This window comes from Alosa pseudoharengus, unplaced genomic scaffold (assembly GCF_046254945.1).
Source record: "Alosa pseudoharengus isolate Yale_2024_CS ecotype anadromous, Long Island Sound unplaced genomic scaffold, YU_APseudo_1.1 YU_APseudo_1.1_scf_18, whole genome shotgun sequence".
In the NCBI taxonomy this organism is placed as follows: domain Eukaryota; kingdom Metazoa; phylum Chordata; class Actinopteri; order Clupeiformes; family Clupeidae; genus Alosa; species Alosa pseudoharengus.
Genome location: NW_027468650.1, coordinates 21,283,057 through 21,408,458, shown reverse-complemented (window position 1 = coordinate 21,408,458; position 125,402 = coordinate 21,283,057). Strand labels below are relative to the sequence as shown.

Genomic DNA, 125,402 nt, shown 5'->3' with positions numbered 1-125,402 from the left:
CAAATGGGTGAAACTGATCTGGCAATATGTAACATACAACATCTGGTAGTGGTAACATAAAACAACTATCGATCCAGTACGTTCATAACAAAGGTCATAGGCTGTGGCGACACTTAGGGTGATCCTCTGAGGATGAGCAGTGGTGAAGAGCTGCCGTGGTTTCTGACCAAACTAATATCTTCTGATCTGGGTCCTCAATGTTGTTCAGCGTGCATGCACACACACACACTTGCGCACACACACACGCACATGCACACAAGAATAATTTTACTTTTTAATTTTCCTGATTACTGAGTAGCGACAGATCAACTGGTAGTGAAGTATTTCATGGTCAGTTAGCTCTCTCTCTCTTTTCCCCACTCTCTTTCACTCCTACACACATACACACACACACATACACACACACACGCTTGCTTATGGAAGTCCATGACATCTGATGATGACGTGCACTTTTGTCTTTTAGCAGTGAATTTTCTGATGACTGAAGAGTCCTATCCTCCACCCACAGGTCCTATTGAATGTGTGCAAGGCCTATAAAAAGTAGTCACCCTCCCTTGGATATTTCCACTTTTACTGCTTTTATAAATCTTGATCAATTTTATTTGGCCATTTTTTACAATATTTAACAAAAATCTCATCTTTAATGTCAAAGTAAAAGCAGATTTCTACAAAGTAATGTTAATTAATTAAAATAGGGTAAGGCTATTTGCACCACTGGTACAATTAGCAGTGAATGCTATTTATACCCTGGTGCAATTAGAAGTGAATTCTATTCGTACCCCGTCTATGTATGCTATGTATGTGCACACAGCAATGTGTTCTATTATTACCCTGTCAGGTACAAATATCAGTGTATGTTATTTGCACCCCTGTGCATTTACTCTGGCATATTGATCACACAATGTAAAAAAAAAATAAAAAAACGAGCAACATGTTTTTGTTGTTACGTCACAGGGTGTGAATAGCTCAGCTGTGTAATAGACACTCTGAATAAGGTATGTTGTTTGCATCAATGTATAGTTAGAAGTGGATGCTATTGTACCCTGGTGTATATAGTATTGTATGCTATTTATACCCTGGTGCATGAACTAGCTAATTGTTGCAATCAATGCCAAAACCTTTCAGAATTCTTCACTTTCTGCTGATGAAAAAAACGAATGTCCGCCATGTTTTTTGTGCACGTGAGCAACGTCTTTTTGTTGTTATGTCACAGGGTGTGAATAGCTCAGCTGTGTGGCCAAGGCTATTCATACCAGGGGTGTAAATAGACACTCCTTAAAAATATAGTTGAAAATAAGTGATTGCATAAATATTCATCTATTCAAGTCATCACCTTTGGCTGCAATTAAAGTGCTCAAGGTCTGCCAGATTGGAAGGGAATTAGCGTGTGAACAGACCTTTTTATGTCCAGCCACAGATTTTCTATATGAGAAAATATAGAAATATGAGGTCTGAGCTTTGACTCGGCCACTCCAGAACATTCACCTGTGTAGTTTTCGCTGTAGGCTTCGGCTCATTGTCTTGCTGTAGAGTAATCCTCTCATAAGCTGTAGTTCTCTTGCAGACTGAATCTGTCCTCCATTTTGCTGAATTCAATTTACTTTTACCTTTACAAGCATTCCAGGGCCTGCTGTCGAGAAATACTGTATCCTCACAGCACGATGCACCATCCTTCAAATTAGGAATGGCGGGTTTTTGGTGATATGAAGTGTTTGGTGTCCACCAAAAATAGCATCTAGTCTGATGTTCAAAAAAGCTGAATTTTGGTCTCATCAGACCAACAAACCTTTCATTTGACCTTGGAGTCTCCTACTTGTCTTTGGGCTAACTTTAGTAGAGAGTACAAGTACATGTACATAATACTAATTGCCACTTACCCATAGCGCTTTGACTTGTGAAGAACTCAGGCAAAAGTATATTGCATAGTTTCTCCCATCTCAGTAACTTTTTTTTTTTTTTCCCGTCATCTACTTCCTGAAATTTTGGTCAACGATACCCGGGGCACCGAAACACCGGGGCACATGAAATTTGGTGGGTATGTAGCCCCACTAGACTTTTACGGAAAAATTTCGTTTGGTCCCCGGGGGCCACTCCCCCTCCGCGCTGGGCCCCCCGAAACCCAAAAAATTCAGTTTTTCCTAAATAACTACCTGAACCGTGGCACCGAGGATGAAGAAATTTGTATGGTATGTTGGTCTCAAGGGCCCACATCAACTTAGCCCATAATCACTCATTTGTGATTTGCACCCCCCCGGTAAAAAATTAAAATGCAATATCATTCTGCTTTAATCGCCCCTCTCTTCAGTAAAGACGTTCAGAACTGCACCAAATTTTATGTGTATGATTAACCTGACATTCTCTGGGGGTATGCCAAGTTTCGTAGAATTTCATCCATGGGGGGGTCTAAAAAATTAAGTTATGTGTACATTTAGTGACTCTACACTCATTGGCCTGTAGATGGTGGTGCACACATATACACATGCACACACACACACAGGCACCCACATACTATCGGTATTAGAACGGCTGATACATAATTACAAATTCAGTAGGATTAAAAGAAAGCCAAAATAAATATTCATCATCATCATCATGGCTGCATTTCCAGTATTGGCGATAAGTAGTCGTTTGTCCACTAGATGGCGCATCGTTGCAGTGAGACGTAATTTTGTTGGAAGTTAATCTAAAGTGGGTTAGAAAGACATATGCTTCCTACAAGGACAAGACTGTAGGCTACAGTAGTTTACCGCAGAGAACGTCTAAGGGTAGGATGATTTCTGCATGAAATGTAATTCCCATTTCCTCTTGAAGCCGAAATAAATCTGAGAATGTTTATCGGACATGCTTGTTTTTTACTGCAGGTAGGCTACGTTAATCCTATCAATAGCAGAACGTAGGTAAAATAATGTTACCGTTAGCATGGTTGAGTGATGGAGGCCAATTTGATTATTGATGTATTTGTAGAAAACCATAAATGCGTTTATAGGCTACCAAGCAAATCGAAAAACAGCACTAATTGTATCTTTCGACTGTCATCTCATTTGCTTATGACCATAACCTAGGCTACTAACAGGAGCTAAGTGAGTTAGCCACAACACGTTCGCTACGTGATGGTTTTTTAATGGAAAATATATAGGCCTAGGCTACCTGAAAGATAACCTGTCTATGCTCCCGTGATGATCTACATCTCCATTTAAACCAGATGTTTTAGAGCGCACGTTGAGATGTATTCAGGGCAGGGCTGTACCTACACATTGCACGTGCTACAAAAATCATTCTTTGCGATGGATGATTTAGTACCAACGTTACACCGGTCAGATACAGTTTTGCCTATGGCTATTCCGTGAGACTGAGGCGCTTTTTGTTTGTTCGAAGTGCGTGTTTAGGGTGTGAGAGGGGAGTCGATGTGCTTTGATTCCAGCTTGGTAGTTGTAGTCTATGCGATTAAAAAACACGTGTGTGTGAAGTATCCAAACAATGATAACGCTTTCATTATGGCTGCTTTAGCCACAGACCTTGAGTTACTGTACAGTGGGTTGGGTTCCATTTAGAAGTGTCCACTTCATTCGCCCTTTCCGTGATTCACAGCTACGTGAAATGTATTACTACTGATATGCAAAACTATTAACTTTTCGCCAAGAGGTGGCAGCTTGATACTGTAAGGTGTTAAGCCATTGGTTCCAACGGAGATTTTATTTGGGTCGCCAGCATAGCCTGGTGACAATTTGTGTTGTGTAATAGGCCTAGCATAGGGCCTACCTTATATAGCTTATAGTTTGTTAACAGTCACGGTTTTGTCATAACCTGGCCCTAGCCAGATGAATGTCGTTCCGCTAGCTCCGCCTAGCTTCACTCACATCCATCTGGAACCTCTTCCATTGAGAGTGATTTCTCCAACCAACTTTATGGTTTAGCCAATCAGGACGCAGGGCGGGAGTTTCATAGATGTGACATAGCCAGGGGGTCAAGAGCGTGCAGATTAGCTTCGGCATGTTAGCATACGCCATTTTCAAATATGGCGCTGCATGGAGCATTTGGAACCAGCTCCATGCACGAAAATCCGTGTTGGGCACGAGCTCTCATGCGTGTACATGTTGGTGGGCGGGTACCTATCCGGCGGCTACAGCCAAACGTTATTCAGTGCGTATTTCTTGAGGATCCTATGAGAAGACGTGCATATTATGGTTGTTTATCCATCATATGACAAATAAACAAATAAAGAAAATTGTATTGATCTTGTTTCGTTGTTGTTTGTCCCGAACAAACGTAGCCTAAACATATGAACAGCGGCATAAAGACCTTGTCTCGTTACACCATCCAACACGTTGCTCTCAACCTAGCCGCCCCCTTTGGAGCTTGCCAGAGGCTGAAGCACTAGGCTACTACATTTAAACACAATTATTGCCGCGAGGCATTCCAGCCTACGAATTTAATAAAAAGTAAACCATGCATAATTAAAAAAAACAAAACTCAATTTAGGCTACTTCTCTATGCAATAAGGATTCCATTAGAGCACAGCGCACGTTCAATGAATGAAAATGGCCTTGTCTCGCAAACAGCTGGAAATTCCAACACTTTTTCAACTACACGAAACTTTACAGTGATCATCAAATACCCTCTATATTTAAATGCCCATCAGCCTCAACATTTAACTATATAATAAAAGTCACCCATACCAAAGCCGAAAATCGTCTGCGTTTGATAGCCTGGTATGCCGCTCCAAACAAAACGCATGTCTCACAATAACGTACAATGTAAGAAATAAAGGTCTGCCTCGAATAAGCATACCTCAAATAAATACTTGTGCTTTGCAGCCTAAGTAAATAGCAGACCCTGGACATAATTTAGGATTTACGGAAATGCAATCATACGATGTTGGACGCCTGGCGATGCTCTGGCCGTCTACTGTGCCTCTGACACCGCTGCTTCATTTGGATGGTAACTCCACAGGTGAGCGCAAAGATTGGACGTCGTGGATGCATAAGTAAACTGTTTTTTGCTGAGTCCGCAGACAATATTCTCTTTAACCGTTACTTTACCATCTGCGGTGTACAACTCAAAGTAAAGACTCCACATTTTAGATGAGTTGGGGACGTAATTGTCCGCTCAGGCTGACCGACTATCTTCAATATTATTTTCAAAACAGGGTGGCTATTGAGGGCTCTGGCTCCAGTCATTATTGTGGCTACTGGCTATTATTGGCTTGATTTGGTCATGGGCCAACGCTAGAATACGTTTAGAGCACCCGCTATGAGATGGCAAACAATAAAATAAAAAACAAACTAATCATAGACTGTAAAAATGCGCTACACTTGGCACTAAAAACCGAATAGTTTATTTATAGTTCGACTACGGATATTTCACGTCAAGTTCGAATGCATATTTGCAGCAGGACAGCAAGCAGACCGCTTCTAGTTAGAGCCGCTGTGTTATCCAATGAAATTAAGTTGCGCTTCAGGGCGACTCCACTCGGACTCCATGCGCGTTCCCGAGCAACTTTTTCTTCTTCTTGTTATGAGGCAAGGACTTTATGTGCATTATCGCCACCCTCTTACTGGAGGATGACACTCTTTTTACAGAATATCCAATAAAAATCGACGTTGGTCCATGCGTCATTTCCAGCTTTGTAACTGGCGCATGGTCAGAGTCGACTGGCGCTGGATCCGAACCCCAGTGTTCAAGATGGCGTTGACTATGAATTGGCCGGATTTACTAGCCTAGCCTCCACCATTCATTTGTATGGAGGGCGGGACTTAGTCACTCTCTCCAGTTATATATAATACCTCCATGGACATAGCGTAGAAGCGACTGTGAGACTGTTATCAGCGTCACGGGTTGGCTTCGATGAGAGTGGTTGAAGTAGCACGTCAATAGATGACGGACAAGTGGCTTATTCAATCATATGCAAGCATTTTTTGATTAGGTCCAGCCTTCTGAAACGACATTTCCATAGACCTCTCCAGAATATATCCCGCCTCCTAGCTTCCGTATCCATCCAACTTCCGGGCGTGGATTGTCTATGGGAAATAACATGCCGTTTTGAAAGATCGTACCTGTCAAACTCTGTAGGTGACAAAGTAGAAAAAGCTGCTGGGCAGATTGGCCTACACACTTCTGCCATCTAGTTTCCACTGGATTTTTTGATTTTCGGTGCCGTTTAAGTAGTATAGTCTATAGTATACTACTTAAACGGCACCGACAATCAAAAAATCCAGTGGAAACTATATGGCAGAAGTGTGTAGGCCAATCTGCCCACCAGCTTTTTCAACTTCGCTACCTACAGATGTTTTACCGGTATGATATTTCGAAACGCCATGTTATTTCTCATAGACAATCCACGCCCGGAAGTTGGATGGATACGGAAGTTACGGAGGCGGGACTTATTCTGGAGAGGTCAATGGATCGGTTCCAGATGGATGAGTGGAGCTAGCGGAACGACATTCATCTGGCTAGGGCCAGGTTAGTTTTGTCATGCAATGTCTATGCATTTTTGCATTTAGAATAGCTCTAAAACCGGGGGGCGAACACGTCGCAGTGCGTGGATATCTCAATCGCAAAATTAAACAATATTTCTATCGGGCGCCTACCATGGACTAGGCTGGGTGAAAATCAAAAGATTGCGTCAAAAGATTGAGCTTAACCATGGACCTCATGGTTGCAAAATGCAAGGGAACATGAATCAGCATATTATTTGCAAAAAAAAAAATAACGGAGAGTAGCTCTTCAACTTTGCCCGTTAAAATGTGTATGAACAGTCTCGCAACGCATTTCATGAAGGCCCTTTTGGACATGTCAGTTATTTGCACCACTGGGTAAAACGGCATTTTGTTTTAGACTACTGGTATTTAATTTGTGCATTGACAATAAAGCTGAATATAATTTGAACTAGATGACTAAACCTATGCATATGTAGAAGAAGAAACATTCACAAAAATCCATGACATGACCTCTCTTCTTGATAGCTGTTGAAAACTGCATGGAACTGACAGGGATTGTTTTAGTTTAATAATAAATAAATAAATACATTATGCTGCTACCTTCTGCTTTTCCCAAATACAATGTAGCCTACAGGTGTACCTTTCATCAGTCCAGTTGCAATGGATGGACTATGATGAACTGCCCTACTTGTGATTGTTTAGAGATTTTAAAGGTTTTATAACAATGTTACAGATTTTTTGGCCCAGAAACAAATCTATTCACCTTTGCAGCGCCAGTAGGCTACTTTGTGTGCGGAATGTGTGCAAACACACATTCCAAACAAGCATACACAAAAGTTTCAAGAGTGGGGGATGGAGTAGAAGATGGAGACAAATTCATTAATATGATTTATTTTCGCGGAATGGATGTGCAGGACTGAGCGGCGGTCATATTTTGTACCGCTACGCGGTACATCTAGTTATTATTATTACAGTGCATGAAAATGCACTGTTCTGTTATCCAAAGTCTTCTTATTCTTATTCTTCCCACCAAATTTCTGCGTCTAATTCAGCTTCAACCGTTTAACGTAGAAACTTCGTTCAAACTTTGTAACGTAGGTCTTGAAAAGGACACTTGATGTATTTTTCACCTTTGTAAACTTTATTCTTTTTGAGATATTAACAACAAACAAGCTTATTTTTCCCCATAGACTTTGCATTGGCACTATGACATCACAATGGGCTAATTAACTTGATTTGCACCTGTATCAACTTCCAGCTGCCCAACTAGGACCCATCAAAGGGCCAGTTGTTTTACATTTTATGTTAATGTATGTTTTGCTTTTTCATGCACTGGTAATTTCCTCAAAATTACATTTTCTAGTTGTGAGACTATTAGCACTAATTGGCTGGACATCTCTTCATTTAGGTCAGTTATTTTAAGGGGGATAAATATTTATGCAATCACCTATTTTACACTATATAATACACTATCATAAATTAAGATTACTTTATAGAAATTTGCTTTTACTTTGACATTAAAGAGGGATTTTTTGTAAATGATTGTAAAAAAGGCCAAATTAAATTGACAAAGAGTCAAGCATTTTTTTTATTAAAGCAATAAAAGGGGAAATATCCAGGGGGAGGGCACTGTATGTACCATCCCAAAACAGAAAAAGTTGGGACATTGTGTAAAATGCAAATAAAAATATTTAGTGTATACCCATATTTAGCAGCAGAAAAGACACAGACAACATACACATTGTTGAAAATGAAGACTATTTCATGGAAAATTTATGTTGCCAGCTACAAGTTTCAAACTGCTTCACCTCTTCATTTAACAACATTCTGTAAATGTTTAGGAACTGAAGAGATTTGCTAGAGTTTTGAGAATGATATGTTGCCCCATTACCCCCTGATGCAGGATTTCAGTTGCTCAACAGTATGGGGTATTTTGGGGTCATGTTTTTCATTCCATTATGCACCATATTTAACAAATCTGCAGACAGGCAATTTTAGCACCTGGATTCTTCCTATATGGAGAAATAGTATTTAAATATGTGCAGAATTAATTTTGCCATTCTTTTCCTGAAATATTCAAGGTCTTCCCTGCAACAGACATTGCCTGGATGGTAGTATGTGTTGCTCAAAACCTGTATCCATCATTCAGAATTGATTGTGCTTTGCCAAATGTGCAAGATGCCCATGCTGTAAGCACTAATAGTCCTCCACACCATCATATATGTTGGGTTTGGAACTGAGCACTAAAACAAGTTGGATACTTGGATAGGCCCTCTCCTTTTTAGCCCAGATGAGTCCATGATTTCCAAAAAGAATGGCAAATTTTGATTGGTTTACCACAGGACCCTTTTCCATGTTACCTCAGTCCATTTTAAATAAACTCAGGCCCAGATAAGACAGTGGTATTTTCTGTATCATGTCTCAATGCAATTTTGGCTGTTTTGGCTGTTACAATTTTGGCTGCAGTTTATGAATTGAGTATCAAACTGTGCACATACACAATGGTTATCAGATGTTTTCCTGAGCCCATACAATGACAGATCTAGAAACAGGTCTGGAGTTGATGCAGTGCCATCTGAGGTCCAAAAGACCACGGCGATCCAATTTGTTTTTCAGCTCTTTCCCTTGTTTACAAATATTTCTCTGGATATTTTAATAATATTATGTCTGGTAGATGATGAACTCCCCAAATACTTTTTGGAAGTTCATCATCTACACAATTTCATGATAAGAAGCATTAACATTACATTGTTTCATCATTTGTGCACACAGGTTTACACAGACTGATGAATACCCCTACATCTTTACTTAAGAGACCCTGCCTCTGGGATGTTCTTTTTCATACCCAATCATGTTGCCAGTTACCCTAATTAGTTCTGAAACATTCCTCCTTTTGTTTTCTTTACCATTACACAACTTTTCCAGCATTTTGTTACCCCCATCCCAACTTTTTTTGAAACATGTTGTTGGTATCAAATTCAAAAATAACATATTTTTCAATATTTTCAGTATTATAATCTGTTTTTATTCACATTTTACACAACGTCCCAACTTTTTCTTTTTTGGGGTTGTACTACATGTATGTGCCGGTGCTGTTACTGCCAACAATGGTTGTGCCAGGCAAAGCCTTTCTGATTAGAACAGGGAGAGCTTCCATTTTATCACAGGTCTGACAGCTTACATAGAACAGTGTTCTATGTTGTAAGAACACATTGAAATCATTGTTTTCTCTTGCAAATTGAGACAGATGTTGGAATTTTCACTGAAGTATACCATTACTATAGCCTTAATCCAAGAAGATATTATAAACCACAGGGAAAGAAAGAGATTACACAAAAACTGAAAAAAAAAACCCCTGAAAACACAACAACGGGATGATTTTCGTTAATCTTGGTTTAGAGGCTGAGAATGGACCAAGATAGAACCAATTAAATTTTTAGTGGATCCAGATCAAGGGTTTTTCACCTTCTTTTTTAACATTGTGAGATAAGGCATATTAGACTTGGAAGTCTGCCCTGCTCTCCTTCTGGTTGTCCTATGTCTGTGACTACAGATGTTCTCAGGCTGTAATCATTTGCAATCAGTGTCATAATGACTATCAGCGGCGATTCTAAAAATATTGATGTAGTAGCTGGGTTGGGGCCCAGACTCTGAGAGGAGTGCCACATAAACATAACATGTGGAAAGTAAAACAATACTGTACATATTAAAGCCTTAAATTCAACATCAAATTATGCATCATTAATAACCAAACTGTGTTATGTAAAGAATAATTGAATATACCTAATTTGACTTGATGAAGTAACAAATAACTTTTGTAAAACATCTGAAGCACATAACTTCGTAGATGCAAAGATGGACCTCCTCCCAATGGAGATTAGATCTGATCCAATAGTAGCCTGTTTTAAAACATAAAACTGCACTATATTCTACTGCTTTTGACTGATTGTTATTTTATTTTGTTTTAAATAGGCCATATGGATTGTGTTATAGTCATATGCTTTTATTTTTTATTTCCATTTTTTTATTATTCATTTCTATTCTTTTATTTCTTTTATTATTTCCATTTCACTTCTTTGTTATGTCTGAGTCTTGGGCTCCTTCCATTCAATTTCTTTGTCCTTTCTGTGTAAACCACATTGAATGACAATAATGTATGATCATTTTCTATACAATTGACCTTGACTCAATGCAACAAGAAAGAGAGTATTTTCAAGTAAAGCAGTAGTGAACTAGAATGAACTTTTCCACCATATACAAGCTAGATGTGCATGGAGAACAATTTCATTACAATGGTAGAAATTGGTTCTTGAGTCCAGTGCCAAAGGACATGCATAGCATCACAATACGTACCCATAAATATAGCCTCAATAATTTGACCAGCATCAAATCAATGTAAAATGCTTGTTTTGGCTAAGAAAAATATTCTTGGAGACGCTTCATACTGACAAGCCCAACTATCACATCTCTGGTGGGGTGGCACTCGGGGTGGCCAACTGGATTCTGGGGGTGGCCTGTCACCCTGTGCCCCCATTTGGCTCTGCCCCCGATGACTATGCTATTGACATACAGTATGCAAAGACATAACATAATGTAATAATTCACAATCATCAGATGTGATTATGTTTACAGTGGAGATCAGGTTGATTAGGCCTAGCAACCAGTCACTACAGAAAAATCTATATTTTCTGTATGTTGCTCTGCTTAAAAGGTGCAATCAGGGATGTTACGTGATTTCAAGGCCATAATGTTTTTTGTCACATTCAGCAATCATCTCCTCACGATCGCTACTGTAGCTGGCCATTCCATGAGTACACTGTAAAAAAAACGGTCATAGGCACAGGCTCAAAAACTGGAAACAAACAAAGTGGGGGCACCATGCTCCCAAACAAAAACGAAACCCTGCGTGGAATTTCTCTGGGGATAGGGGAGAACGAGGTTAATTGAACATAGGGGTAAAATGAGCCACCCCTTTTTTCTAGAAAAACCATGAACAAATGTTATCATGTGACAGCATTTTGAGGAAAAGGCAATCATTCTTTACAATCTGTGGAAAGATACATCACATGGCAAATGTGGTAAAAAATATACTGTATGTGGAATCTTTTTTTTTTTTTTCAGATTTTTTGCTCTTCAAGTGGATTCCATTCATCTCCAGAGTTAGGGTAATTTAGAGAAAACATGAATAGAACAACATTCAGATGCATTACACCTAAATTGGTGCCCTTTTAAGCTGTGATGTGAGGGCTAAACTGAATGTTACCTTATGAATGGTACCTTAGCTTGTTGTGAGAAGCATTTCTTTCAAAATGGTTGTTGTGGGGTAAGATGAGCCACCAGGGCTGGGGTAAGTTGAGCCAGCTAACTAGTACTTGTAATGCATCTGTAAGATTTAAGTTTGCCTTGATTTTGTGACTTCATTATGACGCCGCTAGCGTAGCATGTAGCTCCACTAGACTTTTAATAAAAATGTTTGGGCCCTAACGGTACCCCACCCCCGAACGCACTGGGGTCCCCAAAACCCCAAAAATGCAGTTTTTCCTAAATAACTACCTGAACCGTGGCACCGAGGATGAAAAAATGTTTATGGTATGTTGGTCTCTTAGCCATTTTCCAAACTATTGGTATCACCAATTATAAAACTATTGGTATCACCAATTATAACAGCCGATAAATAATTGTTTTAAACTCAGTAAAGGAAAACTGAATATTGATCCTTCCTTTAGTCTGCATTTCCAGTATTGGCATTACATAGTTTGTCCACCAGATGGTGCAGCGTCTTTCTGGAAGACATATGCATTGCTTGACTTGGCTATGCGGTACATCTAGTTCTATGGTTCCTTAGTGTTACTAAGAGCTAAAAACACTATAGGCAGAAAATGAATCTGAATTATTTAACTGAATTAAATGGGCGAATTCAAAGGTAAACAGGCGACAACAAACGTTATAGGCACCTGTCTTGGCAAATTTTCAGTTGAATCTATTTGGCAAATTCTCAGTTAAATGTGGGTGTGTTTGTTACTGTTTGTAGAAATTAAATTATATTATTATTAAGAAAATAATAATATATACCTGATCAGGTTATATCAGAAATCTTAGTTTTGGCTCATCTTACCCCACAGAGGTAGATTGTGCCACGAGACCAACTTTTCTGCAGAGACCATATCTCTTTGCCCTTATAAGTAGTTGTTAGTTACAGAAGTAGAACACTTTCAATTTGTGTTTGGTGTGAAGGTTACTAAACAAAATCTCTTACACATTAGAATGATGAAGAATGTAAAAAATGGCTTATCTTACCCAGTTCTCCCCTACTGAATAAGGGTGAGCTACCTCTCTGGCGTGTTTCGTTTGGTCTTTATTAAATTAAAATATAATATACGTTTTTTGGCAAAAACATTTGCTAATAAATGTAAAGATAGACATAAACAAACAAATGTGACTTCCTGCGAAATCCCTGACTGCACCTTTAAGTAAGCTTTTATACTGCCTGCTCAACCATTTGTAGAGAACACTTTAAGACACCATATCTTACCAAAACATCCAACTGTTTTGAATTTAAACATATGGAGCCATATCTACCACTTGAGTACTACATGTTAAGCACAAAATATTTGCTTAGTACCCCTATAATGTCGAAGGCCACACCTTCTCATCATACGCGATTTAAGAAATTAATTTACACGATTTTGGCCATATTTTGTAGAGTCACAACTACCAAGTTTTCAAAAGTAAGACTTTTTTGTAAACATGCTCAACAAACGGTTGATTATGGTAAAAGTCAGGTCCGTATAGATAATACTAGAAAACATGACAAAGTTTATGAATGAATCATATTAACCATTATCTACTGCTTTTAAATGTATACTACTACAGTAAACACATCATATATACATTTAAACATATTATGTTTAAAAAGCATACTGTTACGACCTAAGCCGCAACATATAGAGGGAGTCGGGACAACAGAGATAACTTTAACCAATAAAGTATTTATTTAAAAGTAACCAAAATCAATAAATAACAATTAAGTTGTCTAGGGGAAAGTAAAAGCATGTATGCAAGTGTGTTCATGTGGGTGTGTGTGCCAAAGTCAGTATGATGTTCCAAGATAGAAAGAAGGTGCCAGTGGGAGAGAGATAACCCAGAGGTGCCTGCAACAGAATGTGCCCCAAATCAAGAGAGAGAACAACTCCTTAAATACCCACACACCTTCACCAGGTGTGTATGATTAGCTAATTGGGCAAGCTAGGGCTGCATTGCCCATGCAATGGCCATGTCAGGCCTGAAGGGGCACAGGGGGGTCGTAACAATGCATAAGCATGAAATATGTCAAATATGCTAACTAGCTATGCAATTCAATACATTTTGGTCTGTACCATGAAGGGGAAACTGATTCAACTATATAAACCATATATTTTCTGAAAGCTTAGACCCTCAGGATGTGATCTAACATAAAACTAGATGTACCGCAGAGCGGTACAAAATATGACTGCCGCCCAGTCCAGCACATTTTTTCCACAAAAATAAATCACGCTGAAAGGCCTATATGATTCTGTCTCACTAAATTGCATTATCCACACTCAATTCTCACTGGTATCTGCTAGACAACAAGTACCAAAACATGATTAGTTCATAGATTTCACATGTAAAATTCATTTTATACAACCCCACCTCCATCTTGCCTGTTCATAATTCTGAGAAATTCTTGTGTGCATGTGTGCGTGTACATGTTTATTTTTATGTGTGTGTGTGTGTGTGCGTGCGTGCTTGTGTGTGTGCCTGCGTATGTGCCTGTGTTTGTGCATGCATGCGTACATATGTCTACTGTGTGAATATGTGTCATATGTATGATTACTGTGAATGTATGTGTGTACGTGTGTATCTGTTTATGCACATTTGTGCACATGGAATGGGTTAAGATGACCCCTGGAGGCAAACATACGGAAAAAATTGGTCATCCTAGGCCCTACGGTTCTCAAGATATTCACAACTGTGTCTGCCCTACCCTCCTTTCGGGGGGTCCAGTCCAGCGGGGGGGCTACAGATCAAAACGAAAAATGATGGTTCCATGCTATCCATGTGGGGTTACATGCCCAACAAGTTTCGTGTACCCTGGTCTTTCAGTCTTTCAGTGTCCCGGGCAAGGGCGTCGTAGTGGGGGGACAAGTGGGAATAAATTACCCGGGCCCCAAGTGGGGGGAGGGCCCCTAAGGAGTTGAATTTTATTTTCCTTAATAATAAATAATTTCCTTAATTTAAAGATCTTAATAAATGTTATTAACTAATATAGATGTAAATATTTCGGGTAAATGCATCAGTTGATTGATGTATTAAATTGTGTCCAAGCCAACATTGTTTGAGGGCAGGCACCCTCTCCCTTGCACGAAATGGTTCAGTCCGCCTTCCCCTGCTAGGCGCATTTTTGAAGTAACGTTCATTCTGCCAAAGCGGCAATGCAGACGGTCACGGTGTGAAGATGTCTAAGTCTAAGAAAGCTAAATCCGGTTCCCAGAAAAGAAAAGAGAGGCAAGAAAGGGAGAAAAAAAGAAATGAGGGAAAACAAGTGTTAACAGCCTTCTTTCCCAAGAAAGGTGAGCCCAATGTGAAAGCAATAGTCTACAAATGAAATGAACTCCTGAAGGTTACAAAACACTTCAATACCACCGCGAATCCGCGATTATCAGTGCTAAAACAGTATTAACACAAAATTAGAAATAACATGATGCCTGATTTATAGCCTACCACAACATTTCAATAGCCTACTAATTCGAAAATTATTATGAGCTAATAGCTTAACTTAGTAGGCTCGATAGGTTCATGAGGAAAGGCTGTCAAATCACTCAGTTAGCTATAGATAGCTGTTCTCTCAGCCAAAAGTGTTCAATTTGTATAGATAGCTGTTCTCTCAGCCAAAAGTGTTTTCATTCATTTCATGTTCTAGCTTTTAAACATTCTTTAAACATAAGAAATTCAGTGAAGTCTTGGGTTATAAGATTATTTTCTGTTATACAGTACATATAAGAGTTGTTAGATTAATTCAATGTGTGATTAGATAGTAGGCCTAGTTAGTTGTGAACCTCATGCTTCATGCTTACAGCCGGTGGTTGGTTGGTTGGTTGGGGGGGGCCCATGGTCACCACTTGTGCATAGGGCCCAGAATTTGGTGCTACACCCCTGGTCCCGGGAATCCTTGTTGGTGTACGGTCACTAAATGTACACATAAATTATTTAAATTATAAGGCCCCACATGAACGAAAGTTCACAAAACTTGGCATGCATTCGGAGGGTGTCATAATGATCCTACACTTTCAATTTCGTGCAGTTTTGACCATGTCAGCCAGAGATATTGTGATGAAAACACCTAATTATTTGCTTTTTAATTTTTTAACTAGGTGGCGCTATACATGAAATAAGTGGGAATGGGATGGGTTGACATGCCCCCTTAAGACCAACATACAAAAAAAAGGTGGACCTCCTAGGCCATACGGTTCTCGAGATATTCACAGAAAACTGTCTCCGGCCACCTACAGGCCAGTTGGTGTATAGTAACATAAATTAATTTATTGTGTGGCCCCCCATGAACGGAATTCCACGAAACTTGGTGTGCATTCAGAGGGTGTCATAATGATCTTACACTTCCAATTTCGTGCAGTTTTGACTATGTTAGGTCAGATACCTGCGATTACAACACCTAATTTTTACTTTTTTGTGTTTAACTAGGTGGCGCTATACATGAAATGAGTGTTTATGGAATGGGTTGACATGGCCCCTTGAGATCAACATACAAAAAAAATGGTCCTCCTAAACCCTACGGTTCTCGAGATATTCACAGAAAACTGTGTCTGCCCTACCCTCCTTTCGGGGGGTCCAGTCCAGCGGGGGGGCTACAGATCAAAACGAAAAAAGATGGTTCCATGCTATCCATGTGGGGTTACATGCCCACCAAGTTTCGTGTACCCTGGTCTTACAGTGTCCCAGGAATCCTTGACGAAAAAAAAAAAAAAACGTCGCTGCGCGGCGGTCATAATAAGACCCACAATATGTCCCACCCTCCTCATAAGTATCCTGCCCATGCATAATACATTGGCTATTGGTAAATAGTGTATATGGCTAATACCATTTTGGGCTATCATGTCATGAGGAGGGTGACAAATGTCAAAACCCATGTTAGCTCACATCTTGAGGATATATGCTTTCAGACCAAAATGTATCAGTCATATGCTTAATTTACCAATACCCAATGTGTTATGAATGGGCAGCATACTAATGAGGAGGGTGGGACATGTTAGATCACATCACGAAAGTATAAGCTTTCAGAAAATATTTGATTTATATGTTTGAACCAGTTTTTCCTAAATGGCACAGAGCCAAAGGTATCAGCCATATACCCGATTTACCAATACCCAATGTGTTCTGCAGGGGCAGCATACTAATGAGGAGGGTGGGACATGTGTCATGTCAGGTTAGATCACATCCTCAGGGTCTAAGCTTTCAGAAAATGTATGGTTTATATAGTTGAATCAGTTTTATCTTCATGGTACAGACCAAAATGTATTATGTGTACACTTTCTTCACCTAAATCCATTAAAATTCCATTAATTTCAATGGGAAATTTACTTAAGTGGTCTACCAGGTACAGTGGGAATGAGTTTATTTCTTGTTAACAGGATTTTGTTTTTAACTCTAGGACCAGGGCTACAAGATAATACCACTTTTTTGGGAAACAAACTTTTTTCTTTCAGTAAAACACAATGATCTCATGCCAAAGTCAGATAACTGACTTTTAGCATAAACTGGCACCAAACCAGATTTTTCATACTACAGCCTAATAGAGCAAGATAAAACAAATAAATATTTTTTTCATCACTTTTATCATGGTGTGCCAGTTAGCACACAAACAGCAAGGTTATTGGTGCAGTTTCGAAAGATAATGATAAAACAGATGGCAACATAAACACAACCTGTTTAAACAAGGAATGATATCCAAGTTATTGTGATACTATCACAAAGTATTAAAACATTGTTTTCTTAACTATTTCTAGACATAGCTGGCTATATGTAAATCAGTTATGAAAAATATTGTGGACATATCACACCACACTAAATATTTCAACTGTATGCTTGTTTTATTTATATGACTACAGCAGTACATCTCAAATCAGAACAACCAGGTTGTATCAAGTCATCTACAGGTGTACACACAGATCCACAAATCACACTCTCAGAGGTGTGTATTGTTCACAGAATGAACCAAAACAACACAAAAGCAACAGAAGTACACATATTGTAACAAATGCTTCAATTAATTCCATCTTTTTACTGGGAAGCCACCTAATTTTGGGTCTTGATTGGTTTGTCCTGTTCTGATTTGTAGACAGCTCCCTCTCTCTCTTGTCATACAGCCATGTAACACAAAAGCAATTATTTTTGCTAATGTTAGTTTGTTTTAAAACTCTGCCACAAGTATCAGTAAAGTGACAACACAATCTGGGAGGGAATGTTTGAACAATCAGGCAAATGGCCCCGTTCCCAGAAACACATTTAACCCTTAAATACCTCATCTACAACTGACCTGCGCTGTTATTGCTTATTTACTTTCCAACACAACAACAACACTGCCACAAGTGTGATGTGTGGCTGGAAAACCAACATTCACCATGGCCCGCCAAGACACGCAAATGTTTCTCCTACATCTGTTCATGGGTGTCCAACACATTGTCTATGATTATATGTTTAATTAAGGGCATGCCGTCAGCATTCAGCTGCCACCACAGGCACTCTTTGGCTTTCAGTGAACTTGTACTGGGTTATACCCCTAAGAGCACTGGAGGCTAGAAGCAGAACTGAAATCTAAGCTCTGGCCTCTGTGAGCATTCCTGATAAAATGTTATTCTGCCAAACATATCTATATTTGTTCCCTTCACTGACAATTTTGTGTATACCAGTGTAACTTTACAGATTTTGAAAAGTGAATAATTTAAAGACGTCATTAACCAAGTTAGTTTTAGGTTGTCAAAAAAATACAATTTCAACTGACACCTTCAGTAAAATCAAGTACATTGTGTGAATGTATACAATCAATTCATTGAAAAAGTAAGCATTATATCTTCATACATATTATAGCCTTTTCTATAAATTTGGGTTTAGAAACCCTTACAGAAATTTCAGGTGTCTGGCGAACAGTTGCTGCAAATTTGCGTCAAGGCCATCTTTTCCCATGCAAATTAGGTTTCTGGCAAACAGTTGCAGTTAATTTTTGGCAATATTACAGCAAATTTGTAGCAATGTCATATGCAAATGAGGTTTGTCACCAGAAGTTCACTGAAAGTTTGCCATTATTGGCTAAGTGTGGTGGCAAATCACTAGCAAACACATTCGCCTCTAGTGGCAAACTTCTCATTGTTGCCAGAACTTTACTGGAAATTTGGCTGTAGCAACCAACATGGGCAAACTTCTGGCAATATTATCTAGGGAACTCATTTGTTTCCCACAAATCACCCATACGTTTGCTGGAAATCTGCCGCAAATATTTAAATTTTGTAAGGAAAGAGACATTTCTTATGAGGAGTAACAGATTGATCTATAGAAAGGTTGATAATAATTTTGAGCCTTTCATTGATAGTTACTAAAAGTGGATGAATGATGAACTGTACCAATTATTTGTTTGGTCAGCCCTATCCTAACAATTAAGTAATTTCTGTAATTAACGGCAAACTATCAGTTCCATTTGGTAACAAATGTCATACAGGGCATAACAAAAAGTAAATGCAAAATCCTACATTTAATGATGTTGAAATGCTTTTTCAGTATTTGAATTTGCAGAATTTTGCAGAATTAATGAGATTTTAAAATCAAAAGACGAATGTTTATGACCTTGCTTTTAATGCATGTGGAGAAATGTTAAAATACAATAACTTTACCACTGTGAGAAGTATCCCAAGTTTGAAAACCCTAATTCAGAAAGTCTTCCAGAGCAAAAATAAAGTTGTGTATAGTTTTACTAACAGACAGATATGGAGCCATAAAAGTTTAATTGGTATAATTGGCAGAATATCATTTTAATGACTTCATAGCATATTTTTTATAAGGCCAAGTACAACAATTATTTCATAATGTACATCTGATGGTGGACTGTTTTTGCACAGAACCTCAATAAATTAGTAACTAAGATGAAAAGGCTGTCTAGGTGGGCACTTAAGTATGTTCAATCCAATATTTCTCACGATTATTTTTAACTAATAAAAATGGATGCCGGTTTGTAGACACAAAGCATCCAGTGCAGCATATGCAGTACTCCAATACTTTAAATTGCCTTTTTCAAGCTTTTTAGAGACTGAAGGCCAGAAATTACTGGTCCATAAGAAAAAATATTGAATTTTCTTCTGAGAAACGTTCCATTAGAACAGTTCTGGGGTATAGTATACAATGCTTTTCTGAGAGAAATGTAAAAAATCTAATGGCAAAAATGTTACCACCTAATGAAAATATGCCTTTAAAGTCAATATCTTTACTAAATGAACAACTGGGTTGTCAACTAGGAATTGACAAGAAGCAAATTACATGCAGACAGAGCTGTCATTTTTTGTTCTCTCCCATAACTTACACGCTTATGAAACCACGCTTGCTCTTGGTAATGTGGGTCCCCCCAGCAAGGAGGACATTGCCAACAGGGGAAAACAGAACATGGCTGCTCACCCTAAGGCATGGACAACACTCAGGTCTGAGATGGGCACAACTATCATTATCCCACAACAATGTGGGATGCCTTAGTCATGCCCTGGGTCCTGTGTGGGCCCTTCTCGGGCTGACATGTTCTCTCTCTCTCTCTCTCTCTCTCTCTCTCTCTCTCTCTCTCTCTCTTTCTTTCCTGCTTATGAGCCTGATATTCTCACTGATGAATCAATCCCTCTGTCCGTGTGCGTGGCACTTGGACTCTGTGCTATGCTCTTCTAACTCTCTTTCTCATGATCCTCCTTATAAAGCATCTCCCTCTTCAGCCGAACAGGCACATCTGTCTCCATGGATCCCCCCTCCCCCAGTGGGCAGACTACTCCACAGCGCCCTATCTTCCCTGGGTCACTGTGGCAGTCACCCCGGTCGTTATTAGGGATCCTCTGTGGCGACTTAATGCATCCTCAAGAAATGCCACCATCCTCTCACAATCCTCCTAGAGATGGAACAGGGACAGTAAAGGGACAAAATCACTGACAAGAAAATAAGATACAATCCATGTACAAAATACATACAAAATCTTGCAATTAATGACTAACTGTGACCTGATTGTGATCTGATAACTCCTCACATGTCTGGTACTCAACAGCGTAGCGTTAATTATGCCATTGACATAATTTCTGAGTTCTGTTCTAAGTTTCTGACAGCAGCAATTCAGTCTATTGAATTAAAACTGATGTTGAGAGGCCATATTTACCATTTGAATCAACCTCAGGTTTACTTACCTCACTGATGAAGGCATAGTGAACCAGCTCATTGACCAGGTCTCTGGAGCTGTCAGCTGGGAACACAAAATTATCAAATGGAAATTACATGTAAAGAATACCCATTTACGACATACTTTATGACCTTCAAAGCATGATTAACACGTCAAATAACTCACTTGGCAGGATATCACAGCTGAGTTGTCGATGTAATTTGTCCTCCATTTTGAGAAACAGGGAAAGCTGAGAGATGATGGAAACATTTAATACAGATAAACCAGGCCTGAACTAAACACACAAGCTTCAAATAAGCCATCTCAACTTACATGAGTTTTGGTCCCTTCGTCATTAGATTCCAGGTTGCAGTGCATCTGCACCACCTAGACAGGAAAGCACACACTCCGATAAACCACACACAATCAGGGTTGCTGTCTGGGCTCTGCTCCAAGGTTGCTAAGCAACAAGTTCCAGTTCAAACATATCAGAGCAAAGCCTCTAGTGTCAGAAAAACCTGTGTCAGTACTGTGTCAGTACTGTCAGTACGCACCTTCCTGCTCTCGGTCTCCTGGGGCTCAGGAGTCGGGGTTTTTGAGGTCTCCACCTGTTCCTGGGACATGGAGAGGGCGCGAGGCACAGGGTGGGGTTTAGTGGAAGCAAAATTCATCAAGGGGTAAATCCCGTTTCTGTGGACGACAGAGGATACAGTCCGCACACTACATACACAAGTGGTGTACAACCCATAGGAGAAAGAGCGGCAGCTCTCTCACTTCCTGCAAGTAACAAACGTCTAAGAGATGCTGTGCAATGACTTAAGTCTCATTTACATAAATAAAAGTGTTTTATAATGCAGTGCCAGGATAGACTTCCTCTTCCATTTAATTTCCTGATAGACCCTGAGGTAGCATCACTTGAAGAACAGGAAGTGATAGTGGGTATTTAATGTGTCCCGAGTCACTCACTTCACATCCTCAAGGAATTTATCAAGTTCCAGCGAAGACACGTGAGAGTACCTACAGGTGAGACAGAGACAGAAAATGGAAGGGCTCCAAGTAACTTATCTGTCAGATATTTTAAATATACAACAGTATCAGAGGAGAAGAAGAAGATAAAGAACAAATCGATGAGGAAGACATTCCTTACTTCAACTGCACTCCAGGTCGGTCTCCATGGGAAATCTCAGCCATGACAGAATTTGGGTCTATTGACTTTGTCTTCTCCTCCAAACAGTTCTCAGGGAGCAGGTCTTTGGGAGGCAAATATGAATACAATGAATCTTCAATAGAGAACACCTATGAAAGGCATACATGATGTGTGAATTCCTGTTCAATGTGGTTGAATGTGAAAACTAATTCCCATTCACTGGCAATATACAATTTAGAAAATGTGATGGGCAATGAAAAGGTCTCAAAAAAGTGCAATTAATACAAGTGCATGAGTGTGTAGCTCTCAGCATGACTGAATGACTCATGGGTCCCCAACTATGTCCCCATCCCTGACCCTGTGGCTGGCCGTAGCCATGGTCAGGGGCCTCTCACTCACACTGGTTGCTGATGAGGCAGTGGGCGGCCAGCAGTTTGAGGGAGTGGACTTCAAACAGCACACGGTGGAACAGCAGGTCATGGGCTGTGGGCCTGTCGGTGGCTTCATGTCTCACACACGACTGCGTGAACTCCTGCCAGTGAGGACAGGGGACCGGGAGAAGAAGAGGGGTTTGGATGAAACACCAGGCACATACTAAATTGTACGCAGTCAACAGTGTTTACAGTGACTGAATGAGGAATCATACTCTCATAAGGGGGTCCTCTAGCGATTGACCAGCATTAGTTATGGCCTCCTTGGACACAACAGCATCTCCATTAGCTTGGATTTCCAGCACAGCCATCTGTAAACATAGTGCATATTCAAAGTTCTGAAGAGGAAATGTGTGTAATAAATCATATTCTCTTTCTCTGCCAGTCTCTCTCTCTCTCTCTCTGTCTGTGTGTGTCTGTGTGTGTGTGTGTGTGTATTGCAGGCTATTAGATAGCTCAGCCAGGGAAAGGAGAATGTCCAGACTTTTGGTGATGATGCAAGTGATGAGTCCCAGCTGTCCCTGTCTAAAATAATTCTGTGCTCGCACACACACATGCACGCACACACACACACACACACACACACACACACACACACACACACACACACAGTACCTGTAATGCCTTTAGTGGTCCAACAGAGGGCAGTGCTTACCTCCAAAGCACAGATCCCAAAGGAAAAAATGTCGATGGCGTAGTCATCCTCCCCCGCTAAAGAAGACAGAGAAGGCAGAGGAGTAGGAGAACAAGAGCGATTACAGACTGCAGGTATGAGCAATGCAAAAGATTAACAACATGGACAGAACAACAGGAATCTGGGGGATCATATGTAAATTATTAAACCCTGGAGTAGCCATGGTAGGCACACCAATCAACAGACAGCACAGATTAACTGACTAAAATAAAATACAGTCCAGACCACAAGAGGATGACACAGACATGAAGACATAAAAACTGTAGCAGGTTAACAAGAGATTGAGACTGACAGACGGATTGACAGACTTGTCACAGCCCAGTAAGAGAAGCAGACATGCAGTCAGAAGTAATGATACGGGCAGAGGACACACAAGGATAAGGAACGCAACAGAGAAGCAGACAGATGGACAGAATATCAGGGAGGAGCCTCACAGAGGAGATAACAGAAGAATGACTCTTTGCCGAAAGATAGACTAGAACAGGGACATGCGCACAAAACAGGCAGCAGGGCGGTTCAGGAGGCCAGACATTACAACGAAGACAGACTCACAGACAGACACCCTGGCACTCACAGCCATATTCCGGGGAGAAGAAATGCAGGTTGCGCTTCTCGTCGCGCTGGTGTCGCATCTTCCCATGGACACTGGCCTCCGGGATGACTGCCAGAGAAGAGGAGGACGGCGGACATTACACTTACACTTTGTGAATAGTCTGGTCACTCACGATTGGAAAACCTTTTCAACACTAACATGGTGGTGGCCGTAGACATAGCTTAACTTTTGAAATCATTGGTCCAGCCTTACCAATCACATTGATCAGGGATTCATAACATTACTTACCTACTTCACCTACTTACACTTTAGAAACCGACAATAAACAGCAGTCAGGAAACAATGTATGTGGGCCTACTTTTGCTGTAAAATAAATTACACATTCTTCCGAATGCAATTTTGGATATTTGCAGGCCTTGCTACTACTGTTTACCACAGCCACTTTCGATTTTGAAACTAGCGTCATCCCCTCTCGTCGCTGATTTGGCATAATCTGTCGACCGATGGAAATGTTAGTGAACTATGGTGTTCCAGACTAGAATCTCCCTGAACGGAGATCTAGGTGGAAGTGGCCAGGCTACATTACATACCGTAAATCCTCAAATTGTGGCCGTATTTCATGGTTCACTATTAAGTTTCATGTAGGCTAGTTGAAAAAGTGTCGGGATTTCCACCTGCTGTTTTTTGCGAGACAAGGCGGATGCTTTCATTCATTCATTGAACGTGCGCTGTGCCGTAATGGAAACCTTATTGCGTAGCCAGGTAGCCTAAATTGAGTTATTTTTTTAATTATGCATGATTTACTTTTTATTAAATTCGTAGGCTGGAATGCCTCGCAGCAACAATTGTGTTTAAATGTAGTACTACTTCAGCCTCTGGCAAGCTCAGACGGGGACGGCAAGCGACTGGTAGCTTGACAGCCACGTGTTGGAGACTCATGGTGAAGGACAACGACTTTTCATTGGCAACAGTATTAAATCAACCAACAAGATAAAATATTAAAGAGTTAAATCGAAACAATGACTTCTAGTGCTCATATTGTGCATCCTCTTGTATTTGGGGGCCGGCCTTTATTTGTCAGAATCGACCATGCCCCCGGCTATTATCCGAGGCCCGCCTATAAATTGAATCCTGGCCATAATTAGAGGATTTATGGTACAGACACAGGCAAAATCAAAACATCTACACAGGCTTGAGTTTTCAGTTTGACCCAAAAGAAGAAGTTTTTAATTTAAAGGAGAAATTCCGCTAGTTTTCACATAGATCTCTGTGAGCTCCCATGTACATGCCCCTAGAGTGTAGCGCTGTAGCTGCCTGGCTGCATTAGCTGCTGGCTGTAGCAACTCGAGTTAGGTAACAATTGTTTTTTTTTTTTTTTGTACCAACAGACCTCGACAAAAGGAGATTTATGTGAAAACTCGCCTGATTTCTACTATAAGCCCAGTGTGCATTGTATTGACTCTACGGTCCAGCCATGCACCATCCTGGGCTCCAACCTACAAACTTATGAGTGTGCTAGCAAGGTGGCTAAAACCAAAGGGTACTAGCTTCTGTCGTTAACACACACTCTCAAGGTTTTGGGAGGGTTTGGTTTTACTCACTGCACAGCACTCTTCCGGCTGGCTACCGTTACATAGGCTACTGTCATGTCTCCATGCACACATGGTGAACTAATTCTTACCATTCACAAACAGCCGATGCCACACTACAAAAGAAGAAAAACAAAACACAAAACTGAGTTCATGTTAATGTTACCTGTTTTGAAATGTTTATGACAAAGGTGTCACATGAGGATTTGTACTCATTTGTGTTTGTGAATTCTCACTCATGTTTGAAGTGTACTGGCTCTGATTTAAGTTTGCTGCAGAGATGTTATTGATGGTCTTACATAAAATATCCAAGTACAAACACCCACAGTACACAACAAAGAGATTCTCTAAAAAGTTGAAGAGAACTGTTAAAAGCAGACCCTGAGAGGAATGTCTGTAAGTCACCTGAGCCAATCTTGAGAAGCCCATTGTGCTGAATGAAAATGGTGTCACAAGTCAAGTTGCCATGGATAATTGGGGGATCACATGAGTGGAGGTAGCTGGTAGAGATAGAGACATGTGTAAACATCACTGGAAGACATGCACTTTCATGCTAGCAACTTGTACATTCTTTTGAGGTTTTACACTAATGTTTATAGCTACACTGAAGTGTAAAAGACCACATGCACAAGTAGTATGTGGCATCTATATTAATACAAATAGCATATAGACAGTGTGGAAAAACTCACAGTTAGTGTCCATTCTTACCGTGGGCAATTATCCCACCACTTCTTGACATACTGTAATTACACAAGCTAATGCCCACTCAACCAATCAGGAGAGCTCAAGATTCACCTACACACCTGTCCATCATTTTAGACTGCACTACACAGCATATGTATGGGCCTTTTCAGCTGCTAAAAAACCTCTGCCAGAATGGGCCTACTGCTGCTTTGATAAACGGGTGCTCTCTCCTGAGTCCTCTCCACTGAGGTCCCTCTGTGTGAGGTCAGGCCCTTGCTGCAGGGGCGTCTGGTTCTTCTGTGTGAATACCTGATGACTGTGTCTCACCTGAGGGCTGACAGAATCTGAGTGCACCACCGCTTCCACGCCTGAAACACAAACACACCCATGTCACTGCACTGCAAATAGCATCACACTATTTTTGTCTGCCTATTTTACTGGACCCAGTTTTTCCCCAAAGTACTGGAAAACTACAAGCACTGATGACCATCCTAAAATTTTAAAATGCCAACATGTAACATTACTGAAATTAGGGTTAGGGATGAATTATATTAATCTGGGTGTGTGTGTGTTTAACCTATAGCCTGGGATATGACATTTGTGGCAGCCTCAGTGTCTGTGCCCCATTGTTTGCCCACGTTTGAAGCCTGGCTCTACAAGTGGACTACAAAAGAGTCAGGCCAGAAGCTAAAGATTGTTCTGATGCTGTGACTGACCTTTACATTCATGGTCTTGTGATTTTTCTTGGTTTTCTTGAGAAACTGTTTCAGGCTGCCCGAGGACATATACTCTGTGATAAACACAACCTGTGACACACAAAGACAATAATTATTGGAAAGGAAAAACAACATTCTTGGATTTTGCAGTGTGCTGATCTTGGCGTGTGCTGAGACATGTGGTGTTTGTGTGTGTGTGTGTGTGTGTGTGTGTGTGTGTGTGTGTGTGTGTGTGTGTATGTGTGTGCATTCATCTCAGTCTCACTCGAGCATGGTTATCTTTCGTGTCCAGCCAGTACTTGTGGAACTTGACTATGTTGGGGTGTTCCACTTGCATTAGGTTCTCAAACATCTCTTTAATCTTGTCCTGATGGAGACAACATGCAGCATCATAGAATAATCACGCCTCATAGTTCATAAAGAAGCCTTGTTATTTATAAACACACACACACACACACACACACACACACACACACACACATACACACACACACACACACACACACCTCCAGAGCCTTGAGGACCTTCCTGTCTGAGAAGAACACCTCATTCCAAACCACCTCCACTCCCTCCTCGGTATCCATGGCGAGGAAGGCACTCTCCGAGCCTGGGACATTACCCTGGCTCACCTGCAGAGGGAAACATAAAAGAAAGGTTTTTGGGGCTGACAGGAGGTGTAGGTGTGAGCATGCCTGTTTCGTGTCGGGGTGGCATACTCAGGAAAGTGAACATCATAATAGTTGTAGATAATAGTGCGCAATTCTCAGCTTAAAGCTATTAGGGCCTGTGTCCAACAATCACGTTTTTTGCACCGACGACAGCTATTTTCTATACAAATCCTATGAAGTTCAGCGTCCTCCGTAGCAAAAAGCCCTCGACGCTGACCCTTTTTTTCCGCAGTGCTCAGAGCGCTGACAGTTTAAATCTGTTCAACTTTTAGAACAGCGCTGGCCTCGTCAATGTCACTTCTCTCTCGACGACCAATCAAAACTTCATAACCTAGCAACAATAAACACTTGATAAAGTGTTCTGAAAATGAGGTTGAGGGCGCTGTCAAAAAACGCGACTGGTGGACACAGGGCCCTAAAAACTGCAGATGCCATAACTGCTTCTGTGCCAAGATGAATCTTGAAATAGAATATGAATGGCAATGAATGAGAAGGAAAGGGGGCCAGAGAGACAGCAGAATTGGGTACACTAAGAGAGACAGGGAACCACTGGGAGCTGGTGTGTCTGTGTCTGTGTGAGTCCCGCATCTGGGTCTGTCAGACACATAACGCCCAGGGCCTTATTCTACACGCCTGAGCTGAGCGCACATTACAGAGTCACACACACACACCAGACACACACACACACACACACACACACAAGTCCGCGCGCACACACACACACACACACACACACACACACACACACACACACACACACACGCACACACACACACACACACACACACACGTCTGCACCAGCCTGGATGCATATACAGGGACATGCTGAATGAACTCAGGAGTATCCACACATATCCACACATGGGACTCAGGACATTTAAGGCTAAACAACTAAAAGGCACATTTAACACAACGCTACATTATGTACTCATCTAAAGACATGCTGGTTATCACCCATTTTCATCTGTCTAATCAACAGAGAACATGCTCAGGCACTCACGACTATCTGTTTGTCGAGCCGCCTAGCTGCACATTTACTGTTGTGTTTCTTAAACATTTTCTCAGAAATGTTCTATACATACTGTGCCACCAAATTCTTGCCAATTGAACTGATATATGCCAACATGGCAACCTCACAAGAAATCTCGGGATGGCTTCCCTCAAATGTCATAACGCCTATGCTCAGGTAGGTGAATGGCACCAACGCCTGTGTCACCTATGTGTGTAGAGACAAGGAGCTGACATGTCAAAGTTTTACCGTCAGCAAACTAGAGCCTGCTGTGTATCTGATGCCAGACTGGCTCTTGCCTCAGTGTGAGGTAGGTTTCATTCAGTCTGGATGAGGTAATCCTTGGCCTCACCACTCACCACAGTTATAAACCTGCTCCAGGATGATAATCAGATTATAGGTTTTACAGAACCGGGACACAGACTGTCTGATACGCAGTTGGGCGTGACAATGCAGGGAGCGCCGTGATGCTCCTCTTAACCCATTTACTCCTAAAATGCCTGCTAAAAACGCCTAGAATCCTATGGCATTCTAGACTAAATAACCTTATTTCCTGAGGGTTTTCTGAAAAAATACTAAGAATTGTCAACGTCTACCAAAACCTTTATATCTTAGCCTCTGTACACCTAGAAACATTAAAATAAAAAGCATGCTGCGCTATGCAGCAACCAGCGGGAGATTCAATGTTGCGTCGTGCAGCATCCAGCACGAATGGGTTAATGGCGTGGAAGATGAAACCACTTCCACCGCTCTCTGTGTGCCAATGCCAGAGCAGCACCTTGTCCACGTGAGGTGTGTGTGTGTGTGTGTGTGTGTGTGTGTGTGTATGTGTGTGTGTGTGAATGAGATGAGTGCTGGTGACTGTTGGTATGGCTACCAGAAAAACAAGCAACAGTTCACAATCCCTTTGGATTGCACAACAGATGATTTATGTTGTTGACAACGGGCTAAATGGTGGATGACAAAAGAATTGTATAAATGTTACATTCAGCTGTAGAGTGAGAGTTGAGAGGAGGCACTGTTTAACAAGTCGTACTAATTTTGTAAGAGTTATATTGCTATTTCTTGTCTCATTATGTGTTTTTCCCTGAATACATGTCACAATCTCCAAGGAATATGTACTCTTATGGGCCAGACCCAAGATACCAGAGTTTATCTAAGGTAGTTCACCCTTCAATCTGTCTGTACAGTGAAAAGACAGGACAGAAACACACTAAGCTACAGTATAAGAGGACTTTCTCCTATCGCTCTTTATCCCATTTGAGACCCAGCCATCTGTCTGGATTACCCACAATGCACTGCCTGGGGATACCCTCGTGGCTACGTTTGTGTTTTTAATCAGGGGTCTAGAGTTTAGAGAGCTAAGAGCTAAGAGAGGTGTTTTGGTGAGAACAGAATATTATGGGATACTGAGCAACTGTGAACTGTTGTGACAAAATACTCTGTTATCTGGAGATAAATAAAAGCTATAATGTTCATAATTTAAACTTAAAACAAGTGGATTGCCCTTTCCAGTGTAGAAGAGCATTTGTTTTCTCCCTTCACAACGAGATTGGTAAATATCAAATTCATCAGTCTTGCGAGTGCACTGCATGAGTAAGTACTACACTAGTATTACAACAATAGGGAAAGTAAATAAATCTCCTGATTTTGGTCAAATTAACTCATTTTGGCAGAGATTGCTCTTTGCCACTTAAATTATTGTTTTTCTGTCCACTGCCTTCTGACATGCTCAGAAGTGAGAGTGCACTGCTAGTGAAAGGATACTCCACCTGTTCTAAGCTACTTATCTGAATGCCATAATTGTTAACTTGTGATTCAACGTATTTACAGCTATAATAACAGCTACACTTTTTTAAAGCATCATCCCACATGATCCCATTTCCAGAGTTTCTCAATGCCTTTTTGTCTAACGACAGAGACAGTTATGCTTAACACTGCCATATTCTCAGATCGTGTGGAAGGAGCTGGGGGGGGGGGGTGAAGGCTGACTGAGGCTGCCACTGCCACCACCACACTCTCTCTCACCAGAGTGGAGGGCTGCTGAGACAAAAGCAGCGTGTGGGGCGTCTCTCTGCTGGGAAGACATCAGGCCTGGTTCCAGCGCAGAGCCAACTCCCCGTGCTGAGTTAGCCTGCTCCGGCGATACAGGCAGAGGAGGACGTTATCTCACTGACTCACAACCCTCGAGCTGCCCATGCACCTTCCGCCACTGCAGACGCACTCTGAGAGGGCTCCGGGAAAGCAGCCACGAAAGCACTTAGTGGCAAATCGAGCATGTGGTCAGTTTATTGCCAATATCCCGACACGGAGACAAGAGAGGGCAATAAAGGGAAAATAAAGGAAGAGTGAGCTTGGGGAGGATGGGAAGATGGAGAGAATCCCAGGGAGAACTATGGAGGCTTTGTAGAGCCAGGCATTTAGAGACAACATGGGAGATATAAAGCCACACTTGTTCATCACTTTTTTGCATTACCCACTGAATCTTTATAGTGCCTCATTATAAAACCCTTTCCATGACACAATGCATCTAAGTTTAGAGCCTGCCTCTAGAGCCTGAAGATTTCACAGACCAAGTAATCAGGGTTTCAACCAGGTTCAGATTATTATTCAAGACCGATAGGCCTCTAGTCCCAGCTGCAACGTTCCTTATCGCCACTTCACCCGGCCTGTGACACAAATCCGTAGAGAGGAGAGGCAGATTAAATGGGAAATATAATCCAGTGTGTGTGACGAGCTTTTACATGTGCCCATTATGTGCCATCTGATAGGGCCGCGTGGCTCAGCATGTCACTATGCTCATCTCCTCAAAAGCAGCAGGCTCCATGCCACAAACCCTGTGTCCCTGCGCCGACCTCTTCTGAACCGACGCTTCAGCCAGATGCTGTCTGTTGACGGGGAAACAACATCAGCCTCGACTATGTTATTGTTCTGGGATGATTCTCTATGGACAAGCTCTATTCTAAAATACAACGCACCAATGGGTACCTTTTCCTATGAAGAAGACTAGCCTTCAGCGGCATATCACATCACACTTGGTCATTACCTCTGAGGCCTCCTGGCAACGACCAGGCATGTCTTGTTTCCCACAGGTCTGTAGCATAATTGCAATTGTGGGGTCTCAGAACACATTCCAGCCATGGAGAATGTGGAGCTAATGGACCCCTTGATAAGAATCACTTATATTTGCTGAAATCATATTTCTGCAAAATGCCTTTACTTAACACTCCTACCTATCCAAGCAGCCTGCTCAAAAAAAGCCCTGAGTTGGAAAATCTGGATACCTTTTTGCCATGTCTGGCAAAATACACAAAGGGTGGTTGCATTTAGTGAGGTCATGTTTTCCTTAAGGTCAGACATGCAGAGGGAGGTTTGCTTGTGAACCAATGGCTGTCTCAGAATGAGTCTACTTTTAGTATTCTTTTGGCCTCATGTAAATGGTCGATTCACATGACCAGTGTACCTATTTGTAATGAGGGATATACAGCTGTGGGCATTACTCTGATACCATCAGGCAGGCTAAATCCATAGACAGACACTACCTCTTCATACTTCATACTTTTCTAAGTTTCTACATATTTTTCTACTTTTCTTCATACTTCATACTACTTCATACTACTTTATACTTTTCACACCACATAAAAAATTTAAGGAGTAGTAAATAAAGCCTACTGCTGTTTTTTAACATTTCTTCATCACAGAGTACAGCTGCTTAGTCATATTGCAATTAATTACTCATACTATTAACTTTTTCGAAGTAGTTTATTTGGTTTATCAGTGATTCAGTATGAAGTAGTTTACTCGAAAAAAAGACTTTTCTTAAGACTTCCGGAGGGCCCAGTCTTCAGACTGACCTTCACACAAAAGGTGCTACTAAGCAGGGTGTGATTAGAATTGAAATGACTGGTCTTACATAACAACAGGGATTTTTCAAGCTGCACTTATCTTTGAAACAATAAAAGCTTGCTTTGATGTTGATGGCACTGGAGTGTGCAATATTTACCTGTTATACACAGTATCTTTATCAGTATACAATTGCAGATTAACCTTGCATGCATAAAAGCATGCTGTATGTTTCTACATTCTATGAATGCATAAACTCGGTTCACTGCATAGACTAATATGACTATGACAGAATTATAAACATAAAATAATCTCTCTGCTCATTAAGCAATTATCAAAAACAGCATAGTATAGCATAACAAAATATCCATCAAAGGACCAAAAATAAAACATCCCATAACAGCTACATTTTATTGAATCTTAGAATCTTAACCAAAAAAGATAATGTACAGAATTTACTTTTAATTACCACATGAAATACTAGATGTTATGTCACCTGACAAAGCAATCTAGTGAACAACAAGGTTATTTTATCAGCCCAAATGTTTATACAGCACTCAAAGTTAATTAACATGACGTTAATCACAATTACACCCGCACAAATTCTGCAATGCAATATTTACACATACCGTAACACCGCCGGTGTCAGCTTGACCCCACAACTCAGCTCAAGGTCTTATCTGGAACAATGATTTTATTGAACTCATAAAAGTCAAGTCAAACTCAAAGAGTATCTTCAGAGTTTGTGGCTAAAGGCTCTGTAACTCCCTCTATGCTATCAGCTTCGTAAGCTTCAGGGTAAATGGCTAAACACACGTGGAAATCATTCAGGAGACCAGGCCTCACAGACTCTAAACCATTCACGTGGACCCAACGCTGAGAAATATACCACCTCCTCAGCATATGATAAGGTGAAGAGTGGAAATGCCATAAGTTTTATCAGAGTGGCGAGCTAAGGATATTGATTAGCTGTCCATGTTCATCTGGAAAACAAAGCCGAAACTAGCACTACAGCCGAGCCGTTCAGCTATTCTTCCTGTAAGCGTATGAACAGAAAGAAAATAGGATCTTAATATAACTACCACTTTTTATTGAAATTGCATAAAGACGGAACACTGCCCAAGCATAGTTATATAGTTATCCAGCTCAAAAGTCCTCAAACATAATATCTAAACACAGAACTTGTGGATTACACAGTTAAGCGATACAAGAAAGGCGTCAATGGGCTGCAATTCTATGTTCAAGATGGAATGTATCATATATATGCTTATATATATACATACATGCATACTGCTGTTTCTATAACCCATTCCATCTTGAGACCTGAAAGTATTGTCACACTGTTAGAAGCTTTTATACACAACAGGCCCAAATCTGGTCCAAACAATCAACATATTGTGGAGAGAAGGATATTTTGGTGAGGGGAAAACACATCCCCTTTACTGCTGCCTTTTCTATAGCCTTTGCACCCTGTAACAATGTTGGCAGAGGACAAAAAGGACAAAAATGGGCCAAGCTGGCCGAGTACAATGAAGTGCTCAGAAAGTGGTCATATTTGGTTGGTGAATACTACCTACTTCCAGGAAAGTGGATTTATGCTGAAGCGAGACGGCTCCACAACACTTTCAGTTAATGTGGACGACTGATTTGGAAGTGTTTGTTTTCTATGGGCCTAAAACTGGCACACGTCCCATGCTTTTAAAGGAACATCTGGACTTGCTTTGTTCCCAGAGGGAAATAATAGGAGCTGGCATATAGGGGCTTTATTGAGGTCTACTATAAAGGCCTGGTAATTGCTGTCCGTTCCTCAACAACTTCAGTCCTGTGAAAGGTAAAGGGAGGGGAGGTGGGGGGACCTTATGGTTTCACAGCTACTGACACAAGTGTTGGCTTTATTTTCTGATACAAAAATATGCTAACCCCTTGAATATCAAACCTTTAAACTTTAATTAACCTTACAATAACAGAATGAATGAACCAATATAAAACTGTTCTTTTAAGATACCGCTATACAATAAACACTATTTTCCTCAACAACTTCAGTCCTGTGAAAGTTTAAGGGAGGGGGACCTTGTGGTTTCACAGCTACTGACACATTGTTGGCTTTATTTTCTGATACACAAATATGTTAACCCCTTGAATATCAAACCTTTAAACTTTAATTAAACTTACCAACACATGTGAATGAACCAATATAAAATGGTTCTTTTTAATAGATATCACTATACAATAAACACTATTTTGACCTTTAACATTTGTGAATTTGTCCACTTGTGAATTTCCAATGGTGTGGCATGTCATCTTAATTCCCAACGTCACTGTTAAATCCAGAAGAATGTTGTAAAACTTTATATAATTGGATTTAATTGTATAATATGGGGGCGGGGGGGGGGTAGTTCATGCCACAGAATAAAACCAAGCCACAATAAGTATTAATTAATGAGACTAAGGAATATCTTCATGAGAAAAAAAAAGATTATCTACTTCTGATAGCAGGCAATCGAGAATACTACCACAGCCATGTGGTTCAGTGGTTAACACACTTGCATTCGGCCGGAGCGGCCGGTGTTCGACTCCCTACTGGTGCTTATAAAGTTCAGACTAGTATATGCCTTCAGTACCTAGAACATTTTGGGCAGCTGTGGCCCACTGGTTAGCACTGGACTTGTAACCGGAGGGTTGCTGGTTCAAGCCCCGACCAGTGGGCTGCGGCTGAAGTGCCCTTGAGCAAGGTACCTAACTCCTCCCCGAGCGCCGCCGTTGTAGCAGGCAGCTCACTGCGCCGGGATTAGTGTGTGCTTCACCTCACTGTGTGCTGTTTGTGTTTCACTAATTCACCGATTGGGTTAAATGCAGAGACCATATTTCCCTCACGGGATCAAAAAAGTATATATACTTATACTTATACGCTTTGAACACAGAGCTCCAGGGAAATATAGAGAAAACAAGTTTGATGAAGGAGCGAGTAGAATAAGAAACAGAAAATGTATACTAAGCTGGTGGTAAGTGTATTAAGCTGGGTGAAAGCTGAATCACAATTTTAATTGACGTCAGCCCGATCTTCAGAGCGCTTTTTATGCCATCTCTCCTTTTGTTAAGGCTATTCTCTGACAGACACATTTCCAAGTTCCTGGTATTTGTCAGCGTTTTTAAAGACTCCAAAGACCTTCAAGGTGATGTGGCGTGGTGATGTTCGAAACCTCTTCAAAAGCTGTGATGAAGACCAGAAGTGGTCGAAACATGTTGGCTGTTTTAATGACTTTATTATATTATAACATTTATTATATATATATATATTTAGAGACTTCCTTCCTCATTGTTACTAAATTTGGAGTGCCTTGATTCCTGCATTGGTTCAAGACATAATATTTCATTGGATGCTTTTGGATTTGGACAGTCTGGGGATTTATTTGGGTTAAGGGTTTACATTTACTTGAAGTGAGATTATATCAAGCACTCTCCATAAAATACTGATTGGACCATACAGTCCCAGTAAACACGTAATAGGAATATACTGGTACTCTCAGTTTCATACTTATGAATGACTTCAGAGAAAGTAGTGATTAATGCCAACATCAAACTTTTTTGTGCCTGACCTATTTTTTGCTTCCCCCCTCCATATAACCCACTGTTTAGTCTAAACAAGGACTGCGTTGGACGTCCTCAAACAAAAGCACAAGAACTCCACCACAGTTCCTATTATGCTAAAATACAGCAGAATGTGACAGAGTGTGACATGGAAGTGGACAAGGTTAAAGGTCACTTCCTTGCACACAGACCTCTTAATCCTCCATCTTCACCTGTGGTAGCAATATTAGTGAAAATTATGCAAAGATGTCAAAATAATACAACTGAACTAGCATAGTTGAATCATTAAAACAATATAAATTAAAAAGAGAAGTTTGCAATGCCCTCAGCAGTTAAAAATGGGAACTTCCTATGAGAACTTGCTATATACTCTGTCTATTGATATTGTGAAGTGAATTGTGTTTTGACAAACATGTAACAGTAATAATAAGAGCAAGAAGAGACATTATTTATTTGATATTTGCTACTGCCTACTGATTTTTGTCATCTGTGTCTGCAATATTCACTACAATTTCCTAATCAAATGGTATGCCTATTATCACTGATGCCTCTTAATGTCTGTGTGGTGACTACACCAGAGTGAAATGAATCTTGGTATGAATCTAATGTGAATCTGTATGTCTGTCTATGGTAAATCCTCAGAGTAATTGAATACTGATATGTGTTGCAGTGCCATTGGTTCTTCTTTAGTCTTGCTGTTTGCTGGAAAAACAACAACAAAAACAACCAAAATTACAACTAGGGGGATCATGGACTCATAGCGTGTCCTGGCAACAGTATTCACACTTGTGCACCTGCCAGCTTCTATTCTTAGTTTTAGAGAACCACCCACTCTCTCTTCTGTGCTGCTTCTTATGGTAAAACTGTCCAACCCAGTCACACAAGAGTCCAAGTGTCCAGGACTCAGGTGAACCAGGACAGAACCTGTCTATTGTTTTTGGCATCATCAGTCTAAAACTATAATAATTAATTCCTATGGTACTACCACTATCCAGTGCATGAAAATCAGTATAAAAAAGTGAACAAAGAGATTAAAGTAATTAAAGTATACAAAATTACAGATGTTTGTTTTCACTGTATTCTGTGGTCTTCAAGTCTGGTAAAATATTCCGGCCTACATTTAATTTGTGAGGCAATGTTTCAATTTTTCTCAGTGTGGTCCTAAGGCAATTAGAGGCCATAGAAGAGGGTCATAAACGTTGTGACATTGGGCTTTAACATGTTTGCTGACAGCTTTACAGCTATCTCTCCTGTAATTGCACACGGAAGACCATTCAAGGGTCACACAGGGGAAAGAGTATATCTTCAGTGATTTACAAAATGTAGAGTGTTGATGAAATATGTTTCATGTCTTTTTAATTCTAAAGTCACGCTTTAACTAATAGAGTGTCAGTGATTTGAGTCGAATTTCGCCTGCTGATGTTATAGCATTTAAAATAGTCCACATAAGAATATTAAAATACATGAAAAAACTTGATTAATATAAATAATTACATTCATTTGTCTATTGTTTCCAATTTCCATAGATTACCACAAACCATGTGAGAGCTGTATCAGAGGTCAATCCAGGCTAACCTATTTCATTATTTAGTTAAATACTCTGGAAATAATCAATGACTGCTTCTGGGACAAAATGAGTCCATACTCCTAATTGTTATTGCATAACAGTGAAAGACGCTTTGAGTGACAGGCAGCGATTATGGTTTTGCCCTACTGTAAAGTGCAAACATACAAACAGGTGGCCTGCAGCAGTGTCACTTGTCCTTGTGTCCCCCTGGGGGAAATCTGAGTGGGTGCCATTCCACACAGGACAGCTGCCATCCAGGGAGTCGACTCTGGCATCAACACACTCATTAGACTGCAAAGTGCACATCAGTAAAGAGATCCCCTACAGCACAACTGCACTGGCAGTTGTTTATATGTGTGTGTGTGTCTGTCTCTGTGTGTGGCTATTTATACAGTATGGCTCTTTATAACTAGGTATTAGACTAACTAGAAACTTGCTAATATCAGAGTTTAAGAAATATTAAAAAATGCACAAATAATTTAGCAATTTGTTCAATTAGCTACATTTAGTTTGTTTCAACGTAAACCTGAGAGTTCAGCTACTTAAAGCTAGTGGTCCCATGTTCTCTTTTGGTTACAATGGCAGGCCTGTTGTGTAGTGCAGCAGCACACATGCAAGGAGCAAAGGTCACAAGACGAAGGCCGTTCGGTTCCCTTCACAGTTCCAATGAATATCAGCACTTCAGAGGGGCAAAGCAAACACAACGCAAAAGTTCACCATGCACTGTTTGCATTTGTTCTGAAACATGTCTAACAGTCGTCCTGACTAGAAAATGGGATTTTCAGTAGCTATCTGTGGTCAGCCACATGTTTCTTCACCTGGGATGGGTTTTTAGCTCGCTGGAACACTGAATTACAATGTCTTCACCCCTTTTCCTGGCTTTACCTCTTGAGCCCAGGTTCACTAACCCAGTACTAAAAGGATTCACTTCCTCACCAATGATTTCACAAGAGAGCGAACTAGTACTGTCTGACAATACCCAGTAGGGTCAGCTGAAGGGATGAGAGAGGTTAGGTGAGGTGAGTTTTTTTTTTATTTTTTAAAGCTGTACATTCATCAAACATTTTGCAGTATTTATTTCATTTTGTTACTACTTACTGAGTGCAAGTTTCTTTGTCATGCCATTTTATGTGGGAAAACTCACCTCACTCAAGGGCATTTGGCCTACTCAGTACCAAACATAGACTCATGTTCACATTTGTATGGACCTTGTTAGGGATAATCACTGGCAATTGGGCACTTCACAAGGCCAATACATTTTCCATGTTAACAAAGGTGAAACAAGTCTACCATCAGTCTACCAAGGTTGGGTAATCTTGAAAGTTAGTCTTGATTTAGGATTTTCCCTCAAAGAACATTATCATTGTCTGTGTCTAGTATTTTAACATATTTGATCTGATGACATAGCACACAGGACAGATGTTGGTCTGTGGATGTAGGCCTAATACATGCCTTGTGGGTACAGCAGAGTTTTAGGTTTAGTCCTACTGACATGCACATTTACAGCTGCTATAATCTGTCAGTTGTTACCTTTCTAGGCAAAGTCACTAGTAAGTGCAATTTGTGTTTGGATGGCAGGATTATTAATGTGTTCGGAGCTTTCCTCATCAATATCAACTGAAAAAGGCAGTGAACGTGATTGCTGTACCCAAATAGTTGTTTTCCACAGTAATATCAGAGTATGGATATTCATAGGATTTGGCTATGACCATAAACCCTAAAACCTCTGAAGAGCACCTATGACTTATGGTAGGCTGGTAGGCTGCCTATATAGGGGACCACAGCTTAGTTGCCCTACGTCTGAAAATGACTGGATACTGCGTGTTACTGACTGTGACTGTTGAAATCATAATTTAATATTGAACATTACTGTTGTGAGCATCTGTAGAGCGCGTCCCACAAATGTTTTCGTGGCGAAGAAACACACTTGACGAGTAATCAATGAATGGAAAAACACCAGAGGGGGAGGGGCGGTGCTGTGCCTGTCGGTCTAAAGAATTATTCTGTTGATATGACGAGTGCGTGTTGCAGAAAGATAACCTTCATCTAATCTAGTCTTTTAGTACACCACGACCAGAATATTCTGCTTTTACATCGATATTATGGCGCACACCTACATTAATGTCGGTTTGGTACAAAAATGAACAGACTGTTGATCTGAATAAAATATACTAGCATTTGAAGTTAATAAAATTGTCTCGTAGAAGAAATGATAGGCTAGCTAATTGTGATTGACAAACAGGACAGGGCTCTCATGAACTCATGGTGCACCTGCTGCAAGAACATTGATAATTGGTGAAAGCATCCTTCACGAACAGAATACATTTTTTTAGAAACACCCGACCCATTAATCGTAATATGTTCACTAGATAGGTCAGCGCGCAACAATTTTCCCTAGGTGTGTTCGCGGTTTGGTTACCACCAGCATCGACATGGACGGAGCGTCGTCCGTCCGACCCCGCCCCTCAGCCGGTAACAACAAACGGTGGCTTGATATATGACAGCCGGTTGCTATCCACTTGAATATAAAACCACCCCGTGTAGCCTCTCATTGTCAATACGAGACCTGACTTATGAGTATTTCGGAATTGTACCCATGCACGGCCAGACCGTAGCCTAGACTGTAATGCTATGCTGCACACAATCAAGGTCTAGACTAATAACAAACAAAGCATAATCAGTCTTACCTTATCCTTTCTTTTTTGCCAGCGTCCACATGGGCTCTCTTCCAGGATTTCACTTTCATCCTCACTCTCTTCTTCCTTGCCCTCAGAGCCTGAATTCCTCTCGGGTACTGACATAGTCATTGTATTCCTTCCGAATATTTTTTCTCTAGGCTTCTCCAATAACTTGGCGTCGTCGCAGACAAGCTTCTCAACTTGCTCAGCCTAAAGGCAGAATCGCTGTAGAGACCAACTGAAAGCCTACAGTATGCCCCCAGTAATGACGCGCCTGCATCAATGCAATTTCAGTGGTAACGTAGCCTACGCTCTATCATATACAGGTAAGGTTACCGATAAAGATCTACAAACACGACTTTGCAATAAAGTGCATTAGGCCTATACGTTACGCGACTGCTGGTTTCAGAGGAGATGGGAAGTAACCGTCTAGAACTACAGTTAAAAACAATTGGGTGAATTTAAAATGACAAATACGAAAAAAATGCGAAATACCTAGCAATACGAGAGACGCTCTTCTCAGTGGTAAAAAGAAGACAGTATTCCATTTCTCAAATATCTCATAAAGATTCTATTTTCCATCCTTGCGCAGAGACGTTGTCAATAACCTGCTATTGTAATACACATCACTGTGGCTGAGTTATGCTCGGAGCTTGAAAAGCTATCTGTTGGCGCAAGAAGACTACCGTAAATGACTGTAAGTGGGCGCAATCTAAAAAATGAAGTGTATAAATATATGCCTTGAGTTATATAATATGTTCTACTCTCATTTTTAGGTAAAGCTATGCAAACAAAAAACGACATGTTAAATCAATTAACACCTTAAAACTAATCAACGTAGGCATATATTTTATTTGGGTTTAGGCTAATTGTAGAATGTAAACTGCACTGCCTAGGCTAGTGTGCCTGTTTGTGAGAGTAGGGTAGGCGGAGGCATACTATAATCTAAATCTAATCTGATATAGCCTATGAGACACAAATGAGATTGTGTATAGTTTATTCATAAAACACATTTTGTATGGGCTGTTTTGAATGAACTATTTATTGCCCTTATTGTAGCTATCAGGAAAAATAGATTCCTTGCTTTCAACACATCCTCAGTTGTTACAAATAGACCTACCATGTAACATCACATCATCACAGTATAAATATATTCTTGGGATATGATATCTAAAAAGCTAACTGGTTTCACTCTGTGGTGGCATACCAACCATGTCAAAGAGCATTTAACGCCCAACTATTTTATCAGTATTTGATCTAAGCTATAACATTACAAGTTACTGAATACAAGTATGAATTCAACAGCAAGTGTGGAGCTCATAAAGTATAATGTGACAAGCAGGAAAACGCTCACAGCCAAGTAGGCCAGAGGGTTTGTGTTTGTGTGTGTGTGTGTGTGTGTGTGTGTGTGTGTGTGTGTGTGTATGTGCTGTTGGAACTACTGAGAGTAAATTTCCATAATAAACACTGAAAACAGTTGAGAAAACAGCCTTTTTGTTCTGTTTCTGAGCATTTGGTTACTAAAGGCCATTTCTTGTAACATTTGACTAATTAATTGAACAAAAAAGTTAAAAAATGTTTATCAACTCTCTATAGGCTACCTTAAATAGAATATATTTTCATCTTATGTGCATACTGTTTGCATAAAGCTGTTTTCACTGTGCCATTATACCATGCAAAATACAGAAGGTCTAAGCATGAGACCATCATATTCAACATGTTGACCCTGTCACTAACTGGTGCAACTAATGACTGTAGCCTATAGACAGGATGACATGAAGGACACAGTGAAGCATGACAGCATGAAGGAAAACCTATAGGCCTAAAAGTCAGTCATGGTTTGTTGATGTGGTGATAGGCCTATTTGACATTAACTCAAATAGACAAGGATACAGTATAGTGAATCAAGTGTTCAAGTGTTTTTGCACAGTAGCCCAGTGTCAAAGTCAAAGTCAAAGTCAAAGTCAAAGTCAGCTTTATTGTCAATTTCTTCACATGTTCCAGACATACAAAGAGATCGAAATTACGTTTCTCACTATCCCACGGTGGAGACAAGACATATTTTACCAATTTTAAGTCCACAGACAAACATAACATTCAAGTAAACAAAAAAGTAAGTAAATAAGTAAATAAGAGGGCACATATAATGAAAAAATAAGAGCAGCAAAATTTGGTTGAAATTGTGCATAGACAGTCAATAAAATAAAATACTAGTGCAAAGTCAGGCCAATAAGAGGCTGAGGTAGTTCTGTTTGACCTAAGTAAGAAATAAAGTGGCATAGTGGTGCAAGTTATGTAAGAGCAGCAGAAGTGTTGTGTTTTCAGGACAACAGCAACAAGTTGCAAAGTGTACAAGTGTGCAAGTGGAGTGGTGCAGGCGGCCATTGTGGGTCCAATGTCCAGGATGTTATGTAGCTGAGGGTGGAGGGGGGAGAGGAGGGAGAGAGTTCAGCATCCTAACAGCTTGGTGTATGAAGCTGTTGGTGAGTCTGGTCAGGCTGTTCTCATTAAACTTTCGTACGAAAAGCTACTAAAAGTAGTGCACTACATTCCGTATGATTTCCACGTAATTATCAGCCAGGACGCCTGGCCACGCCCACAGTGACTGATGAAGCCAGGACCACGACAATGCGCACTGCAGGCTGCTGTGAGTTAAAAAATAAATAAAAATAAAAAAGGAGCAAAATGTCTTTGGACTGGAATAAATGTATTATTTGAAAGTAGTATCTAGGCTCGCAAGTGCAATGCAGTCTGTTGTTTGGATATAATGCAAAATATCGTTGGTAAAGGAAGAACATGTTGGCTTTCTCCTGTAGCCACGCACTGGGGTAAGCGAAGTTTTGGCAGCACAGACTCACGGGCCAAGGATGTTTTGGATGATTATCATGGATTATCATTATCATGATAATCATTGTTGATTATTATCAACAATAAAGACTCCATGCAGTTTGCATACAATGATTCCGCGGATTTTGCAACAACAAGCCAACAAACACGGGTAAGTGGTTATTCAAAATGTGGTTCAAATTATTCAAAATGACTAAACATTATGTGCAATAAACTGACACTTCGAATAGCCCCGGCTGCTCTACTTTGATCTGTAAAAATGTCACATGCAGCCACGCATGCCTAAATTCTGCTTAGCCTAGGCCCTAGGCCTACTGCACGTTAATTATAGGCGGTTATTCACAATGCAAGTAGAACGCTACATTGACTTGAATGGGATTTGCCAAAGTTCTAGGTCATTATTTTCGTCTAAGGACCTATAAATAATGACCGCTGTCAGTGGCAACAGATTTTCATTCAAAAGTGAAGGCAAACGGTTGTGTTTGATTGAAGTTCAGCGTGTGTTGCGAACTATTTGTTAATAAAATGATAATATACATTATCCCTTTTAATGTGCATTAGGCAATAGGCGCGATTTTCATTCAAAAGTGAAGGCAGACGGTTGATCAGCTGTGTTTGATTAAAGTTCTGCGTGTGTTGCGAACTATTTGTTTCTCAGCAAAAGCCACAACGCAACGGTAACAAATAAATGTAAAGAGAGATATGTGGAGTTTATTTCCTCGTTTTTGCAAGTAGCCGTAGGCCCTATAAGCGTTAAAAAATAAATAGGCCTAAGACAGGGCGAACCGGACCGCGTTCTATATAGTATCCCTTACATAATTATTGTGCAGTATAGGCAGTAGGCGCGTCGGGGTCCGGTTCGCCCTGTCTGGCCTATTACAATGTAATATTCAGTATTCATTATTTACTGCTTAGCTGGGATGATGATAATCCTACTTTTAAAGCATACCCGCGGGCATGTAGACTAATTAGGCCACGGCATTTCTACAGGAATGGCATGTTTAAATGGGCACTCGCTCATAACTAGCTAGCAGCCTATATCTTCCTTGCACTGTTTGTGTTTATTGTTGTTGTTTATGTTTGATTATTTGCTAGACCTATTGCTAGGCCTATTATTCTGTTCAAATTATTTAGCCTATTATTAGTGCTAGGGTTGTTATTATTAATAGGCTATTTGTCGTTATTATGATTGTTATTGTTATCTGCAAAACCCGTATTGCATTTTTTACTAGATGATGTTTCGTCAAAAAGTCAGAAGGTGGAGCCCATGAGTTTAATTCGGGACTACGCTGGCAATGAAAATGCAACATTCCTTCTTTCTTTCGCTTGCCTCATCATTGAAAAAGTAAGTAAACCATTCCGGCATTTAAACTATTACTAAATAAGTAAATACTTTTATGAAATCTCTGTTGTCTGGGCAGTTTTGATCATTAGACAAGTTAGCATGAATTATTTTTCTCATTTTGTGAGGTAGCACGCTTTTTAGCACTGTCATAGGCCATAAAGCAGTCAGTCTGTTAACGTTAGCATTGCTATGTCTAGCCTAACCAATAACAGCATGCAATGCATTGTTCCTGGCGTCAGCTTCCTATTTTTTTACATAGGGTACTTTTACGGCAGGGTTATATTGATAGTGCACATCTAACGATCTGTCTATGTGAAATAGACACATAGAACATAGCATAGCATAAATAAGATGATATAAGATCATGTATAATGTACCTAATGTATACAATTACCTTGTAAAATTGATAAAAGTGAATCATTGAAGTCTTTCAAATAAACAGAGGTGTTAAGGCCCCTACAGATTAGGACCAGGCAACAACTACTGCACTCTGAAAGACTTTACTTTTATTTGCTGTGCACAGAGCAAAGTGCAGTGCAAGCGGCAGCTCTCCCTCTTTGCTCTTGTGCCGTAAATGTAAATGTTGTAAATGCCCTGCATGTTGTACCGGGGATCCGTAAAGACAATGTGCAATGTGATAGGATTTTGGCCAAAACTGGTACTACAATCACTTTCAAAATACTGTAGAGCGGTGTACACCGCAGATGTGGTAACTAGAGCAGAGCTGGCAACCCAGATGCCGAAACACTACTGACTTTGTGATTACTAGATAGGTGGAGGGTGGCGGATCAGGCTAAAACACAAATATGTAAACATCAACATCAGTTGAGGGCTGCAACTTCACTTTTTTAAATGACGATATCCTGGCCGGACTACTGTTGTCAGTGATATACGTATTTGAAATTAGCATGATTTCCTAATGTCTAGTGACAAATCAGGGCCATTTTCTGATTAATTGAATTACATTTCTTACATACGGTTCCTTTAATGTGCAAAAACCATTAGCAATAAAGCAATAATTTCATGGGAGTTATCAAGGATCAGGATCAAGCAAACAAATAATCAACTGTGTAGGTTATCTCGTCAGTGTTTTCTAAGCCTGTATGTGTACTGTGAACAGCTCCTGGTAAAAGCCTCTGGCCCTTCACATTCTTCTCAATTCATTCAAGTGACACTGTAACGCTAAATTCAGACCACCACCGTGGCGTGTGTATTCACAGACCACAGACGGAATGCATATGTCATGGTGGCGGACAGATGGCCAGTTCAGGGGCCATTCAAAGGGCCATTCATGGCTAACGTCAGACCTCATCTCATTGAGATGGGGTCTGGGAACTACACGTCATTTTCTCGTATTTGAAACGTGGTTTACGAATGCCCAGAGCCATTTATTGGGCGCTACGAATGTCTCTCAAATGCGTCTGTATGTAGCTCATAACCGCTTCGGTGTGTCGTCATCGTCTTGCTGTGATTGGTTCATTCGTTGAGGTGAAAATGAAGTCCATGGAATCCAGGCAGCATGGGAAAACCCAGGCTAGTCATACGCCATCATTCTAAGACTCTGGGCCAGATGTACTAACGCTTTTGCGCCCACGTCAGGCGTATTTGTTTCACAACATGCATGTTAAACCATTACAAGGTCTGTACAAACAGGCCGCAATGATGTAAAAGCGCAAACTGCCTGTCGCGGGAGCTGAAAATGGCAAATTGCGTTTTCAGTGTCATGCATATGCATTCATGGGAGGATTCAGGGGAAAGTGGGAGTTTAGCGTAAAAAGAAGGGAGGGGAAGCGTAAAGAACGCCTAATTATGTATTCCGCAGTATGTACACGTCTATTCTGCGCCTAAATACTTTCGCCTTGTAAAAGCAGGTGTTAATCCAAATTGCAGTTCAATGAGTCAATAAGAGAACCTTTCAAAGACAACAGAATCGCTATTTAGAGCACCAGTTTTGTAAGTATTTGTACTATCAAAAGCAATCTTAACTTTCGTTGGCCTTTCGAATGTCTTACTTTCACTTTCACGTCATTCACTTAAACTTTCCTACTTGCTAAATTTGACCAATCTTCCATAACCTACGTGCACAAGTAGATTGAGTAGAACTACTGATCTTCGTTATCTCCCTGCTTGTTGACATCTTATCATGTATGGTATTATTTCATGATCGCTAAATGTTTGATTCTTTTTTGTTGTGATCAGTTAACTTCATTCAACTGCGCTTGTATGTAGGCTCTGCCGTTCAGTTGTGGAAGTTCGTAAATTGCGTTTATGGGCGGAGAAAGGCAGAGAAAGGCGCAGTTTACACTATGGATTGAAAGTTTGAAAAATACGACGGAAACTTGGGTCTGACAGCGTTCGCAATCTGCGGTTTGTCCATGACGCTGATAACGCTATGTTTGCAAATGTACATACATCTGGTCCTCTGTGTACTACTATCCCCATAGTCATTGTTACCCCAATGATGGCAGTGTACAGAAGTGTAATGCGCATTTAACACGGACTGTGAAGTAGCATATTAGCATATCATGATTGGTTGATAATTTCTGTATCCTTTGGCTAATAATGTTTAATATTGTTTATTTTGGTCATTTGTCCCTCTGCTATCGAGTTCACTATTTCATTGAAGGTAATGCTATTCACAAACTGTACATTGTAAACCATCTTGTTATCAATATAGTTATTGAGTAAATACAAGGCTAATTTGATGAAGGCTAATTTTTTGTTCTTTCCTCTCAGATGCCTGGTTCAACCATGAAAATGTGCACATCTTGCAGACAACACATACGTGTTGCCTGCAAGATGTGCAAACTATGTGGGGCCCAACAGCCCATGAAGAAAAACCTAGCCAAAGCAAAACAAAAGGCTAATGGACAATGGGCCATCAAATTAAAGGCTGGGGGCAATAGCGGCAAACTTGTTGATGCTGCCCGGATTCTGGTAAGCTTTAGTCCTTTTCTATCACACTAACTACATATAGCAGTCATACTCAAACTCCACAAGTTAGTAGCCGTTCACATCGAATACAGTATTGTAGATTAAGTATAAGTATATATACTCTTTTGATCCCTTTGGGGAAATTCGGTCGCTGCATTTATTCCAATCTGTGAATTAGTGAAACAGCAGAGTGAGGTGAAGCACACACTAACCTGGAGTAGTGAGATGCCTGCTACAGCGGCTCTCCGGGAGCAGTGAGGGGTTTGGTGCCTTGCTCAAGGGGACTTTAGCTGTGGATGTGGGCACGGGAGAGCAGTGCTCAACCACTTCCCCCACCCACATTTTTCCTACTGGGTCGGGGATCGAACCAGCAACCCTTCGGTTACAAGCCCGAAGCCCTAACCAGTAGACCACGACTGCCTACAGTTTACAATTCAAATCTTAACGCTTGTAGTTAGTCCAAAATGCTTTCAAGCTGCTTTCGAGCAACTGCCAAATTACCTGCTACATTTGCAATTGCAAATATAAGATCTGTAGAAGAAAAGGAAGCGTTAAGAAGAAGTGAAAGTGATATAACTTTAACAGACAAAGAAAAGAACTTCAAGAGCAAAAGATAAAACAAGTATAAAATACATATAACGAAAGCACAAAATTGCCATTGATAAATGGAGGTTTCATGCAAGAGTAGGTGCTTTCGGAACACGCATGTCTCACGCATGATACGAAATGTTGCATGCTAAAAAGAGCGCCTGACCAATCAAATAAGGATTGCATTTGAAACATTTTTCAGATCAAACACTGTTAATGATAATGGCGTCAATGTATTTGCAGATCCATAAGTTCGAGATGGCAGGTTTTCACCCAGTGTTTTTTTGGGGCTATGGTAAATCCAACACAGTATCTTGTGACATGCTCTGTGGCATGGAAGCAGTTGAGGACAAGGAGAAGGAGTCAATCCTCTCATTAAAAGAACTTTATGAGTCTCTTTTGAAAGGTTAGTCCACACAATGTTGTATTTTATGTTATTGATTTCCTAGGCTGATTTGACATGGAGCTATACTCTCATTCCGGCATAATAATCAAGTAACGTTGCGAACGTACCATAGGCGCAGCAGCACAATGACATCACGCAGCACCTGAAAATAGTCCCCGTGGGCTATAACTTTCAGCAACAAGTTTGAGCTGCAGCAGATTATTGTATGTATTCTATAAAACATAATGATGATGAGATTTTTTTTTTTTAAACAGCAATCATTGCAAGAGAGCGGAAGGCTGAGGAATATGTCACCTTGAATTTAACATCATGTGGTAAGAAAGGCTACATGATAATATGATATTGAAATAAAAAATGTAGCTCATCCCCTAGCACTCATTTGTCATGGCCCAGTTCCCTGAAAGCATCGTAAGCCTAAGAGCATTGCAAAGTCCCTCTAACAAATATCTTAAAATGTCCCGACTGTTTCCCGAAACCATCGTAGTTTATGACCGTTGTGAAAACACTCGTAGATCTACAAGTGCTCCAGAGTTCTCATTACCGGCTAAGGGCGTCTTAACAGGTACTGTACTTCTCACTGAGGTCACCAACAGGACATTCAGAGGAATTACAACTTAGAATACTATATCCAACTACGTTCCCATTCTTTATTGTATTTACTTGTGATAAATCAGATTTTAGGGGGCAAAATAGCTTACATTTAATGGTCATAACAATGTGATTTAAAGCGGACCAAAATGCTATCATGTTATGAAATGGGACGTTGCCAGAATAGTTTGTCATTATCTTTGCTAAGTGAAGGCTATATTTTATTAGGCCTATGAGGTAAAAGCAGAGAAAGGAACATGTGGTTTAGTCTGTGCTGCGTCAAAACCTAAGCCTAAGCCCACACATTTCTTCACTTTCTTACTCAACCTCTTTCTTATCTTCAAACGTCTTCTTAAGTGACACAGACATAAACGGTGCAACAATCGAATCTTAAATAATTATTATTTATGTCTGTGTGTGGTATATAGCCTACATAGGATGCTTATTTTTTTTTCTATTTTTATATTGATGTGAATTAATGTGTAGATCCGAAATTAGAGGATATTTCAAAACTATTAACGTGGACAGCTCCCCTTAAGAGCATGTTAGCAGTGCACGTCCGTTCACGCTATGAGCATTGGGAAATATTGGGAAAACCAAACGAACGATCGTAAGATTAATCGTAGAAAACCCTTGTAAGAGCGTGTCTCCGTCCTAATCAGGGGTCTGGGCCCTGGTTGTTAGGTCTGTGTCACCAGTGGATGCATCTCTAACAGTGAATGAATCTCCTCTAACATACCTTTACTGCCAGCAAAGTTATATCTTTCTGTTTGTCAGAGCAAGGCCCTGGGCTAGCACCTCCTCATACTGGGGTGGATGACCCTTTCCAGCAACCAAACCCCTCCCCATCCCCCAGCCCTGAAGATGAGCAAGATTCCTCCCCTGGACCCGTAGAGGAGCAGGAGCAAGATCTCTCCCCCAGCCCTGAAGAGGAGCAAGAGGAGCACCACCCATTAGAGAGTGAAATAAAGAAGAAAAGGAGGAAGGAACAGAATGGTGGGTACTAATAAAAATACAGTAATAATGATTCCATTAATGGCCACTGATCAAGAAAGGCTTTTTGTTTTTGTACAGTAGTGCCTTAACTCTTTTGATCTTTCAACCAAAAGGAATTGTTTAAACCTTGTTCAGCAGTGATGTGAATAACGGCGTTATAAATAACAGTGTTACTAACGGCGTTACTTTTTTCAGTAGGGAGTAATCTGGTTGATTATTCTTCCCATCTGAAAAACGCTGTTACTGTTATTGTCAGAAAATGCGGCGCATTACTATTATTGAAGATGTTTTTTCTTGAGGTTGAGTAAAATTTCATGGTAAGCCAATCAGAGGTAGAGTTGGGCAGGTGTTTGAAAGCACTCATAGTTGGACACACAACGTACAACACAATCCAATCAGTCAGTCAGCGAAAGACAGGTAGGCTATGGCAAGCCCAAATAATCCAGAAGTATAAGTTAGTATAAGGCACACCTGATGATCTCTCAGTGGTTGAAAAACACTGGCCTAGATTATTGATTGGAACATTTACTTTTAAAAAACGGCCTGGTGGTGTTGATAAAAATAAAGTGTTGATTAAAATAAAGTCCTCTGCAATGTCTGCAGCAAGAAATTTGCATATCACCGGAGTTTGTCAACTCTAAAGTCGCACATCAATGGAAAGAAATAGTGTTGACATTGAGGGGAGTGTTCATTTATTTTCATTGTGTCCCCTAGGTTATATCTGTGGCCTGAAATGCCTTTTATGTGAAAAAAAAACTTCTTCCCAAAGCACTTTTGAATTTATTTTCTCAGCATATTAGGTCATATCATAGATTATTATGGCCATTATTTGAACAGTGAAAATAATAATAAAAGAGTTTTTGAACTTTAATGTCACTAATGCTGATTATTCAATGATTTATTTGAATTTAAATATTTTTTTAATAATACTTCCTCAGCCAAAATTATATATGCAATTAATTTAGATTAATTGTAATTAATTTGATTAACTTTTTTAATCGATTGACAGACCTAGTTTGTATGCATATTTGCATAATATTCATTGTCCTGTATGAGAATTTGTTCTTTGATGAAATATTTAGATCACACATTGAATGAATCATAATTTGTAACTGCTTTTAGTAGCTGTTGGCCGAGCAATTGCCGTGACTGCAGAGGCCCTCCTTGAGTCCCTCATTGATGAGCATCATATAGTATCATATACTGTGCAGAATTGGATTGTGGCCGGCCAGTAGCCACTTTGTTGCAGGTCTGCTAACTCGGGGGTCCAGCTGGCACAACAGCCTCCGCAGCGTAGCTCAGGGAGATTCAAATCATATCGTCCTATTGAGGGGGAAAAAATATGTTTGTTATATTGACAAGAAAATTCAAAGAGAAATGTCACTTGAGTCTAAACTTGAAAGGTGTGAGGTGTTTCTGGAATCTAAACTACTTGGAATGGTTAGACATTATGATGCATTATGATGCCTATGATGCATTTTTATGCTGTGGAGTTCACCATTTATATTGACAAAAACCACAGGCCTCCCAACAATGACTGACACACTATTAGGGCAGTCACAAATGTGTTGTGGCAGTTCCATTGGCAAGATTCTGGCTGCAAAAGAAAAGGGAGAAACTAAGTTAGTGGATTTTGTTGATAATGTAAGATATGGATTTATAAAATGAAATATAAAAATCATGGTTAGTACCACATGTGTCATGTCTCCCCTCATTTGTCACCATAACCGTTGGTGGCAGAGGGATGTGACAGTTGTTTGTAAGGGATGACCGGTTGTGCAGAGAATATACATGATGGTGCTTCTGGTCACAGCCACAGCAGAGGTGTGACAGTGGCATGCAGTCTGCACACCGGATTACTGCCCTCTCTGTTTTGCACATCTGGCAGAACTCTGCCCTTATGATGGTGGCTTTCAGCATATTCTCCACCAGCTGGGGTCGGGCTTCTAGCCATCTCTCTGATGTGTTGCTGCTCCTAATGCCCCAGTCTGAGGCTGCTGTTCGCGTGCTGGTGTGCAGCTCAGCACTAACGTCAGAGTCAGAGGCGCTAGTGGATTGTAGAACCCTCTCCAGATCCCTTAGACAGGCATCATCTGTGTGTGTGGAAGAGGAAGGGGTTTGGTCATAACAAAGGAGGACATCAAAGGAGGCCAAAATATTCAAGTCAATATTTGAATACTTGAAACACCAAGTGCCAACCTAAAAATTACATTTAGGCCAACATTATGTCCACACGAAAACAACGGGTCATATTTTGTCTTATCTGTTCACATCTTTTACAACACCGGTAAAAAAAGCCTGAACCTGTCTGGAGATATGGGCAGGCTAGAAGCAACAATATTTAAAACAACGAATGAAGGGAATTCCTGTAGCCTAACTCCTTGAAAATAACATAGCGATTGCATAACCTCATCCTTTGCACCAAAAATGGAACTCATGATATGTAGGCCTATCAGAGGTAAATAAAGCCTATGTCAAGGAACATTTACAACAACTCGTCTCACAGAATGTGGAATGTGGGCTGTTGCGCAAATAAATTAATGAGGGGGGTTGATCTCCATTAATAACATGAAATAAGTCTCCATACAGGGTAGTGTCAAGCAGGTTTGGTTTGTTCTGATGAGCATAGTGTCAGGACAACTTTATTATCATCGTGCATAGTTCAAGTACGGCAAAAAAAGAAAAGTGCAATGTGATATACATAGACAGGTGGTGCAGTATAAGACATATAGTGTAGTAGTGCACTGGTATGGTATATACACTGTGGATGTATACAACTATGTATACAACTTGGATTTAAGTGTCATAAACGTTTATTTTTTTGTTTTTCAATTAAACTCATGGATAGTATTGTGTCTCAGGGTTTTTTGGATCACTGAGGTAAACCTCAGACACCTGTGATAATTAGTTTGCCAATCAAAGGAAAAATACTTAAGAAGAATGTTCCCATTATTAAGCATGCCACAGGTTTCAAGAAATATGGGAAAGAAAACTGCCTCTGGAGTCCCGCGAACCACAAGGTGTAAGATCTTCAAGAAGTTTGCAAGTGTGCATAAACCAACTATTCGGTCACCCCTAAACAATGCTCACAAGCAGAAACAGTTGCAGTGGGCTCAGGAATACATGAAGATGGATGGAGTAATGGATGGTTGGTGAATGGCCACCAAGTCCCAACAAGGCTGAGACATCAGCAAGGAGGTGGTGGAGTCATGTTTTGGGCCGGAATCATGGGAAGAGAGCTGGTAGGTCACTTTAGGGTCATGTAACTTGGCCTGTTATGTTTTTGATTGAAATAACTTTTGATTGAATTTATATCACCTCCTAATACTGCAAATTCAACAAATGACCATTTTTAGTTCTTTACAACCTATAAAATGCCTTGAAACTCTCTTGTGCATAATCATTTGGAACAGTGCATTTTGAGTTTTTAATTATTGGGGAAAAAAATACTGTTATCATTGGGAGGTTTGTTCAATAAAATTCAAATTATACTCTAACGGTTGATGACTTGAAAATGACATGGACTGTCAATTAAAATATCATCACACATCACATACCCTTCACCATAGCTAGAGATTGGCATTGTTTTATTTTTATGCTCATTGAGCTCAATGCAAATCAAACCAGCTAACTGAAATAAAACCATGCCAATCTCTAGGTATAGTGAAGGGTATGTGATGATGTGGGGCTATTTTAATTCCAAAGGCCAAGGGAACTTTATCAGGATGTATAGTATCCTAGATCCATGAAATAAAACTCTACCTGCCTCTATGGGATTTTAACATAGGGGTGCCAATACGTATGACCCCTGTATTTTAAGGAAGAACATAAGGTGGCAATAATTCTGGAAAGTACTAGATATACTGTGGTAGGAACATGGAATCCAAAAAAAGAAGCCTTTTCATGTCTTTTAACATTTTTAATCCATATAAAAGTGAGCACAAGGCTAAAAGTGATGGCAAATAATCATACCTGCCTCAAAACCTGGACTGCTGCTAAAAAGGTGTGGTCTAGAATCATTGTGGAGACATGGAGAAGCTTGGTAGGTAAGAATAATTTTGGTAGGTAAGATAAATCTCCAAGATTCTTGAATTTCCCCTAGGGATCATTAAAATATTCATCTATCTATCTAAGAATCATTTTGAGTGCTTTGACATCAAATAAACATGCTTACATTCTGCCACACTGTCTTACAACCTTTTGCTATGTTCATTTAATGTTTCAATATTAAATTAATATTTGCCAGGGGGTATGAAACATGTTGTTCCTAACTGTATGCAGTGTATTAACTCATTGAGTGCCATGCGTTGAGTGCCAAAAACGTAATATTACGTTTTTAGCTTTTTTTTTAAATTACGAAACTAGACACTCTAACACACCTTATATGTGATTTTGGGAACTCTTTGATGAATGGAAATGAAATATATGACGATCGTGAAACTCATGAAAACACACAATCTGGACATTTTATCATAACTAGGTTGCCGCTTTGGGTCGAATCAGTGGCGCATGCACGTCAGGTCAAAACCAGGCCATTTTCGTGGCTCTATCACTAGGTGGCAGTCTCGCCAGGTCTCGCTGATCACTTCCTGGAAAGTTTACACAAGTAAGTAACAGGCAACACTTCATATTTCATGAAAGACGTTATATCTCCATTTAGAAAAAAACAGCGATTTTGATGAAAACTAGCCAGTTTAGCTTGGGATTTCTCAGGAACAGAGGCGTGTAGAAATACACGGTTTGCACCCACCGAGAGCTTAAAGTCTCACCTTTTAATCGAGCTATTGTATGTGTTCATAGCTATAACACAGAATATGCTGTGGCTGTACAAAAATCATCAACAATGGTCTAGATTGCTGGCACTCTAGGACAAAGTTCCCGAAAACAGCTTGGCATTCAATGAGTTAACAGTAATATTCTAAAAACAGACAGAACATGGATAACCAGTTGTTTCATTCAAGTACTTTATTGTTGTGTAAAAAGGGTATATAGTGTGTATGTGTGTGTGTGTGTGTGTGTGTGTGGGGGGGGGGGGTGATGGGGTGTGTGGGTATTGTGGGGGTATGTAGTGTGTTTGGGTGGGTGGGGGTGTTGGAGATGATGAAAAGCTGTGTGTGTGTGTGTGTGTGTATGGGGTTTAGGTGGGGGGTGGGCGTGAGTATGTGTGTGTGTGTGTGGTAGAGGGGGTGTACCTATGTGAGTGTATGTTTTTTTTTGAGGGGGGGCGGGGGTATTATTGTGTGCTTGTTGTGGGGGGGGGGGGGGGGGTATGTTGTGTGTTTGAATGGGGGTAGGGTGGTGAAAAGGTGTGTGTGGTTGTATCGGAGTTAGGTGGAGGGAAGGTACTTGTGTGTGTGAGGGGAGGGGGGGGGCATGGCGGCATATGTTGTGTGTTTGGGGGGGGTGGGGGGAATAGTTGGTTGGTGGTCACCAGGGTGCAGAGCTGGAGTTCGGTTGGGTGTCTGCCGCAGGGAGGAAGCGTCCTCTGAACCTGCTGGTGCGGAAAGACCTGAAACCTGTGGGTGAAAAGGTGTGTATGGGTGTATGGGAGTTAGGTGGAGGGCGAGTACTTGCGTGTGTGGGGTGGCATGGGAGCATATGTTGTGTGTTTGGATGAGTGTGTGGGTGGGGGGGGGGTGGGCATAGTTGGTTGGTGGTCACCAGGGTGCAGAGCTGGAGTTCAGTTGGGTGTCTACCACAGGGAGGAAGCGTCCTCTGAACCTGCTTGGGGGGGGGGGGGGGGTGCCGGCTCAATGAACCTGCTGTGGTGCGGAGACGCATCCCAGAGGGGAGTGGGCTGAAAAGTGTCTGATGATGCTGAGCGCCTGAGGCAATCAGAGCTTGTCCTGGATGGCCTTGATGGATGGGAGTGAGGAACCAGTGATGCGTTGGCCAGTTTTCACCACCCTCTGCAGCGCTTTCCAGTCGAAGGCAAAGCAGTTTCCATACTATACTGTTATGGTAATAGTATTTAGCAGACGCTTTTGTCCAAAGCGCAACTACTGTGACAGTTGATGAGGATGCTCTCGATGGTGCAGCGGTAGAAGTTCACCATGATCGATCAGGGTAGAGGTGTAGAGAGTCCATGAGAGGTCCTCAGAGATGTAGACACCCCGAAACTTGAAGCTGGTGACACGATCCATCTCAATCCTGTTGATAAGGACGGGGTGGTATGTGTGCTAGATTTTGACTTCCAATGAGCTCTTTGGTCTTCTTGGTTGTTGTCAGTGCACCAGGATGTAAGGTGCTGGACCCCCTCTCTGTAGGCAGTCTCATCGTTTTTGCTGATGAGACCAATCACCGTAGTGTCACCTGCAAACCTGATGGTGTTAGAGCCATATATGCAGTCGTAGGTGAAGACTAAAGGAGAAGGTTCAGTACATAGCCCTGTGGTACGCCAGTGTTCAGGGTGAGGGTTGATGTGTGGAGGTGTGGTTATCTAACCTAACAGGCATTCCAGAATCCAGTTACAGAGGGAGGTATTGATGCCCAGTACACTGAGTTTGGTGATCAGTTTGAAGGGGATGGTGTTGAATACTGAACTGAATTCAATGAACAGTATTCTCACAAAGATGTTGCTATTGTCAAGGAGGAACAGGGCAGTGTGAAGTACCGTAGAAATAGCGTCCTCTTTGCTCCTGTTTTGATGGTAGGCAAATTGGAACCAGAGAGGGTGGTAAGCAGGTCTTGAAGTGGGCCAGTACCAGCCTCTTGAAGCATTTCATGATGGGGGTGAGTGCAACTGGACGGAAGTCATTAAGGCTTGTTGCAGTGGAGTGTTTTGGCACCAACACCATGATGGCGGTTTAACAGCATGTGGGGACAGCTGCCTTGGCTAGTGACAGGTTAAATATGTCCATTAGCTGCACAGCACAAGGCCTGAGGACACATCCGGGGATGCCATCAGGACCAGCAGCCTTACATGAATTAGTCCGGCTCAGTACCGTACACACATCGGTGGGGGAGACTGTGAGGGGCTGGTGTTCTCTGCAGATACCACAACCTTGACAGCCATCTCGTTGTTGTCACTGTCAAAGCGGTCATAGAAGTGGTTAAATTTATCAGGCTGTGTAATGTTATGGTAGATAATCAAAACAGTGATGTAACTGCAAAACTTTGCTGTGTTTACATGGCTGTTCAATTTGATTCTAAAAGGATTACACCAGCCCTTTCAATTTGACTGAAGTTGGTTGTATGAGAAATTTTCATTCCGGTTGAGCCAGGCATCCAATTAAATTTGCCCATGTATGAATGAGTCATTCATTGTGATTCATAATGTCTATTTAAACACATACTGTATATTATAGACAAATCAGTCAAACTAATTTAACACTTACAATTCCTTGCCTCCTGCCCATCCAGCATCACATCCAGAAAGTTTTCTGATCTGGCCCGTGGAGCTGAAAAGTCAAAGTCAAAGTCAAAGTGAAGAGGGGAATCATAATTTCTGTGCAGTGTCATTATGACGGCAATGTATATTCCCATGCACATCAACATGAGAGGGAAAGCAATGTGCAAGGGAGTTCTCAGTAACTACTAACCAGATGAGCCTGATGAGGGGGACTTGCTTGTTTTCGCCACAATGTCACCAGTTTGTGTCCTCTCCCTCCATTTAGCAGTGACACTGCGGCGTCTTCTTTTTTTTAGCTATGGAACACAATATAATTCAATGCAGGTGTAAAAGTTAACTTAAAAAAAAAATTATAGATACAAACCACTGAGAATCAATTACAAGCCACTCAAAAGTGAATCATTGGAAGCTGATTCCAGCGCTGTGTGGCATAAAAGCTAAATGCAATTTCTCCTTGCTTGGTTGCTGGGGACTATTAATTGACAAGTTCCAATACATCTAAGCTCTCTATAAGGTGTATATTGGAAGCAATTCAGAAAAATATTTGGGGCCAAGTCTATTCAGTGACTTATATACTAGGAGTGGAACCTTGAAATCAATTCTGAAATTAAATGGGAGCCAATGTAAAGATTTAAGAATGGGTGTAAAATGATCTCTCTTTTTAGTCTTGGTTAATAGTCTAGCAGCAGTGTTTTGAATTAATTGAATATGTCTAATGGACTTCTTGGGGAGGCCCAGACTATTACAATAATTTACCCTACAGGATATGAAAGCATGAATAAGCTTTTCTAAATCCTGTCTAGAAACAAAATCTCTGATTTTAGCTATGTTTCTAAGATGCCAGAATGCTTATTTAGTAATGCTTTTGATCATTCATAGTCAGGTCCCCATCTAAGATGTCTCCCAAGTTTTTTACTTGAGTCCTAGTTGGAAGTGCTTTAGATTCTAAGTAAGCACCTATTTGTGTTCTATCCTCTTTGTTACCAAATAAAATAATCTTTTGCTCTGATTAAGTTGTAAAAAATTCTGCTGCATCCAGGTATTTAAGGCAAAGACATAAGGAGTCAATAGGACTCAATTTGTTTGGTGACAATGCAAGGTAGACCTGTGTGTCATCTGCATCGCTATGATATATGAAATATTTCACCAAGGGGGAGCATGTACACGTTAAATAAGAGTGGCCCAAGAATGGATCCCTTACCATTAGCTTCCCTTTTACCTGAGTCTGTATTCAGGCGGATATCGTTTAATACCTTTACAAGTGCAGTTTTGGTACTGTGGTGTTGGCGAAAGCCTGATTGTAGTTGATCATAGATGCCATTTGAATTTAAATAGTTATTGACTTGGTTGAATACAACTTTCTCAATAACTTTGGCTATAAATTGGAGGTTTGAGATGGCCCCGTAGTTGTTAGGCACAGAGGGATCAAGGTTTCTTTTTTTACGAGGGGTTTGATAACTGCAGTCTTACAATAAGAGAGGCTGGGAAAATGGCTGAAATAAGAAAACCATTCACTATATTTAGAAGCTCAAAATGCCACACAATCAAAGATACTTATACTTTTAAAGAAGCTTGTGGGCAAGGTGTCAAGATGAGCGGAGCCGAATTACTGTTTTTTCAAGAGTTTTGCTATCAATGGCAGTAAATTCAGATAAAGAGGCTACATGTGTATTTGATGATTTAACCAAGACATTACATAAACAGGTGGAGCTAGTGTTTTTTCTAATATTTTCATATTTTGTTTTGGAAGAAGGAAGTTCCATATTTCCTCAGCATTTGGCTGGTGGCTAATGCAAACAAATGCAAATCTGAAGACTACACCATCACTGAGTTTAAGGGCAGACCAAGTTCACTAACATTAGTTGTATAGATCACATAGACTGAATACAATATTCTACAATCATCAGCACCATTTATTTTAGATATTGTTGTCAATAGATAGAATGTATGCATCATAATGCCTGATCACCATACAAAATGTAGATTACTGTGACATTACCATTGGCATGTCAAGCTCCTTTGTGAGCTCCTGGGCTTTATTCAGCACTTGTTCATACCTATTCTCTGTGAATAAAGCAAAATATGAATGGAGCTAGGCATTCAAAAGCAAGTATCTCCCCTCGTATACAAATCAATGCTTCAAGTATTCAACACCAACAACTTAATTCAAATTCAAGGTTGCTATAATAACGTTAGCACATTGTATTTCGTCGTTACCATTTACAGCATTCGCACGTCACGCACATTGATCACTATGCCTTCTACTTACCAATGGATTCATGCGCATGGCGCTCCATATTATTCACGACAGCTACTAAACAGACAGTAAAACAGACACGGACAAGAAGAAACAAACGATGTTGGCGTTGGTTTTTGTTTCTTTTTTTTTTTTTGGTGTGTTGTAATTCCACAAAATTGATGATATCTATTTAAAACACAGTTATGTCTTATAGCTAAGTTATTATTAGCATAAATTAGCAACAATTCTTTAACTCATACCGTCTTCTTAGGCTACGTATAACATTAACTACTTGGGCAAACTACATTGACCTATCAACTTAGACGATCTCTGCTTTCATCTGCATTTATATTATTGCCTGCTTTTAATGCTAATCAGATTTTACAATGCCCAGGTTTACCGCACCTACCTTTCACGAGGCTGAAGCTCTCTGTGAAACCGAGGTCTAAACGCAGGCGCACTGATAACAACGAAGTGAGTGCTACACTGCTAGATTGCGCATGTGCATTGATCGCTCGTCTGCCAGATTTTAGTGGATATCGTACGGATTTTTTGGTCATACTTTTAGTACGATATCCTACGAACTGTTTGAGGATACGTTGGTCTGGTAGTGCGGGAGCGCAGGCTTCTGTACCTCTTCCCAGAGGGCAGTAGATCAAACAGATTGTGAGCGGGGTGACTTGCATCACTCACAATTTTGGTCGCCTTGCGGGTGAGTTGGGTGGTGTAAATGTCCTTCAGGGAGGGGAGTGAAGCACCAATAATCCTTCCAGCTGTGTTCACTATGCGCTGCAGGGCTTTCCTGTTGTATTCAGTGCAGCTTCCGCCCCACACAGCGATACAGCTGGAGAGGATGCTCTCAATGGTGCCTCGGTAGAATGTGGTCATGATGGCTGGTGGAGCACTTGCTCGCCTGAGTTTCCGCAGGAAGTACAGGCGGCGCTGAGCTCTCTTCGCCAGTGATGCTGTGTTGGTGGTCCAGGAGAGGTCTTCACTGATGTGCACCCCCAGGAATTTGGTGCTGCTCGCTCTCTCCACCACAGCACCGTCGATGGTCAGTGGCAGGTGTTGGGTGTGACCTCTCCGGAAGTCAACAACAATCTCTTTGGTCTTGCTGACGTTCAGCAGGAGGTTGTTGTCCCTGCACCACGTGGTCAGATGGTCGACCTCCAACCTGTATTGAGTCTCGTCGCCCTTGGTGATGAGACCCACCAGAGTTGTGTCGTCAGCAAATTTCACTATGTGATTGTTGCTGTAGGTTGCAGTGCAGTCATGTGTCAGCAGGGTGAAGAGCAGTGGACTGAGCACGCAGCCTTGGGGGGCCCCTGTGCTCAGTGTGATGCTGCTTGAGGTATTGTTGCCAACACGTACTACTTGAGGCCTCTGACAGAGGAAGTCCAGTAGCCAGTTGCAGAGGTAGGTACTGAGTCCCAGTTTGTCAAGTTTGCAGATGAGTTGTTGTGGTATTATGGTGTTGAATGCAGAACTGAAGTCTATAAACAGCAATCTCACATATGAGTCTCTTTTTTCCAGGTGGGTGAGGGCTGGGTGGAGGGCAGAGCAGATTGCATCCTCTGTAGACCGTTTGGCTCGGTATGCAAACTGGAAGGGGTCCAGGGTGGGGGGGAGAATGGATTTGATATGTGACATGACAAGCCGCTCAAAGCACTTCATGATGATGGGTGTCAGTGCCACAGGGCGGTAGTCATTGAAGCAGGATGGAGCAGTTTTCTTCGGCACAGGTATGATGGTGGCAGCTTTGAAACAAGATGGGACGATGGCTTGCTTCAGTGTACTTTTTCCTTGAGCAAAGGACTGTTACTGTTACTTGCATGGCTTTATGCAAGAATGGCATGGACTTATGATGTGTTAATAAAGTCCTGTAACAAGATCAGACAAACCAGAGAGTGGCCTACAGCAGGGGTCCCCAACCTTTTATGAACCATGGACCGGTTTGTTTCCTTTTTATTTCACGGACCGGCGGTGTTGTGCATGCGCATTACTTGAAAAGAACTAGCTCCAGTTATGTAGGCCTATGAACAGTGAAGGTAACGATATCTTAAACATGTGAAAAACGTGAACTTGAAAAAGTGAAAATTGAACAATATGAACTATGAATATTGAACAACTTGAAGCTACATCTATAAGTGTGAACATGCTTAAAATATGGGAACAAAACATGGAACTAAACGTGCATTACGAATATAATCAGTGGGAGCCCTGTGCTTGTTTCCCTGCAACAAGAAGGTTTCATCTGGGGGTGATGGAAGTCAGTGACACCCTCAGTGTGTTTGAAATGTCCAGTCGATTGCGCAATTTGGTCTTAGTTGCAGTCATTGCCGAAAACCCGGCCTCGCATAGATACGTGGAGGGAAATGGTAGCAACGTTTTCAGCGCTTTTACGGCTATCTCGGGATATTCTGCTTTGGTTTTGATCCAAAAACCCGCCAGAGAGGTTTCCTTATACACACTCTTAAGACCACCGTCATTTGCAATTTCGATCAACTGCTCCTCCTGCGCTGACAAGTTAGGACTATTCAATATTGACAAATGGGTTGCGGACCCACTCATGGTTTGCCGTGGATCTTTGGAGGATGGGAAGTAACGCTCAAACTCATTTGAAAGCGCAACAAGGTGATCGCGCACCAGCTGCGAGAGAAAGGGCCCTGCCTCAGTCTCAGTCTCTCCCAAAACTACTGTTTGGAACATATCAAATACACCCCGGTCCACTCGTCGTCCCCACACATCAAGCTTGGCTTTAAATTCAGCTACTTTATCTGCCAGTTTAAAGACAGTCGTCATTCTCCCCTGAAGTGACAGGTTGAGGTCATTAAGCAACCCGAATATGTCACACAGGTAAGCGAGTTTTGACACCCAGTCCTCATCACTAAAATGTGCAGCTAACGGTGACTTTTTTTCTGTAAGAAATCTCTGCAGCGGCTCTCGCAACTCAAACACTCTGGCCAGTGACCTGCTAAAGATACTTGTTTTTTTTCCATTCTAGCAGTTTAGCTAACTTAGTGTGACACTACCGTTCGCTAAGAACTAATCAAGTGAAGTGAGCTGACCTGAGGCTGCGCAGCGCTGAAGGCAATAGGCCTATGTAAAAGTGTTGAAGGCGGGACAGACAGACGTAAGAAAATAGACCTTGCAAAATGCAAACATGCGTGCAATCAAACAACTGCATATAGGCCTATGTCATGTAAAAATGTGACATTATTGCGAATTAAATGTAATTTAGTTTGCATGCATTTATTTTTAAACTCATGTCGTAGGCTACGGCCCGGTTAGGAATGTCCCACGGCCCGGTACCGGGCCGCGGCCCGGTGGGTGGGGACCGCTGGCCTAAAGTGTTCTACAGTGGACAAATTAAGCAGCTCTGCTGCCACCTTGTGGTGAGTAGGCGTATCTTCTGGTTAAAAAATACATACATGATATATAGTTAGAATTTGTGAAAGTCAGAGCAAATAATTTGGACAACTGTGAAATTTTGCATTGACTTTGAGTATGTTGTGTTGAGGTGTATTTTCTGGACGTAAATGTGACTGGTAACATTTTGCCTGTATTAATCAATGTGGCCAACATGTCTCAACATATTACTCCCTCTTACCTTTCTTCCCTTGTGACATGCCAACAAACTATTGTTTGACCTCAATGTGAAAAGAACATCACTGAGCTTGTCGTCAATCCCTCTCATCTTTGAGATTTATCCTTGGCACAGGCCACACCAGCAGGACAATTGCGACGTCTAGACAGACCTTGTATCTGGCTATGGCAGACAGCACCCATGGAATCAAGTGTGCAGGGGGAATGCCAGCTCAGATGCAAGGCCATCCCATAGTGGCAGGAGAGCTGCCAAGGGCTAATGACTGAGTTTGAGTGATTCATGTTGGCCATCTCTAAAAATAGACATTTTAGAATTTAACATCTGAAGGTCTTTGTGGTCAGAAATAATTCAGAGATGATTACAACAGATATGGGTTAAAGGGTACAGTATATATTGTGATGCCAAATAACCTCTCCCTACAAAAGGGAGAATACATTATTTCAAGTAGTATTTACTAATACTGCATAATTTATTCTTTTGTGTGTATCACATATTGTAGCCAGGGTCCAAGGAAGAATTGCTGAACTTACTCAGGGGCCCAAGGGCTCAAGGGGCCCTGAATCCCAAGCCTCTGTGTGAAGTTGCTACTATGTTCTCTTTCCTTGATATGGGACCCCACAGTCAAATGTTATGTAATATGTCTTAATAGTGTCCCTCAATCATATACTATAGGTTAATATGTGATAATTATGCTTTGTAATTGGTATCTTTTTTCACAGCAACATTCCTTGAATCTGTCTATGGTTATGTGATATTTGTTATCTGTCTCAATCTGTCCATTTATTCCCAAAAAACTCACCAGAAGTCATCAATTAAAAAAAAAAAATCTTATGGGGGACATGCCTCCTGAGCCCCCTAGCTTAGCTACCAACCATCTATGCCCAGGGGCCCAGTGGCTCATAATCCATCCATGTTTGTATCCAAGTGAGCATTTGAAATGTACGTAATAGGAGAATCTCCAACGGCATATGCATGAATAAATTGAAATCAACAAAATAGTTAATTATATAGTAATGTCAAAAACACCCGATTCTTACTCTATCTCTCTGATTACAACCCTGAAAGCCTTAAGTTGAAAATGAACAGAGAACTACTCAAGACAGGCATAATATATTTTCCTTGCAAGTTTTATTCAACAAGAATTCTAGTAAGAAATGACTTGCAGACACTGGGGAGGCACATGGTAGGTATTCTTGGTATCCTTGGCCTGACCACTCTGAGGAAGTGTCATCGCCAGGGTCCCTCTTCACTTGTGGCCCTTGGACTGGGCAGAGGACCACACCTCCTCGCCGTCCCTCTCCACCACCATGGTACCGTCGTTGCGCAGCCACATGCGGCAAGTCTTGAAGCCTCCAGAGACCTGGCTTTTGGTCTGCCACATCATCTTGTTGTCCCTTTTGTACATCACAAAGTTGCAGTCATCTTGCATGCACAGGCGATGGGCATCCCTCTGGCCTGCCGTGTCCGAGCTCCACATGGGCTTCCAGCCGTAGATGACAAAGTTGCCATCCTCCTACAGCCAGAGAGCATTTGAGAGATATGTTATGGGGATAGTACATTTCTCCTTCACATGTGTTTGGTTTGAAGGTAGATACGGATTTTACATTCTTGTTCATAAGACACTTATGTCTGTAGACACAGTATTCTACCTGGAACACAGCCTTCCACTCATGGTTGTTGGACATAAGGTAGTCTCCCCTGCGGAGCTCATCATACTTGGACATGTAGTTTCTGCTCATGGTTCTGCAATGTACAAAATGTGAGACAGAGCACATTATTTCACATTGTTTTTTTATGTGCAAATATAGCCTGGGAAACAGACAAATATGAGACACATTGAATTTGCTCAGGCAGATCCTGGTGTTAGCAAGGCAAGTACAAATATGACAGACCTATCTTTAGGACAGGATAGGATTGATCTTTCACTAAAACTATTGTTTTCCAAAACAAAAATATCAACTTATAAAAATAACAGAGAATCAAAAATACAGACAAGTAATACACTAGTAATATGCAAAGAATACAATATAGACAATACATACATTGAATATGACATTAATATCCCTATAACACATGCTTCTATGGCCAATACTGTCACAAAAACTACTGACGTCTAAACAGCAACATGGTACTCACAGGCTGGGACGGACGTATAGGCGATCTGTCTGTTGAAGCTGGACTTCAAAGTGCAGTGATAAGGCATAGGATGGGGCTCTTTTATAGCAAAATCCCAGAGAACACTTCTAAGTGATAAACAGGACACTGTTTCCACAAACAGAACTCAGTCTTTGATTTGCAAGACTGGTGTTTTATGTCTCTTAAATGGTTAAATGAGTTAAGAGGCAGATTCTGTTAAATGGGCTTTAATTGTTTACACCTGGTGTGTCTGAGTGGTGTTAGTGTGACACCGTCTTTTAAGTGGATTCACACTTTATAACATTAAGCAGAGGCTTGTATAGACTACTGTAAGTTACAACACTAATGTATGTGCATGTAAGTCTTGTTAACAAGTAATGTTGCAAAAAATGTTAATGCACTACAGAATTCGTATTCATGAATAGAGATGCTATCAACGCTCTTTCATAGTTATGTCGTATGCACAATGACACTGTCTGAAAATGCAGTCCCACATGATTCAAAAGTAGTTTTCATTAAATAAGCCAACTTATGACATTATTTCATAGAAGCTTTCAAGCCAAAATAGAAAATACAGTAATAACATTCTTATTTGAGATCGCCAATTTGAAAGAAAATGGTCTACAAGAGCCATCTGGTTTATGACACCCAAATTTATTGGAAGAGAGAATTCTATGTTTTTCAGATAACCAGTATGAGTGGATAGAGAGAGAGAGAGGGAGGGAGGGAGAGACAGAGAGAGCGAGCGCTCCAGGCATCTCCTCACACTCAGCTTTAATCATGCATACTCCGGGTCCATTCTTGAGAGAAATTGTCTTTCATAGTGAACATGTTTTTAGAGCACAGAGCACTCTTAAGACCATTGATTGAGGTGGTAAACTGAGTGTATGATTCAATTAAAGTCTAAAGTGTATTTACATGCACCCAGAAAACAAAGCAACACTGTGCATGTAACTCTGAACTTTTACTTTAAAATGAAAATCAATCCACACGTGGTGGCAATAAGTAGTCTATGACTACATTTACATTCACTTCAGTATCCCAGTTATTAGGCTTGTCCCGGGTTTTGATCATATTGGGGATTTGGTGTTTACATGAACACAGAGAAACCCGGTTATTAATATCCTTGTATACAACCCCAAATCAGAAAAAGTTGGGACGTTGTGTAAAATGCAAATAAAAACAGAATGTGATCATCTACAAATATATCTCAACTTTTTTTTTAAACGTGTTGTTTGCATCAAATTCAAAATGAACATATTTCCCATGAAATGGTCAAATGTCATGGAAAATATGTAATATAACATTTGATATGTTATCTATGTCCTTTTTGCAGCTAAATATGGGTTTACGAGATCATATTCTTTTTTTATTTGCATTTTACACAGCGGCTAACCTTTTCTGATTTGGGGTTGTACATGATGAATAGTATCCCGGTTACCATCAATGAAGGTCTAGCACACCGTATCCCTGTTTCTAATGTAGTCGCATGTTTGCATGAGAGTACAGTATCCCGGTTTCTTTCTGAGAATTCCACCTAGCATAACTGGGTTACTCAAAACCGAGATAAGAGCTTATCTGGGGTTCTGAAATCAGAATATAATGGGCAAATACAAAACCGGGATACGATAAAATCCCGATCATAACCGGATACTGAAGTGCATGTAAACACTATCTATGTCACTGATATCTATATCCATCCATGTCTGTAGTAATTTACACCCTCCTGCAGAGACAGAAGAGATAGGCCGACTAGAGATTTGGTTTTTGGTTGCAGTGTGGCTTGGTATGTGCTGTATTTATGCCATAGGTGTATACAGTACAATCATGATAGATGTAAAAACTAGATGTACCACATAGCGGTACACAATATGACCGCAGCTCAGTCCTGTACTAACCTGGCCCTAGCCAGATGAATTTCGCTCCGCCTAGCTCCACTCATCCATCTGGAACCGATCCATTGAAGTGTTGCTTCAGAAGGCTGGACCTAATCAAAAAATGCTTGCATATGATTGAATAAGCCACTTGTCCGTCATCTATTGACGTGCTACTTCAACCACTCACATCGAAGCCAACCCGTGATGCTGATAACAGTCTCACAGTCGCTTCTACGCTATGTCACATCTATGAAACTCCCGCCCTGCGTCCTGATTGGCTAAACCATAAAGTTGGTTGGAGAAATCACTCTCAATGGAAGAGGTTCCAGATGGATGTGAGTGAAGCTAGGCGGAGCTAAGCGGAACGACATTCATCTGGCTAGGGCCAGGTTAGTCCTGTACATCCTCTCCGCAAAAATAAATCACGCCTGTCAAAATGTCTCCATCTCCTACTCCATCCCCTACTCTTGCAACTTTTGTGTATGCTTGTATATGCATGCCTGTGTGTGTGTGCGTGTGTGTGTGTGTGTGTGTATGTGTGCGTGAGAGTGTGTGTGTGTGAGTGTGTGCATGCCTGTGTGTGTTTATGTCTGCGTTTGTGTGTGTGTCTGTGGATGTGTGTGTGTGTCTTTGCGTGTGGATATGTGTGTGTATGCGTGCATGTATGTGTGTGTGTGTGCGTGCCTGTGTGTGTTTATGTGTAATGTAGCAGCCGCACTGTGTGTGTGTGTATGCGTGTGTCTGTGTGTGTGGATATGTGTGCATGCGTGCAGTGATGCCAGTAACGCGTTACTTAGTAACGCGTTAGTCTATTTTTACCACTTTTTTCAGTAACGAGTAATCTAACGCGCTACTATTTACAAACCAGTAATCAGATTAAAGTTACTTATCTAAGTTACTGTGCGTTACTATTTTTGTCATGTTCCTTAATAAAAAGATATATTCTTTGCTTTCTTCTTGTCTTGGGTATTAATGTCATGTAGAGGCTATGCTCACGTTTTCAGCATGAGGACAATTCACGACACAGCGACACAAACGTAAACAACAATGGAGGGAGAGAGAGAGAGATGCACATTTCATCAGTGATTACTTTGAGTTTGTGTCAGTTAAACATGACAACATTAAGGTACATTGTACATTCTGTGCTGGCGACAAAGTGCTGTCTAGCTAGACATCCCAAGTCTCCCGAAGTTTTGGGAGTCTCCCACATATTGATAGCGGCTTCCTGACGCCCGCAAATTACATAAAATCTCCCGGAACCTAGAGCGAACAAGAGCACGCAAGCCAGACCGGACTTCAAATCAAAGATTCTAGAATCTTTGCTTCAAATCGCGTGTGCATAGCTTAATGCGCACACAACGGAGAGGGAGAGAGAGAGGAGGGGTGCGTTTGTGCCTGAAGCGCATCCAAGACAGAGAGCATCCTGGTCTGTTTTGCTAAATCAACCAATCCGTTTTCAGTGTAAGTGCTTATATCTCTTTTCTCCCAAACATAATTAATCAGTTCAGTGTATCTAGGAACAGAAGCGTCATGGCAGCGTCAGTGCCCCTCAAAAAGGAAGATTTAAGACCCATTTCACATCAGACTACACAAAAGTGTACCCAATTGTCTCAAAAGATTAAAACATAATGATAATCTTGCACACTGCACTGTTTGTAACAGCAACTTTAGCATTGCTCACGGCGGGTTAAATGATTGCAAAAGACTTGTTGAGGTGAGTTTAACAAGTGTAATTTCATTTGCATATTATTCAGGCCTATAGGCTAGGCTACAAGTTGGCTAGTTGCCAAGGCTACATGAAAAAAAATCTACATATTTTACTATAACAGTTTCTATCAATAGGCCTTCCTTATTTGGTGTACTTAGACATTATTGAACAAACATCTGAATTTCAGTATCTAAGTAGGTTAGGTTTGGATGTCTACTATACATTGCTGTTAAAATGCACTTCCTATATTGAGTATTGACAAAACCGTTATCATTTTTATTGGGGGTGTTGTCGGCAGCTGCTGAAAGTAACTAATAAAGTAACTTGTAATCTAACTTAGTTACTTTTAAAATCAAGTAATCAGTAAAGTAACTAAGTTACTTTTTAAAGGAGTAATCAGTAATCAGTAATCAGATTACTTTTTCAAGGTAACTGTGGCAACACTGCATGCGTGTGTGTGTATGCGAGACCAACATACCATAAAAGATTTGGCATCCTCAGTGCCACGGTTTAGGTAGTTATTTAGGAAAACTTAATTTTTTGGGTTTCGGGGGGCCCAGGGGAGTGGCCCCCTGGAACCAAACAATTTTTTTCTGTAAAAGTCTAGTGGGACACATCATTGTGCATACAGTATGAGAAATGCAGAAAACGTTGCCATTTCTTTAAATATCCAGAACCCCACATAATTATGGTATATAAGGTAAGCTGAGATGATGACACATCTTCACACACTTCACATGCCAATCAACCTTTTAGGGGCCCATTGAAAATCTACAACTGATTTATGTATAGCTTCCAGTTGTGCATAAATATCTAGTGGTAGTTGATTGATTGAAGTTTATATACCTTTTTCAAAGGAACTCTATGGTATTGGGTGCCTGTTTGTGAAATTAGATAAGTGGGCCAAAACTGTGACCAATAAGGCTCCTTTGAATGTCAAATTAAATGTAATCTACCTGGAATGTTCCCTCATTTAAATGGCCTTTGATCTTCAAATAAACATAATCTATTGAAGTCAGTGTTCATTATCAAGTGTAATCCAAAAAGCATTTTTTTTGCACTATGACAATTATTTTATACTGACATTTGAATGACATTGTGAAAATCTGGATGGGTTTACAAGGAAAAAACTAAAAAAAATCCACAAAAGAAAAAAACAAAACAAAGACAAAGTGGCTACACACTGTCATTTTAATTTTAAAAATCTTGAAAAAGATACTTTTCCAAGTATAAACAAAAGATGAATGGAAATGGCTGATGCAGGCACTGTTCAGTGTTGTGGCCTTTGCCATCCGCAATACTCTAACCACCTTGGTTAACTTCACAGATGCTTGTTATCACTCAGTATATGATCCACATGGATACAATGATATGCCACTTTTTACGTGATACATTTTTATGGGCAACTAGTTTGGTATCATCTTCAAATAATTTTTAGGATATATGGTCATGTTTGGACAAAGGACAGATAAACACACTGGTACGGTGTTCATTTTAGGACATCCTCAGACTCAGGTGTCAGACTCAGAAAAACATCGGTCATCTTCAGACAAAACTACCTCAGCCTCAGAAAAACCTCTGTCATCTTCAGACAAAACTGCATCAGCGTCAGAAAAACCTCTGTCATCTTCAGACAAAACTGCCTCAGCGTCAGAAAAAACAGACTCAGGTGTCAGACTCAAAAAAACATCTGTCATTTTCAGACAAAACTGCCTCAGCTTCAGAAAAACTTCTGTCATCTTCAGACAAAACTGCCTCAGCGTAAGAAAAACCTCTGTCATCCTCAGATAAAACTGCTTCAAACCAAACTGAGTCAGGTCTCAGAAAAAACGCTGTCAGAAAAAGTGGAGTCAGGTCTCAGAAAAAACGCTGTCAGAAAAAGTGGAGTCAGGTCTCAGAAAATCAGGTCTCAGAAAAGTATTAAGTATTAAATAAAGACAAATGTGCTATGCCATGATGTAATACCATATAATACCATTAATAAAACATTAGCAGTTGTCATTGTCATTGCTCAACAATAATAGACAGACATAAAGATAGACAGGTACCAGAAATGTAATCCCCAGGGGACAATAACTGCAGCGTTGTTGAATTCATTTGATATGAGATGTTATCTTAACTTATTTAGAGAAATGTGCCTTGTTGTTGGTACCTGCTATTTCATGTATTATCATAATGGTATTATATGGTATTACATCATGACATAGCACATTTGTCTTTATGGGGGTTTGGGAATAATGATGTGATGATAATGATTTTCTTACTGGTAGGTAGTGTACAACTGGGAAACGGTTAGCAAAAGTAAGAAATAATGGTCCAGGTGTCGTTCTGGACTTTCGCTGTGGAAAAATGTTTAACCCACTTTTCCCTAGCTCATTGAATGTACCGTAATCCTACGAAAAACAAATTATTTTGCTGTATGTAGTACGTAGCTTACTCCGGTATGTGCCTTACAGCAGCTGCTAAATGTTACTAGCGAAGTGAGGTTAGCTAAGTTACATCCATGGATTTCCTACAATGTGTATACCATTGGATCACTTTCTACCTTTACTTATAATTTCTACATCTAACCAAGCACCAAATATAACATGCCAGTGACCAGGCTTGGCCTTCAGTTGGGCATATTTGGTGGGGGGCACAAAGGCCACATGGGCACCAAGGCCAAAGTTAACTATACAGTAGTAGGCTATAAAAATGATCAAAGTTGTATTTAGCCTATTCACTGCAGTAGACCTGCATCATTGTATGAAACATTACAAAAACATGAAACATGACATATTACATATAACTGTAAATCATCTGATCATCTAATAAAAACAGATATCTAGGCTATATATAACATTTATTTTATATTTGGCCTGCTATGAAATCATGTATTGAACAATTTAAATTTAAGCACAGCTCATCTTTAAGAAACTCAAATAGCCTAGATGCATGCTTAGCATTTTGTGATCAGGCTACTTTCACAAACTCTAGTCAGCTGTCCTCTGATTTACCAATATCTAGGCGATATTTGTAACATTTATTTTGTATTTGGCCCGTTATGAAATCATGTGGAACAATTTAAACACATTGTAAAACTTAAAGCCCAAATTTGGAGACATCAATGCATGTCGAAATTTACTGCAAATTCAAAACTGGATTACTCTGGAACGGCTAACTGTAAAGGGGACTGCTTTACACCTTTATGTTAAAGGCCTGCTTTAAAAATAGGATGATAGGGAAAAACATAATTTCAGGTAAGCATTCAATAATGAATAGGCCTACAGATAATATAATAATATAATAAATGTGAAGTGAGCAGAATTTAAGCATGACTGCATGTGACATTTTTTACAAATCAAAATGACATAATCCTAACAGCTGTTTTGAGTCAAGGCTATATGCTTAGCCTATTGAATAACTTGATGATAGAGAAAACAAACCATTTTGTGGAATGATGCATCATATGGAATTTGCAACGGTGTGACTCAAAAACAGTCTCTGGTGGCCTATAAGTGACATCACACTCTGTCTGCCACTCGTTGCTTGTAGCTGGTTATGCTTTGCATGTGTGGCATTCTGAGACGTTCTTTAATTCGGGACCGTTATCTCGTTTCAATTTAGGACCGTGCAGTTGGAATTGTCGTTTGTTTATTCAAAGTCTAAAGACAGTCCAAAGTAACCTGGGCTATTCATAAGTGACACTGTCTGCCACTCGTTGCTTGTCGCTGGTTATGCTTTGCATGTGTGGCATTCTGGGACGTTCTTTGATTCGGGACCATTATCGCTCGTTTCAATTTAGGATCTTGCAGTTTGAATTGTCATGTGCTTATTCAAAGTCTAAAGACAGTCCAAAGTAGCCTGGGCTATTCGAAGTGTCCGCTTATTGCACATCATTTTTTACGTCATTTTGAAGAGCCACTAGCCTACCTGTGTGTGTTGGCATGTTGGCGTGTTGTTGCAAAATCCGTGGAGTTATCTTGCACTCGCTTAAGTTTTTACCCGTGTACACTGATCCAATTCTGCCAAAGCCCTGCTTCTATCCTCACTGGTAGCTTACATTTGCATTTGTCGTCACCAGAGCACCACCCACATACATCTCATTAACAATGCAGCTCATTTGCATGTTGTGAACTTGAAAATGAAAATGAAAATCGAGAAATGGAAAATAAATCGCAAGCAGGTGTCAGTTTTCATTTTATTTATCATTTTGGCATACATTGTGCGCATTGTCAGGAAAAGGCAAAGTCAAAGTGAAGTTTGCATTTTAATTCCTACCCTGCCAGTGACAGAATAACGTATTAAGCATAATATTAAACTCACCGTTCTGTATCCGTCGTCTTCTTCTGTCCCCACAATAACTTTTCATTTGAGACTTTTTCGTCTGACTCTGTTTTTTCAGACAGCGTTTTTTCTGAGACCTGATTTTCTGAGACCTGACTCCACTTTTTCTGACAGCGTTTTTTCTGAGACCTGACTCCACTTTTTCTGAGGCAGTTTGGTTTGAAGCAGTTTTATCTGAGGATGACAGGTTTTTCTTACGCTGAGGCAGTTTTGTCTGAAGATGACAGAAGTTTTTCTGAAGCTGAGGCAGTTTTGTCTGAAAATGACAGATGTTTTTCTGAGTCTGACACCTGAGTCTGGTTTTTCTGACGCTGAGGCAGTTTTGTCTGAAGATGACAGAGGTTTTTCTGACGCTGATGCAGTTTTGTCTGAAGATGACAGAGGTTTTTCTGACACTGAGGCTGTTTTGTCTGAAGATGACCAATGTTTTTCTGAGTCTGACACCTGAGTCTGAGGATGTCCTAAAATGAACACCGTACACTGGCTTGCCATCAAGGCTAAGCCCTCTGTAGTGCTATGATTCAGGTCTGACCACCCTGTGAAAATGTAACACAAGCTTTCCCAATATATTTTCACCAGCTATGACACCAAAATACAGCAGTTTAAGCACACAAGCTTTTATCAGTTTATTGTTGGAGTTGGTCTTTTATGTAGTTTTATGTTACTTCTTCTTCTGTCCCCACAATAACTTTTCATTTGAGACTTTTTCGTCTGACTCTGTTTTTTCAGACAGCGTTTTTTCTGAGACCTGATTTTCTGAGACCTGACTCCACTTTTTCTGACAACGTTTTTTCTGAGACCTGACTCCACTTTTTCTGACAGCGTTTTTTCTGAGACCTGATTTTCTGAGACCTGACTCCACTTTTTCTGACAGCGTTTTTTCTGAGACCTGACTCCACTTTTTCTGAGGCAGTTTGGTTTGAAGCAGTTTTATCTGAGGATGACAGAGGTTTTTCTTACGCTGAGGCAGTTTTGTCTGAAGATGACAGAAGTTTTTCTGAAGCTGAGGCAGTTTTGTCTGAAAATGACAAAACTGCTGCTTTAAAGGAGCAATACACAAGCTGACAAATATTGCCATCTGCTGGGTGACCCTCATGGTCACTGATTTTCACTTTTCAGCATAAAACAATGCACAACCAAGATTGATATTACGTAGGTCTACACTAATCATTTGGAAAGATTGTTGAGCTTTGTTTGTTATGCGCTTAAATGACAAGAACTCAGATTAGACTTTTCCTCTGAACATGGCGGTATGAATTACCATGTAATATATACTATACATCTGACAATATCAAGGTCTGAGGACTCAAAAGAACGACCAGTTTCAAGAGCTGCAAATTCTTCAAATGGCAACATTGATCATTTGCTTTACATAACAAGGGCAGTCAGATAGTGTAGATCTTGGCCAAAGTAATGTCACTCTGGTGCATGCAATGTAAGATATCAGTACAAGTAAGACTGGCGCTATGTAGTCAATGTAAACACTCTCCAATAAAAATCGTAAAATGTACATTACTATTTTCATGCCTAATGCCATGCCATGAGCAACATTCTAAGCATAAACATTGATGGGTCAGTTCAATGCACTCACATGCCACATGATGGCTTTAGTTTATGGATTTGACAATTTATGCATTTGCAATTTGCCTCGAAATGAATGCATTAGACAGGAATACAGAACAATGAATCAGATCATTAAAATGAATAAACATGTATATGAACCAATCAACCAAAGAACATGTATCCTTAAAAATTACGATGTTATGTGTAGAGCCCTGCTTTATTTGACAACAAATACATGCTTGAAGTGAATCAATATGCAGTTGACTGATACAGGTTATCATGAAGGCAAGTCAGGGTCAGAAATGAAGCTGCATATTGATGGAATTTTTGGGTACAAGTAGATGGAAAAGGCTCATCATGTTCTACCCCTGACATCCAAACCAAAAAAAATGGCATACCTAATGGCATAGGTTTATTTTTTCGTTAAGATATAACCAAAAACCAGGATAGAGCGGCTTAGTGAATGTGGTCTGGACTTTGTGCAGGAGGGTCATTTTGTCACTGCAGATGCTGTAAAAAGACAGAATTCCAGCTTTGTGATCCACATACACTCCAATTCTTCTGCTGGGAATAACATTGAGTTTAGTCTTCTCTCCATTGTGTATGAAAGAGCACGCACTGTTTGAGCAGTCTAAACTCCAAGAGTGCATATTGTTCCCAAACCAAGCCTGTTGCCCGTTTCCTTTCCTGCAGATTGTTTTGTAGGATACTGCTAAAAAAAAGCTATAACAACTGCTCCACTCCACCTCCCAGTAGCATATTCCAGTCACAGCCTCTTTACACAGCACCTGTTGCCAATAGTCAAACCTCTCTGGATTGTCAAGATATGACTGTGTCTCACTTTTACAAGTAACTTCCTTATTATTATTAGACAAAATAAGTTTGGAATGTGCTGTGTTGGGATCTAGACTGAGTTGACGCAAGTCTGGGGAAACAAAGATATAATAACAGTTATTGAGTTAATGATTGTCATATTAATTTTTCATTAAAAAAACAGTACTATGTTGTTCTAGAACCTAAAAGTTTAGTGGTCATTGATTGTCACAATGTAATAGCTAAAAATGTGTATGACTAGTTCACTCCTAAATTTAATTCATACTCTTAGTGTTACTTATGGAACCCTGGAGGGGTTATTGCATGATACTTTTTGGTGTATATCCAGAAAACGTGCACTCATTTTACTAAATCGTGTGCAGGTTTTACTAAATTGTGCACTCATTTTACTAAATTGTGCTCTTAATTTTAGTAAATCGTGCACTCATTTTACTAAATTGTGAGCACAATTTACTGTGCATACATTTTACTAAATAGTGTGCTCATTTTACTAAATTGTGTTCTCATTTTAAAAACAATTTTGAAAAGTTAGCGCAGAATTTAGTAAAACATGCGTACTAAATTGAGCGCACAATATAATAAAATGAGATCACAATATTAATATAATGAGCACACAATATACTAAATTGTGCATACAATCTAGTAAAATGAGCGCACATTCTCTCGATATACAAAAATATCTTGCAATGACACCTCCGACACGTTACTGTTGTGTTGCTTCTTTTTAATCAACATATTGTAATGTTAATTCTTGTCAATCAATATATTACAGTGCAGTAATGTGTTACGTCTTGTGTTATGTGATCCTTCTAATCATCGTATTATAATGTGTGACTACTTGTTTATCAACATACTGTGTACTATAAACAGCCCTGCTGCAGTGTCTTCTAGCTGTAATGTGCATGATTCTTACATGTTAAGAAGTCTTGTCTGGTCAAGAGCTCAATGGGACGGAATATTCTTATCACTTTTGCTGTAGAGACAGAAGAGATCAGTAATCAAACTGGTTTTCACTAACATAGAATACAATTTACCTAGGTGGAGTCATATAATGTGTATGTTCCTTGCATATTCCTTACCCCTGATAGAAATCTGGTCTACTCCATGCTTAAGTAAATCTTCCCATTTATCTTTCAACTGAGACAAATGTTCCTTAATTTTCTCAACTGACACGTCTGAACAGAAACTGATGTTGGATGATGAATCCTCTGGCTCAGTCAAAGAACACAGAGACTGAAAACTCTGTAAAGAGACACAGTCTGTAAGTTCACGTTGGTAAGTGAGGAAAACACATTTTTGACATGACGTGTCATTTCATCATATCATTGCAGAAAGATTACCCGGAGAAAGCTTGTATGATCCTCTGTTTGTGTAAGCTGCTTCAGCTCAGCATCTCTCTTCTTCAGCTCAGCAATCTCCTTCTCCAGTTTCTCCACGAGTTCTTCAGCTTTACTCACTTCAGCCTTCTCCTGATCTCTAATCAGCTTGGTCACCTCAGAGCGTCTTCTCTCAATGGAACGGATCATTACAGTAAACATCCTCTCACTGTCCTCCACTGCTGTATGAGCAGAGTGCTGTTTGGAGATATAAGAGGACATTTCAGTGCTATTGTCACTCTGTTTCATAACTGGCATAAAGGTTTAAATGGTTTTTAGCCCTAAAGGTTGGGAAAGCCAGAGGTCTGTGTAGAAATTGTGCACTTAGACATTCAGACTAGGCATATTTTTCACAGCTGCCAGTGTCCGTTTTGAATTATAATCCTATGGAGTAGACTATGTTTTCAAAAAAAGTCCGGTCAATTGGAGAAATGTTCAACTTCTAGCAGAAAAACGCCCTACTTCATGCTGCTATTTGACAGCTGACCAATCACATGCGGATACTTTGTATATCACAAAAAGACGCTTGCGGCTGCTTTTTGGAACAAAAACTATGGCAGATTTTTTAAAAACTGAATAACTTCTCTTGTCAGTAAAAGAAGCCAAAACTGAACGTACCCTTAGAATAAATAGCCTAAATATCAAAACTTTATATCAATATCATGCCTGAGTGGACTTCCAATCTTTCTGGGCCCACATTCTGTTCTGGGCACCTTGAAACCTCCAGACTGCCCCTCTACCTCTCAGATTGGAACTCACCTTAAGAGACTTAATGGCCTCTTTTATCTGCTGCAGGTGCTTATGTCTCTCATGGATTGTCTGCTGGGTTTTTCTGCAGCTCTCATCCAACTGTTTCTGTGAAGAGGCAACGTTTATCCATTTGCTATCTCACCACATATTGAGAGACATTTTAGCAGAGTTGTATAAAGTATCCGAAACCCACAATTGAGTAGAATTACAGATATTCGATCAGAAATTGACTTAAGTAAAAGTAATCTATAAGCATACCACTTAATTAAATATGTCTTAAAAGGAACCCCAAATAGTACGAAATGTTGACCATATAATATTAACGTTGGCATCAGCTATAAAAAAGGTGGTATAAAAACACTCCAAATGTTTTATATTTTATTAAAAAATGTAGAAAACCTGTTCACTCGTAGGCCGTCATAGTTATGAAGCATACATTTGTAGCAATTGATGTACTGTAGTGCTATCAAACACACGCACACAGATCGCCGCCAGTACGCACAAGAACTGACAAAACCCAATGCTATTTAAACCTCTATGACATGAGTCTGTATGAGTCTCTATGAGGTGAGTCTGAAACCTAACCCTAACCCTAATCCTAACCTCTAGCCCTAATCCTAACCATAATCCCAACCCTAACCCTTACTCTAAACCTAACCCTAAACCTAACCTTAATCCTAACCCTAACTTGTTATGACAAAAAACAAGGATACAAGGATACAATGAAGTTTATTGTCACATGCATATACTGTAGTTACTGGAAGTAAGAAATGCAGTGAAATTATGTCTGGTGTCAGCCTATTTGTGCATTTATGGTGGGGGTAAAAATTGCAGTAGAAGAGGGGTTTAGTAGATTAAGTGGCAAGGGCTGCATAAGAAAGGTGGGAGAGGATTGGGATTGGGGGGGGGGGGGCACCAACAAGGAGCACTCAAGAGCAACAGGGGCAAGGAAAAACTCCCTTACCAAGGAAGAAACCTTGGGCAGATCCACGGCTCAAGGGGCCAACCCAACTGCCAGGGGTCTTGGTGTGTGTGTTGGGGGGATGACAAGGGAGATGGGATAGTGTGCTGTGTATGTTGGGAGAGGGCAGTGTGCAATATGTGTGTTGGAGAAGCTTCCACGAATGTCACTTAATAACAGAAGCGGTATGTCATAAACGTTTATGAATTGTTTATGACACGTTCATGACAGTGTCATGTCACTCTTATGTCGACACTGTCAAGTAAAGTGTAACCACATTTTTCATGTGAAAACATGATGAAGATCCTTTTGAAATCCCCTCTGTAATTGATCTTCGGTTATCCATTTTAAAACTGAACAGCTATGCTACCTCATTAGGCTATAACCAGAGAATGTCTAATAATGGGCTCTGCAGTAGCCTAACTGACAACTTTAACTGGAATCAAATCAATTCGCCCATGTTGGATCTAAGAGTTGTATTAAGCCTAAATTGACTAGGGCCATTAATGTTTTGAAATACGATTAATTATTATTTTGTACATAAAATAACAACTGTTAAATAATATAAATATTACTCCATCAACAAATTATTATTGCATAATTTATTAAGTATTAAAAATAATTTATAAGCACATTTTTATAGGCTTGTTTACTATGATCAAACCATTTGAAGAGTTTGGTTCCAAAGCGCTATATAAATATTAAAAAGTAATGCTATTTCATTTTATATTTCAAGTAATATCAATCAAACAGTTTTGTTGTTTTGATTGAGTAAAGATAAATCAAAAAACAAATACCCAATTACATTTCTACTGAAGTTACTTGGAAAACAAAATGTAAATAGCATATATATATTTATTATACGGCTCTTCACAATGCTAGTAGAACGCTCCATTGACTTGAATGGGATTTCCCAAAGTTCTAGCGGTAAGATATATTCATGTAATTACCGCTGCAAACATATAATTACCGCTGTCAATGGCAACGGGTTTTGTGCTTCTGATACGTCTTTCATATCACTACGCAAGGACTGGAACTTCATTCAAATGTTTCTCAGCAAATGCCACGATGAACGGTAACAAATAGGCTAGGTTATGTAGGCTAAAGTGATATCGTGGGGAGTTTATTATTTCGTTTTGGCAAGTAGCTGTAGCCTATAATAAGCGGGATAATGTATAGAACGCCGGTCATTACTGTGAAAATAAGTCCCTTCAGGGCGGAACAAGACCCCTCCGCTGCGTGTCGGGGTCTGGTTCGCCCTGTCGGGACTTATTTTCCCAGTAATGACCGGCGTTCTATACATTATCCCTTACATATATATTTTTTTATAAGGCTCTTCACAATGCTAGTATAACGCTCCATTGACTTGAATGGGATTTCCCAACGTTCTACGGTAAAATAAATTCATGTAATTACTGCTGCAAACATATAATTACCGCTGTCAATGGCAACGGGTTTTGTGCTGCTGATCATATCACTCCACAAGTATTCCGGTCACCTCTTGAATTGGAACTTCATTCAAAAGTGAAAGCAGACGGTTGATCAGCTGTGTTCTAAAGAATGTTTGATTCAAGTTCAGCGTGTTGCGAACTATTTGTTTCTCAGCAAAAGCCATGACGAAACGGTAACAAATAAGTGTAAAGAGACATATCATGGAGTTTATTTTTTCGTTTTGGCAAGTAGCCATATAATAAGCGGGATAATGTATAGAACGCCAGTTATTATGGGAAAATAAGTCCCTTCAGGGCGAAACAAGACCAAGTCCGGTTCGCCCTGTCGGGACTTATTTTCCCAATAATGACCGGCGTTCTGATAAAATGGTGGATATAGCGTTTTGGAACCAAACTCTTCATTTATAACTGTGTGTACAGATGCTTACTGATGATAATTAATATAGGAACAATACTTTATAAATGATGAACAAACCAGTAATTGTTTACAAATGCTTAATAAATGATGAATTGTGTGTAGTTATTATAAAGTGTTACCCAAATATGTAACATGGAGAATGGAAACTATGGCTGTGACATTTGCACATTATTTTAGCCTACAGTACTTTCTACTTTCTACTATAAAAATGTAGTGGAGTAAAAGTATACATTCAATTTAAAAAATGTGAAGTAAAAGTAACAGTTGGAAGAAAAATAACAACTCAAGTACAGATACTCCCATACTTAAAGGAACCATATGTAAGATTGTGGCCAAAACTGGTACTGCAATCACTTTCAAAATACTGAAGAGTGGTGTATCCCCTCCCCCTCCCCCCTGACTCGAGGTTGCACACGCAGATGGCGAAACACTACTGACTTCGTGATTAGTAGATAGCTGGAGGGTGGCGCATCAGGCCAAAACACAACATGACATGACAAAACACAACATCAACAACAGTTGAGGGCTGCAACTTCACTTTTTAAATGACAATATCCTGTCTGGACTACTGTTGTCAGTGATATAAGTATTTGAAATGAACATGATTTCTTAATGTCTAGTGACATATCAGGGCCATTTTATGATTAATTGAAATATTTTTCTTACATACGGTTCCTTTAAGTACTTACTTTACATCTCTGCATTTTAGTAACATTATGCAGGTATTTGGTGTTCATACTGTACAAACACACCCTCTTCAAACATAAGCCAGGGGGTAAAGATCACTACCTGGCTTATTGCAAGGCAAGGCAAGCAACGGATATTTTTAAAGTGCATTTCATACACAGAGGCAATTCAATGTGCTTTACTCATTGTTTATTGTAGTCATAAGCAAACTATTTAATGATTACTGGACTCTCTTACCTGTTTTTCAACTCGCTCGGCCGCAACTGAAACTGTATCATGTCCTTTGTGTTCATCCATGACACACAGCACACATATGCATGTCTGATCAGTGCAGCAGAAGACCTCCAGCAGTTTATCATGACGAGAGCAGATCAGATCTTCTAGTTTACCAGCAGCATCAATTACTTTGTGTTTCTTCCCTGGGTTGAGATCATTGTGAACTCTGAGGTGAGTTTCACAGTAAGAGGACAGACACACCAGACAGGACTTGACTGCCTTTCGTTGTCTTCCAACGCAGACGTCACATTCCACATCTCCAGGTCGAGCATAGTTTGGGTACAGGGAATCAGAATTAATTGCTGTCTTTTTGAACATCTCTATCATATCAGCCAATATGGTATTTTTGCCAAGAACAGGCCTTGGAGTGAAGGTCTGTCTGCACTGTGGGCAGCTGTAGATTCCCTTCAGCTCTTCCTGATCCCAGCAGCCTGTAATGCAGTCCATACAGAAACTGTGTCCACAGGGAAGAGTGACCGGACCCTTCAGCAGATCTAGACAAATTGGACAGCTGAAATGATCCTGAGATACTGAAAAAGTAGCCTCTGCCATTCTGCTGGAACAAACAACCACTTGTGGAGACAGGAAGCAGAAATCTCTTTCGTTTCTAGTAAAGTGGAACAACACAGCAGTGGGAGTGGCCTAAGTTATTGGTCATGTGAGCAGAGGGTGGTTTTAGGAAAACAGATAAAAAATGGTTTGCAAGACTATAAAGCTAAATAGATTGTGTCTCTGTTTTTGCATGCATAATTTTACTTAATGTATTTTAAGCCTGACTTGACATACCATACATATCAGAACTGTTTCCCGAAACCCTATGTATTGCAAGATTCAATATTTATTTGTTGTTACATCTCATAGTTCTACGAGGAGAGAGAAAAAAATCTTTATTTTTGTCTCCTCTACAATGTAGCAATACACATGAGTATATGCTATACATATGCATATCCCAGAGGTACTTGACATGTCTGTGAGATGTGCTGGAGAGGTAGACTAGATTTCTAATTTTTTTCTGGGCTAAAGCACCCTAAGACCAAATCAAAATGCCAATTCACCCCGCTTATGGTTACTGATTCTAAAGTAATGTTATGTCACACACACACACATTATTATAGGCTAAAACAGGGGTGTTCATTCTTATGCCCATATTTTTTCCTATACTGGGAGTCCAAGACCACAGACCACAGTGCTCACATGACTGTTTACTGAGCTATTTAATTAAGAAGCTGTGTCATTAATTAATTTAAAAATAGCCCTATAGGCTATAGGCTATTTCATTAGCCTGTGTAAAAATTCTTTCTTTCCACGGGACACACTTTGCCTAACGGCAACCACTGGACAAGATCATCAATATCTATCTAATCCAGCAGTAAAATATTTCCAGTATTTCAGCAATGAATAGGACCAGAATTGTCTTGTACTGTATATGATGTATCCAAATAAAGTTATGCCCTCAGATACCAGAAGGCTGCTGAACACTAATAAGCTGCTTCCCTCTTGTGGCCATTGGTGGAACTGTCAAACACAACCAGACAATTACATGTATAACACGTTTCTTTTTCTTCTTTTTTTCATTACCATAATTTACGGTTGTTGCAGGCCTATCGAATCCAAATGTATGTCCCATGAGTTAGCTAAGCTGTCATCTTCAAACAATATGGTACTTAAGGAATGACCACCAGGATAAGGGTAGTGGTGACACTATGCACTGCCTAGCAATATGCACAGCATATTATCTTATTGATAAGTGAGAACAGAAACCATGGGTTCAATTCCTGACTTCCACTGTTGTGCCCTTGAGCAAGGCACTTAACCCTGAGAATATCACAATATATATATATATATCTGTGGGATACAGATTCACAAGTTTAGAAGATGCCACCTCCTGCCTACACTAATGGAGGCCCAAAAAGTGTTACAGGATAGAAATAACTTAGAATCGCTGACGGTACATTTAAACATTTAATTTAATAAGTTCAGCCTTTACAATCCCTGAGGAAGAAAGTTGCTGTGCATAGTCAACAAAGGCATCTGTACCTTCCAAAGGAAGTCTTCCAGAAAAAATACACAGTGCAGTCGCAAATGATGCTGAGAAAACAATATATTTCGGTAACACTTTACTTGACAGTATCGACATAAGAGTGACATGACACTGTTGTGAACACATGACACTGTCATGACACATGAAACCTAACCCTAACCCTAATCCTAACCTCTAACCCTAACACTAACTCTAACCCTAAACCTAACCCTAATCTTAACCTTAACTTGTTATGACAAAAACTGAATGTCACTTAATAACAGAAGCGTTATGTCATAAGTGTTTATGACTTGTTAATGACATGTTCATGACAGTGTCATGTCACTCTTATGTCGGCACTGTCAAGTAATCTATATTTCTGTATGCTTCAAAATAATGTAAAATGATACCTTGAGCTGGCCATGATTGGACCCTCATCACTTGCATCAACAATCAAGCTGCAGCGAAAAAAACTGGTTGGCCAATCAGTGAAGTCCTTCAGAGGGGTCCTCCAGTGGAGGGGCCGGGTCACTAACTGCCACATTATAAAGGAGTTCCCACTCTAAGTCAAATGTAAAATTCCATGACTTTTCCCTGACTTTCCCTGACAAAAAACCTGAATTTCCATGACTTACTATATAATAAATAGTACAATATACCGACCAATGATTTCAGAGCACCCACGTAGCGTTCAAGAATCTTTGACTTTTTTTAGACCAGATATACACCAATTCTGCATGAAAATATATTTGTTTTAATGTACAACATCCAACCAAAAATGCACGAATGAGAGTTGTACCCATTTCTGGAGAAGGCCCAGATAGTGTTTCATCAGATCCACAGCATTTGCGATCCCACTTGTCTGCTTGCATACGCCAGGAAACAGTCAGCCTTTAATCAGAACGTAATGAGACTCAAGCTCTTCAGGGGCCTAGGACAATTGAAAAATTCATGTTTGATATGTTAAAGGGCCTGATCAAACCTTGTCCAACTATAATAAAATCAAATTACTGTGTTTCCAGCAAAAAATGACCCCAGGGTAAAACACATCAAATAAGCCATGGAGACAGTATTTTTCATTAATCAACTACAGAGTGAAGAGAGAAAATACACATGCAACATGTACAACATACATTTCTAATGATGATGCTTTTAGAATGGAAATTATTGTAATGTAAAGTTGGACATTTCAATGAAAAATATGGAGGGATTACTAGTGGTCCGAATCCAAGTAGGGTGTCCTCCTGGGCTTTCACCATTCATGGAATGTGGAGTTCAGCTGGACAGGGTTTTGTCAATGTGGGTGCAGGGACACCATTGAAAGTAAATTTAGGCTAACATTAATAAAAAGCCAATCAGAATCCATCAGATTTTAGCCATGACATTCATCAACACAAAGAGAGACTTTCCTTATCGTTGGCCAGTGTGGATGCTTTTATTGCCCTTAACAATGGAATTTAGGGATCCCAAGGATAACAAATTAATTAAATAGGGATACCCTGATATGGAATGTTTGAGAACCACTAATTTGCTTGGACTTTTAAATCACAGACGGTCAGACCTTTCAGATAAATTACGAGGTTGATCATGATGACCCTATATGTGGTAGCTGAGATACGCTGTAAGCAGTTTAAAAGAAGACAGCTTAAATGCACTCATTAATATGAAGCATATTGTTCTGCACATATGCTACCCTAGCCGTATCATGTTATTTTTTAGTAATAACGTAATATTTTCAGTAATTTCAATTTATGCTGGCAATTTATCTGATAATAGATCATTAAAAGCACATCAAATTACTTTTTGAATCTCTAACATCTGACTGATAAGATAAAAAAAAAAAACAGGTTCGCTGGAGTAGCTTACTTCGTGGTTAAGGTTTCCTGGAGTACTGCGTGGGTAACAAGCAACCAAGATTTATCATCGTCAGTGGCAGTCACAAAGGGATGACTCACTATGATTGTCAAGTGAGGGGGAAATGCACACCTACTGTATGGCGATATCTGTTTGTGTCATGTTCAATTCATTGTTAGCAAGGTACAGTATGTGAGACATTGATAAGTTTGACTACAAATTCAGAGCAGAGCAGGTGCATCAGAACAGTGCTGTTCATTAGGTCATTGTAATATCCCTACATTAATACAGATTGTCTTTAAGTCATGTACAGTAGTGTACCCGTCTAGATATACACAGTTAATTGAAACATGGCCTTGGACTGGTGACACCTACAATACAGCAGGGTACAACAACAAATTTGTATTTGACTCACTTTATTTCTCATTTCATTATTACACAACACAACATTCAATAAAGTATCTTCATTCATCTTTCTTAGAGGTTATATGAAACATCACAATCAGTAACAACACCTCAAGATATGCCTTGACAAGAATTGATCAAAGTCTCTAACATGCCTTGATAATGATTGATCAAACCCATTAACACCTACAATATCTCTAATAAAAGTTCCACAAATTGTAGCTTCTTTGTTGTCTTTTAAAAGTAATTGTTACCGGAACTCAATAAAGTATCAATGTGCTAATACTTGGATATAATGTGTATGCTTGTAAAAAAAATAAAATAAAATGTTGTACCAGCATTTTTTTTTTCATTTATCAGTGTGTAATTGGTGCTTCATGTGCTCATTCAAATGGTTTGTGTTTACTGTAATAACACAGAAACACTGTTTTAAAAAAGGGTTTGGGGAATATTAGTAGAGTTGTTTGCTTTTCCAAGATATGTACAGTATAATGTTTTGCTGGTTTAGTGTAAGGCTTTATAGTTAGTGTGTAATTTTGTACAAATAACCTGTAGTTTCAAGGACAGAACCTAAGCAATCCAAATAAACTATAATGTAAACTGTAATTCCTGTTTCTTTCAGATTTGTTTATCAATCAATACTTGTGATTATACATTATATCTAACAGTAATATGGCGCAACAATGCAAAGTTTTATCACATGTTGCCCATGAAAATGGACAATACAACAATATTTTACATACAGTAAAATGTACAGTCTTCAAAAGTGAATTAAATGTAATTTAAATCACTGAGATTTACATTCAAAACACAAACAAATTATTTAAAATTAAGGTATATTATGATCACAATATGAATAATGACCATGTTATGTGCAAGTAAATCAAACATTCATATTCACAAATTAATTTATACACTTTTCTTATAAATAATTTTTACAAAATGTTTTTAGATGATGTTATATCTTAAATGTAACGCTTCACAGCAGATAGCTCTGATAGTCTTTAAAATCACCATCACCATCACCATAGAGTCTATAATGGTGTATCATCATTCCTGTCTTCTATATCATCTTGCAAATGTTCCATTAGTATTAGTGCCAAGTTTGAAATATTTAAGTTAGGATCCAGTAATTTGACAAGAGGGATGTTTATACCTCTCTCCTGGAAGATATGATTCTGGAGAGTCATGCCCAACATGGAGTCAACACCCAGAGCTGAGAGGAATGTTTCATCATTCAGCTCATCATACTCAACACCCAAGGTCTCACTAAGTACCCTCCTGACAAACTCATTTGGGGAAGAGGACGATTCTTTGTGTTCAGCCGGCACATCAGACATTTCTTCATCAGTCAGTTCACCTAAAACCAAAGTGCCCAACCGTTTAGAGAGAGAGGGATTTTGTGAAAACCCATGGTGATACATAGCTTTTAAGTTGAACTTGCAAACGACTTGCTGAGCTTTGTTCAACATAAGACACTGCTCTAGGCTCTGAAGGATTTCTGGACCATGCATCACCATCAATCCTTTGGCCTCTAGAAATTTTTGCAGATGGTCTTTGTTCAACAGAAGGCCAAGGTTCAAGGCCCCCCAGTTGATGGACTGCGCTGCAAGTCCGAGACGCCTTCTATAATGACAGAAGGTGTCAAGAAATGAGTTAGCAGCTGCATAGTTTGTCTGGGATGCATTGCCTAAAAAGGAGGCAATTGATGAGAAGCACAGAAAATAGTCAAGCTTACAGTGCTTTGTGGCATGATGGAGATTCAGCGCTCCATTCACTTTAGGCTTCAGGACCTTCTCAAAGAGGGATTTGTCAAGGTTCTCTAAAAGAGCATCATGAAGTACAACTGCGCTGTGAAATATTCCCTTTATGGAGCAAGAGGTGAGACTTTCCTCAATGGTAAGGATGGCCCTTTTCACTTGTTCAGGGATGGCAATGTCACATTGCAAACTGACAATCACCACCCCACACTGCTGCTTCACGGCATCAATCTCTAGTTGCATCTCAGAGCTGGGGCTCCTCCTGGAGAGAATAACAATGTACCCTCCACCTCTCTCAGCAATGAACCTCACAGTCTCAAACCCAAGTCCTGTGAGTCCTCCAGTCACAATGTACACACAGTTCTTGTTGAAGAGCCTGTGTTCTCTTGGTAGCAGTGAAATGTCAGAGACTGCATGCTTACCTTTGCTTTCATGTAGCATCACCATGGGCATAGTTCTGACACTGAAGTAAGACTCTGGTTCATCAAAGGGCAATATGTCAATGCTTCCACTTATGCTCCTCTGAAATGTAATAGTTGTGAGACCTAAAAACTTTTTATCTAGGTGCAATGCCTTCAGCCATTTGTAAATCCGTGGCTGGTTTGCTCGGATTGAGCCTTTTGCCAAAATGCTGGAGACCTCAATGGTCTGAATGCAAGCAACATCATTGTCTTCTCTAAAAATGTTTTGGGAGCCAATAGTTGAAAACTTACTGTCACAAACAACAATATTTTTGACACCAGAGATGGTGCAAACTTTGACAAATAGAGATTTGTCAAATGGAGGTAGCAAGACAAGTGCATCAAATTTGTTCAGATCTTGCAGTGGCCCACTCAGCTCAGTTGCAACAAAGGCATTCCATCCAGACTTATTTGCAATCAGAGTGAGGGCTTTCACCAAGCCTGAGTCAGGGACAGAGGAGAGGATGCCCAACTTGCCATCCCATTTTAGTTTGGGTAAAGTTAAGTGGAGTATCCTCCAGATTACTACATAGTATGAAACACATGGGAGGTCACTCAAAAATGGAAGTTTCTTTGTTCTGTAGCAAACATCTTCTGGTACTACAATTTTTGAGGAGGCCATTACAGGGTAACATACAGCAATGTGGTCTCCAACTTTTAGTTTTCTCAGACCTTTCCCCACAGCTGTCACAATGCCACTGAAGTCAAGTGCCAGGAGCTTGTGATTCTGATTTGTGTGTTTGTTCCAGTACATTGTTTGACCAAATTTGTGGTCAGAGACACTAACTGGATAGTAATCTGAGGAATGGACACAAATTTTACTGAGCTGAACCTCAACATTTTTCTCTGGTATTTGTCCAACTTCCACATCAGAGGGAATGGCAGATATACTGGTTATTTTGAAAGGGTCTGCTGTCTGTAAAGTGAAAGCCTTTGCTTGTGAAAAGCAAACCTTCTTCTCTTGGCTTACCGTGACGGGTATTCTGGTGTTTACAATTTGTGGTTGGAGAATCTGACCGTCTTTTACTACCAACTCTGGGTATTCGCTGCAGGGGTAGGTGGTCAGGACCTGATTAAGGGCTCTAATGTCCTCAGCTGAGACAGAGCTGATGTCAATCAGCTGAAAAGTAAATTCAGATATTTCAGCTGCACATGCTCTTGTCATACCTGAAAGTACAAACCCTGGACTAATATGGTCCACTGTGATCTCTGAAGATCGATGGGTTACTACTCTAAAAGAGTTTGAGTAATTCATCTTCCTCAGTTCTAAAAGTATTTGACGCAATAGTTCACAACAATTTGCCATGTTTGTCAAGATGTCATCGACTGTCTGAGTGGAGAGGTCTTGATTACCCCACATGAACAAAATATCTGTGATATTTTTCCATACATCTGAGATGTTTACCTTAGCAAACAATGCAGCTGGTCCTTGTTTCAACACTGTATTTGCATATTTTAAGGAAATATATTTTGAGCCATTACTTAGATATGGTTTCATGGCCAAGGAAATTGCATTATGGTCAGAAAAGACCAATGCATTGCCTTGAGGCATTGTTGACTGTACATCCTCAGAAATGATGCTGAGATCATTGTGAAAGAAATTCTCCTCTAGAACACGAGAAAAACTCCCAACATACTTGACCACTAAATGTCTCACCTCAACAATAACTCTCCCTTCCCTGTCTGTAAGACAGCCACACACTACAAAGTGATCATTTGCCAGATCAGTGGCTTTTAGATATATCACCATTTCCTTCTGGAGGGGTTCCAGCACAATGAAACTACCAACAGCTGAAGGAAAGCTTGGTCTGACTACATTCCCTTGGCAACCTGTAATGAGTGTCATTTGCATTAGGTAATCCAGGATAACTGGATGAATGCAAAAATCATGTACTTGACATAGCAACTCCTCTGGAAGAGTCACAAGAGAATATGCCTCCCTGAATTCCTCTCCCCAAAGAATGTCTCCCTTGTTCTTGAAGACACCACCATATTGGAACCCTCCCATGTCTAGTTTCCTATACAACTCATCAGATGTGATAACAGATGTGCATCTGTTAGATATGCAATCTAACAAGATGCTCCTTTCATCCACCATTTGCTCTCTTTTACATTCTATGCTCCCTGATGCAAAGACTGTGCTGCTGGAATGAATCTTAAAAAGAGTCTCATGCTCAACTGGTTCAAGTGTCACCTTCAGCTCAGGTTGACGCTTAGTCAGCAGAAATGGACTCAAGAAGTTGATACTCAGTTGCAGTGTGTTGAGTGGAGCCTTTGGTTTGGCATTCGCCATGTAAGCAGCCAGGCCAATCTCAATATATAAAGCCCCTGGGATGATGGAGACTCCATTGTTTTTGTGTTCTGACAAATATGAGAGTTCTTGGGATGACAAATCACAAACAAACTCATGGGCTCCTATCCGTGTCTGTTTAAAGACAGGATGGCCGCCTGCTGTACTCTCTGGTGCATGTGAAAGGGTGATGTGTTTCTTAACACAGTCAAACTGATACCTCGGAAGGGAAGTTGGAATGATCTGCATGCCGGAATATAATTGATCCCAGTTAGCACTGAACCCTAACTCAAACAGCTTACTGAAAGTGGCAAGCAGTGTCTCATGATCTTTTTCAGGCTGTGCTGAAGACAGGACAGTAGAGTCATTCCCAAGTGTCTCAATGATGTTTCTGTACAAAGCTCGCCTGGGACCGATCTCTACAAACACTGCATTCTTATTGTTTCTAGCTGCTAATATCAGTGCCTTCTCAAATTCAACAGGTTCACGGATATTCATAGACCAGTATGAGCCAGTACAGAAATCATGATCACTAGCTATTTTGCCTGATACAGTTGAGTACAATTCTGCATCCATTTCATTTTTCTCCAAAAAGCCTATGCTGCTCTCTACCTCTGAGAGAATTGGGTCCATCATGTGGCTGTGGTATGCAGCAGGGACATCCAAGACATGAAGAAACAGAGTCTTGCCGTTTGCTGCGTTGCTTAAAATTCGATGTAGGGCCAAAATGGATTCTGCATCACCTGATAGAGTGCAAGATATAGGACTATTATGTGCTGCACAATAAATCTTTCCTGAGAATGAAGGCAGGTATTGAAGGACATCTGTTACAGACATGTTACTGACAACCAGCATCTTCCCACCAGTTACCTTGGTCTGCAGTGCACTTCGGTAATGGATGACCTTGACAGCATCCTCAAGTGACAACAGTCCAGAACAATGAGCAGCAGCAATCTCTCCTACAGAATGCCCAAGAACAGCATCTGGTTTAACACCCCAGTGCTTTAGGAGAGAAGCAATTGCAACCTGAACAGCAAAAAGGAGAGGCTGAACTGTATCAGGTTTTGAGAAATCAAGTTCCTCAACAATGTCATTCTCAAGTGCATCTATCAAACTCAGGCTTTTGTAGCGTTGTAAGACCGTCTCAATTTCCTTGATCTTTTCCCTGAACACAGGCTGTTCTTTGAGCAGCTGTCTGCACATGCCTCTGTATGTCACACCGTTCCCACAAAAAACAAACACTAATCTGGGATCTGGTTTGGAGGGAATTATCTTTTTGTCAAGACTAGAGTTGAGCTGTACTCCCAAATCTGTCAAAGATGAAGTTCTAAAAACTCTTCTGTATTTGTGTTTTTCATGACTTCTCTTACATGCTGACGTGTATGCAAGACTTTGTATGTCAGACGTTGCCTCCTTGCTCAGCTGATCAGTCATATCAGCAATCATGCTGGTAAGAGATTTTTCTGATGCTGCTGAGAGCACAAACATGTGCTGAAATGTTTTAACCTCTCTATCTAAATTGATTTGTTGTATGTGCTGTTTGATAATCACATGGGCATTGGTGCCCCCAAAACCAAAGTTGTTTATCCCTGCAGCCCTTCCAGTGCTTGGGGCTATCCATTTTTGTGGCTGAATAGGTACGATTACATTCAGTGATTTAGCATCAATGCTAGATCCATCCTCTGTGTAGAACACTGAGGGCACAATTGTTTCATGTTTCATCATTAGGAGAACCTTAATCAGTCCTGCCACCCCTGCTGCTGATTCAGTGTGCCCTATGTTTCCTTTAACTGAGCCCATATAAATCTGCCCTGATCCCGATGGTCTTGCTTTGGCAATGACCTTTGAGATACTGCCTGCCTCTATTGGGTCACCTACTGGTGTTCCAGTCCCATGAGCCTCTATGTACTGGACACTGGTCAGGTCACTCTCTGTAGAGTAGATTCTGCTGAGAAGCTCCACCTGTTGAGCCATGGATGGCTTGGTAATTGGAGTGACAGTGCGGCCATCTTGGTTTACTGCAGTTTTGCTGATAATGCCCCATATGTGATCACAGTCCATTAAAGCCTGGAAAATGTAGTCCGAATATTGATGTGAATGTTAATGAAAATAACATTAAATAGTAATGTTAATATTATTATATGAATGTAACATTTAATATTGCACCTCTTAGCATATTACTACTTGACTTTAAGACAAATATACATAAAATAAGTCCATATTTCATATAAATATTGAAGTGAAAGTAATGTTAATATTAACCATTTTAGTAATATGAAATATGACTTTATCATCTACTTTTTAACCATGAGTTAAAATTACAATGTTTATAATAAAAATGTCAACATGTGTTACCCTTTGCAGAGGTTTTAAAAGGACAATGCCACAGCCCTCCCCTCTGCCATATCCATCTGCTTTATTGGAGAAAGGTTTGCTAGTGCCATCAGGTGAGATCATCTTGGCTTTGCTGAGAGCCACAAAAATGTTTGGCTCAAAAATGCAGCTGACGCCTCCACACAGAGCCATATCACAGTCACCTGTATGATTACACAAATCCAGAGACATTCATATGATGACATGTTTATGGTGAAACCTTGGAACCTATTGTTTTCATATCACCAATATAAGTGCAATTATTAACTCTTAATACAGTATAATAACATTAGATTGTATAGTTACTTCCCAGTAGAAAGAATATAAATACTATGCCATGTCTCATTAAAATGTAGGCTATGAACTATATCGATTAGTTCTGAAACTTTTGTGTTGCAACTGTGCTTTTACCCTGTCTGATGCCTTGGCAGGCAGAGTGAAGGGCTACTAAGGAGGAGGAGCAGGCACTGTCCAGAGCAAATGAAGGCCCAGTGAGATTGAAAGTGTAGGAGATTCTGTTGGCTGCCACACTCATAGCCGTACCCGTGGAGAAATAGTGGGTTATTGTGTTGCTGCTGCTACTTAGACGGACCTCATAGTCCCTGTTCATGAGACCTAAAATGACAAAGTGAGTTTGTTCATGCAGGTGCCACCAATTACTTTCACATCCATGATGTCTTGCTGTTTGACACTAAAAGTAAGATTTCATATCCAATTTTCTTCATATAGACACTATACTCCCGTTGAGGCCTAGGCTATTTCCAATGTCATTTTATTACCTTCACTTTTAAGATCTTATCTTGGTCATTGTAATGGCCATCTATACATGCTATTTCTTGTTTTTTTTTTTTTTTCAGGACAGTCTGGGCTACCCATATCTGAGAAAGTATGATGTGATAATACTTGCATATGTTTTATTTCAGCTTTTATGTCAAGGAAACGCATTTGTGTCTCCAGAAAGCATGCCAGTAGAAATATCTATTCATATTTGTGTAGGTGGGATTGTCTGGATTGGAATAAATTAATCATGATGGTGGGATACTGTATTGATATAAATATTTTATTAATTTTGACCACCGCGCAGCGAAGCGGCGGTCATATAGGTTTAGTCAGAATTTATTTATTTATTTTTTTTTTCTTTTTCGCATGTCCAAATTTCCGTCAATGATTCCCGGGACACTGAAAGACCGGGGTAGACAAAACTTGGTGGGCATGTAACCCCATATGGATAGCATGGAACCATCGTTTTTCGTTTTGATCTGTAGCCCCCCCGCTGGACTGCACCCCCCGAAAGGAGGGTAGGGCAGACAGGGTTTTCTGTGAATATCTCGAGAACCGTAAGGTTTAGGAGGACCATTTTTTTTTGTATGTTGATCTCAAGGGGCCATGTCAACCCATTCCATAACCACTCATTTCATGTATAGCGCCACCTAGTTAAACACAAAAAAGTAAAAATGAGGTGTTGTAATCGCAGGTATCTGTGACCTAACATAGTCAAAACTGCACGAAATTAGAAGTGTAGGATCATTATGACACCCTCTGAATGCACGCCAAGTTTCGTGGAATTCCGTTCATGGGGGGCCACACAATAAATTAATTTATGTTACTATACACCAACTGGCCTGTAGGTGGCCGGAGACAGTTTTCTGTGAATATCTCGAGAACCGTAGGGCCTAGGAGGTCCACCTTTTTTTGTATGTTGGTCTTAAGGGGGCATGTCAACTTATTACCACTTATTTCATGTATAGCGCCACCTAGTTAAAAATTAAAAAGCAAAATATCTCTGGCTGACATGGTCAAAACTGCACGAAATTGAAAGTGTAGGATCATTATGACACCCTCCGAATGCATGCCAAGTTTTGTGAACTTTCGTTCATGGGGGGCCTTACAATAAAATAATTTATGTGTACATTTAGTGACCGTACACCAACAAGGATTCCCGGGACACTGAAAGACCGGGGTACACGAAACTTGGTGGGCATGTAACCCCACATGGATAGCATGGAACCATCGTTTTTCGTTTTGATCTGTAGCCCCCCCGCTGTACTGGACCCCCCGAAAGGAGGGTAGGGCAGACACAGTTTTCTGTGAATATCTTGAGAACCGTAGGGCCTAGGATGACCAATTTTGTCCGTATGTTTGCCTCCAAGGGTCATGTTAACCCATTCCATGTGCACACATGTGCATAAACAGATACACACATACATACGTATGACACATACTCACACAGTAGACATATGTACGCATGCATGAACATGCACAAACACACATACGCAGCCAAACACACAAGCACGCACATGCACACGCACACACACACACATAAACATAAACGTGTACACGCACACATGCACACAATTCAAGAATTTCTCAGAATTATGAACAGGCAAGATGGGGGTGGGGTTGTATAAAATGAATTTTACATGTGAAATCTATGAACTCATCATGTTTTTGTACTTGTTGTCTAGCAGATACCAGTAAGAATTGAGTGTGGCTAATGCAATTTAGTGAGACAGTTAGAATCATATAGGCCTTTCAGCGTGATTTATTTTTGTGGAAAAAATGTGCTGGACTGGGCGGCGGTCATATTTTGTACCGCTCTGCGGTACATCTAGTTATGAATTGTTTTAGTCACTGAAGTCTTGTCACTGAACGACTGGATGAAGAATGTGCCTTGTACTCCTCTGCATGTGTGACCTGATGTAAGCTGTGCTTGCATACCTGAAGATGTCATGTAGCCAATATCACTGTTGATCTGTGCATGCTATGACCAACTTTTGATTCTTTGATATGGAAAGGAAGTTCATTATTTTGGGGTGCTATTTCAGAAATGTGCTGCAATTTCAAGACCGGATTGCTTGGGAACGGCTTATTATACAGAGGACTACTTTATGTCTTTGTATGCGGTTAGGTCTGCTGTTTATTTTGTTGATTCTGTTGATGTACCATGTGTTGAGTGAAGATATGGTTTTACTGAATTGCAGTAAAATTACAGAATTTATTCAGGCTTTGTGATGTATTTTAAAATGCTATTTTATTTTTGAGTATAGGGGGTCCTATGAGTTTTAGGTAAATGTGCAATTATCAAAGGGAAATGTGCAATATCAATATAGGGAAATATGCAATATCAATATCTGGGGAGAAAGAGGGACTGTGCAATATAATTGAGAATTGTGAAATTAGATTCACTGGTGTATGAGTGCAACACAACTAGGAATTTTGCAATACAATACTATTGCCGTTAGAGGCTATGAGCAATATTAATGGTTTAGGTGTGTTTCTCTGGGGGGCCCGTCAGTGCTGGGCCTTTAGAATCATCCTTACCCCACCCCACCCCCCAGCGACGGCCCTGGGGTGCAGGGCTGTGTGCAGAATGTAAATAGGAATACATTTCATGTACTGTATATTCAAAGTTAATTTTCTCACAAATATCTCCTGTTTATCACAGCAACTAGCCACTTCGTATCATTATAAAGCTTTTGTGCAGTTTCACATGATATAAGTGTGATATCTGTGTGACAAGTACTTCATGAGCAATTATACAGAGAAGAATTGGTGTGAATTTGGATGCAGTTGGTTTAACTGACACCATAGGATTCCATGCAATATGCAATACATTATGCAAAATATGACATTAATATTGCAGCAAATATTTTTTGTTGCACAATGCTTGTACAAGATATTTCCAGAAATGTGCATTGACTTTACCTATATAAACCCCTGTTCTGGTGCCACTGGCTTTCTCCATGGGAATCCCAGCATCCTCCAGGGCTCTGAAGGAACACTGCAGCAGCAACTTGTGCTGAGGATCCATCTGGTCAGCCTCAGCATCCGTGATGCCAAAGAACTTGTTGTCAAATTCATTAAACCTGGGTAAGGAGATTGAGAAGTTACTAAATCAATGCAACATGAGGACTGTAATTTTTCAGAATTTAATCACCATTGTAGAAATATACCCATTTATAAGAGCAGCCCTCTTGGTCCGTGTCTTCCCAGGTTTGTTCTCATCTGAATCATACCACTGGGAACAATCAAATCTCTCATCTGGAATCTCTACTGCACAATTCCTCCCTTCCACTAGAACCTTCCAGAAGTTGTCGAGCCCTTCACCTGAAAAATGATGGCAGGCAAGTTTAAATGATATGTGACACACATATAATGGTTGTTTGGTTAGTACTTGTATTGGCATCTGACAGTGCCAATACAACAGTCAAACAGTCATACTGACAGTCAAAGATATTAAAAAGATAAGATAGCTAAATATTGTTCTCACCCCCTGGAAAATTACATCCAATCCCAATCAAAGCAATGTCATCCATGTCACCAAAGGAAACAGCTATATTTCTTCATTTCTCTACAATGTCTCTTCAGGTAGGCTGTGTATGTTTTTATAAACTGTAAGACTCAGGGGAGGTGTTAACTTCCTTGTGCTGTAAGTAAGGGGGGGGGCAGGTAGGTTCTTACAATGGCCAATCAACAGCCAAGCCTATTTAACATTACAAAACATGAAATTGAATACAATAACAATGACCAGTTGCATTAAACATGAAACATCTGCTCTATTATATGTATATACATATTCATCATTGTGGAAACAATACAACTTTAGCCTTGTGGACTATATGATGTCTCAGCACGTCTGGGTCATGGTACACTTGTTAATATCTAGATTTATTCCATTATTGAGTTACAGCATAATTCAAAAGCTTCCTTAAAAGTTAATTGTGTTCATTCCCATCAATCATTTAAAATAATGTGAACCTCAGATTCACATTGAACATTTAACACATGGAATACTGTAATTACTCAAGACTTCTCAGTAATATCTGCATTTTTCAGAGACAGTCATTGTTTTAAGCCATCACATTTTAAACTGATTTCAGTCAAATTCCTCTGACATTCATTTAGCTGTCCCTGAAATCACAAGGAAGCATGAAAAAGGAGTGGTTTTAAAACTATGTCTAAATAAATGCAACTGGCAAGTGGAAAAATAACAATTTCTATAAAAATATTCATGTAAATAGGCTACTACCATTTCTGAGTAGGTTATTCCTAAATACACAAAAATGCACTTTATTAAGTAAGTGAATATTCTACTGTAAATTGAGTCATCGACTTTATGTTTTATATTGCTCTGAAGCGAGGATCACACTGAAAATAAGAGAGTAGCAGCAAAGTGTAATGCAATGCTAAGACTATAATAATTAAATTAATTCAAGTTCTATTTCATAGCTAAGTGATGCAAAGTACTCATGTCTGTACAATGGAAAGAACTGCCTTGCCCCTATGAAGAATTTCACTGGTTTGATTGGTCAGAAAACGTGAAATATTCCCAGGACAAATTAAACTGACAGTGATGAGCTTTGCGTTACCCTCTTGTTGAAGTTCTAAGGATGGAAGATATGTAAAAGGTTAATGAAAAAGACAATTGTTGTACAATAAATAAAGGGTATGTTTCTCATATGGTGTATCTTCTTCTATGAGTGTTTCTAAAACCATCGCTTTAGGGTTCACTGAAGTGCAACTCTCATATGTATACTTGGAAGAAAATAGAATTCTGTAGGGATCAGGTTGACTTGAATGCACCATTATGTTTATGGCACTCTTCTATTGAAAATGCTATCTGTAATCAAAGGATATCAAATCCAATCAAAGTCCCCATGGAAACGGTCACATAGTTTACTACTGAGGTAGTGTGAGCTGAAAGAGAAAAACAAATAACAGATATGCCTAGCAGACAGTAAACATTAGGCCAGCCTTGTGATAACTGATAGAAATCTGTAGGAGGAAGTACAGATCATTTCTGCTTTGTATTAGTCTAAGAAAACCCCACTTGAACTCACTAGGCAAGCATTGATGACTTGGAATAGGTTAATTTCAGAAGACCAAGCAGGGTCGAAACGTTGCCTATCCTCCTTTTTCACGTTAAATATGGGAGTTTAAAGCAGTGTTGTGGACATTAATTTTTTTCTCTGGAGTACGTTTATTTGTCCTGCACCTGCCAGAAGGTGGGATGTGCACACAATGACTTTTTTGAAAAATGGTAAATGGACAACATTTATACAGTACTTGTCCACTCCTCCGAGCACTCAAAGCTACAATGTCATGCCTCACATTCACCCAATCACACACACACACTCACACACTGATGGCGAAGACTGCCGTACAAGGTGCCCACCTGCTTATCGGGAGCATCAGAAGGAATCGGGAGGGTCAGGAGGAATTGGGCTCGAACTAGCAAACTTTCAGTTGCTGGATGACGACTCTACCTCCTGAGCCCCCAATACAGTAGGTGTACCTGAAAGAAAATATAATTCTGTAGGGATCAAGTTGCCTTCAATGCACCATTATGTTCATGGCATTTGCACTCTTCTATTGAGGAAGGAGGAAGTACAGATCATTTCTGCTTTGTATTAGTCTAAGAAAACCCCACTGGCAGACCTTGAACTCACTAGGCAAGCATTGATGACTTGGAATAGGTTAATTTCAGATGTAGCCTACACAGGAGAGGTGTTAACTTCCTTGTGCTTGTGCCCATAGTGGCTAATCAACAACCAAGTCTATTTAACATTACATTCCATGGATACAATGACAACGGACAGTTGTATTAAGTAACGGAGTGTCTATTCGAACCCCTGGTACGAATAGCCTTGGCCACACAACTGGGCTATTCACACCCTGTTACATAACAACAAAAACATGTTGCTCGCGTGCCCAAAAAACATGGCCGACATTCGTTTTTTCGTCAGCAGAAAGTGAAGAATTCCGAACGGTTTCAGGACTAATATCTGTTCAAATTAAAGTTGAGATGGAAAAGTTGTGTTTTATTTTCATAATCTTTGTTCAGTGAACACATACAACTGTCAGTTTGTCAACTAACAGAAACTTCGTGAATATGACGTTCAGGCCTATAAACTATCAGTTTACCTGCAAACCTCAAGTTCTTGTCGAAGCAGGTAGTGCAGTGGTCACAGGCAAGGGCTGGTACGAGGGAGACCGGGGTTCAAATCCCGTGTGATGCGTTTAGGCGGAGTGAGTGTGCATGTGTACCAACGTCTCTGGAGAGAAGGCGTGCAATTCGAACAAGAAATCGGTTCTCAAACGGAAGTTTTGATTGCAACAATTAGCTAGTTCATGCACCAGGGTGTAAATAGCATGCAGTACTATAAACACCTGGGTACGAATAGCATCCACTTCTAACTGTACATTGATGCAAACAGCATACCTTATTCAGAGCCTTATTCATATTACATAGCTGAGCTATTCACACTCTGTTATGTAACAACAAAAAAAACATGTTGCTTGTTTTAAAAAAATATATATATTATTACATTGTGTGATCAATATGCCAGATTAAATGCACAGGGGTGCAAATAGCATACACTGATATTTGTACCAGACGAGGTACTAATAGAACACATTGCTGTGTGCACCGGGGTACGAATAGCATACATTGATATTTGTACCAGACGAGGTACTAATAGAACACATTGCTGTGTGCACCGGGGTACGAATAGCATACATTGATATTTGTACCAGACGGGGTACTAATAGGACACATTGCTGTGTGCACCGGAGTATGAATAGAATTCACTTCTTATTGCACCAGGGTACGAATAGCATACACTGCTAATTATACCAGGGGTGCAAATAGCCTTACCCATTAAGTAATTAAGTAAATGAAAGACTTTTATTGACAGACAGGTAGGCCTAAAACACACGCCAGGTGCAGGTGACCTTTTTGACCCAAAACTGTCCGGAAACATAAACCTTACTGATGGAAATTAATGTTGGAACAATGCTTTAGAAATTATGAAAAAAGTAGTTTACAAATGCTTAACAAATGCTTTATAGCAGGGGTCTCAAACACCCGGCCCGCGGGCCAAATCCGGCCCGCGTCCGGCCCAATTCCGGCCCGCGGCGTATGTCAAAATAATAATGTAATCCGGCCCTTGATACTTTTTAATTGCGACAAACAACGATATTGATTAAAATAGACGATAGTTCCAAGTAGGGTGACAAATCTCATTTGTACTCTGCTCCACTATGTGCTAGACATCCAAAGCTTCATTCAAACCCAAAATCGCTGCGCAAAGTTTTCAGGAAATACTTGTAATACACGCGAGAAACACAAAGACGTGCATTTGTAATGACGCGGAAGCGATGCAGGCCATAGTGTTGCACAAATCAAAGCAGAAATTAAGCCGAAATAGGTCTACACCAAATGTTGAAAAACATTTACGTGTGATGAAGTCTTAGGTAGAATATGTTATTCACCTATTCTAAATCTGAAGGAGAATATCCTTTTGGAGATTATGATCGATTGTCTATTGAATGGAGGTGCGTCTGCGTGTAGCCTATACGACGGTGTCCACTAAGCATACCGTGCTTATTTCGACCCTCTGCTCAACATAGATTGGAGGTTGCAGTGGTAATCGTAACGATAGTGTCCGTAATGGATGTGGTACAGACAGCAGGGCTAGTAGAAATAGGGCTCTAAACTACAAAGTCACCCGCAATATGATGCGAACTTCTGGGTACTCAAATTACCCGCGATAGGAACTGATTTGACCAGAATACTTTATTGTAGGCCTTGTGGTTTAGAAACCATATACATCTTAGGTGTTGGTATACATCTTAGGTGTTTTCCTGTTAATTTGTTATGTGGGTAATATGAAAAAAGGAAAGTAAACCTGCTCAAATATGTTCATCCAGTATTTACTGAAAGGTGCATAATTTGAGGTGCTTGCCATCCAGTGGCAAATTAGATGGGTAAATGTACCCCCTTCATAAACTTTTGTTTTACTCAAAGATTGTTACATTTACAGTAGGACTTTATCTTTGACCACTTTCAAGCCATGGCCTTTTGACATTTTGATATAAAAATCCAATGGTGTTGCTTTCTTAACCCTGACGCCTATAGTTTGCCAGGTTTAAAAAAGTTATGAGAGGAAATATTTTTATTTGGTGTGAAACACACACATACCTGTTTTTATGCTTTTCATTTGTTTTATAATTTGTATTAATATTTATTTTATCATTATTTTATTTATAAGCTAAGGTTCCTAGCACAGGTGTCTAAAACTAGATAAAAACACTTGCACTTTCTGTTTGCAGTTTTGTGTGGTATTTGAAAAAAAGAACATTGCATTTTCAGACATAGCCGGCCCTCCAATCAGATGACGTTGGCAGAATTGGCCCCCAGCTCATTTGAGTTTGAGACCCCTGCTTTATAGTGTGTAGATATTAGTGTTACCGACACAATTGTGGAACAGTAAACCAAGGCTATGTTTCCTATAAGGTGGATTCTTCTATGAGTGCTTCTAAGACCATCTCTTTAGGGTTCACTGAAGCACAACTCTCATATGGTAAATGGTAAATTCCCAAAAAGGGAAACTTTTTGGATTCATTATTTAAATACAATGTCTCCCCATGGTCTTAATGAATAATGTGATATAAAACCGTTCTTATAGTATATATATATATATATATATATATATATATATATATATATATATTTGTAAGAAACTTTCTGTATTTGAACTTACTGCAGCAGGTTTTATGCCTGTGGGGGTAATGTCCTTTAATTGTTTGGGGTAGGCTTGTATATATTGAACTGTTTTTCCACTGAATTGTTGTTTTTGTTTTTCTTTTCTGTTGATAGCAGTGTTATGTACTCCTTTGAATATATTGCACTTTGAAAGCCCTTTTTGAGATGTATAAGTTTGTGAAAAAAAACTGCATGAAAGTGTTCTCTTAAATGAGCCATTAGTGGGGCTATTATACCTAGTCATACCAGTTGATCAGCTGATTGTAAGGCCTACATATATCCCTTCATCATGTGTCCACCATTTGCCTGAAGAAGACCAAGCAGGGTCGAAACATTGCCTATCCTCCTTTTTCACATTAAATATGGGAGTTTAAAGCAGTGTTGTGGACATTACATTTTTTCTCTGGAGTACGTTTATTTGTCCTGCACCTGCCAGAAGGTGGGATGTGCACACAATGACTTTTTTGAAAAAACATTTATACAGTACTTTTCCACTCCTCCGAGCACTCAAAGCTACAATGTCATGCCTCACATTCACCCAATCACACACACACACTCACACACTGATGGCAAAAACTGCCGTACAAGGTGCCAACCTGCTTATCGGGAGCATCAGAAGGAATCGGGAGGGTCAGGAGGAATTGGGCTCGAACTAGCAAACTTTCAGTTGCTGGATGACGACTCTACCTCCTGAGCCCCCAATACAGTAGGTGTACCTGAAAGAAAATATAATTCTGTAGGGATCAAGTTGCCTTCAATGCACCATTATGTTCATTGCATTTGCACTCTTCTATTGAGGAAGGAGGAAGTACAGATCATTTCTGCTTTGTATTAGTCTAAGAAAACCCCACTGGCAGACCTTGAACTCACTAGGCAAGCATTGATGACTTGGAATAGGTTAATTTCAGATGTAGCCTACACAGGAGAGGTGTTAACTTCCTTGTGCTTGTGCCCATAGTGGCTAATCAACAACCAAGTCTATTTAACATTACGTTCCATGGATACAATGACAACGGACAGTTGTATTAAGTAATTAAGTAAATGAAAGACTTTTATTGACAGACAGGTAGGCCTAAAACACACGCCAGGTGCAGGTGACCTTTTGACCCAAAACTGTCCGGAAACCTTACTGATGGAAATTAATGTTGGAACAATGCTTTAGAAATTATGAAAAAAGTAGTTTACAAATGCTTAACAAATGCTTTATAGTGTGTAGATATTAGTGTTACCGACACAATTGTGGAACAGTAAAACAAGGCTATGTTTCCTATAAGGTGTATTCTTCTATGAGTGCTTCTAAGACCATCTCTTTAGGGTTCACTGAAGCACAACTCTCATATGGTAAATGGTAAATTCCCAAAAAGGGAAACTTTTTGGATTCATTATTTAAATACAATGTCTCCCCATGGTCTTAATGAATAATGTGATATAAAACCGTTCTTATAGTATATATATATATATATATATATATATATATATTTGTAAGAAACTTTCTGTATTTGAACTTACTATATTGCAGCAGGTTTTATGCCTGTGGGGGTAATGTCCTTTAATTGTTTGGGGTAGGCTTGTATTGAACTGTTTTTCCACTGAATTGTTGTTTTTGTTTTTCTTTTCTGTTGATAGCAATGTTATGTACTCCTTTGGATATATTGCACTTTGAAAGCCCTTTTTGAGATGTATAAGTTTGTGAAAAAAAACTGCATGAAAGTGTTCTCTTAAATGAGCCATTAGTGGGGCTATTATACCTAGTCATACCAGTTGATCAGCTGATTGTAAGGCCTACATATATCCCTTCATCATGTGTCCACCATTTGCCTGAAGAAGACCAAGCAGGGTCGAAACGTTGCCTATCCTCCTTTTTCACATTAAATATGGGAGTTTAAAGCAGTGTTGTGGACATTACATTTTTTCTCTGGAGTACATTTATTTGTCCTGCACCTGCCAGAAGGTGGGATGTGCACACAATGACTTTTTTGAAAAAACATTTATACAGTACTTTTCCACTCCTCCGAGCACTCAAAGCTACAATGTCATGCCTCACATTCACCCAATCACACACACACACACTCACACACTGATGGCGAAGACTGCCGTACAAGGTGCCCACCTGCTTATCGGGAGCATCAGAAGGAATCGGGAGGGTCAGGAGGAATTGGGCTCGAACTAGCAAACTTTCAGTTGCTGGATGACGACTCTACCTCCTGAGCCCCCAATACAGTATGTGTACCTGAAAGGAAATATAATTCTGTAGGGATCAAGTTGCCTTTATTAGTTGCCTATATTATGCACCATTATGTCCATGGCATTAGCACTCTTCTATTGAAAATGCTATCTGTAGTCAAAGGATATCAAAATCCCCATGGAAACACTCACATAGTTTACTACTGAGGTCAGGGCCGTAGTCACCATAGACCAATATTCAGACGTGACCAAAATGTCCCCCCCAATATTTGGACATAGAAAAATAACTAAAGAAAAAAACGCTATAGGCTATTACAGGAAACCAACAAGTCCCGCCATCTGAAATGCAATCAAACGTAAATAACGTAGAAATTAGTGACCTGTTGATGGTTTCAGAGAGAGTAGCCTACACTGCGAGTGATTTGTCCTGGAGGTTTTGCGTTTGATGCGTGCGCTATCAAAAGCTTCCTGAACCCTGCTGCGGTGCAGGCTGTCAACAATATCGCAAAAGATACCGGTACAATTCTCACAAAACTTGTTGGAAAGGTGTAGCACTGTCTAAGGAAACGCCATTCATTTTTGAAGCTGATCAGACTCAAAGGGAACTTTGAAGCAATTCCATATTGTAGCCTATTTTCTCGCAATGATAGCGAAAGTGAAACGTAGTGTCCTTTTATTTGAATTTGTGCGTGCGTCATTCATTTCTTTCTTACAACATAAATAATGCATTCATATGCTAGTAGTAATGTCAGAAATTAACCGGTTTATAAGCCTCTTAGAAATGGTTGTTGCATCTTGCATGTTACATTTAGATGCGCGCTCAATCGCGCATCCATGCAGGCAAAACGTACTCAAATGTGGCGACGGCACAAAAGTTGAAACAACTTTTACAATGGCGGTATAGCCTACAGTTAATGTGAATCGCGGACAATAACCAAAGAAAGGAATTTCCACCTCCATTCACCAAATAAAGGCTGTGTTTCTACATGTCAACACAAAACGTAATTTCTGTCAGAAACCAGCCTATAATGCGCCAGGGTAACTTGAGGTGAGTAAGACAGAAGAGGGACCTGACTTAGTAGGCTAACCTATCTTGAATCCCATCCCGTTCAAACTACCTTAAAATTGTGTGATTAGCCGCCAAAATAATAAAATCAAAATACAAAATATGATTGGACTATAGGTCCAAAACTATGAGTAAGCATTCAGTGTAATATAGAGGTTATCAAAGATACTCTAGTTTGTATTTTCTTTTAAAATATACATTTTGGAGACAAATGGAGTCATACCACAGGTCTATATCCAGGGATGGATTATTGAATGGACCTACTGGGCCCAAGAGCTCAGGGGGCCCTGAAGCCTAAGACTGTGTGAAGTTGCTTTTCCGCCCTTCTCTTCTATTTCCACAAAACTCACAAGTTTTCATAATATAAAGGGTCATTTTATTTAAGTCTTCCGGAGAAGTATGCCCCCGGGCCCCCCTATCTTAACTGGGGAGGGTTTTTTTGCATCTATGCCCAGGGGTTCATAATCCATCCGTGCCTATGTCCGTCAAAAGTTTGGTATATCCCAATTGACCGACTTAACTAATGACTTGTTTGTGATTTTAATAATATTTTTGCATGGCAGGAAATGTATTGAAATTCTGTTATTGAAATTCACACCGCACCACAGATTTGGTCCCCCCCAATGTTGACATTATTGGCTACGGCCTTGACTGAAGTAGTGTGAGTTGAAAGATTAAGGGCCTGTCCACACGGAGATGCTTTTTAGGTTAAACGCAGAGGTTTTGCTTCGTCTTGGCCGAGCGTCCAAACGAATCCTGTAAACGCACTGCCCGAAACCGCACTTTTCTGAAACCTGGTCCCAGAGTGGAGAAATCTGAAACTGTAGCCCCTTTGAATTCGTTTAGACAGCGAAACCGCACATCCTGCTAGCGTATCGATGATGTCATCGCCACACCTCAGCTGCCCTGGACTTGCACTTATAGTATTGCCTAACAATACGAGTTTTCATACATGACATTACCTACGATTACACTCTGTAAGATAAATATCACAACTGGTGCTGCGCAGCGCCGATAGCTTATGACTTGGTGGACTGAACACTGTTTTTCCCGGTGTTTTTTTTAGCTACTGTCAGTGACGCGAGAGAACTTAAGTAAAGGAAAGTGCTGTGTAAGTTTAGGCTACATTAATTTGTGCGTGGTGCCAGTGTCATTCATTATTTTTAAATGTCTTACAACATATATACATGCATTCACAGTCGAGTGAAATCAGGTATAAGCATACAAAGACGCTTAGAACTCACGTTAAGCCAATGGTAGCACACTGAATGCGAATGCACGATTTGATGCAGGCAAAAGTATTGACTGTTACTAACGAAGGTTTTATAGCAATATTATAAATGTGGCGACAGAATAGCCTAAAACTTGGGTAAGCCTTGCGTTTAGTAGCCTAATTGCGGTGATAGCCAAAACTAATGTGAATCACGGACTATCCTACAACCAAAGAAAGTAAAGGTGATTAGTAGGCCTACCTGCGTTAGCCAAATAAAGGACGGGACTGCACCCTTCAAAAACCGTAAAATAAAGTTTATTAGTTTTACAGTTGACTACACTTGACAGTTCACCATCAGTCCACACAAACAATTCTGGTTTCCTTGCACTAGCCATTTCGTCGTAGCCTATTCTGTCTGTTTGTAAAGCGCAAGTTTTGGTCAATTTCTTTAAAGAAACAGTGCCACCTATAGGCCTGGGGTATGAAGTAACCTGTTGAGTCGTGTTGAGATGGATCCGTTTAGACGCAAATATTCTTGATACGGTTCCAGGGAAGACGGAGGAAAAAAAGATCGGTTTGGTACGTGTGGACTAGGCCTAAGACAGATAACAGGTATGTCAAGCAGATAGTACATACTGTAGGCATTAGGCCAGCCTTGTGATAACTGATAGAAGTCTGTTCTTGGAGGAAGTACAGATAATTAGTTTGGAAAAAACCCCACTAGCAGACCCAGAAATAACATTGAAGGCAAGCATTGATTAGGGTGATATCAGCTAAATTGGGCCACTTTTTGGTAAATCAGTTGGGAAAATAATATAATACTATATATGCCTTTTCCAAGTGTTTTTATGATTACTAATGACTGTTTTTGATCATTTTGTGTTGAAATGATGTCATAAAATATAATTATTTAGGCCCTACAGTTCTTGAAACATCAACTGTGCCAACTTTTTTTGCATAAACAGTTTCAGGTAAAATGGGCCAGCATCTAAGGTAAAATGGGCCAGCTGTTTTAGGTAAGCATTCGGCCAGTCAAAATGCAAAGGGAATGGTAATTTATCATCAATTTTTATTTCAAAACACAATATTTATATGTGCCATTAAAAAAAACACATTTTGGGTGCAAACTCACATATTCAAATGTGCAATTAAAAAAGACCATTTTGGAACAGCACAGATCAGTGAATAGATCAGTGACAGATCAGTGTGTGTGTGTGTGTGTGTGTGTGTGTGTGTGTGTGTGTGTGTGAACAACACATTTTGAACGAAATGCGCAAATTACAAAAATTCATACAAAACTGGTAACTGATATATTAAAAATTAAAACATTGATATCATTATTCTCCTCTCTGCTTGTCTCCTCTCTCATCTTTCCTCCTCTCATTTCCTCTCTCTTTCCTTCTCCCTCTCTCCTCTCACTTCATTCGCATTTGCCATACTCACTGTAAATAAAATATCAACCACCATTATTACTGGGGGGGCGGGGGTCATGGTGCAACCTAGTGTGTGTGTGTGTGTGTGTGTGTACGTGTGTTTGTGTCCGTGCATGTGTGCGCGTTGGTTGGTGTGCGAGTGTGTGGGTGAATGCGTATGTGCATGGGTGTGTACACACACACACACACACACACACCCTCACACACATGTGTATGTGTGTTTGTGAGTGACACAGAGGATGGCCCATTTTAGCTGAAACCATGTGGCCCATTTTACCTCAGTGGGTTAAGGTAAATTGGGCCGCTAAGAAAAACATCACTTTTGTGTTCCACGCAATTGTTAGCGCGCTCGCCTCCCAATCCGAGGTGCTGCTGTTCGTGGGGTGGAGTCCGGGCGTGTGCAGGGCTGAATCGCACAGGTTCAACACAACACAGGTTACAAATGCATGGGGATATTTTTGCAATGTAATCTACCTCACTATAGAGTATAGACATCTGTCAGATAAGCTCTCCTCTCCCGTGCTGCTGCTGGGGCATTTGGGTTAAATGGCAGTGGCATGCAGTTCAACATCACGTCTCATTAAGTCCTCTAATATGTCCTAATTTATGTCATCAACACATCCGTGATTCGTGGAAATGTGTACGCTAGATTTATAGCTATTTTTTCACATCGGACACCACACTGATTTCCCTCGTGTAGCAATATTTGTCCTTGTAATTATGTATGATTTGGAGAAATGGGAACTGCGTCGTATAGATGAGAGAAGCAAAGTGCACAGGCAAGGGTGGATTATGAACTTTCGGGCCCCTGGGCCCAGATGTATTAAGGCCCCCCCACTTATTGTCATATATGTGGGAGGAGGGGGGGGTTGGGGCTCCTCCCCCAGAATTCTCTTAATTTGTTTGATGTGATTTCCTGTATTCTGGTGCATTTTGGGGATGGCCAATACTAAATTCAATCAGATTCATAGCCTACATCCTGATTTGTTGATATTAAGGCAATGATTCTTTGCAAAGGCTTGGGCTTCAGGGCCCCCTGACCCCTTGGGCCCCTGGGCCTGGGCCCGGTACGCCCGTGCAGTAATCCATCCCTGTGCACAGGCGCCCAAGCAAGCGCTCCTGCAGGTGTAAGCTACGGCTGTACCTTACCATCAGGCAACAGAAACCGTTTCCAAGTTGACCTTTCCAGCTCTGCACAGTATCCCATTAATTGCATGACAATAGGCTATTTACAATATTTTATGTAAAGTAGATTTTGTAAACACGTTATAATCAACTTAATGCACGCACAACTTTTGTTTGAGCAGGAGAGAGAATAACGATGAATGGACGCAGCAACTACAGAAATTGTAGCCAAGGCTGGTTGCTGCTTTCTTTTACTGTCTATGGTTGCTAGTTAACAGCACATAATAAGCTTATTTAAGCGAATTCACAAACTCAAGACTTCAAGGCCATCATGGATATAAAACGTTTTTTGAAAACAACGAAAGGATGGAGGGAACATAGCAAAGCTTGGGAGTTATTTCAGATGGGCTACAACAAGGTAGGCAAAATTGTGGTCCTTGTTAAAACCTTAGCGCAGCTGGAATAATGCTTATAGGCTGATGTTAAAGCGCACACAATGTTAAAAGCCATACACAACGGTAAATTGGAACAAAACTAAAGATAACTTTAGCCTTTATAGGGCTGTATAAAGTTGTCCAAATTAATAAGTCGTAATTAGGCGTTGTTGTTGTAAAGATATTGCATGTAGATGTACTATATACAGTAGGCTACTACATTTTTAGTTGACCAATGCACGAACAAACCCGGAAAACGGGCAAATATTATCAAGGCTTTAAATGTTTCCATCTGTGCACAGGGTGTCTGTAGATCGGTGTGCATAGCATTCATTCCTGCAGGCCTGTGGCCATGCATGCGCCCTTAAAATAGCATCTAAATTTGCGCCACTGACTTTAGACCAGGAGGTTCCTGTGGCGGTATTGTTTTCTGAAACTGCAAAATATCAACTGGGACTCTGCGCCGGAACACGCCCTCTCTTTTCGCTGAAACGCCCTTAGTGCAAAATAGAGCCCTAAGGTCTGAGCTACACCAGGCGCGTAACTGAAGCGTTCCGTTCGCGTTGCGTCTGCTGCAACAATTAGCTTCCATTATAATCAATGGAAGTAGCTACACCAGACGTGACAGTGGGGCGTACGTTCGAAAAAAATAGACCATTCATCTAAAATGGATTTTACGCGTCGCGAACGGAACGCTTCAGTTACGCGCCTGGTGTAGCTCAGCCCTAAGTCTTAAAGTGTTTGTCTCTTAGGCATGGTCATGGGCGTCTGAGCCATTATACGACTTTTTAATATTGTTAGTTTGGACCCCCCCACTTTTGCCATGCGAAATACCAGTGCTGTTTTCAGCATCTGTTAAGTGCTTCATTGTCATTGAATTCTCCCATCATCCCCCTCATCCCTCTCATCCTCAAGGGTCATCCCCCTCACTTTTGATAAGGAAAAAAAGTCTTATAGGCACGCCAAATAAATAAAAACCTATAGATTTACGCTAGGCTACATAAAACTCCCCATTAACAGCATCATGTCACTAACTACAGCCATCTAAGACTCAAATTATGGCCAGGGTCTTAAGACAAAGCACAGGCCTTTATTTGCGGCAGGCTTGTATTCGAGAGGCTCTGGCAAGCTCTGGCAAGGCGGCAAGCGACTGAGCTTGAGACCGACGTGTTGGAGATCCAGCTGCTGGAAAGGGTCTTAAGTCAGTGGCCGAATGCACACACAAGAGTTGTATAAACACCCAGATTTTGGGGGTGCTCCTCCTAAAACGCGCAACTCCCTCTATCACGAGTAAATGACAGAGGGGAGAATTCTGGCAGGGTGAAATATGCATAGTTACGTGTTTTTTTTTTACTTTACGCACACACATGGGTTATTTCCCCCCTTAGTGTTTTGTTGTGCCTATACAGTGTTGGGAGTAACACGTTACAAAAGTGGCATAATGTAGGCCTAATTTGCTGTAACGTGGTAGGCTAATATAAGGCATTACAAAAGAATTGGTAAATATTTTACTCGGGACAAACTTCAGTAACGCGCTTTAATGCATTTTAACCCGAAATTAAGTGGTATTTTGTTTTTATACTCCTACGTGACCGTTCTACATGTAGGCTGCTGAAGTGCTGCGAGGGCGCAGCAAATGAACTTCAGAAGGAATATATCTTTAAGCTCACGACATTCAGACTGGCACAAAAAGTTAACAGCCCACCGTTAACTTGTTATATAGAAGTATCTAAATAACCTGTTAAAATGTACCAGGATTCAGGAAATTGCGTCTAGTCCAAAAAAAAATTTGGGGGGAAGACCCCCAAACCACCCGCTGAAATGCCCACCCACTTCCAGAATGCCTCCGACGCCCATGGCAATGGTGAATCCATTTTTAAGCACATATAACATATAAATTAATCTAAATGATCTCAAAAAAGATAAGATATGTAAATATTTTTATTTTTCTCACCCCTTGGAAAATTGCATCCAATCCCAACACAACATTGTCACCTATATCACCAAACACAGCTATATCTCTTAATTACTAGACAGTGTCTCATCAGTGTTTTTGTAAACTGTAAGATTTCAGATACATGCGAGAGGTGACAACTTCCTTGTGCTGTAGGTAGGGGATTTCCAACCCAGTTCACAGTGGCTAATAAACAACATTACAAACAAACATTAAACATATTGTCACTGGCTATACCAAGAGGAGAGCCAGAGTGTTCTGGATCATCTGGTTTCCCTGTACAAGCCGGGAGACCCACTAGAAGGGTGTTACAGTTGCCGAGGTGTCAGACAAACATGGCCTGTGTTGGTAATCAGTTAACTATGGCCTTAACTTATTACCCCTAATGCAAAATGTCACGAGCAAAGTGTATTTGGGTAACAAAGTCAGCTTAGTCAGAAAAAGCTAGTTTGTTGTTAATCATGACACCGAGGTTTCTAACAACCACACAACAGAGATTTTGAAAGTGATATTGTAATGTAAGGTTTATTTGTCCTGCAAGACCAACAATTTAGTCTTTTAGAGGTTCATCTGAATGTGGTGTTCCTTCATTCATGCGGATATGTCTGAGAGACACCAAGACAGAAAAACCGATACCACATCGTCCTCATTTTCTCCAATCATTGAAATGATCAATAGCCATAAACATGTAAAAGTTTAATTTAGGTCTGATTGTGTTGCAGTTTTGTTCAGTGGTATTGCAGAACATGAAGATACCAATGGGATTTTATTATGTGGAAATAATTGTAGTGAATTTGTTACAGAGGAAAAATACAGAGAAAATACCATTTGAAGGGAATGGACCCCATGTTTGGTTATGAGAGAGTCTATGGGTGTTGTGTGCTTGGAAACATTGAGTTATTTGCAGTCCCCACAACCAATTACAAATTACGGTTTACAGATAGCCGTAGCCTGTCAGCTCCCATCATGCAGTAGTGAGAGATTATAAAACAACTGCAAAGAATGTTAAATAATGGTAAATAAAAGGGCAATAGCTTAAAGATAATAAAGTACATAAAACAAAAATAATTAAGACATACTGTAAAACAGAGTGCATCTGATTAACAGGAAGTACATTTAATCATGCACTGGACATCATGCAAGTACATTGGGAAGTGCATTTAACTAGAAATCATCTGATTGTAAGGTCCTTAGTCTAAAGTCATCTGCACCACTGAACAAGATTGAGCTCAAACATGCTTTTCCTGGAAACGGTCTTCCTCCTTGCCCTGACTTCAGTCAAGCGAGTGAGTGATTTAACTGCCCTGTCAGTGAACTCTGTATGCATGCACTTCACTACGAGTGACACAAAAGATTGTCCTTCATCCAACCCAATTTACCAGCCCAAGGTGCTCCCCTCTGCCCTTAGGAGCAGAGTGAAGGAACTACCTGCTTTTCACCCTGACGTTCAGCAGGAGGAACATTGGCTACATAACCTCTGCCAGGTGAAAGCAGGGGCAGCACAAGATCCTGGGCCCTATGCATAGGCAGTCCTGATGGGCCCCATGTCCCCCCGCTCGTATTCCAGACTTTTCAATGGGTCTTTCCCCTCTTGTGGCCCTGGTAATCAGTCCCACTTTTACCCCCAGTCCGACGCCCCTGGGTGAGAGTGCTGTGTTTACACCGAATTCTGTACATCTGCTACGGGGCTCATCAAAACAAAGGATCTTCCATTGGCTGGATGGGGCCACTACTCTAGTGTACAAAGCCTCAGGTGGGACCCACCCTTAAATGTTTAGTAGCTCACTCCACTAGTAGCGTGGCTCCATCTAGGGCAGCATGGAAAGGCATTTCAATGGAAAATATATATTTAAGCACAAACTGGGCTTCAGGCAGTTGTGTTTTCTCCTGGAGGCAACATTAATTGGGAACGCAGGGAAGTTGGGGGCAAGCACTCACCTTCAGTAGAACACAGTGAATACTACAACTAAAATACATTCAATGCCTTTGATAATCTCAGGATCAGCAACCACTACACATGCACAGCAAACTCAAAAAGGCCTAAAAGTAAGGAGCCTACCCTACAACGTACAACTTAGTGACCCTTAAATTATTTTTGAAACCGACCCATTATCCAGTATGCTTAAAGGTTGTATCAGCGATTGCAGGACAAAAAAAGGACCAAACATAAATGATCACATTCATCTAATCTTTCCTAATGATCAGCTAGCTGCCCAGTACCCACCCCATAAGCAGGCCGTCAAAAAAACGCGTCTCTGTAGGCAGCCTAGGCTCTGAGATCTGCACACAAAAACAATTGCTAACAACAAGTGTTGCCAACCACTCAAAGGCAAAATAAAGTGTTCCAACCAATAACCGACGAGATGTGCTTGAAACTCATATTTTAAAAGGTGAAACGGTGCTACTTTACTCATTTTGGTGTAGATGTTAGTGTCCCATATATGGAAAGTATTAATAACATTCAACAGCCGTCCTGTGTTTGACTGGCAAACACTTTTAATCCATGTGAGGTGCCGCTGACAATAGCAACAAAGAAGCAAGTTCATTGTGGAATATCTGATGTTTTATGATATTATCAGTCTTTGTGAGAACATTCATTAATGTTTCACCTATAAGCTGTCATCAACACTATCAACTGATCATAAATACCATTGTCTTATAGAGAGGATATTAAAAAAATGAGGTAGTTGATAGCGATTGTGGGAAGTGTTTTATCAGCATCACCAGGTCTTTTTTATCACAAGGATCATCAAGATAGATTTATGCATCATAATATCTAATTGGGTTCCGGAGCTGTCAAATACGAACATGCATTGATGTTTTACCAAGGAATGTTGTCCCTTTGAGATACAGTAAACCCTAAAAAAACTCAGGGCCCTTATCTATAAGGCATCTTCTAAAAAAGGAAGCATCTAGTATATAGCATACATACTCTTTTGATCCCGTGAGGGAAATTTGGTCTCTGCATTTATCCAATCTGTGAATTAGTGAAACACACTCAGCGCACAGTGAGGTGAAGCATACACTAATCCCGGCGTAGTGAGCTGCCTGCAACAACAGCGGCGCTCGGGGAGCATTGAGGGGTTAGCTGCCTTGCTCAAGGGCACTTCAGCCGTGCCTACTGGTCGGGGTTCGAACCGGCAACCCTCCGGTTACAAGTCCGAAGCGCTAACCAGTTATGGCCAGGCCTAATCTTGTTCGTGCCCCTTTTGAAATTTAAGCACCTGCCCCTCCAAAGGTCTCTGCACTGCCCTGCTGTTAATGTTTCACTGGAGTTATTAGCTTACAATCTGTCCAAACCTTATTGTGCTATAAGCCTGATGAACTACAGTTCAGCACTGCTTGAGTCAGAGGATAGCGTAGCATTCATAGTATAAAAATACCGGCTTTAAAATGCCCAAATGCAACACAAATTGCGTTGAGAAACCGCTAGCAAAAGGCTTTGAAAAACTTGGACGTATCGTCGGTATATATCCATGGGTGTTCTTTATTTCACCTCTGATAATATCAGCGGGTCTTGGTGCAGGGTTTTATTTTCTAAAAGACAGAGAGGCGAACGACATCGAAGAACAATTCACTCCAAAAAACGGTCCAGCTAAGGCGGAGAGAGCATTTATCAAAGAGCATTTTCCGCAAAGAGAAGAGTTTTCTAGTTTGAGGCTTTACACAGAGGGAACATTTGCTTCACTAATCGCTGTGCACCCAACAAACATTCTCAGCTTAAATGCTTTCGAAGAATTAGTAAAGTTAGACCACAAAGTAAAACAGATCAGAGTAAACGGTAGTAAACTGACATTTTCAGACTTGTGTGCCAAGAAAAATGGAGAATGTGTGTTAAACCCGATTCTGGATATAATGAACATCTTTATTAATGTTAACACACCGATACAGTTCCCTTGGCACAACGGAGAATTCACAGGATCAGTAATTGGCGGCGTGAGTAAACACTCGAACAATACCATTCAGTCTGCGCAGGCAATACGAATGTTCTATTATTTAACGGAGGACAAGAAAAATGAAACAGACCTTTGGTTGAATAAGTTCATTCAGACTTTGTCAGAAGAAGATGCAACTGACAAAAAGGTAAGTGTAAAAACAGCAAGAGAAGACATAACAGCCTCTAGCCTGAGAAACATGCATTTTTGTGAAATAGGCATACAATGCATCAGGACATAATAGGCCTATACCGTCTTTCATCATTATAATGAGTAAGAAATGTGGAAATATAGGCTATTGTCTATTAATTAAATAAAATGGTTTAGGAATAGGCTGGGACCTACTTAACTCCATCTTAATCCAAATTACATTTGTACATTATATATGCCATTACATGTCCTTGCCAGGCCTTATCCATTAGGTTATCATTGAAATTATGGTTTCCTAAATAATCTAAGACAGCTCATCAATAAGGTTGATATTAAATGTTTTTGGTATTTCAGTTGTGCTGAGCCCAGCCTGTATTCTCCTCTATTATAATATAGACTATAGAGGTTTCAAAGATCAAATACAACTTTTTTCAGTTGCTTAGCATGTATGTTTTTGCTGTTACAGATCTCTGTTTCCTATTTCACTTCAATATCACGGGCAGAGGAATTTGAAACAAATCCACAGACAGTGATACCACTGTTCTCCATTACTTACTTTTTGGCCATTACCGTCTCCATAGTTTCGTGTATGAGGTATGAGGTACTGTTTTGAAATCATGTATTGTTGTTTCCACTGTAAATGATTATTTGATTACGTATATTATATGGAATATCTGTGTGTGAATCTGTTCAGTTGACATAATATATCACTTCAATTTACTGAAAACATATGTTGTGTTGACTATTGAAGTCATTTCATTATATTCAACCTCTCAAATGAGCGCTCTTTGAAATTCTATGAAACAGTGCATACATTATGATAACAGCAACACACCCAATCGATCATTCACTTTCAACAGTATTTCCCCCTACAGTTTTTCTCCTTTGTGTCAACAGAAAGAGTAAACTTTGTGAATACTTCTGACTGTATAGATTCATGTTTAACCATATGGTGTCATGTGCTCATTCAGGCTGGACTGTGTGAGGAATAAGGTCTGGGTGGCCACCTTCGGGGTGCTGTCTGCAGGCCTGGCGGTGCTCACCAGTTTTGGACTGCTGCTCTTCTGTGGGATGCCATTCGTGATGACGGTGGCGTCTTCTCCCTTTCTCATTCTTGGTGTGCAAAAAGACATACAGTTTATGTCCTTTTCTTTCAAAGCTTTTCTCAGCACAGTGAATCTAACAATTCCTGGGATCTGGGATCATCACTGAAAAGATAATCACCCCCCCCAATCATATTCTATGGTTGAATTACTTTATAGATGTAGTCCATAGCTTTTACATCATTGTCAAATTGGTTTGCCCTCTCTTGCCACAGGTATTGGTGTGGATGACATGTTCATCATGATTTCATGCTGGCAGAAAACAAAAGTCAAAGCTAAGGTGGAAGATCGCATGGCCGAGACGTACAAGGAGGCTGCTGTTTCCATCACCATCACCACTCTCACTGACGTCTTGGCGTTTTACATCGGCCTCATGACCCCTTTTGGGTCAGTCCAGTCCTTCTGCATGTACACCGGCACAGCCATCCTCTTCTGCTACATCTACAACATCACATTCTTCGGTGCCTTTCTGGCACTGAACGGACAACGAGAGGGAAGCAATAGACACTGGCTCATATGCAGGAAGGTTAAAGCTCCAAGTCCAGACAACAAGGGCAATGCCTGCTCAGTTGGAGGAGCTTATGATCCTGACACAGGTGCAGAGGAGGAGATGCCCATTAATATCCTCTTTAGAAAGTACTATGGTCCATTTCTGACAAAGCCTTGGACTAAAGTGTTTGTTATTTTGCTCTACTTAGGATATTTGGCCGGTAGCATATATGGCTGTTTGCAAATGCAGGAAGGGATTGATCTAAAAAATTTAGCACCTGATGATTCGTATGTTGCTAGCTACTATGATGACGAAGACAGATATTTCTCAGAGTATGGCCCTTTTGTCATGTTAGTTATTAAAGATGAAAACTTCCAATATTGGGAGAAAAGTGCTCGTGAAAACCTTGACGCATGCCTGAATGAATTTGAATTATCCGACATGGTTGCCAAAAGCATGACTATATCTTGGCTTAGAGACTATATAAATTATGGAGATGCATTAGGATTAAATCTTACAGATGAAAAGGGTTTTATGGGAAATTTACCCACATATCTTCAACGGTCAGGTTTGACACAGGATGTTCTTATTTGCAATGATAAAATACGGGCTTCCCGACTCTTTATCCCCACAGTAAACATCAGAACTGCAATTGATGAGAAGGATATGTTGAACTTTTTCAGAAACAAAACTCCCACTTGTGGCCAAAACATGGATCTGATGGTCTACCATCCTGCCTTTATTTTCTATGATCAATATGCAGTCATTGTTAGCAATACCATCCAAAATATTGTAGTTGCTACTGTGGTCATGCTTGTAATTTCTCTTCTGTTGATTCCACACCCTCTCTGTTCTCTGTGGGTGACCTTTGCCATTGCCTCTGTAATAGTTGGTGTAGCTGGTTTCATGGCTTTATGGGATGTTAACTTAGACTCCATCTCCATGATCAACCTGGTAATCTGCATCGGCTTTTCTGTTGACTTTTCTGCACACATTTCTTACGCCTTTGTCTCAAGTGAAAAGAGAACAGCTAATGAAAAAGCTGTTGACGCCATATACAACCTTGGGTATCCAATTATACAAGGAGCTGTCTCTACTCTAGCTGGTGTTGTGGTCCTCTCAGCAGCAAAGAGCTACATTTTCAGGACATTTTTCAAGATTATGTTTCTGGTCATCTCATTCGGCGCACTCCACGGCATAATGTTCATTCCCATATTCCTGACATTTTTTGAGTGCTGTCGTGACTCAAGCAGCGTACGGGATGAAAAGGACCAAACTGGTAATGGACAAAATTGGAGAAGTATTAACACTGTGCAATTTTCCATGTCTGGGAAAAGCACAAACCAAAGTCGTTCAAACTATACAACAGATCCCGACTGTCCATAAAATTGTGGCAAAGTATCATGTATCGACACTGAAACAGAAATATTGATATATTACAATGCTGTCACCTTTACATAGGAGATACATATATATTTTTTATTAGAGTTTCTTAGAAATGTGATGTAGATTCCATATGAATATGTAGGTTTTACAGTAGCCTACACACTGGGTTTCAATATACAGAATTGTAATAATGCTGATATCAGTCATATAGTTTATTTATGCTCTATGTCTTGGTAGCTAATATTTGAATATTTTGTAACCCTAGTATGGATCCTTAATATTTAAGACCCAAGCATCGGTCCAGAGGTATAATAATTGAATGTGGAAAGACGTGCAGAGACTATTCATGAAACAAATATAGGGGAAGAACAATTTGGGCAAGGCATATACGAGAGAGAAATATGTCCCTAAACAATGTAAACCTTTCATCACCTCATGGTAAATTAGGTGTCACCAAAATAAGTGATTCTAGATTAACAATCTAGAGAGAAGAATTGGAGAATAAAAATGTAACCATGCACTCAGAGCTCCTAGAGAAAATGTGGCAACTGTGTTTTGTTGAGCAATGTATGGAAATGTTGAATGTAGGCTTTTACAGAGTTCAGTTATAACATGGAGAAAGCTACTTGTGATAATAATATCATATTCATATCAGCTTATCGCTCATGCATTATATGCTTTTACTTTTCTGCAATATTTCAGCAAAAGCTAAACCTGAACTTCAATATGCAGATTTATGCTTCACCTTTATTACACTGCATGGAGTGATAACATTGCTAACATTAATCACACTGTTGTGTTATCACAATTTTAATAACATTTCAATAATATCCTCTGTACAGTAGGCTTCCCTTAGCTCTCATTTCTACATTCTGTTTTGATTTTGTATTCTGTATAACTGGTAATAATCATGATAATAAATGATTCTTAATAACAACTGTTTTAACCTATTTTTAGGCTACAAAGATTTGCTGAAATTACATTTGGGATGGGATCATTATCCTATTTAAAAGAACCTTTTTCTAAAAGGCTTTATAAAATAATCATGTCAATAGAGATGAGGCAGCAAAAGATAGAGAACTGGTGTCATATTATAGTATATACATTTTATATTCATATGTGTTTGACATTTGTGTTGTATGAAACATCATAGCACATTATAGCATTTCCTATTATTTCCATCATAACACACTTACAACATAATGGTATTGGAATGAAGGATTTGTATGTGCCACTAGATGGCAATGACGTTACTGTTATTGGAGGGAAGCAATTGCAACACATGTTACTTCCTAATTACCGAGGTACAGAAATGCCATGGTTAAGTTCTGAGAAATGCTTCCTTTCTTTTCCTAAGAAGCTAAACTAAAAGTGTTTCATCCTCATGACAAATACAAATGATCCATGTTGGAAGCATTGTGTGCCCACATCACCCTCATGCAGTACAGTATACTTTCACACTCAAGAGTGCATGTATACACATACTGAACATTCATAGAAGCATACACAAAAAAGAGATCATACACAAGATTTTGCAGGTTTATGCGATTGTGTCGCTAGTGATTGCTAGTGTTGATTAGTTGATTAATGGCTAGGCTATCTGGTCCTTGCCCTCAAGGGCATACTGTAATGGCATTCTGAATTAGCTATTATTAACAGTATTATGCAGTGTTAAGTAATTATATTCCCTCATTCTGCACACATCACACACCTTCACACACACTGACAGACACACTAACACACACACACACACTTGACACATACGCACACACACACGCACACACACACACACACACACACACACACACACACACACACACACACACACACACACATTTAGACCCACATGCACATTGCCTGGTTGTTCAGGCGATTGCCTGGTTGTTGCCTGGAGTTCAAAGATGTCAGTTTTTACTGATGCTTACATTACCAAAACTAATATACTGTATATCCAAATCGAATGAATTTAACACTGATACCAATGTGTGCAAATATACACCTCAATAAATGTTCTGCATAGTGCTATATGCTCCATGCAAAGAGAATACATTTCAGATCATCTATGGTAAGCCTAAAACTGACTGACATCATGATTCATATGCAAAGGCACTGTGCAAGACAATCCTGTGGGTGGCCAGTGGTCTGGGGGGCATAGATATATAGGGGGCTTCAATTTGACATAATCAAAAGTCTTTGGGGGGGGGGGGGGGGGGGGGTTTTGAAACCAATTATTAATGTGGCAGAAGAGCCACATTCATTGTTCTCTTTAAGTCTTCAGGGCTTTATATCGATTTTGGCACCACACCTCCTCCTATAGGGATTTTTCCAGACATTTTAATTAAAACTAAAGGGCGGAAATATTTAACTGGCTACAGCCGGCTATTTAAATGGCTATTTAGCTAATTTAAACTGCAGCTGGCTCTGGCGCGGATGGCTCGTGGCATGCAGAGAGTTGTGTGCCACCCAACAATTGAGACCGCCCGTCAATAACGCACATCTTTGACGCGGGCAAATGTGCACAGAGGAGCATACCACTTCCTTGATGCTACAATAGCTCCAGCAAAGGTGCAACGCCCTTTCCCCAGTCGGATTAGTGCCACTTCTCCGCTCCCTGTTTACCATGCCCCAGTTGTGTTGTCACATGCCCGGCTCCACTGTGACTGCAGTTATGCATGAAGCACCCCACCCCCACCAAAAAAAACAAAAAAACACGTTGCTCACCTACTCCCTATGGGTACCCACACACCTCTGTCAGTATCTTAGAGATCTCTGACATGCACCATAAATCATGCATGGTAATCGGGCACAGACGGTTAACCGTAGTCCGTCACCTTAGCTGATTCGGCTTTCAAGTAAACTGGGTAAAGTTAATGCACTTCTTGGACATTTCTTGGACTGAATCTAGACTCGAATCCTGAGTGACTGGATTTTCTCTTGCAGTCTCTGTGGCAGTGCCACTTGATATATGTCTGAACAGCCACTATGCACACCCTTCGCGGGTCAGGCACCAGTGGCAGCACTGTCCTTTTGCGCGACCCCAACTCAGTGAGCACCGGTGTACCTCTGGGACAGGTGACCTGCCTCCCTTTGGGTGCTATATACGAGGGTCAGAAAGACATGGCACCCAAGCAGAAGCACTTCTACATCCGTCTCCTAGAACTATGCACCATGGAGCTACAGTGCCCGTATCACAATTGGGCCTAAGACTTCGGCACTCGGCCTTCAGTCTTGTACCTACGGCTGATAGTTGCAGCAGTGGGGATATCTTCACCCCCACTCCCAGTCGTGTCATATTGCTTAAATATAGGAATCATTTAGGCAAAAATTGTGTTCAATATTATGTTTTATTTATGCATATGCACATGCTGGTTTTAGTTTAATAGGATGAAAGCAAAGAACAGTACTTGAGTTATTTCAGACTGTATTTACAACCATAAAGAAGTAAATACACTTCTCTATCAGAAATAAATACCACATGATTGAGACAGCAATAAGTAATTTTCATTTTTTTCCTGTATTCAACAAAGTTATAGTCCTATTGAGATTTAAAAAACACAATCAGACATCAAACAATAGTCACCTCTAAGTTCTTAATAGTAGTAGTAATAATACATATTTTCATTAGTACGTTATTATCATCTGCAATCTAGTGCATGAATATTCCAACTAGACTCAAGATCAGAAAACTGAGGTTTAGTTTAAGGTCCGAAGCTTCATTACACAGGCACTCCTCACAGCAAGAGAAGTTACCAAAGCTGCCAAGGCCCTGCAGAGCTGGACACACATTCCTGGATGCACAGCCACGAGTCAAATTACTGTTTGTGAGGGGAAAGCCATTTGGAAAAGTCACTGAAAAAGAGAAAACAATCTCACTTTAAGTGGAGAAATGGATGTTTGTAGGTTTAGCATGTGATAGTTGTTGGTTTATGTATCTTTTCAGTTCAGTGCCCACACAGTTGTGCTAACTACATAAACATATATTAAATATACAATTCAGTAACAATGGAAGATAAATGATTAATGCAACGACAATGCATGAAAAGCCATACAAGCCTTTAGTGTCTCAAATCCAATTGGTCTCAGATTAGATTATACAAATAAAAACCTTTAGGCCTACATTAAAACTGGTCATTGCAAAAATGGGTTATTCTAAATGGGGTCATGGAATTTTTCTGAAATGCAAGAAAAACACACAACTCACCGGAGCCGTTAAAGCATCGATCTTCTATTCCCACACAAGTGACATTAGAGAGACAGACCTGATCAGTAGTGCTATTGCAGGTAAAGCAGGATAGGTCTGTATTTGTTGTATTCATAGGAGCTGAGGTAAAATACACAAGCACATCAATAATTTACAGTCAACAGAGGCATGTCATACATGAAAAAAAAAAACAATTACACATTGAACATATTACAAGCATAAGTACAAGATTGGGAAAATTAAATCTGTCACCCAATGTCATCTCAATACAGATAAAAAAAATGATCAATATGTACAGATTAAGAAGAAAATATAATTATATATTGGATGTATCACATTGAGAAGATATTTGGGAAAATAAATTGTCCCACAACCTGCTGGTTGATTAGAATTGCACCTAGCTGTATTGCAACAGGATGCAGCAGTGGTGACACGGGTGAATCCCAAGCCTAATGAAAAGGTCTGTGTCGAGGTCAGGGCATCCAGATCATTACACACAGTTTGTGGAATGCAACCTCTGATGGGGAGGGTAAAAGGGGCATTTGCTAGAAGTAAAGAGAAATATTAATGTAAAGAAAGTGATAACTGCTAAATTATTTGCCAAATGGACTAAAAATGAAAACTGTACAGTGTAAATATGAAGTACAACAACTATGATTTACAATTATACATACTGGATTAACACATCCTGATCAACGGCACATTGGAAAAAGTTTAATGTCATAACTTACAATCAGTGGTTACTTGGCTGGTTGATGTAAAGCATATTTCTCCAGTGCTGCACGTTTGGGTAAGTGGGGTAGCACAATTTAAAGTGCACACTTGGCACTGCAACTGCGCGGAAACTGTCAGAAAGTATTATCAGTTCAAAATGCTCCATATGTTAACAGCGCATATCTAATTTCTGACATGATCTAAACAAACAGCTGATCTCCATCTTTCAACAGCAAATCAAATATGCTTGAGAAATGTTTAAATGTTTGTTTTACCTTGATAGAGCAGTGCAAAGGTCAATACGATATTGATAAGAAAAGACATCTTGAATAGACACCTTTATTGTGACAAGAACCACAAAGCAACAGGTGTGGTTTTATATAGTATGTGGGCAAGATATGCCCTGTGGGTGGAGAGTTGGTAAACATCTTTCCCTGAAACATGAGTAAGGAAAAACATAAAATAAATACATTCTTGTCTCAATGCCAGACAGTGACGGACTGGGATTAAAAAACGGCCCTGGCATTTTCACCAACCAGCGGCCCACACGGGCACGCGCATGCACGCGCGTGCATGTGCCCGCAACACACAGATATAACTTCACATGCACGGACATAACACGTTTGTAGCCCCATTGGTGATGAACTCTAACTTTAATATGCATAAAGACTGAACCAAGAACATGGATATATCAATGCACAACTCCAAAAATATGAAAATGAAAAAAGAATAGCCTAGAATAGGCTACATGGATTTCTATGCAACGTCACGAAAACATGCGTGCGCAAGACGCAGAAAGCACCATAGAACAGCATAGAGCAGTGCTCTCCATGAAAAGAACAAAATTAGTTTTTGTGCTGAAAACTGCACCAATTCGAAATCACGATGGTTAGAGAATGTTCAATATGTTCAATATCCTTAAAGGAATGCATGTCTTCGCCAAAAATGACAAAATACGATGTTAATGCAAATGAACGGCAAAGTCTGAAATATAGCCTGAAATGAGATGTTATTATCATTGAGACAACAGGGGACCAGGGGTATATAAAAAATTCCGATTGTAGCTTACAGCAGCCGACTATAAGTCAAGTTTATAACACTGTGGCACCCAGCGTCTTCTGCCCCACGGCTGCGCGCGAATGTAGGCCTAGTTTTGTTGGTAAACGGGAAACCCATCAGAGCAGCCGCTCCACAAACGTGTCTTAATTAACGTCATGCAGTTAACCCCTTAACGCCTACTGTCATAAATATGCGACAAACCGTTTAACTTAATTAACCAGCCGAAATGGCGTCTTCATTCCCCCAATGCCGGTTAGTGCATATTCGCTACGGACCTAGGAACCTTCGACAAGCACTTGTTTCTAGTGGGACCGCAAAGTGACGGACTTATTTCCTGTTTACGCACAAGGATTACTCCGGTCGCGAGGTTATCGATATGAGGCGGGAAAGTTTGATCCTGAGGTGTTTATAAGGTAAGTTTTGCTAAGATAAAAATACTGACCTGCTTATTGTGTGCTTATACACTCGATGTAATGAGGTGAAATATGTGTGACAAGTATTTTTGAAGTTATTATAATATTTAGCTTTGTAGCATATTAGCGACAGTAGACCATAAGACTAATGCTAACCGCTAGCTAGCGCTATATAGAAAAACGCTTTTCAGGACGGCTTATCTAGGTAATCCTTTGTATTTTGCTTAGTTATTTTCAATAGTCTTTATACAGACACCATGGTGGGATACACCATGCTGGGATATGAATACAAAAGCTATTTATTTTTATGCAGATCCGAATGAAACCTTCCGTGTTTTACGGCAAGCGCGTAATCGCGCAACCTCACGTCAGAGCTCCCCCGGAGGACAGTGAGGATAGTTGTCTCAGCGATAGTGCAGGCAGCGATGAGGAATATGTTCCCAAGCCAGGTGGTGATGAGAGCAACAGTGAGAGCGACAGGAGCAGCAGTGATGAGGAAAATGTTGTCAAGCCAGGTGAATCAGGATTCAAAATTA

At 40.2% G+C, this 125,402-nt stretch overlaps 5 protein-coding genes and 3 long non-coding RNA genes across 9 annotated transcripts; 1 reads left to right on the top strand and 7 right to left on the bottom strand.

Moving 5' to 3' along the window:
• Positions 1–17,544: 17,544 nt before the first annotated feature.
• Positions 17,545–40,616, bottom strand: LOC143131111 (nuclear receptor-binding protein 2-like). Its single transcript, XM_076290507.1, has 18 exons — positions 40,042–40,616; positions 27,186–27,308; positions 26,945–27,046; positions 26,680–26,769; positions 26,291–26,331; positions 25,685–25,779; positions 25,372–25,395; positions 23,712–23,798; positions 23,099–23,154; positions 22,659–22,754; positions 22,412–22,544; positions 22,013–22,115; positions 21,832–21,882; positions 21,420–21,555; positions 21,199–21,252; positions 21,052–21,115; positions 20,894–20,949; positions 17,545–20,604 (listed from the first exon to the last, which is right to left on the bottom strand). The coding sequence occupies exons 1-18, from the start codon at positions 40,159–40,161 to the stop codon at positions 20,500–20,502; spliced, it is 1,536 nt and encodes a 511-aa protein (XP_076146622.1). The 5' UTR covers positions 40,162–40,616; the 3' UTR covers positions 17,545–20,499.
• Positions 40,617–51,772: 11,156 nt separating this feature from the next.
• On the bottom strand, positions 51,773–57,323 carry LOC143131686 (uncharacterized). Its single transcript, XR_012988172.1, has 3 exons — positions 57,278–57,323; positions 57,074–57,136; positions 51,773–51,829 (listed from the first exon to the last, which is right to left on the bottom strand). It is a non-coding gene; the product is annotated as an uncharacterized LOC143131686 (long non-coding RNA).
• Positions 57,324–64,179: 6,856 nt separating this feature from the next.
• Positions 64,180–64,672, bottom strand: LOC143131685 (B-type lectin plumieribetin-like). Its single transcript, XM_076291301.1, has 2 exons — positions 64,583–64,672; positions 64,180–64,446 (listed from the first exon to the last, which is right to left on the bottom strand). The coding sequence occupies exons 1-2, from the start codon at positions 64,670–64,672 to the stop codon at positions 64,180–64,182; spliced, it is 357 nt and encodes a 118-aa protein (XP_076147416.1).
• Positions 64,673–74,562: 9,890 nt separating this feature from the next.
• On the bottom strand, positions 74,563–81,886 carry LOC143131110 (tripartite motif-containing protein 16-like). 2 transcript variants are annotated; one of them, XM_076290505.1, is made up of 6 exons: positions 81,258–81,886; positions 77,513–77,608; positions 76,718–76,951; positions 76,457–76,619; positions 76,291–76,350; positions 74,563–75,468 (listed from the first exon to the last, which is right to left on the bottom strand). In XM_076290505.1, exons 1-6 carry the CDS (start codon positions 81,846–81,848, stop codon positions 74,942–74,944), a joined length of 1,671 nt encoding a protein of 556 aa, XP_076146620.1. In that variant the 5' UTR covers positions 81,849–81,886; the 3' UTR covers positions 74,563–74,941. The 2 variants fall into 2 exon arrangements, with proteins under 2 accessions (XP_076146620.1, XP_076146621.1); XM_076290506.1 differs by having other exon boundaries at positions 74,563–75,053.
• A 4,697-nt stretch (positions 81,887–86,583) lies between these two features.
• Positions 86,584–96,775, bottom strand: LOC143131684 (phthioceranic/hydroxyphthioceranic acid synthase-like). Its single transcript, XM_076291300.1, has 6 exons — positions 96,730–96,775; positions 96,413–96,566; positions 96,165–96,325; positions 92,871–93,074; positions 92,442–92,623; positions 86,584–92,153 (listed from the first exon to the last, which is right to left on the bottom strand). The coding sequence occupies exons 1-6, from the start codon at positions 96,773–96,775 to the stop codon at positions 86,610–86,612; spliced, it is 6,291 nt and encodes a 2,096-aa protein (XP_076147415.1). The 3' UTR covers positions 86,584–86,609.
• A 1,889-nt stretch (positions 96,776–98,664) lies between these two features.
• Positions 98,665–104,202, bottom strand: LOC143130800 (uncharacterized). Its single transcript, XR_012987999.1, has 3 exons — positions 104,117–104,202; positions 102,603–102,722; positions 98,665–98,754 (listed from the first exon to the last, which is right to left on the bottom strand). It is a non-coding gene; the product is annotated as an uncharacterized LOC143130800 (long non-coding RNA).
• A 5,124-nt stretch (positions 104,203–109,326) lies between these two features.
• On the top strand, positions 109,327–118,479 carry LOC143131486 (patched domain-containing protein 3-like). The gene is made up of 4 exons (XM_076291138.1): positions 109,327–109,445; positions 115,967–116,094; positions 116,472–116,617; positions 116,819–118,479. The coding sequence occupies exons 1-4, from the start codon at positions 109,359–109,361 to the stop codon at positions 118,477–118,479; spliced, it is 2,022 nt and encodes a 673-aa protein (XP_076147253.1). The 5' UTR covers positions 109,327–109,358.
• Positions 118,480–121,804: 3,325 nt separating this feature from the next.
• Positions 121,805–123,778, bottom strand: LOC143131683 (uncharacterized). The gene is made up of 5 exons (XR_012988171.1): positions 123,670–123,778; positions 123,412–123,525; positions 123,055–123,225; positions 122,681–122,800; positions 121,805–122,328 (listed from the first exon to the last, which is right to left on the bottom strand). It is a non-coding gene; the product is annotated as an uncharacterized LOC143131683 (long non-coding RNA).
• Positions 123,779–125,402: the final 1,624 nt, after the last annotated feature.

Bases quoted from the DNA above. Each gene is read 5' to 3' on its own strand.
- LOC143131685 (XM_076291301.1), bottom strand. From the start codon at position 64,672: ATGAGCAGAAACTACATGTCCAAGTATGATGAGCTCCGCAGGGGAGAC. The intron at 64,447-64,582 runs GTAGAATACTGT...CTCTGGCTGTAG, and splicing joins AGTGGAAGGCTGTGTTCCAG to GAGGATGGCAACTTTGTCAT.
- LOC143131486 (XM_076291138.1), top strand. From the start codon at position 109,359: ATGGATATAAAACGTTTTTTGAAAACAACGAAAGGATGGAGGGAACAT. The intron at 116,095-116,471 runs GTATGAGGTACT...GTGCTCATTCAG, and splicing joins TCCATAGTTTCGTGTATGAG to GCTGGACTGTGTGAGGAATA. The intron at 116,618-116,818 runs GTGTGCAAAAAG...CTCTTGCCACAG, and splicing joins TTCTCCCTTTCTCATTCTTG to GTATTGGTGTGGATGACATG.
- LOC143131684 (XM_076291300.1), bottom strand. From the start codon at position 96,775: ATGGATGACATTGCTTTGATTGGGATTGGATGTAATTTTCCAGGGG. The intron at 93,075-96,164 runs GTAAAGTCAATG...TTGTCATTTTAG, and splicing joins CAGAACAGGGGTTTATATAG to GTCTCATGAACAGGGACTAT. The intron at 92,154-92,441 runs GTAACACATGTT...TACATTTTCCAG, and splicing joins TTTTAAAACCTCTGCAAAGG to GCTTTAATGGACTGTGATCA.
- LOC143131110 (XM_076290505.1), bottom strand. From the start codon at position 81,848: ATGGCAGAGGCTACTTTTTCAGTATCTCAGGATCATTTCAGCTGTCCA. The intron at 76,952-77,512 runs GTGAGTTCCAAT...ATCTCCAAACAG, and splicing joins AGGCCATTAAGTCTCTTAAG to CACTCTGCTCATACAGCAGT. The intron at 76,351-76,456 runs GTAAGGAATATG...CTGTCTCTACAG, and splicing joins AGACCAGATTTCTATCAGGG to CAAAAGTGATAAGAATATTC.
- LOC143131111 (XM_076290507.1), bottom strand. From the start codon at position 40,161: ATGACTATGTCAGTACCCGAGAGGAATTCAGGCTCTGAGGGCAAGGAA. The intron at 26,332-26,679 runs GTCAGTCACAGC...TTTGTGTTTCAG, and splicing joins ACAAGACCATGAATGTAAAG to GCGTGGAAGCGGTGGTGCAC. The intron at 22,545-22,658 runs GTATGATTCCTC...CCTCACTGGCAG, and splicing joins TAGAGGACCCCCTTATGAGA to GAGTTCACGCAGTCGTGTGT.